This window comes from Lytechinus variegatus, chromosome 4, assembly GCF_018143015.1.
Source record: "Lytechinus variegatus isolate NC3 chromosome 4, Lvar_3.0, whole genome shotgun sequence".
Classification (NCBI taxonomy): domain Eukaryota; kingdom Metazoa; phylum Echinodermata; class Echinoidea; order Temnopleuroida; family Toxopneustidae; genus Lytechinus; species Lytechinus variegatus.
The window spans coordinates 39984447-40128625 of record NC_054743.1 but is presented as its reverse complement, the minus strand read 5'-3'; the positions used below and the strand labels follow the sequence as shown (position 1 = coordinate 40128625).

At 36.6% G+C, this 144179-nt stretch overlaps 5 protein-coding genes across 11 annotated transcripts in view; 1 reads left to right on the top strand and 4 right to left on the bottom strand.

Annotated features, from left to right (window-relative positions):
* Nucleotides 1-17797: 17797 nt before the first annotated feature.
* On the top strand, nucleotides 17798-52665 carry LOC121414041 (myophilin-like). 7 transcript variants are annotated; one of them, XM_041607087.1, is made up of 5 exons: nucleotides 17798-17991; nucleotides 34610-34725; nucleotides 36822-36891; nucleotides 40591-40728; nucleotides 41380-42695. In XM_041607087.1, exons 1-5 carry the CDS (start codon nucleotides 17941-17943, stop codon nucleotides 41572-41574), a joined length of 570 nt encoding a protein of 189 aa, XP_041463021.1. In that variant the 5' UTR covers nucleotides 17798-17940; the 3' UTR covers nucleotides 41575-42695. The 7 variants fall into 7 exon arrangements, with proteins under 7 accessions (XP_041463021.1, XP_041463018.1, XP_041463022.1 ...); XM_041607084.1 differs by lacking the exon at nucleotides 17798-17991 and adding an exon at nucleotides 20362-20557; XM_041607088.1 differs by lacking the exon at nucleotides 17798-17991 and adding an exon at nucleotides 20761-20967.
* A 6129-nt stretch (nucleotides 52666-58794) lies between these two features.
* On the bottom strand, nucleotides 58795-60531 carry LOC121414040 (high-affinity lysophosphatidic acid receptor-like). Its single transcript, XM_041607080.1, has one exon. It carries the CDS (start codon nucleotides 60095-60097, stop codon nucleotides 58823-58825), a length of 1275 nt encoding a protein of 424 aa, XP_041463014.1. The 5' UTR covers nucleotides 60098-60531; the 3' UTR covers nucleotides 58795-58822.
* A 14958-nt stretch (nucleotides 60532-75489) lies between these two features.
* On the bottom strand, nucleotides 75490-94491 carry LOC121414039 (T-complex protein 1 subunit theta-like). The gene is made up of 14 exons (XM_041607079.1): nucleotides 94384-94491; nucleotides 90309-90479; nucleotides 89295-89426; nucleotides 87639-87708; nucleotides 86919-87047; nucleotides 85696-85757; nucleotides 84187-84324; nucleotides 82337-82408; nucleotides 81603-81776; nucleotides 80549-80636; nucleotides 80084-80199; nucleotides 78634-78870; nucleotides 77838-77957; nucleotides 75490-77092 (listed from the first exon to the last, which is right to left on the bottom strand). Exons 1-14 carry the CDS (start codon nucleotides 94441-94443, stop codon nucleotides 77021-77023), a joined length of 1641 nt encoding a protein of 546 aa, XP_041463013.1. The 5' UTR covers nucleotides 94444-94491; the 3' UTR covers nucleotides 75490-77020.
* Nucleotides 94492-102279: 7788 nt separating this feature from the next.
* Nucleotides 102280-120013, bottom strand: LOC121414038 (high affinity choline transporter 1-like). Its single transcript, XM_041607078.1, has 9 exons — nucleotides 119829-120013; nucleotides 114006-114189; nucleotides 113571-113684; nucleotides 112506-112661; nucleotides 108052-108200; nucleotides 105787-105912; nucleotides 104643-104796; nucleotides 103516-103733; nucleotides 102280-102993 (listed from the first exon to the last, which is right to left on the bottom strand). Exons 2-9 carry the CDS (start codon nucleotides 114169-114171, stop codon nucleotides 102469-102471), a joined length of 1608 nt encoding a protein of 535 aa, XP_041463012.1. The 5' UTR covers nucleotides 114172-114189; nucleotides 119829-120013; the 3' UTR covers nucleotides 102280-102468.
* Nucleotides 120014-123154: 3141 nt separating this feature from the next.
* The window catches only part of LOC121414037 (organic cation transporter protein-like), a 21630-nt gene continuing 605 nt past the window's right edge, over nucleotides 123155-144179 (bottom strand). The window contains exons 2-11 of the mRNA XM_041607077.1: nucleotides 134369-134641; nucleotides 133760-133863; nucleotides 133055-133209; nucleotides 130998-131166; nucleotides 129867-130005; nucleotides 128716-128807; nucleotides 127128-127342; nucleotides 126389-126497; nucleotides 125831-126040; nucleotides 123155-123537 (exon numbers count right to left, since the gene is read on the bottom strand). Coding sequence (XP_041463011.1) covers nucleotides 123342-123537; nucleotides 125831-126040; nucleotides 126389-126497; nucleotides 127128-127342; nucleotides 128716-128807; nucleotides 129867-130005; nucleotides 130998-131166; nucleotides 133055-133209; nucleotides 133760-133863; nucleotides 134369-134641 — 1662 coding nt within the window. The 3' untranslated portion in view covers nucleotides 123155-123341. The remainder of the gene's footprint in view (nucleotides 123538-125830; nucleotides 126041-126388; nucleotides 126498-127127; nucleotides 127343-128715; nucleotides 128808-129866; nucleotides 130006-130997; nucleotides 131167-133054; nucleotides 133210-133759; nucleotides 133864-134368; nucleotides 134642-144179) is intronic.

The following is a 144179-nucleotide window of genomic DNA, read 5'->3' as shown; positions in this document are numbered from 1 at the left end:
GAAAAATCATTCATATTCACATGTTTCTATTAATTTTGTTGATGTGCCTCACATAGTTGAAACAAATATCTAATTAAATATCCCCCAATTTTATGCACCATGTTTGTGGCCTACTGTTAGTTCAGTTATTACAAACACATGACTAAAACAGGTGATGAGATTCATGAAGGGGCCATTTGGTTTTTTTTTATCATATCGAGTGAAATTGTTTTTCAAAGTGAAATACTTATGGAAAGTCAGAAAGCGTGAAATTTTTCTTCTCTCTTTAAAGGTGATCCTAATGTGATAAAATATAATATTATTAGTTATCTATAGCATCCAATGCCGTATCCTGCCGAATTGTAAAGATGAAAATGTCAATGCTACATTTTGGTTCATTGTAGTGGCAAGAGTTTTTAAAATCAAATTCCCAAGGCGATCTGAATCTGCAGATCATTATTTTCATAAGAATCCTGTATCTGTTCATGTTCGCATCTTTTATTTCAAATTCGTCTGCCAGTCCTTCGAACCGCATGGCTGCAACCAAAATACTCTCATTTTTATCAGGATTCGGAGATTCATCTCAAACGAAAACATTTTACATCGACGTTGTAAGGACAGCCGAGATAAAAGCTAGGTAATACTGCCATACATGCTTTTCAATCATCACTTCAACATGTCTGTTCACCTCAACAGCAGGGCAAGAATAACTGTAGGGGCACGGTATAGACACCGATGACGACTGGCAAATCGTTCTCAATAAAAGTCAGAGCAAATTAATGTTCCTGACCGACCGAGGCGATTGTCTAAGTCCTAAATGGTTGATGATATACGCCGTGCTGCATCTCAAGCGCAAAAAGTACACGTTGAGTGTTCCGCGTGGTTGAAATAGTTTGATTGTCTTCTATAAGCCAATCACAACGCAGCATTAATCATAATTGTTTGCATATTAATTCCCAGGGGGCTAATTAGCCAATCAGAGAACACATTTCATTGACCTCCAACGAGGGTGTAATTAGAACTCACAGCTTGCTATTGATCGGGGGCCTCCACGGACCCTTGGAAGCGTATGCAGAGGAGACACAAGTGTGCGTGTTATTGCGGTCACTCAAGAAAAATTTCATCTTTGTTGTGAAAACAATTAAAAGCACATTCCATAGGGTGTGTGTGGGAGGGAGTGCGAGAACAAGAGGGGCACTACCAAAAATAGACGACATTCCAGGTGAGCTATGGCGATGTGTATGGCAAACAGGGGCCCCTCCTATGGACTTTCACGTGCTATTGCATACAAGGTAGGTTCATCATCTCATAATTTGTGCCAATTTTAGATTTCTAATTGACCCTTGACCCGTCTTAGAGGTGTACCGTGACAGCGATAGTCTTGTTAAGATCTAGAACTTCTTTTAGACCCTGCAATACGATACTTTCTAAAGTGCATGCTCCGAAATGAAGTTACCATTATAGCATGGGACAGCAGCGAAAAACGTTCTCGCCTTTCACCACCGAGCTGTCATAATTATCGAATGCTCGAGAACTAGAACGATCTGGAAGGTTTTTCTGGAAGATGGTTGAAAAATGATTCTTTGACCCCGATAAGGACACGCTCCAATTCACATCAGTATAGCCTGGGGCACGTTTCATATCACACCACTTATCGTCGACTCGAGCAGGGTCGACAGGCTTAAAGTGATACCAATCATGCGATATCTATTGGCTACCCTGGATATGAGAACACCACCGAGCCTGACCGACCCTTCATTATTGTATACCAATGATAAGATAAACATTCATTATCCTATGAAGCTTTTTAAGGCTTCCTTTAAATGATTATAATTATATTTATACCGTATCAAAGCAATTTGTACCATCCCTCTGTTAGTTAATAACCTCTTTCCTGATCTTATTGACGATTACAAGATTTGTTTCTATCAGACTAGATAATCCCACAGTAACTTTGAAAATGTGGAAAATAATGGATTAGAACGTATGTATGCAATCTAGAATGATAGTGTGATATGATATAGCCAATAAGAAAGAGAATATCACAATCACACACTGATATCTATGATATAGTCCTTAATAAATGACTGATGTATGATAAAAGAGAAATGCAGCTATAAATTAATGCATTGCGTGAACCCTTTGATCAGGCGCATTACAGCTTCTACAACGGTACTCACGCCAGCCAGCACAAATATGGCTTCCAAGACATTTGCTCCGGCGATAATTGGTCCGCTATAACTTCCACACGCAAATGGAATCACCAACTTCAACCGTGGATTTAAACCTATACCCTATTCTAAACCTAACTCTAAACCTAACATAAACCCCTATATATATAGACGAAATGAAGTTCGGAGCAATTGTCGCCGGAGGAAATATCGTTTCAACCCACCAGCACACACACACACACACGCTCATACCTCCACACAAACTACAAAGCAATACCCACCATTATATACACACATGCATTCTCAGCAATTGAAAATCATACATTTCACCCGAATTCCCGAACCTTATTCATTTTGCTTTCTAATGAAGATGTGAAACTACCAAAACTATTTTTAGGGAGAAATCGTTGAAAAAAACTCTTCTAATTTATTTTCATGATCACCTTTCACCTACTTGCTATATCTCAGTAGGGAATCTAATAAAAATAATATGCTACTACACATACAATATATCTATAAGCCTATAATTTTATGTGTGATATATTAATTTCTGAAATGGGTAAAACAAGAAGATTATTATGTAATTAATATTCTTCCCCTCATTTCCCGAACTTAGAATGCTTAACATAGATGACGGAAATTTGTCTCGAAACTTAAACAATATTGATATCCTAATAAAGGGCCTCATAATATTTGGACGCCTTTGCACACTGGGCCTGCATTGTTGGTCTTGCAATGCAAATGTCACAGTGCATGCCAGTCTTTGTTAAATCAATTACCAGTAGGACAAAGAGTCGAGTGTAAAATATATCAAGTAATATTTAAGGGGCAACAGTGTTAATGTTATTTTCTTTGAATATACATTTTATATAAGGATATACATATATATATATATATATATATATATATATATATATATATATATATATATATATATATATAAAATAAACAAAGTTACACAGATAACGTGTGGTTCATCAGTACTTTATTGATTTGCTACTCGGAGTTTCACGCAGATGCGATCTTCAGGCAACAATAAAGGCTAGTGGCAATACCATTTGAACATTAACAATTCACTGAAAAAGCGCGCAGAGCGCGCAACCCCATTTCACGCATATGGAGCGCAAGGTACCATGGTAATTTAGCGCGCTGGGATGGTTCCACTGAGAAGAAAGAGAGAGAGAGAGAAAGAAAGAGCATTAGAGAGAGAAAGAAAGAGAAAGAAAAAGAAAGAGAGAGAGGGGGAGAGAAGAGAGGAAGAGAGAGAGCGCGGGGGGGGGCATGAAGCGACAATGCACCAGTGAAACTGGGTTAGGCAAGAAGATGCAAAGCGATTACGAAAATTCTTTCTTGAAGTTGCACAAGTAAAACTTATTCTGATGACGGCATTTAGAAATGAGTTCCGGTCTCTTATTTAGGAGTGATTGCTTGTCAGCGTTCATTATGAGCAGCTTCTCAGATAAGCACAGGTCACACCTCTTAGACTCGTTGGTGTAAGGATGCGCACGTCGGGCAATCGACCACTTGATGGTGTAGGGTGTATCATCTGGGATCTAAAACGGCATGATACACCCTACACCATCAAGTGGTCGATTGCCCGACGTGCGCATCCTTACACCAACGAGTCTAAGAGGTGTGACCTGTGCTTATCTGAGAAGCTGCTCATAATGAACGCTGACAAGCAATCACTCCTAAATAAGAGACCGGAACTCATTTCTAAATGCCGTCATCAGAATAAGTTTTACTTGTGCAACTTCAAGAAAGAATTTTCGTAATCGCTTTGCATCTTCTTGCCTAACCCAGTTTCACTGGTGCATTGTCGCTTCATGCCCCCCCCCGCGCTCTCTCTCTTCCTCTCTTCTCTCCCCTCTCTCTCTTTCTTTTTCTTTCTCTTTCTTTCTCTCTCTAATGCTCTTTCTTTCTCTCTCTCTTTCTTCTCAGTGGAACCATCCCAGCGCGCTAAATTACCATGGTACCTTGCGCTCCATATGCGTGAAATGGGGTTGCGCGCTCTGCGCGCTTTTTCAGTGAATTGTTAATGTTCAAATGGTATTGCCACTAGCCTTTATTGTTGCCTGAAGATCGCATCTGCGTGAAACTCCGAGTAGCAAATCAATAAAGTACTGATGAACCACACGTTATCTGTGTAACTTTGTTTATTTTATTTCATGCTCTGCCTCATCACAGACATCGAGCACTCTTCTTTACAAGGATAGCATTCACCAAGTGTATATATATATATATATATATATGTATATATATATATGTATATATATATATATATATATATATATATATATATATATATATATATATATATATATATATATATATATACATTCTTTAATACATGTAAGCAGACTAATAAAGTAACATCTAAGGTATACGATCTAGTTTAAAGTGCAAAATCCCTATTAAACATAACCATGACAAAAAAAATGAATAGAGATATATTTTAGGAATATTACTGAATGAAAGAGTATATTTTTGTTTCATGAAAAAGTAACATACATCTGTAAGATATAAATGTTAAGCGCTTAGAAACTATTGTAATAAGCGCTATATAGATGTACATTATTATTATTATTATTATTAAATCAAAACTTGTTAAAACGCACACACCAAACACACCTACATCCACAAAGTCTAATTATATTATATCACAAAAATAAAAATAGGTCTTATATGAAGATTCAATTTTCACAGAAATATAAAGATATTTTCACACAATATTCACGATAGAATTTTCGATATTATTATGTTCGAGTGTGGGATTGCGATTAATAGTCTGACGCAGCAGGTACTACTAGAGTAGACTGGGCACAGGGTGAGGGATATTTTACCCACCCCCTGGACAAAGTTTTACCTTTTACCTTATCTTTGTATCGACAAATTGGTCCTCCCTCCTACGATATAACCTCTTTAAACTGAGACAGGTAATGTATTTCCCCTTTAATTATTATCATTATTATTTTTTCATCATTTTTTTTTTTTCATTTTTTTTTTTGGGGGGGGTATTAGCGGGTGTTGTTGGTTTTTTTTCTTTAAGCTTGTAAACATGTACGACAATTAGATACGGCCCTTAGAAGCAGGGGTGCTGGTTCTGCTGATACACCCCCAAGATCTTATCTCCGGGTGCTGCGAATGGTGTTACATCATTATCAGTACCAGCTGGAAGAAAGGTTGGTATGGTAAATGTAATGCTTTGACCCATATCCCCTTCATCAGGGAGCCTGGGAAGGAGGGGGGTCCTTGTTAACCCACCAAGTTGGTGTTTCATAAAGCAGTTCGTAGGTTACGAGCGATTTTACGAACGACTGGTGACCATTTCTTGTGCGGAATGATATCCATACATATGTACCGGCCATAGCACCCAGACTAGCGTGAAATCGTAAAACTTTCTGGCCCCAGCCCCGGCCATTTCATAAAGCTGTTCGTAAGTTAAGAACGACTTTAAGAACGACTGGTGAAACTTTCTTACGCGCTTTACCATCGCCGATGAATACCATTTACCACAAGAAAGGTTCACCAGTCGTTCTTTGAGTCTCTCGCAACTTACGAACAGCTTTATTCACCAGGTCAGGTAACTCAGTAGACAAGTATTCTCTCATCTCACGGTGTTCTGCTTAGGATTATTGCTTGCTCACGCTCACACTCCCACGCACATCCTTGCGCGCACACTTCAGCATCTACTTTACGACGTCTAATTAGCCTGCAGGCGCAGACCTTGGTTTTAGCAATTCGCATTGTACATAACGCAGAGCCGAAAGTAGTGAGTCTAGATTCAGTATGTCCTGTTGCTGGCTCTACGATATTTATTATTTGAAACAGACAGGGATGTTGGCGTCTCGTCTTCACTTTATACATGGTATAATATTGGTTAAAGTATGAAATATGAGTCTGTGCTTAGAGACAAATGTCTACTTTCGACAGGAGCGTACTCAACAAGTAGTTTGTTAAACGACACAACATATACCGGGATATGATATTACAACCCCTAATTAAGTAAGCAATATAAAGGGCCACACACTGTAAATGTTTAGACACACGTACTATACACATTGTTAACGCATGATGTCATGAGCATTATTAGGTAAGCAGTCATTGTGGGTGACCCAAATATCTCCTCAGCTTACCAGGCTAAAACGTTACACAGTGTATATCCATTAATTTTCCTATTCAGTGGCACGATGGGCCAAAAATTTAAAGGGGCTTTATATGGCGTATCGGGCAATTTCTTTTAAAAGTTACGAGTGAGCGAAGCGAGTGAGCAAATATTTTGACATATGTATTTCAAATTTCAAATTTTGTCATAGCTTTCGACATAATAATCAGAGTTCTCTCTTTCCTTTCTTATTGTTCTCTTATTTTCTTGGTCGTGAAAAACTAGGGGGAGGGGGGCAAGCGCCCCTATTAAAGGCCCCAATCTGTACGCAACTGTTACTACTACAAAATAACGAGGCCTACGAGTTAAGATGTCAATAATGTACAATCCAATCATTTTTTCTTAACTTCTTTATTTCACATCTTAAAAATTCAAACAAAATACAAGATTTATATGATTAATTCGAAGACCAACAAGACTGAAAATATGGTCTCCAAGTCATGCATGTGGTTGATGTCTGGGAAAGACAGGAGGCCTTTGAACCAGCAATTGAGGACTGTTCCCCTAATGACCGTGCAGCAAAAGCCATTGGAAAAACACAGCGAACAAATGAAGACAAGGGACGCAGCAGCAGCAACAACAACAACGGCATGAGTCGATGGGAAGATCACTTAAGTGTGCGGGGTATATATTGATGATGTTGATTACACAATTTGAAATGAGAGAATACTCGGTAATAAGGACATCACCCCTTTATTTTAATTTGTAAAAGATTCCATGATACTTAACTAATGAACACATATCGGAAGCCGGTTTTGGGATGATTTCCGAATAATTAAAAAGTATTCATTTCAAATATAAACATTTCATACCCAAAGAATTTTCAATTTTAGATCAAAAGAGCGTGACATCATTGATAAAGATATTTGACTAAAATAACTTAACCTTTGTGTAAAAACTACTATTGATCCTTCAAGTTTTGAATAAGCACATCATAGCCTATCTTTTCATTATTCAAAGTTCACAATTTACATTATGTGTAACCACAGCAGTTAAAATGCATATCTTTTCGTTTACTTTAATGTGTGCTTACTCAACAATGTCATAAGATTCCTCTTGTGTTTCACGAAACAATTAACAATGCCTCTTTGTATCAAAATCTGAGTATGTTTCCACAATTCAATATTAGAGGGAATGCAATTTCAAATTTAAGAGAGCTTATTAACGACTGTTATTCCCCCCTCCCAAAAAAAGAAGATCATCGAGTGGAAAATATGACAAGTGTCAATACCTGCATAGCGATAAATATTAAACAAAGGCTCCATTTTAACATTCAAACATTCAACAGAACGCAACTATATATATATATATATATATATATATATATATATATATATATATATACAACATTAATTCTGACCTTTGACGGAAGAAATATTGTGCTTGGATGCATATCGGGATTGTTTTCATTTCTACCCCGGTTACGCCGAAATTATGTAATTGGTTTAATTTTGCTTTTAATGTGTTCCAAGAAGTAAAATTATTTTATTTGAAGTTCGGCATAACGTTAGGAATAACAAAATCGTAATTTGTTTTCGCATCAACACCTGTGGGCGGAGTAAAGTCTAAATCGACTTCAAGGCGCAGCCCGATGATGACGTCATGACGATTTGGAATTGAATTTTGTTTTATTTTTACAGGGTGGCTCGAACTCGACTGAAGTTCGACTTTAGTAGTCCTATCACCATCCTGAACTCTGATCGCTAAGATTTCACTGGTTGGAATGTACATATCAAATTTTATTATAATTTCTTTAAAAACTATGTTGCAACGAATCGTATAGTATATAATTATGCACGGGACTTTCGGCAGCACCATTAGCTCAGTCGGTATAGAGCGAGGGGTTCGTATTCCGGTGTCTCGGGTTCGATTCCCAAATGCACTAGTGCCCTCTGGTAAGGCATCTAACTTCGTCACTGGGCCCCTCTAGTAAATCTTCTCTTTCTGTGTACACGCATTCTTGCTTGTAAAGCAATAAACCAATCAGGTATGACAAAACACCACCACAAACCTAGTCCACCATCGTATTACGAAATAATAACAATACAAAAATCTACTATGATGATTATCGTAATATCTAACAATGAGTAGTTTACCATCTTCCTAAGATATAGGTTTCTTATCTCTTTGCGTGTAAGATTCCCAGATTTTGAACATAAGAATTAGGTGAAATCTTATTTCAAAACTGGCTGTCCTCTTCAAAAGATATTAGACTTATTAAATTCCATCTTTGAGTTAAAGTCTATCTGTACTATTTAGCATGTGCCACGTTCAACACGTAATCAACCCGGTGGAATTCTTTTTGGGAAACTTGCCTACGACTAAAATTTCACACCATCAACATGTTGATTTCATTGAGACAATTTTAGACACCCTTTCCCCGGTGCAAGCTTATCATGTTATAATTGTAATGAAGACGTTTACTTAATAATTGAAGAGGTGTAATTAACACTTCTGGTGATATTTGTAGCGGGTCTTGGCTAGGCGGGGACGGGTAGGAGCGGAGATCCTACACATTTAACTTTCCTCGAATCGGTCACAGCTGATATTCATCATCTCTCAACATTTTTCTGTCCTTAATATTCTACGATCCCGTGAGTGGTTTCGTCATTTCGAACGGAATTTTACGTTTCGGTGAGAACGCTTTAAGGAATATTCACTCATCAGTATTTGATATACATCCGAGTATTAAGGAGAGAGTGGTGACTTATCTTGGCTAGTAAGTGCAGCGATTTCTGGGAAGGTTTGACATTGGAGATCGTAATTTGGTTCATTCCTCGTTTCTTAGTCATCTATCTATCAGCATGTCTTATCAAACACAAAGAGCTAACCGCGCTCCGCTACTTGGAATGTGGCGGGCGATTCACGCGAAGGTAAGCCAATGATCATAAATAATAAAAAAAATCAGAGTCATTCCAAACCATCATCGTTCATATCGGATCATCGCACCAATTGATTTTAACCACCCATTTCCGTTTGTACAGTGACAATCGCGAACATGGCCTTTTCACATCTAGATATTTCATCACATTATGGATTAATTAATGTACTATTATTTCTTAAGTAAGTCCATTATCGTATTTCATTTGTTCTGGGGCTATTCAAGGAAAGGACCTATCGGATGTTTCATCATATCCGACAAAGCCGGTTTTATTCGAAAGAATCATAGTAACATTCGAACACCTGTACTTTTCAACCAATGACATGCTAGGGAAGTTGTCATATCTGATAACTTGTCAATTGGACGACAAATGCTGACTCATGGTTGATGAAGCACGCTTCCCTGAAGTAATAATTCTTTGAAATATTTCATATGCTGATGCTTTTTCTTTTAAGACAAGGCCTTATCTCTGAACAGCATTGCATACCGGAGAAATGCTTATTTTAAAAATCTACTAATCGAAATTCTTATGAAAATGGCTCGCTTCATTTCTAATGTTTGTCAGATAGAAAGACCCATAGCTTTCCTGGTCTCTGTTTTCTAGTGCTGTAGCCATAGTACCATCGGCTGATTCATCTAATCTTGATGCTACCGTGGGATGATTACTGATATCATTGTTGTCAGATAGAAAGACCCATAGCTTTCCTGGTCTCTGTTTTCTAGTGCTGTAGCCATAGTACCATCGGCTGATTCATCTAATCTTGATGCTACCGTGGGATGATCACTGTTATCATTGACCAATTTTCCTCGGCCATGACTTTTACCTTTTAGTTACTTTCTGTGCACACACCTTACGATTCTAGACCTAACTCTTAAGGTGAAATTGCAAGACATGTTTTACCAAAAGGCATCCTATTCAGCGTTCTGTTCAGTTGCTAGGACATGCAGGGGCTTAATCACACTGAGGTGATGTATGGTTACAAGTTGCCCATTCCATGGCGACCCTTTCTTGTGTCACTCCATCGCTCCATTCAAATTCTTCTGAAATTCTTCCAGGCCGTAGTTCTAGCCTCTTGTCCATGTGTCCACTCCCTTGCCTGCCATCTTTCCTCCACCCCTCTTGCATTTCTACTTGCGTATCAAAGGCACAAGATTCTCAAATGTCAGTCTGGTCTTGCGAATTGGCGCCATTGAGAAGGTTTGCCCGGATCAGGTTTTTGAAATATAAACCAGAGCCGCTAAGGAACTTATGACATGCCCCCTTTTTTGTACTTACGCTCAGCCCTCCCCGTCTTGACACGGCTGGTCTCATTTTCAACCAACCCCTTCTCAGATTACGTTTAAACTTATAAAAATATTAGATATCAGAAGCTAGATGGTAGATTTATTTTTAACGACAATTTCAATGTCAATGAGACAACTAATTCATAGATATTTCCACTTCTTTAAATATGCTTGACCTTTTTCCTATATTCTGACAAGGATAAGTCTGAATAGTCCGAGCCAGAGCAATCTTTACTTTTAGAACCAGTTGCCATGCTTTCATTCTTTATCAAAATTACCCACGGAGTTTGTTATATCGACTCATAAAGAAGATTTCCAATTTGTGTTATTGGACTATGTTGGCATTATTAAAAGTCATAAATACACTCTATAATGCTGCTTTCTCACCAAAAAAGCTGATTCGAAAACCGTACAAGACAATACTGAAAATCATTAATGATAGTTTAAGTCTATAGTCGATCTTACCTCTGTTATATTGGCATAATGGTCGATTCCGTACATAACTATTGCTTTTGTGCTGTATTTCATTTACGGAAATAGAGATACTTGACATTTCAAATGTGCATCTCTCGATACTGTCTGCCATTTCATTTTTTTTTCACTGATACTTTGAAATTGTCGAGCCCCTTTTCCATCAAAGAGAGTCTGGGAGTAAATTCACAATTCCTATACTGATTCTTCAGCAATACTGCAGTCTCCTGCACTTACTCGACCTTTAGGTAACGAAACACTACAAACATACCAGGTGGTATTTACTAATCCGTAGAGACTGTTGCAAGGCGAAACCAACACCGCAGGTAACAAAAAAACAAGAAGTCATGCGACTAGTGGAATTCTGAATTTAACTGTGTTTGGTTTAACGTTGGTGTTTCAAATCATGACATTCGTGCCAAATCCGGTTTGGCATTGTAACCGATCTAACATAAAGAACATTCGATATTTGAGAATCATACGTTGAGAATTAGAGATTAGAAATATATAAATAACATTTTTTTCATAATCATATGAATCTATAGTAGCTATAAATAGTGTTACACATCTGGTATTGTTGTACTGACCATTTCTTTTTAAAGCGTCGTTTTCTAGTGGTTCTGACTCTTTTCTTAAATCGGAGGGTCATGGGCTCGAATTCCAGCCAAGCGTGTTTTCCTTCAGCAAAAAAATGCCAACAATGTGTAGTACTCAACCCAGGTGAGGTGAATGGGTACCGGGTAGGATTCGAAACTCTTTGAATGCACTGAACGCTGGAAGGCAGCTCGAGCTAAAGCCATGGTATTCACTCTTCAACGCTAAAAAATGATATCACATTATTTTGTATATTATTTTGAGAAGTATATGGCCAGAGTTTAGGACCGAGGTTTCACCAAATGGGATACAAATGTATAAAGGCTTAAGATTAGTGCAATTGGAAAGGAAGTTATCGAAATTTAGTGTATAGCAGCCCTGCACGCACGACCTATACAACATTTTTGGGCATTATTACTTACACCTCCCTATCTTCTAGAAGTTGTAACTTAATACATTATTCAAGGGAGCTAGGAGAAAGCGCGAATTTCAAATCATTTTTGGGATACAGACAATAATATTGTAGTATGACTTAATGACAATGGAACTAAATGGGTCTGCTGGTCGAGTCAATGGCGTAGAAATGGCTCACAGATTAGTCACCCCCTTTACACACAAACAAGAAGATGAATTAGATTTCTTTTTTTAAGAGAGAAAATAAAAACAAAAGGGGAATGGAACTACGGAAAATATTTCTAACTTGGTCTCTAAAACAATTCCTTTCAGACTACAATACCACCCTTTCATTCCAATGCATACCTTATGGTTATCTCATTATTGTCCTACCGATTTTAAGTGGCATGACCGGCGAGACTGTTCTTGCTCAGTTGCCATGGTGTCTTGCGGGTCACAGTAGACGCTGTCTATCCTGGTTTCCTATGTCGTGTCCCTAATATTAACCATATCCCTAACTTTACTTATAAGTGCGGCGAAATAAAAGAAAAGTCCTTTACGAACGATGAACAAAATCGTGGGATTAAGTACTTCTTCCGCTCCCTTCCCTTGGTCGATTACTGAGGGGCCATGTGGTCTCGTTTCTGAAGGCATTGGACTCAATATATATATATAAGGCTATCCATTATGGCTGATTAATCAAACATAAAATAGTTTCCTATCAAATTGAATATATATCACATTGTTATAAGAAATCCTATGGCAGATTTTTCAACAGAAACTTTGTTCCCTGGACTACCCCCCCCCCCCAATTTAACATTCCTAGCTACGCTTGTAGGCAGGGCAGATCCTGTCAACAGCACTTAGTACATTCCTGAGGGAAACCCGAAGAGCTTCTAGAATGTGCTTTCTACATGTGATGTGAACTTATAGGATGCGTGATAGCCACGTGTTCCGCCGCTGTAATCAGGAAGTCGTTATGCATTACGTCCCATCAGAATGATCTACAACTGTTGCTTCTCCGGACACTTGCTCTCGTAGTCACGTGTTATGTATACTCTGATGAATGATGTGTTGAACAATTATTATTCAGGGAGGGGTACTGTGGCCCCCTGGGAGAATAAAATCAAAATATCACCGGACATTTCTGAGGTATAGAGGGATGAGAGAGTGGGTTGAATGTTTGATTTTCGTTTCATGATAATATTAAGGCACATTAGAAATCTAATGAAGATTATTACCCCGGTCAGATTCAATCAGTCATTCCCGAACACACACCTTCCACTTCCTGGGGATATGACTACTCCGGTCAGTCGTCATAGATACCATTTACGGGGTGTACAATACTGGACAGCTACAATGGCGTTCAAATCCTTCCGGGTATCCATTTCCACCTTGGTAGAGAGGGAGAGACATGCAAAAGTGTGGATTGGCGCCTTGCTAAAGGACACTAGACCACAGTGGGATTCGAACACACAATCCTCTGATTGCAACACGAGAATCCAAACCATTAAACCACACTTCCTCTGTATTATTTCACCTTACCTTGCCTTGATTTTGTATTACTCATGTTATGACTTAATTGTGTTTTGTGGGCCTATGACCCCCCATGTAATGTAAGCCAATGCAAATTTGAAATTAGAACTAAACTTGCACCAGTAAATATACGATATAGTGAGAAATTGTGAAATTGGATGGAGTGTAGAAAATGTTTTTATGTATAATGTGTCATTTGGTGTTTACAGATCTCCCATCTCTGAGGATTTTTTTTTTTAAATGGCAATATTTCAATACCGTATTTTGATAATCGAATTTGGAAATTCACAATGCAATGGCGAAATTTCCATATGGAAATAGAACTATCACAACATACAAATAATTTCTATATTGAAAATTGGTTAAATATATTTTTTTTTCATTTTGGGTTTGTAAGGTTTTGAAGCATACAGGTAGAAAGATAAATGTAATTTCCACTCCAAGGACACGATGTATAAAACTTAGAATGTATGGAACTTAAGCTTCAAATTTGCCTATAGGGGAAATATGCTAATATATATAAATTACGAATAATATATGCATAAATCAATAATTAAACGTAAAGAACAATATAGCCGTAAAAAACTGGGTTTAATTTTTTTGCATAGTGTCCGATCAATGCCTTCAAGTTTCCTCCAAAAGATTCTTCTTAAAATCATGCATAAGAATGTTAGTTCATGTAAATGAGCAGTTATTTATGCATACATGTATATCAGCATTTAAATGGTTTGTCAAATATATAATATCCATATCTTTATCTTATTAAATATTTTGATTCCTTCAACAGAAAATAAAATCAAAATCACAACTTAATGCCTAAATAAGATTGTAAATTTACGTAATTCATGCACAAAGCAATATAGGATAACCAAATATCACAATGTCTATAGAAGGGCGCAACTTTTGAAATATCTTTGTAAGATAAAGAACGTCATTTTTGTTACAGACCACACTAATAAAACTAACATTTTTATATAAAAAAGGTATGCTAATTCATTTTAATTTATTCAAATAACCAGAAAAATAGGATATGATTGTATTACCCTGCATTTCAATGGAACGAAACAAGTTAAGCTTTCTAGAACGAGACAATGACTTCTTAGAGCAGGATGAGTTGAAGAACTCCTTGGATCTTGCTAGGATTTAGTATAACTGCTAATCATTTCATCCGTGTTAAAGAGGTATTCACAATTTCTGCTACCAAATATATCTTTCTAATGGGAACAGGTCATGGTCACGTAGAAGCAGATACCAGAGTACTTGCTCACTGCGATGGTGATGTAGAATAGTTACACTAAATACAGGTTCAATGGGGGCTGCTGAAATATGTGACATTATTCTCATTTAGTTTCATGTGAATGCAATTTTGATGAGATTTGCATAAATCTAAACTAAAAGATTGGGTCCCAGTCACTATTTTCATCAAATCCTAACCAAAGTTAATGTTCTAATCAAAAGTGATTGGTAGACGAGGACATTGCCCTTTTTAAATGTTATCCCATTAATATGTTTTTCTTTTACCTTTTTAAAATTTGATTTCCATGTTACTTTGTATAAAACTTTCATTTTCATGGAATCCTATTTGCCATTGATGCTTTAACTAGAATTTACGTACATGCAGAAATTGGTCTTTTATTATGTATTAGCTTTTTTTTAAACAAGGGCCATTTTATCGCTTTTGGCACCCTATGTAGGATTAATGCTTCGTCCGAAAAGAAAGCTACGGCAAAACCCAAAATGACTTTTTGTTCAGCCCTAAACCAATTTTATGTGTTTCTAGCATATACATGAACATGTAAATTTGATATAATTTTTATAAATTTTAACATAATTTTCTTATAATCACCAATTTAATTGATTTTTATCCAAAACTAATGAGCTATTAAAAATTGATAAATTTGCAAAGGAACTATCAATTATTATAAGTGTTACATGAGATTTGGTTCACGGTAATTTTTTTTTTAATTTCAAGCAGGTTGTTTAAGCCCGCCACTCAATCATAAATAGTTGAAAGTTTGAATAAAGTTTAAGTTGTTGAAAACGTTTTCATTATTTAAAAAGAGTTAAAACAGTTGTGTAAAAGTTTAAACAACTTGTTGTTAGAGTGAAGGGTTTAAACAGCGTGATATATTTTTTACCGTGTTGATTTTGCGCTTTTGCAGATTAGCATATATTTAGCATATTATTTAATTTTTTTAATAGAATCTTTGTCAAACATCAATGGAATCCTATTTAAATTTGATGCTTAGTCTTAAAATGACCCATATGTAAAGAATTAGGCGTTTGCCTTATCTCTACAGTGAGATAATATATTTTGATGAGTATGCATGTCTAAGCCACGTGCCTTGTCCATACAGAGAAAAGTATATAGGCCTACCAAGAAAGATGTATAGTTAAAATTACCTTTTGAATAGGATGTTCATAAATCAAACTGATCTCTTTACAGTTCCCAAAGCATGTTAGGTGTCAGCTGAAAAGAACTTTCAACTATACTAGCTTTTGGTACAAACAAACAGCTTTCGGGATCTTTTACACTTTCGCGATTTTTTTGCTATCAATTCTCAAAAAATTCTTTTCTCTATTCATCTATTTATTATTATTATTAATGTTATTATTGTAATTTATGTTATTTATTTTTTATTTTGGGGGAGGGGGAGTGGTCACAAAACTGCAATATGAATGTCATATCTAATATTCTTATCATACAGGCAGTCGATTACTCCATAACTCTGCCTGGATGTGTGGGCTGATGTATATGCATGCCTAAGACACGTGAACAACTGACGAAGAATGCTTGCTGGTATTGACCTTGACGTGCTTGACTTCGAATGGCTTCATCTTCTTTATTTTCAATATCATGAGATAGTTCTATGGTATGACCATTTCAATAGTGTAATTTTTAGTAGAGGAAAAACGTGACATTTTCTTTTTAAAGTCTATAAATATACTTTTTCTTTATTATAATTGTTATCATTTTGACGAACGCACCCTTCTGCTTGGTACCATGGGAATTTTGATTAGGACATATTGAAGCATTCGATACAATACATGAACATTATATATATATGTGTGTGTGTGTGTCCACTATCACTCTCTCTATATATGGCCTTCTCCGGTATGTTGAGGAATAAATTAATCAGTTTGCTGAGAAAAATGCCGTAGAAATAATATCGTAGATTTTGTAAGGAGCGTAGTTCTCAAAAATAAAAGGTAAAATCACACTCTTTGTCAGTGCCCATGATGTGACAAAAAGGAGAATTCAGTCGCGAAAACTCGTCTGTTCACGGGCCTACAGATTGTGAAACCCACTTTTTGTGAAAATTAACCAAATAAATCAGACACTATCTAAATGTAGAACTCAGATATAATAAGTGATACAGATGGCTAGATAATGATCGAGTAGAAATTTAAACTTGATTGAAATCACAGTTATATCTCCGCCTGAAAATGCAGATAACCTATGAATGATTGACCATTCAATTAACTGTAATTCAAAACGTGTAAATGTGTACTGTATAGTTAAAACTATCAATTACATTATCCTTCCATATTATGTAAGAATTAATTAATGTAAAAACTGTGCATGTGTCTATAGATAAAACTATCAACGCCATTAGCCTTGCATATAGGGGAATAAAAAACTGTAATGAACATCTCAAACAACTTCCTACATCTGATTTAACCCTTCATACAAATATTTTATGGAAAATTATATCTTTAAAAAATAGTTTGTGTTCTTTTTGTCTTCCGTTAAAAGCCATACAAAATCCAAATCGATTATTTTGTTGACTTGCTCAAAGCTTCTCTAACTAGTCCGTTCGAAATGGCTGGTCTAGCATGTGAAGTTCAAAAGAAAAGGGAGGATATGATAGTTCATGATTTAGGCTAATTTGTAGAAGTTTCTGGGTTTATTGGTATGAGGCTATGACTCTGCCAGAGAATGGGGTACAAAATGTTCCTATGGACAAACATTGACGTTAATTATTACTGCATCTATTCTTAATGATGTTTCCATCATCCCAACTGTCTCGTTACTCAATTTATGGAGACACCCCTAAAATGGCGGGGTCAATTGAAATACCACTGAGTAAAGGGGTCTAGAGGTCAATTAATGACTCACCGAGAAGACCAGCATCTGATAAGCACATACAATTTCGATCGCGCGTGCGTGCGTAATCGAAAACGAAGGTTCTCTGTATGAACGCCCCTTATGCATATCAGCACGTCCCCTTTGGAGTTTTAGGCCATTTTCATGAGCGCGCGCGTTGTACCTCAAACTAGGGACTCCGATTACCTGGTCAGAGCCTAAAAGGTAAATAAACTTTCCGGCTGGTTATTTGAATTCAGTCGGCATACTGGGTTTCGCTAGAATAGTGTCAGTGTCGTCTGTGTGGATTCGGTACACAATCCGATCAGCCATTTAACATTCTTTACTCCCCTTGGATAAATACACATAAATAACCAACATGGCCGCGCAAGTTGCACCAATGGGCGATCAGCGAGCCATCAGAAGGAAGGTAAGACTAACAAAGGCTCATTTTCTTTAACAACAGTTCAAATTTATAGGATTTTAAAACCGAAGGTCACGTGCCACAAGAAGTCTAGTTATCCCATAATGTCTTTTTAAGGACCGTAACACCCGCTTGGACGTACACATACAAAACCTTTACCCCCTTGCACACGGCACCAAAGTAGGTAGCTATTAAACCCTCGCGTACTTGCACAAACTGGACAAAACGGAGAGTGATCATCAAAGTTATTATCAAACTGAGATAACCAGATTGAGTCTTGATATATTCTTAGTGATGACACACCTGTCCTTGTCTGATTTGCACCTACATATGAGTTCACAAGCAACAAATCTGTGCACACGGGTGCATTCCTTGCGCTCCGAGTATCCTTAGCTGATACTGATATCAAACCATTATATTATTTTCACATCTTCATTAGATTGATGTCATGGGCGAGACATTTTATTTGTTCATCAAACCTATGAACATAACTCGTTTCTCTTTTTGTATTTTTGCTTTCAATATCGCATATCGGGTTCAGCATGTTTATTTATAAACAATATATGAAACATACACCTGTAGACAACAATCGAAAGAAGATGTCATTTTCTGCTGATACTGTCTTGGCCTTTTCATGTTTAGAAAGGGTGATCACTGTGGACCACCATCCACCGAGATTGTTTATTTGTATTATTCTTGTTCTGGAAACATCGCCTCTTCATTTGTTTTTTAAAAACGCATTCCATCCGTGGTGCCGTTACTTGAAAGCCTTTCCTCAAGAGAGGCCGTTATTTATGATATCCAAACTGATTTGAGACTTCTAAATTGAAACCTCTTAGGTTTCGTTGAAACATAAAAACATAGAAATAGAACAAATGTTTATACTGTTATAATTTTTATTATGAAATATACTCTTAAAAATAGTAAGGATAATAATGCTTGTAATGACAATGGATTGTTGGAAATTAGTTTATTGACAGCGATGAAAGCATATACACTAATACGCAATTAGTTAACGAAATACAATGTGCGACAGATTTGCCATTTCTATCAATTATTTTTCAATATATTTTGCAATACTTAACATGTTTTTCCAAGTATATATAAACACAGTTCATTCCCCTCAAAATGAATAAATTAATAAATACAATATTTACGAAAATTATATTTAACTGCATCCTCCCACAGTACTTAATTTAAACAACGTATTCTGTAAGACCCTGTGAGTTTCAGTGCACTATGGAATGAAACTCTATATAGTTTGATATAAACAAAATATCGGCAGATATTAACAAAAACCCCGTCAATTGTAAACATAAATTCAAAATATAGTCCTATACCAGCATTATAGCATTGTATGTTTACAAGAAAATATTCCATGAACGAAGGTGTGTGAATTATTTGGACCTACAAAGGTAAGAAATTAGAAAATTATAAACATTCACTAGATTAATAAGATATTTGAAGAGTAAATTTATTTTATTTATTTTTTTTTTTTGGGGGGGGATAAGCCATAACAGTCTTGTTGGTTTTCGTTCAAGGCCTGTTTGATTTTAAGTTGTTTGAAATGTGATATACATATTTTATTCATGAAATGTTACACGATTGTGTTATATTGCCCAAATAGCCTGTATTGCAAGAATGATGTAGGGCCTTTAAGGGCGAGTGGTTCAGTCAGAACTCATTGAGGATAACAATTGGAATGTTATTGAATTAATGATTTAATACCTTCTGAATACCTTTTGCGTCCATGATGTTCTTGAGGAGGGGCTGTATTTTACTGAACATTCTACATTGTGTGTGCGTGTGGGTGCATTAGAAAAGCAAGACGTGTGTGTGTGTGTGTTGAAGATGTGCAATTTGGATAGACAGGGAATGGGAAAGAAATGCTGGGCTGGAGGGGTCGCACTGTTGAATGGATCCGCATGATTGATTGAAGATTTCATCAAGTGATGCGTCTTAATACTAAACTTCTGGTGAGTGCCAGATAATTGGGGTTTGGGTAATAACTTTACAAGGAGCAACTGTCTGGGAGAATGTCGCATGCCTAAATGTGGAAACCCCTCCCTCTCCCCTAGGAACTTTCTTCCATCTTCTGTTAACCCCATAAAAGGTCGTTGCATTCCTGTCGAGTATGAATTCCTATCCTCCTGATACCAGATGCCCTAGATTTGTTACCCGCCCATCCGCCCGCTTCCACATCCTTCCAGCGTCTAGGAAGCACGCGCGGAACCAGAGGGAGTGGATCTAACTGGCCAATGAGATTTCAGAACTACCTGCGAGTACCTGTTTTTTGCGCGCTTGCTACCTTCTAATTAAAGACATCAAGGAGGACACGTGCGTACTAACCCACCAGAGCGTACGATTTATTTACGAATTGTAATTGCTGAAGTAGTACTACTTCATCTTACTTCCAGTTATCACTGTTGCTGTGACTGTCGTAGTGGATAAAGCCATATCCTCGCCTCTCCTTTACTGACTCATTTAGCCTTGGTATAAGGATACACGCTAATCTATCAAGATGGCGACACAGGCTGCACCTATGGGCGACCAGCGTAAACACGCTGCAAAGGTAAGCCGAAACTTTAGGAAAACAACCGAAAACCTGATAGGAAATGAAAACACTTTGAAATTATTTTGACATCATTGGCGCGCGTCCGTTTGTGCGCAGAAAGATTATACGTTTATCCCTGATGGAACACGCATGTAGATTCATCCTCCAATAATACTTCCATCTTTGTCCACTTGGAGGATATGGGATTCATGAATTCTATTGCATAAAAGAGCCCCTATCTGTGAACGCGCCTCGTCACTCCTATTCCGTCATTGTCCGGGCTTTCTGGTTCAACGTGGTAGTAGCTTTGGTGAAGCTCATTTCAAACATTCTTAATATCCCCTTCTCGGTGGTTACAGACAAGAAGATTAATTGAAATGGCCGTTCAGGCAGCACCTATGGGCGACCAGCGCCAGCATTCTCTTAAGGTAAGCTTGATCATAAAAAGAATTAAGGGCGACTTCGGATATATGCCAGTTCAAGGTTCCTAATCATACAACATTCCCTTGGTAAAAAAAAGTTTTGCATCATACCGCAACACCAGGGTGTAAGTTTCATTTATCTCTGTATGGGCATTGCAAATTAGTGAAGAATTAATTGGATAATTAATTGATGTCTGACATTCCTCGGGTATTAGCTACTTGCCAGAGACGCGCAGCGTAGCGGCTAAATAATTGTTCTTTAGTATGTCCATTTGAGTTCGATTATAAATTAGCATGAATCACAATACAATGCGTTTGCTGTTTTGGCTTTATCAAATTCTCTTTATGAAATATTGAATTTTCCCTCTGCAAGATGACACACCTTGAAAGATTTAAATGTCAAATTTTGGGTCATCAATTACCCACAATCTTAATCACTGTGAATACTTTTCACACTTCATTAATAATTGTCGAATCCTACAATCTATTGCCATTTAATCTGAAAGTTGAGTATCCCCATGCTTCGTTTCGCTGAACTTCTTATTCATTTATCATCATCTCCTAAACACTTTTATATCCATATTAACTGATGTGAATATATTATATTCATGCTTGCTCGAATGGTTTCAAGTGTCATTTTCATCATCTATGACGATAAATGCTATTGTTTGTTGGAGTTCATCTTCTTTGTATATATTTTTCAATATTATAATCATTCCGTTTTGAGGATTATTTTTTTATATTATTGTCAGTTCTTTTTGCCCAATTCTTTTTAGGTCATAGGACATGCTTCCGCGTTATTCCACTATTATGAGTATGCTCTTCAGAATGTAGTGACGGATGACTCTTTGTAATACATCTGTACTTTGTGATATTAGCTTGGCAAAGATTGTATTAAGTTGTCGTGGTATGCATGTTCAATTATTGAAACGCATCGATATTGTTCGTCTTTTTTCAAGAAAATAATCTCGGAGATAATGATTTAATTCTGAAATTCATATGCTTCCTTCGAATAGATACTCGTATACTCCTAGAGGAGATAGGCCTCTGAAGTGAGATCATTTTTCTTTTCGTCTTATTTTCAAGAAGACTTTCAGAAATGATGATTGAATTCCGTAATTCAAATGCTTCGTTCGAATGAATACTCCGACACTCCAAGATGAGTTAGGCGTCTGAAGAGAGATTGCTATAACTTTTTGTTCAAGGATTGCAAATAGCAGTCGATTTTCTTCTTTTTGCGATGATGCATCTAAATTTTACGCGTGTCAGTGCATGCGTCGATAAAAGTGCGTCACTTTAACAATCCTACTAAAAATAACTTCGATCATTGTCGACCGATCATCTGCAATGTTCTGCATTTCTTAACCAGCTCTATTTACCATTTTACAGTACTCTAGAACCCCAATCATTACCATTGGATGTACCCCTCCTGAAACTAATCGAAATTCTTGGCGATGTTGGAATAGCTTTGGTAAATCCCAGGGGCGTTACATCGTAAGCCCGAAAGCGATTCGTTTCCGGCGACGACGTGTCCTAGATCTCATCTCTATCATCTGTGACTGCCAAATGCAGTTTACCATTGTCATGATTGTCGTTTATTTTTGTTTCTCGGAATGCTGGGTGTAATTGGATCTGACTTTTGATAGACGACTCCTCCGCATTTAAGTGATGAATTCATCTTATACTTTACTTCATTCTGTATTCTAGTTAATGATCATAGGTCCCGGTCCTGGTTTATAAACTTCAAAATAACGAATGCAAACACAACCGTACAATGGCAGTTTGTCCTAAGGACCTATAGCAACGGGTACGATTTTATTTATTGGAATGCATGAAGAAGGCGATAACTTCTTACATTCACATTATAAGTATTATACTTTTACCTTCTTCAAGACCAAAAGTGGTTGAAGAATCAAACCATTAGTTTTCCTTGGTAGTATAAACTCTAGTTCTTGAGGAATCAATCCGGACATTGTCCTGGTTTATAAAATTTAAAATAACGAATGCAAACACAGCTGCACAATGCCAATTTATTCTAATGGTCTATAGCAACGAGTACGATTTTCTTCTTTGAATCCAAGTGGAAGGCGATAACTTCTTACATTCACATTTTAAGTATTATACTTTTACCTTTCTCAAGACCAAAAGGGGTTTGAAGAATCAAAACCATTAGTTATTCTTGGCAATATAGTTTCTAGTGATTGAGGATTCAACCCCGACATGGTTTAGGCAATCAGCAATGTGAAATGTTGTTGCAAAACATAGACCACCCGAAATGCACACCATCATCTTCAGGGGGTGCAATGAAATGAGAAATATGTCTAATATTTTTCCATCCTCACTAGATTTACAGTGTCAGCTCTATTTCAAAACTTGAAGATTTCTATATCGCAACTGTTGACTAAAGAGAGAAAAAAAATCAGATGACATTTTTTCAATACATTGTTATTGTTCTCTTTCTTAAAATAACGTGATTCGTAAAAAAGCGATATAATGATAACACCAATTAGGTTTTTTTTTTTTTACAAATTATACTAAACTCATATACTAAGCATAATACAATACGAATGCAGATGACTCCTTATACAGTTATAATAATAATAATAATTGGATTTATATAGCACTTTTCCAGAGGATACCGAGCGCTGTACAAGGACTGTTTATGAGGACCGTCTGCAAAAAAATCATAAAAATCAAATATTGGGCCTAAAGGAATGGTTAATGAATAACTTAAAGCTGTCCGAAGACATCCAGTATTGATATTTCTGAATAAAGATAATTATTTGCGCTAAAAGTATTTTGATACCGTGCAGTGCAAAATTTAGCTGTGAACAGCATTTGAATAGGGTAAATATATAATGTCCTCTTTTAAGTTGTTTATGAAAAAGTAAAATTGGAAAAAAAAGTTACCTTCATCACCAATCAAGAGTATAACATCAAGAAGGAGTAAAAGTGGAAAATGAAATTAACCCTCAAATAATTGGATTACATTATGATATCTAATGATAATCTGGCCAAGGAGGATTGTCTATTGTTACTGGGAGTGCTGTGACAATGCTCAGCACCCCCAGTAACAATAGACTAATCCCCAGTGGATAGGTCCCTGGTGATAATATACAGAAGATGCAAAGAAAGGGTGAAATAAAAACAGAAATCTATCTCCTTCAACATTTAGAAACATGCTGCAAAATAATTAGATAAATGCAACAAAGAAAACGTCTTTTAGAATCATTTTCCAAAAGTAACGATAAATAGCAAAGTAAATTCAATCGTTGATAGACCGAGCTGTGCAAACGACTAAATAAAAATGTAGAAAATGAAATTTAAAAAAAAATCGAAATGTCGAAAACGAAGCTGAAAATCATGTTATTGAAAATGCATTTTTCAGAGAATGTGTATAAACTTCGGAAAAAATGAAAGAATGAACGAAAGAAAGAACGAAAGAAAGAAAGAACGAGTTATATTTAAATATTTCAAATGGAACTCAAAATTGTACAGAAACTCATTAAGGAATGGTACCACCGGAAACACGTCGGGTACTGCCCCGAAGATTTTCAACTAGTATAAAATTAAATAGTAAATAGTAAAGAAAAGGAGAAAAAAAGGAAGAAAGAAGAAAGAAAAGTATGAAAAAGAAATGTCTGGTTATGAAATTCCAGATTAACAACATAAGTAAAAATTACTTTGTATTAAAGCTTAGGTCAGCTCACCCCTAACAAAATTCCCCGGCGCCGCCCGTGCAGATCATATTCGAGTAAATAGGTTTGATTAGAGGATCCGACCCCCCCCCCCCCATAAAAAGGCACAAAAATAATGCCAACTTGAGTATAAGCATATTACATTGAAAAAGGAGGACAAAAAAGTAATCATAATGGTTGAAGAATTCCAAATACTAAATTATTATCATTTCTAATCCATAAATTTACAAATGCAATTTGCAATTTAAAACTTCCTCAAAATTTGGGAAGCAGAGAAAATTCAACTTATCATTTTTCTTAGTATTCACGAGGGCGGACCGTCAAAAGATTAATAAATTACAGTCATGTGACCAATAGGAAAGTGACAGGTTTTGTTAATAAAATTTGAGAGTTTGAGTTAGGAAAAAAACAATGCAACGTGTGCAATGTTACAGTATTTGATTAAAAAAAAACAAGAGACATCACTGGTGCAAACTGAGTGCATCCACGTTGTTGGAGAACGCTTCCGATCGTATCAAAACATATTCACAAAACAATCTGGGTCTATCATCTTTGTCGTGACTCATATATTAAATCACTCAAATTATTTGGTAATTGGCATCAGCCTTGTCGTGAAATCAATATCAGACGATACTTGTCACCTTTCTCCTACATCTGTCTTACATTTGCTCGCTAGTCATAAAATTAGATTCCTCTTTCCCGGTCATCTTCGATAAGATGTCATACAGGCCTTGCGCATCGCTGTGTTTCGTGACTCGGTCTTTCCAACTTGTCCCCACTTTCTAAAAATATTCCGCCAATCAGCAAGCAGCATTAAGAGTGGCGGAGACACATTCCTGGCATTCGCGTTGTCTAAACCAATGCATATGTCACATCCCCGAGGAGAGGAAGAAGGAGAAGAAAAAAAAGAAAGAAGACAACGTCGAAAATCTAATTATATACCTCCACTCCCACAAAAGGGTGAAAACGCATTCTAAGAGTGTGCTGGTCGAGATGCACTTGCCATTGTCAGGGGTGACCGCGTAGCCAGTGACATCAGTCTCAATATTCCAGTTCCTACTCCTCGCCGGCGCCATTTTTACATAGGCTTAATACATTCTTTTTGTTTCCTGGACGTGTGTTTTAGTAACCTTAATTATGGCGACCAAAGCAGCCCCTATGGGAGACCAACGTTATAATCAGATGAAGGTAAGGTATTTAGGTAAAATTCTCTGGTAATAGCTATAGACCTTTGAAGAAATTGCCTGCCATTGCAACAAATACTACAATGTTTTACATTTAGTGGTATACGGTGACAATGGGGGGAAAGATTCTTAATAAATTATTTAAACTTTTAAAGGCATTAAAAAATCAAATCATTTTTGGCCAACTTCTCATTCATTTATTTAATTGCGAAGTACAATTATTATCTGCCGTGTGATATATTTGCTGCAAACAACTGGAGGCAAATCCAGGGGGGGGGGGGGCGTTTCATGAAAGGACTTGTCGGACATTTTATCCGACAAGTACCAGTTTATCCGACAGTTATCATAGGAACAGTGCCTCTCAGCCAATCAGAATCAAGGAAAGATGTCAGATCTGACAACTTGTCGGATGAAAATATTGATGAAACGCTCCCCAGATGTAGCTTTTACTCCTATGGAATGCTACGCAGGTTTCATGAATTATCTTTTTTTTTAGAAATTCGTTTTTACTATTTTTTTTACATTTTCTAATTCTTCTCATTTCAGTGCAAATATCAATAGAATCTGCGTTGAAGTACTTTGGAAACTGGCAGTAATTAAAGGATGGTATAGATTTAATTGATTACCGCTAAAATAAAACAAAATTGTCGATAATTTTTGTCTTCCAGACAAGAGAGTAAACGAATCAATTTCCATATTATTGCGGTCAACGGCAAGCAGAAGATTCTCTTTCTTTTACAGTTTTAAGTGAATTGACTTAAAGGTTGTCAAAGTGGGTTATGTAGAAAAAGTATCTTTCATTGACTTCGAAAGGAATGTAGCAAGGTTGAATCAGTGTCGCACTGATGAGGGTTTGCGGTCTGCATGGAATCCCTTAAAAATCGTGTTGTTTTTGTTACTATTTGGATTGACTTTTTGAACATCAAAATTAACATCAATTTCCTTCAATATGGAATCAATTCGACCTATGCACTCAAAATATAGATTATAGAAATAATAATGTAAGAAATGTTGATCTCGTAATTTTTGCTTGCTTTCTTGGCTTGCTCGCAAATTTGCAATACACTGGAACGGTATGAATACTTTTATAAATTTCCTCAACAAACGATTAAAAAATAAAACTTTCGATAACTACTGATGTTCATCACCATTTTAAGCGCCAGAGCCTTTTTAACATCAGTTTATGAGTTTCATAATCTATTAATGAAAAGAAAAGATGATAATAACGGTACAATTCACTTTCTTTCAAAATATTTAAGATACAATTTTAATAGATGAAGTACTGAGATATTGCCGCCCGTTTTATTTACTTTATTTAACAGACTTAGCATATTTTATTTAATATGAGCAGCATCCCCGGGATTTTTTTATAGTTGAAATCGGGAACATGATTTCTTTTTTAACGAAAACTTGCATCCGAGGATCGGCTTGACCAAAAAAGGGCACCGTAAGCACGCAGAATCGAAAGTGAATTACATTTGATAGACCAAATTCATTGGTCCATTCTCATTGGTAAAACAAACATGTTCTCTGTTCTAAAACATTCACCAAGAAAAAATAATTGAAGAATGGATTCTCTTTGATTTTATGCAAAAGGTAAATACTACTTAAGACAGAACTCAAATTTAATGAGGTGATTTCTAAATGCTCACTATTGGTCGATGTAAAACCCAAGCAAAACACATGCAGCAAGAAAAAAAAGCAGTTAAGATAAGTGATTTTTTTTAAAGAATAGTCTCATGAAATGTACGGGTAATGAAAATGTAAAGTGAGATATTCTCATGGTGAATGTTTTTTTTAGCATGTCTTACAAAAAAAAAACATTTTTTTTTTCATATCAAACATAAATTAATATTGATCTCAAAGTGTAATTCATAGATAAAAGGTGAGATTTATTTCAGTTTGAGTTTAAACTAAAATTTATTACAAATCTTTGTAAAACATGGCACAGGATAAGATTTAATTAGATATCACTTTCTCCAAATAAAATATCTAAAAGTAACAAATATTCGTTATTATTCTCCGGCCAGAATCATAGGCAGAAAGTTCAAAATTATAGATTAATGTAAAAAAAAGTGGGATGTACGAATCACAAAGCGATTATACAGATTCACGCTTCGTAAAAATACTTTCACTACAATCTTTGTGAAATTGATTCTTTGGGAAGGGACTCGGCAAAACACTTTCCTCTTTACGAAAACAATACACCTCTCCTTACCAAAAACAATGACGTATACATCATGGTCAAAGAAAGATAAGTGAAATACCACAACATCACTGTCAAAGTCGTTTGGGTTTTCGATACCCTTCAGACACTGCCCACATTGAAATTATTCTAACCCCCCTCCGACATATTTTTAGAGTGAGCGGTATAAAAATGCGGGAAGGCTATCCAAGTAGGCATTTCAGAATCCTGCAGAGTTAGATTTGTCTATACGAGGGCGAATCCTCCACAAGTTACCAACTGACGTGGTTTTGAAGGGAGGAATGCAGTGAGTGAAAGCTTACATTTTGAATATTATAACCTAATTTCACACGCGCTGCTGTGAAAGACATCTATTTACTTCTGAAAGGGCTCATCTTGGTCACTGCAACTAGAGTTGTACGCGAAACAGGAGGCGTTATTTCGAGAATTTCTCAAAGATTCTCCTTTGTTGTGGCACTGAAGGCGTATTTTGGGGCTCTTTTGAGCAGGATTTGGCTGGGAAAAGAGGACCAAATTGAAGTGAGATCAGTATGTGTGAAGCAAATCGAGGACCCTCCTACGGTGATCTAAGGCAGCGTCAGATGAAGGTAATAAGATAAATAGCTTTTAGACTATTCTTGAAAAAACTTTTGAATAATCATGACTCGCAAGGTACTTTAAATAACTGAAATAATTTCACGGGCGCGAGCGATGAAGTTGTTTGTAGGTTTTCTATAATGTGGAAATGTTCATGTCAGCTGTATCTGATTGGGTCATTCAAGCAGCAGAAACTAACGATAAAAATAAATTATAGTACATAGGTAATAGATAATGGGTTCGTAAGAAGCATCAAAATAGGCCTATTGGTCAACGATGCGTTAACTATTTTGCTATCCAATTTATTGTGATAGTCAACAAAAGATAAAGATTGAATCTGTTGATAGCTTTCCATCTTTATTGGCTGACCTAACCAATGCCTGATCCCATGATAACTGAACGAGGGTAGGTTCGTCCGGTGTTCTGCCAATGGCGAATTAGGTTTGCAAACATTTCGACGCGGAAAAACATTTCATCGAGATAATGAACCTATTAATGAGCCACACCCTTTTAATTGCAAATTAGTCTTCTGGCCTGCTTGACAGAGTAGATTGAGCTATTAAGTACATTGTGCATGTATTTATAGATTAATTTGGCATATTAAGATCTTGAACACAATTGGTATTCAAGTAAGGAATCGTGCTAATGAAGTAGGTTTGTAGGTTATGATGGTTAATCAACAACCGTCATATGGACTTTCTAAATAAGGTTCACTGATAGGTGAAATACTGCAGAGTAATTCAATTTCAAGGCATTGCGTGCATGCTCTATTCATCAGTGCCGTTTTCCTATTGTCATCTGGCCATGTGTTAGTAAGTGATTGCCAGTATGTGTATCAAATATCCTTCATTTTGGTTTCAATTTGGAATACGATATGGAGTGATGCCTTCGAATTGTTACAGTACGTAGTATATTTTTGTCTGCTTAGATCATGGACAAGCTTAGATATATTATTGTCAGAATTTTTTGACATCGTATGGCTATCTAGTATCAGTTTTAGTTTTGGTTCTTTCTGGTATCTTCTGGTATGCAACTGTGCGCTTTACCTTTCAAACTGAAGAAATAAGATATTATGATTAAACATGATTTTTGATGGCATCACATACCATCTTCCTTTTTTTTGTAAACACTGACACGATTAGTATGCGCTCATCATCTAATCATGCCCAAACCGTGCATTTACAGGGTTGGTAAATGTTTTGGGATCTTCTTACTTTCGGAATATGTTTTTTTTTAAACCAAATTACAAAAACTAATAAAAAGAAATATTACATTTAAAAAAAGATATTGAAAAATAATTTATTAGTTTACGTGAAGGCCTATTCTTTAAAAGTCATATATTTTTTTTCGAATTCTGGATTTAAACTCTGGATTGATAAATTGAAAGTGAACTTTAAAAATGAGGTGTTCTCGTTTGCATCCTGATTGGTCCATTGACGTGATGAACTTTAAGAATGTCTAAATATGGATAGAGAGAGAGAGAGCGTTTTGGTTTCCATGTTCGTTCTTTTCTCCCACAAAACAAATTGGGTACAATGGCACATTTTTGGCATTCCATAGATAGACGATGCCCTCTTGATGAAACAACGTCCTGCTGTGTGTCATGCATATATGATACGGCTATAGGACTCATTTGTCGAGTTCATTGTAATGTTTCTCGCGAATGCCGAGAGTCCCTCATTCTTTGGATGGGACGTTCACACGGGTCAATCTCGTTTTGCTTATTCCTTGTACTATTGTTTTCATTAATCATCATTAAAAAAGGTTTTTATTGGGTTTTCATAATTTTGTATAACGAATCACATGTAATTAATACAAGTAATTTAAAATAAATTATAACAGAATGAATAAGAAAAGAAAAAAAAAGCAGCATACACATTATTAGTTTACATTAGAAAAAGTACAGCTTATCAACAGATAATATTTGATAAACATGTAGTAAATTATTTTGATCAGAGGGCTTATCAATACTCATGTTTCTTTGTTAGTATGAATTATGACAAAGTCAATAAAATTGGAAAAAAATATATATATATAATTTAGGATAAAAAGAGTGTCGCTCCTCAGTTTATCGCATTGGATGCTCTCTTAAATCACATCCTCCCAATTTGATGCATCTCAAAATCATATTGGAGTTCAGTTAACTAATGAGCTCATTATGTGAATGAATCCGGTGTGCCACCAGAGAACTGGATCAATTTAAAACAATATCGGATCCCTCACTTCACGCAGGGCTCCATATGTTCTCGTTCAGCCCACATTCCGCTAATGAAGTATACCAAAATGGGAGGGGGTTGGGAAAATATTCATTCGGTAATTCTAGCAATGTGAAAAGATGGGGCATGATACCCCACATGTTTATATATCTGTGCATCCACATCAACCTCTCTTGGAAGCACCTAGAAATCGCGCGAAGGCGGATCGCAATCACATAGATCTATTCATCAGCTAAAACGAAAAACTTGCTCAATAAACAAAAAAAAAGAATGTAATTTTTCAGCTCCATTTTCAATAGCTGTTCATGAAGAAAAAGTATCGAAGTGCAGCACCAATGATTATCAATTATTGATCTATTGATTTTACATACACATCATCCCCACACACCACCCTCACACACACCCTCATAGATATACACACACATATACATATTATAATATGTACACACACACACGTGCGTATCATCAACATTGCAGTTCATTTTCGTGAACACTGTCGGTAATCATGTAAAGCCATCCCATTATAGAAGAACTATTATCTGATGTTTAAAGTTTATATCTTTCATTGCGTTTCAGTTTTACGTCTTTATGTGTGATATATGCAGATTTGGGTATAATAAACCTTAATTTCACTTTGGCCTACGACGACGGTACATAAACGCACCCATCACATATTAACGTTCTTTAAATAAAACCCACATTACTTGCGTCATCGTGGTAATAATAGGTTAATAGAATGGGCTATGAAACTCTCTTCAACTCTGTCTCTCGTTCCTGTCAGATGAGGGTAATATACCACGCACAAAGTACCCCCCCCCCCCATCCCAACTGCCCTTCCAGTCCCACCCTAAGCAAGGCCCAAATCTTGGCGACCTCAAATGGGGTTTGGAATGCTAGGCACGCGGTCAACATAACAGAGAACGCCATTTTTAGAAGTTGATCGACTGAGCAGCCAAGTCAAAACATGGAGGAGATCCATTTGTGTATGTTGTGGATCAATCTGGATGATGTTCCTTTTTTATCGAAACACTGTCTCAAAATATGTAGATAAAACAGCTTATTTAATGTTCTCTGGTGAAGTTATTTGTCAGAATAGCTTCAATCTAAAAAAACCGCAAAGCTGTCTCAATAAGATTTACCAAACATCGATTTTTTAAAACCTTTCTTAGCGCATTAATGTATAGTTCGGGCAATATGATATTATGAGCAGAATATAGTCTTTGGTATGAAATATGTATATTGTTTAATGATTCGTTCTTGTCTTTTTCACTGCTCAATAGAACACCCCTGGAATTTACAAGTACATTTACTGTCCAAACACCATCAGACTTCCAATGCCTTTGCATGATATTCTTGAGAATTTGGCGTAAAAAATCCACGTGATCTGCTATCATTCTGGCATGTGAACAGTTCTACTAGAGATTCCAATCAATGTACATTCGAAAGAAAAAAAAACATTCTGCATCATCGCAATTATCAAGTTAAATTATGCATAAACTCTGCACATATATAGCCAGAATTATAGTTTGGTCATAGCAGAAAATAACATTTTTATCTATACGTTTAGGAATTTATGCTTTGCTCAATTGCCAATGTGTGATTGGAAGGAAACCATCAGTAAATTCAAAGCGATGGAATATCTTTAATGTCAGCAAGGTGGGGGTAAATGGATAATAGGTTGAAGCAATGGAATATCTTATGCGATGTTTATTATATGGTATATCCAACACGCCTGTCTTGATTCGATCCCATGTCTACGTCACAATCAATTTGGCGTCGTGTAGTGTTACAAATGAAGGGAGTTTGATACAGCATACTTCATTCGGACCTCTGAACTTCATACCTTTGCACGATTTTGACAGGTAATTGCGCAGTCTGTACGGCGTTGCTATGTTTTGGCTCGAACCTGAGCTGTGTGCATGGGTGTGACAATCTCATATGCTATGGATACCATAAATTCTCGCCCTAGTCATCTTTTTTTTTGCTTCGTTAATCGAGTATGTAAATTGCCATGATGCGGGCAGATAAAACCTCTTATCCCTACATTCTAAGGGTTATATTCATAAAGAAACAAGTGAATTTGCCTCGTATCTTATTCTTATCACACTCAACCTTATTTAAGTAGGCATAGATCTTAATCAATCAAAGTGCCTTACCCAAGAATTGCACTCTTGCATTTAATCTGAAAAAAAAAATAATAACTTCTGTTGGACCAAATAAAAATTTAATCAAATCCTTAAAAAAATGCAAAAGGGTCGAGCATGCATCTGACACATTAAGCGATACAAGCTACATCTACTTGGCCCTAGTTCTCACCTCTCTCGATGCGGTATTTACGATTTCCACCGTTCCTTTACTGTTTTCACCCTTTTCCTCCGTTTTTTACTTTCCCCTTTTAAGATACAAATCCTTCAAACATCTATATATTTAAAAAAAAAATCATGATTCCATAGTAAGAGTATGATCAGTATGGCACAATCATACCGTGGTAATAATTTATCAGTTTATATTTTAAAAAATGTAAATTGTATTCGGGGACCAATACAGATTACTATGTTAGCGAGTATTAGCCTTATGCAAAATTATTCTTTAAAACGCGAAACAAAGACATGGTTATCAACACTCTGTAATGATATATATCATCAGGCAATTGAAAGGGGGAGCCGGATGTGCCAAATGTGTGAAAGTATTGCTAATTAAACGAAATTCGTCTGGACGAGCATACAGGCACGTAACGATTACTCCGCGTTGGAATGCCTGTCACCATTCTAGCCTCCCGTAGACGGGGTTATCGACTGCGCTACGACGTTCAATGGGTACCTTATATAGTCATCCGTCGGGCTGGGTCGGATGGTAAGATGAGAGGTGTAGACGGGTGGGAGTATTAAGGGTTACGGTCGGCCTGTCGAGGTTTGTCTCGTATTAAAGCAGATCAGCTACATTAGAATACCATGGCAAAGTGAATTAATACACTTTTTGAAGAATGATATTTCGTACAGGAATCCCATCAGTGGCTACGGGAATCCGGTCAGTGGCTCCGGATAATTCTGATTAGATGTTGGTGGAAATGTTGGAAATGTCACAGTCACACACAGGCCTGTGCCCCGTCTTACTAGGAGTTACGATTGAGCCAATTAATCGTAACTCCATGGAAATTCATCAGTGTCATATTCTTTTCTAATCGAAATTTGCAAAATGTCCTTTGTAAAACAAAAGAGAACACACCAAATTGTTAAGAAATAAATGAATTTATGGACATACATTAATATCTAGATTTTAAATAAACAAATTTGCATTTTATATGTTGACTTTGCTGGCTTTCGATAGTTGCGATTGATCGGATCAAAGGATATATCAGTTGCATTTCAGCTTTTAAAAGATCACTCATTACACAATAATATTGCTATATCCGAATCTTTTGAGATTACCATCCATCTGAAACCTTAACAAAATGCAAAGGAAAACCTCAAAGAAGGCATTTCTGATTTCATCATACATCAACCCATCCTATTCCCATGTTCCTGTGTCACTTCGATTTTCCCTATTTTACGTCAAAGAATCGGACAAGCGATTTCGGTCTTACGCGTTTTTCAAGCTGGATGTCGCCCTTCTAATTTAGTGGTCTATGGTTATTAAGATGATACAAAGTAACTGGAATCAAATTTTTAATATTTAATTTTTTTCTGAAATATATTTCAATGACTCGATTGAAATGTAGATTATAATGTAATGCCGTTCTTTTCCTTTTTCTTTTGTTGTTCTGTTCAGATCGAGTCAAAACGTGATCCCGAGCTCGAACGTCAGTGCATCGAATTCATTGTCCACCACACAGGCGAGACAGTCAACACCTTTGATGACCTAAAGAACGGAGTCATCCTCTGCAAGTAAGTCTTTGAATCATGGGTGGAGATTCCAGTGGCTCCGCCCCCCCCCTGCAGAAGCCCATATGTCAAAAGGCACTGGCGTACAAATTGGGAGCTTGGGAATCCTAGTCCCCTAATAGTCCCACATCCAAGAAAAAAATAAAAGGAAAAAGAATGGACGAGAAAAAAGTAGAATACGACATTCGAATAAAATGTCGTAGTCCCCTGTAACAAAAGTATAATTTCATTTTATTGAGGCCACAAATTTTGCTGGCTTGCTTTTCTTTCTCATGATTTTTTAGACACTTCTTTACGCCATGTCGTGCCCGTCAAAATTAATGTTTGGTTAATTAAACCTCTTGATGGGTCGTTCTCCTCCATCAGAAGGACCGACAATCTCACGAAATTTCCACCCATGCCTGAACAGAAAAGTAAAACCGCCAGTAAGTCTAACAAACACACAAAAAACCCGAACATTTTGAAGTCTTATCCTTTTTCAAACCATAGAAATTCTTGAAAATAATTGGCTCCATAATACATCAAGATCTAAATGCTTTGATGCTTTAAATGCATGGGAGACTATTGGGCTTTTATTTTTCGAAATGAGCATGCAATTGTTCTCTTTACTTGCTTGACGAGATAAGCTGAAAATCTAATAGTAATGAACAAAATAATATCAAAATGCCATTGATGTCGACTCGTAATGGTACCTATTGCAAAGGTGTTTCGCTCCTAGGTTTCTTTAGATTCCTGATAATTCGGTCAATGCAAGGTATGAATGTATATTGTCATTCTCAAGAAAAAGTCACGATTCATGATCATCACGTCTCAATCATCTTGCAGTCTACGGCCCCACATCCTCACAAGAGATCACCAGATCTAAAAGACAACTCACATTTTCAAGCCAAAGTCAGTGTGTCACAGGACATAAAACACATTTGTTGTGCAATGGCCAATCATCCATGTTATTGTTCAAGCAAAATCATACATACACAATGCAAGATGTAGCAGAGTATGAATGTAAATTTAATGATTTTGTTACGGATGCTAGTATTACGGATGTTAACCGTTATTACGTTTGTATTATCCCTAGCCTCCCAGTAATATGTCGTGCATCCATCCATCCGTGTTACTCGAAAACACACACACAGAAATCGTGCAATATTGCGGGGCTAGGGGCCAAAAGATGGTTGAGACATTGGATTGTGATGATTTTAAAGAACGACCCAGTAATAAGAATCCACTGAGCTGTATTTACACTTGTTTTTATTATGTGCACTTAACTGCTTAATAAGGTACAACTACATGATGCTATATTATCATCTCTGCTTATTTCTTTTCATTCTAATTTTATTGTTCTAAAAAGAATTCAAAGACTGTTTCAATAACTTTCATAATACAATCGTTTTTTATGTGTCTACATCAACTCTGTATTCATTTATCCATCAGTCGAATGAGTTACCTACATTATCGAAATCTCATACCAATCATTTTACATTTCAGAGATTCATTCACTCTACATTATTGATATGGGCCGTTGCTTTGTTTGAATGAATTAAGATTGCACTGCTTTGTGGAATGTCAAAAATAACAATGATTTTTTTAAATTGTTTTTCTTTCTTTAACAAAACGTCGATGCCTATTCATGCCTTTTATGAGCATGATTCTATTTTTTAGATTTCTGTTTGTTACTGAATAAGTGATTTGACACTTACAAAAAAACGATCAGCCCTAAAACATTTTTGGTTACTGTTGCATCTGTGTGACAGTGGAAAAACATTGTTTTCCTTTTCGCTTCCAACTATCAATTTACCATTGAAACAATTTTTTATTTTCAAATCAGGATTTTTTTTCCTCACTTCATTTTTATCATAGAATTTTACACTTAGACCCGATCATTTTCATTACGTTTGGATGTTGCTCGACACCGATGAACTGCATTGAAGAATGTGTTTTATGGCCTCGAATTCAAGCAACCTTCTTTGTTTCCTCATAACTCAGTGATTAATTCTGTTTTGTTGTGTTTTGACATTTTGCATTATTTGAGCTTGAACTTCTTTATTTTCATATTTTCCGTTTTCCCTGCATGTCGGGAATTCGAACGATCACTTCTATAGGTTGATAAACTCATTAAAACCCGGCGCAGTAAAGAAAGTAGAGAACGCAACAAAAAATACATTCGCAAAGGTAAGTTGAAGAACAATAACTGCATGTGAAAACTACGTCGTTTCCAATGACGTAAAATGTATATAGTCGAGCTAGCGTGTATTATTGTATTTCATTTATAAGTTGCACGTGTTGGTACTTAAACAGTAATTGTCGTCTTGCTTGGCGATGGTGGCTGAAATGTCGCTTTGATGGTAGAAGCCCTGAAACTAACAACTAGCTGCATGCTTTAACGAAACAGATCGAAATGATCTTTTCGAAAGCCTTCCCGATGGACCTTTACCCGTTAATCAGTTTGCGAAACGTAGATTTAGTGTCTAACAATATTACCCCAACTAACATATCCCTAGTATCAGACACACAGATCCATGCAATGGTAGATTTAGAACATGCTCACGCACACTCTAGTGAAATATCAAATATACAGCTCCTCAAGTACAAACATTTCATGTTACGGATATTAACCCATCTCTACGTAAGTTCCCGTAGACATATTAAAGACAGCTTATGTTGCATGATCTAGGAGGTCAACAAGAATCCGGTCAACAAATATTACCCTTATTCCGTCTGTCACTGCTCCGCTCCATATCCACTTATGTATTTCGTCTTAGGTAGTTAATAAAGAGTCCCACCATTTTTACCACCAAATTTCGGATAAAATTACAACGACTGGAGAAAGTGAAACCAGACCGTGCCAACCAAATTAGGTCATATATATTTATTTGACACCGAATGGATGCCGAATGTTTCTGAATTTGGTTTGGTTTATATTCGAGCAGAAATGTAAGTTATTGACACGCCCAAGAACATGCTCGATGGAAATTTCATATCATTTTGTAAATCAAAGTATCAAATCCAACCTTGTCCACCTAATGGATAACAGAAATCATTTTTTTAATTGTAACCTCATCTTGTTAGCCGAATTTACAAAAGGACGATATCAAATCCTGGCCAGATATTTTTTTTTGAACTCCCGTTGTTCTGGATTCTGTTGACCCCCTGTAGCCGTGACCTCCATCAACCCTCCAAGTATCTTTAGTGTTGAATTTGTCATCCCTATATATATTATATGTGCATTTCTATCAGGCTTGTTAACAAATTCTGTGAAGGCGCTGTGAGGAAGGCCGAGACATCTACAGCTGTCTTCAAGCAGGTAGGTTCAATTACAGCCCTGTGTCCGTTTTGCTTGAGCTATATTGGAGTTTTCCTACGGGGACGCAGAACGCTTTCAAGAACATAGAAAATGTATTGTCAATGCTCTTTATGACAAAGAGCAACCAAGAAGTCTTCGTCGAAAATTGGTGTATCAAAACAGCATTTCTTTCCTGGACAAATGACATTGTGCATTTTTTCGCCAGCTCCGCAACTTAGGATAGAACTGTTGTTCGGGTTCACCTTATTTCGACGAAGGCCTTCAATTAACATGATTAAGGTGGAAATAACCGGTTTAAGAACGAAGAAAACAAGAAGATGACTGTATTTCTTCATGGCGTCATGGTGTTATGTCGAAAGGACAAAATGTTTTCAATGCCTAGTCAATTGCATAATTGTATCCACTAAACATCTGTTCTTTTAGTTGAATAACTTATTATGAAGGCCCCTTTCTAGTTTTTTTCAATTAGATTTCGACCGTTGTTGCACCACAATTTGTCACCCCAGCACAAATTGTCACCTAACTTAGGCGACAATTTGTGGAGGGGACACCACAAACCATCGCCCACTTCACTTATAACTTACCTACTTGTCTCCATGAACACACACTGATGGTGATATCTCACGTTGGAGATGGACTTTGGACTGCTTTTGAAAGGTTTAGAGATGATTTTGAAACTTGTCGCAGAGACGTCTTCTGAGGCCCCACGACGTTTCATTAGTCTCGGGAATCTCAAAGCGCCTCAAATTAGTCCCAAATTCGTCTCAGAGACGTCTCCAAGACTTTTTTCCTGTCACGAATTCGTTTCCGTCGCAAAGACGTTTGCAGTATTTTTTCCGTCGCGAAGACATCTTTGAGACGGATTTGCGACTACTTTCAGCAGCTTAAGTTTACCGGCCCCCTGTGGCTAGCCCCCGTAATGTCCTTTTCGTCTCATATCACATTTTCTGATTCCATTTTGTCTATAACCAGTCGGCGTAACTACCTTCTGGTCCATGTAGCACTTCGCCTATTCCGGGGACTATTCACATTTCGTCCATTGCCCACTTCGTTTACCGTCCACTTGTTCTACTTGGTCACTGTCAGTCTTAATATTCATTTGTGCATTACAAGGAAATGTAATTAGACCACTTGGCTAATAGACCAATTGGTCAGTAGACCAAATGATAATTACACCAAGTTGATATTAGATCAAATTATTATTACACCAAATGGGTTAAGCTCATGTTTTATTAGACAAACGGAGAATTAGTCCAACAACTGTTGTTAGACCAAGTGGATAAAAACCAAATTTCCACGAGCTCTGCTGCTGTTCTCTTCCTTAGGTAAATTGCCAGTTGGTCTAAACCCAATTTGACTAATGGCCGTTGAGTTTCATCCTATACATGGTCTAACTCCATTTAGTCTACGACCAGTTTTCCTTTTGGTCTAATTGCCATTTTTCTTATTTACAATTCCGTCTTATTTCCATCTAGTCTAATTTCCATTTGGTCTAATGTCTCATTCGTCTAACACCACTTGGTCAATTCATGTAACAGACTGGAAATATTTATATGAGATTTAGACGAAAACGCGATAAGACCATTTGGCTATTCGACGACTCGGCAATTACCGAGTGGTCATGAGACCAAGCATAAATTCGACCAAGTCCTCTACATTAGACCAAACTGTTATTAGAGCACGTGGGTTTAGCTGATATGGTAGACAATCAGAGAGTTTGACCTGCTACTGCTAGACCAAGTGGATAATAATGATGATGATAATAATAATAATACAGACACACACTCACGTACCCTTTCACACACACCCACACGCACGTTTAACCAACACCACCTTACCACAAACAACGACACGCACCAGGACGCACAAACATTACACACCAGACTAATGGTTGAAGACAATTTGCCTAATGGGTGTCAAACTGTGTGGTTCTAGATTTCTTTTTGCCGACACAAATATAAAAGAAATAATTATAGGGCTTGTATAACGCACGTATCCACCTTACTAGGTACCCCGGCAAAGCTAGTCTACTGATTTGTTTCACGCAGCTTTTTGAGGAATTATTTCTTGCCGGTACCCATTTACCTCACCTGGGTTGAGTGTAGCACAATTGGGATACATTTCTTGCTGAAAGAAAACAGGCCATGGCTTGTCATTGAACCCGCGTCCTTTAGATTGAAAGACCAGAATCTTAACCACTAGACCACGACGCCCCAAAACATACTTAAACATTGAGACCGGCACGTGCAGCACAAATTTTCATGACACGACACTTTGCAGTGATTTGTGCAGAGGTGACAATTTGTGGTGTCAGTTTTTGCACAAATGGTCGCGGGGTGACAATTTGTGGTGCAACAACCGTTAAAAACGATGTTTATAACTCTTAAAAGCATGATTTAAGAGTTGTAGTGATACATGCTAGGGGGTGCATCGGCTTAGGATTTGGATTAGATTTTGACTTAAGAATTTGAAATAAAGAATTAGCTTCAGAGGGCCAAATTAATTGCAAAGGAGTATAGTAACAAAATATTGACAAAGTGGTTTATTTCTTCCTTTTTTCCGTTCAGAGGGCAAACCTCGAATCCTTTATCCAAGGATGCAAGACATTTGGACTAAAGGACCAAGAAGTCTTCCAAGTCAACGACCTTTTCGAGAACAAGAACATCCCACAGTTCACACAGTGCATTGTCGCTCTTGGTCGCTATGTAAGTAGCCTTAAAGATAAGGAAAAGAATTATCATCCCGAAAATATCTTTAAAGTACTGCTAACCTGGGATATCCCACTTTGCATGTTACAAAACCTGGCTAAGTCCTAACTTGTATCATTAAAAGAACGCAGTGATCTTACGCTTCACTTGTAGTTCGTTTGTGCAAGAATCGCCACCTCTTTGAGCGATGATTTCTTTCAAGATATCTTCCACTCATGCCGTTTCTTACATTTCCCCTACGGTGGCCATACAGCCATACAGCCGTTTTTGATATATTTTTACCGGCTACATAATTGTGTGGTTTGAATGAAAATAATTAAAACTGCTTTTTTTTTCAACTTCCCGTACGACCACCGTAGGGGAACTGTGACTGCAGCATGAGTGGCAGATATCTTCAAAGAAATCATCATTTCTTTAATTCTTGAGACGTTTACGTGGATTATTGAGATGGTTTATTTAGCTACTTGAGCACTGAACACGAGACATCAAATTTCAACAATGCAGCAATTGATTTCAACCAATAATTCCGAGAATTACAAAGGCCTCGGAGCAGACAGGTTTTCCTCCGAAGTATGAAAGAGAATTTTGAGCAGGAACTGTTAAGTTTTACGAATGATTTCCCCTCTATCCTCTTATCTCGACTCCCAGGCCCAAGGCATACCTGGCTACGACGGCCCCATCCTAGGACCCAAACAATCCGAGGAGAACCAACGTGAATTCACACAAGAACAGATGGACGCTGGCAAGCACATGATCGGACTTCAAATGGGACAGAACAAGGGTGCCTCACAAGCTGGTGGTGACTTCGGCAGGCCACGACAGATCCATTCAGAGTTCAAATAAACGGCTTACTACGTCACTAGCGCGTGACCTCGTAAAGATATCAACTTGGCGTCGACCAGCATCCGCGGGAACATAGCGAAAGACATCCGGAGTCTTCCAGTTTTCACTTCTTTCAAAATTTGCGAACGTAGTTACCGCTTTTTGTTAATGACGATATTAAGGAATCTATCCCGATTTTTTTTATTTATGGCAATTCTAGAATTGTTCATTATTTTATTCTCTGAATAAAAGTTGGAAAAATATGTCGACGCTATTAGCAACTGGTCAGACTATAATTGAGGCAATAATAGAACTTTAGGGAAAACAGATCGTTGTAAAGCTATTATTTTCCAAGCCATTAAAAACATTTGCATAAGGGAATTTGGAAAATGGATTAAATAAGTATCACTCTGAAAATGAAAATAAGAAAGCTTTTATAATTGATTTGTATTTATTTCATCGCATATTATGACGAAATGGCAACGTCAAAGTTATTTGTATGAAAAGAAGTATTTATGTAATTTTTTCATAATGTCTTTGCTTTTGTTCGGGGCTAATCGCACTCCGGTACTGTATTGCATGAGTTAATTTGAAAATTAATAACTTTTTTTCTGTAATGTTGAAAATATTGATGGATATACTTATTTCAGTCGTAGAATAGTACGTATTTGTTCTTAGCTTTTTTTACAAAAAAAATGACAGTGCTTGTGGTTATACATGCTTTTGATGAAAGATTACTAACAAGGGCTTTGGTGCGATAAAAAAAATAAACGATTTGGTAAATGAAAAGAAGCGGAAAAGAATTCGGAGCATGTATGCTGGAACCTGGAGTGTAACGGTTACAGAAGAAAGCCATTATTTATTATTTGAAATATTACTGTATCAAATACGTGTTCTGTCTCTCCGTCAGTGAATTATTTCACAAAATGTTATAATGCTGGTATGTTAATATCAATCAAGCAATTTAGTCTTGCATAATATGTTTTTCTTTTATACAAGCTCAGATGGAGGTGTCGAGACCTGGTTGACTTCCAGCATTTGCAGGTCACATGATCAGTATGTTTATGTTTATAGATTGTAAATGACGTTATCGGATGAAAACCCAATAAACACATCACTGTGATAAATTATTGTGCCCCTAATATTGATGCAAACTCTGTTGTATTTCTTTGTCCTGACAGAAGAGCTGATTTTGAGAGGATTTTATTTAATTTATCATCATCATGACACTTTCGTTGATTTGAGTTGGGTTGATTTAGAAGCAGAAATGAACTTTTAATATATATACCCTAAGTTTAGTCGAGTTGATAGCAATTTTAGAAATTTGAAGAAATACTTATTACCATAATGACTTTGAAAATATTCTCATCACATTGCTTTCTTTATTTTGATTATGCCGAATACAAAATAATAGTAAGAAGAATAACAATAAATCAAAACAGAAAATGAATACGAGCTGCAAGAAATGAACGTTGCACCCTTTTAGGGCGATATATCAAGACAACACTTTGACTTTCATATTTCTGCTGAGATAAAAAGCTTTCATGACAATCATTATTAGCCTATATGATAATGAACGTGCAGAATACCGAAATTATGTTTATAGACGTTTAGGATTTTTTTTAACGTTGTACGTACGTCATGTTCTCAAAACTAATCATCGATAAACGTTATAAGTACGTATAGTTTTGGTGAATAGATCGGGTTCTTAATATCCATTGATTCCATCAAATTTGTATTTATATATATGTATGTATATATATATATATATATATATATATATATATATATTTATACTTATACTTGATTTGACAAACTAGACACATAAAGCGCATGTGTCTGGAAAGAAAAAGAACAACCAAGCCTTAAGAAAAAAAGGTAAACTTAAATAACATTGAGCACTAGATGTGCAGAGATTTGTTTTATGTAAGGAATTTTTTCATACTAACCCAAACTAATAATTGGTGTGAATAATTCCTTTCGATTGTACTTCAGGGTATATACACCGCGTATTCTCCTAAATGTTTAACCTTGAAAAACTATCGAAATCATATTTCTAAATTTGAAACAGATATTTTACTGTTGATAGATTTCTTTTAATGTCTTCTCTATCAGAGCGTGTATTTCACTTTGTCTAAGTGTCAAAAATGGCTATTCCTCAAATTGAAGGAAATGAACACAATAAAACCAGCAGTCTGAATTCCTAGTCTGAATTGAGTAATCCCAATTTTATAAATAGCCCCGTGCATCTTATTAATCTTTTAGTTTTTTTGTACAGATAACGAATTCAAATTGAAACCAAAAAATATTTTAAAAGTTAACATTAAAAGTACATTTTACTAAATCTTGTGAACCCTCTCAGTTGGAAAATCTTTTCCAACTGCTTTTGCTGCTTTTCTGTTGATTTAGCCTTTCACTGGAGAGTGCATTCAGATAATACTTTTGTGTGACATGTCAGTCAAAACCACATATAAGAGGCAAACCCAGAAATCACAGAAAATATTGTTTAAATTCTATGTTTCCGTCAATATCAGCACGACGTATTTTCAGATATGCATTTCCGTACCAATTATTAAAATGGAAACTAAAAATATGTAATTTGAAAAAAGTGAAGATTATAAATCCCTCCTTTTGAATGATTACATACAAACAATACAATATAATCATAACTCCTTCTACATGAGATGACGTCATAGAATCCCGGCCGATTGAGGCTTTTGGATTGAAGTGTTTCAAAAGCAAATTTAAAAATCAATGAATCTGTGTAGTTTTTTAGCTTTTAGTTGATGTATGATTCGTCAAGCTTTATGTTTGCTTCCGATAAGGTCTTTATTGAGGGATTTTCACGGATTATGATTGAAAACCTGGGAGAAAGCAGAATAAAGGAAACAAAAAAAAATCAACAAAACCATCTTGCTCATGCACTCGAGGAAAATCTAAATCGATTATGGTACTCGATTCATAATGTTGCTTTTATAGACCAGTTCGTAGTTACTTCATGGGCAATTTTGGTCAAATGACCTTTCATTTCTTTCATCATGATAAGCAGATTTCAAAGCAAGATATTACGTAAGCTTGCCTTACATAGCAGGATGAAGAAATTGAATAGACCAGGTGAATAGAATAGCACACCAATGAAGGTATTTGTTGCATTCCTACTTTGAATGCATATCTTAGCATGTTGCACAATGTACTTCACAACCTGTGAAATACCAGTCGTACGTGGAAGCATCGTTGTTTTTGTGGATGTAAATGAAAACGACAATTCAAAAGATCATATGAATAATCAAGACATCAAAGTTGGTGCTTATCTCATTAGATTTTAAAGCACCATGTCACTTTAGTACAAATGACCTTCTTCTGATCATGCGTAGAATCGATCGTTTGATCATGCGCAGAAAGGAACTACGAATTGGCTTTTATTGTGCACACTTCTTTCACTTTTGCGCAAAACCATTTCGACAGAAAATAGGGGCCAGAGTCAGATCAGCAATCAGCATGGGTAGGATTTGCCTTTATCGGCATCATCTGACAAAGTAGCTCTATCAATTGCAAGTCTCCTACATATTTATGAATATGATTTCGATATAGTTTACAAAAAAAAGTAACAGTGTAAAAGGAGGAAGAATGGAGAGGGGGAGACAGAAATGAAGAGAGAAAGCACGCTTTTGTGCTTCGGTATGTAACTATCAATATGATAAACAGATTCCGGGAACGTCGAAGGCACACTCTTAAAAATGTTGGGCAACAGACCGTCCACCCAACTCTGGGTAGTTTTCAACCAATAATGTGTGCTTTGGGTAAAAACTACACAATACTGGTTAAAAACTACCCTGAGCTGGATTTTTTTAACCAATAGTTGTGTGGACAATATGTTGCCCAACATTTTTCGGAGTGTAAGGAAATACACTTCAAATGACATTGAATGATTGTACGAATGAAGTGATGATGATTTTATAATCATGGCCTTTTATTTCTGCATGGTCTTACTCTTCAATTACCGTGAAACTCTGAAAATGAAATAAATGAAATGAAAATGAAATGAAACAGTTCCTGTGTCGAGCATGAATTACATACCATCAAGCATCGTGCTCACGGTAATCACAGAAAGAACCAACGCTTCATTGACCATCTCACATTCATGAATAAAAAGTTATTTAATTTCTTTTTGGAAAAAAAATTGGAAAGAACCCAATCAACACGATCAAAGAGCTGTCACGTTTAAATGTTGCATGATTATTTATTTTCATGATTCTCAAATATATTCCCAAATGCAGGAAATATCATTCTGTCGAATTCTGATATGATTCTCATTTTGTAGTAATCATAACCAATGCTCGAATCGGCAATAGGTTAAAATGCATTTTTATGGGCCTGGCTTATGAAAGGAATTATCTTTAGTGTTGATTCAGATAATCATTAAAGGAGCAGAATCAAACCGCGTTCAGAAAACATGTCCCCACCAGGCCCGCAGCTAGAATAGTCCCCACCATAATTGTTCAGTACAATGTAGCACATCCGCATTTTTCAACGCAACTTTTGCGATGGCGCTGGTCTGGTGGTGATAACAGCAGCAAAATAGCTCGGGCATGGCGCCGGCTATTTTAGTCTGGACCATTCATAAACTAAAAAATTTAAGACTTGGCCCGGCGAGTTTCTGAAAGTGGTATCATTTGTCACATCTACGCCGTATCAGTCAGGGCTTGGCTGGTGGTGTAGAGTCAATCTCGGGCAGTATAAATGACAGGCTCAAATCATCCTCATTCCAAAAATGCTTTCCTTTAGAAAGCAATTTTTGAGGCCAAACATTTCTGAAATGCTGTTGCCAAGGAACGATAAAATAAACGTCTTTACGTAAATAGATATTTCATATTGCATTCAATTCAGTTAACAAAATTATTACTGCAATTGCGGCGAAGAACATCCATTCGATATCATTGAAGTAGTTTTCTTCAGATTCATTCCAAATTTTTCACGACACATCTTGGGGTGGGCTCTTATCTCCTCTGAAATATTGAAAGGAATGTAATTACTGGTCGACGATAGATGAGAGTAGATATGGGTATTCCTTCGAGATAATCATCAATTACATAGTTTGTATCAGTGATTCATTTTAAGGAACGGCTATAAGATGAATACGAACGAAACAATGAATGGGAAATAAACATGATGCAAAAGGAGGATTATAATAAATGAGAAAGCGCCAATTTTCAGCATTTATGTAGAAGTTCAACCAGGTTCGAGGTATTACATGGTTATACAGTTAATGTACATCATTATAATATCACAGATTTCTGATCATTTTAATGGAGAGGCTACAGGAGCTTTAATTCACACGACGTATCGTTTTAATCATGATTGATATTTTATTGTAAATCAGATTCAGTCGACCTATCAAAAGACTTACTTTTAGGAGTTCATTAAAACATAATAAATGATTTATTCTATTTTACAAGGTTTCCAAATTTTATCATCGGAGTTATTGGGTTAGATTGAAAAAAATGTACGCATAAATACGAAGATTCAATTTAAGGGGGTCATTTACCTGCGTACCATTATACCAGCTACCGTTTTTCATATCATTATCATCATCTTTATCATCATTCACGTGGCGGTTGGCATGAACGCGATCTATGGATACTTGTTGACTAGTTTATGTGCAATGCATTCACCCTAGTCACGTGACCACGGCGAAGATGCCACGGCTACCACTGAAGGGTAATTATCACACTTATTACCCAAGACGATAGTGTTTTTAAACCACTACACTGACCATTATTCATTCTCATTTATCAACATCCATCAAGGGCGTTCTCCTCACTCGGTTCGTAAGTCCATCTTTCTTTCATTTCATGTATTCATTTGTTTGAATTTTTCATTTTTAAAGTTCTTTCTCATGCATATAATCATCAGCAATATTATACATATATTTTACAATTACCACGGGAGATTGTTTGATAGGAACATCGTATGACCACTTGACAATTAATCTTTAGATGAATTACGTTTGATGCACACAGTCACGTTCGCCTATTATTTCAATTAATTCATTTTTCATAAATTGTTTTTTCAATAACATATTGATGTACTTGACATTTTATCAAATTGTTCGCGTTTTAGGGGTTCAAATGCAAGAAGGTGACAAGGTCTAAGAACGTTGATAGATTTGCAATGTCTAAAAGTCAGCGAATAATGTTTATTATTTACGAATGAATCATCACTTTCTTTTTCAGATTGGTCAACAAATTCTGTGACGGGGCGGTGAAGAAGATCGATACCTCAAGTGCCGTTTTCAAGCAGGTTCGTCGCTCTTTTTAAAACCTAGCGATTTGAAAATACTTAAGTACATGAAAATTGAGAAAACAAAACGAATAAAAGTGAATTATGATACAGTTTATGTGCTTTGATTACGTCGACTACATAAGATTTTAGGTACGAAAGATTTTAGGAACATAAGGTTTTAGGTACACTCTGCACCCGATGGATTTAGTTAGTAATGCTTTGTGCTTGCTGATATCAACTTAACTGAAACCAGGTAATTTACGCCAAGTATTCTAATGTGAAGAAAAATAACGCTATTAATTGATATGTGGTTGAAAAAAGAATTGCATGCCTCATAAAAATAAAACACATTTGGTGATAAGTTTCCACGAGATGCAATGATCTATCGTTATATGATTTGAAAAAAAGAAAATCCTTTATCTTTCGATTATCTTTCGATATTTTCGTCATGATCGGAACACATTTGTTTTCAATGCTGTACTTTAACAGTTTGACCCTAATTCTCCCGGGGGGCATCATGCCCCCCCTCGACAATTTTCGCGATATATCTGCTGCGCAAACCTTTTTTTTACCTCGCCGCTCACTGACTATTTACTTTCAAGTCTCACGCAAATTTTCAGACCAAATTTGTGACGCCCGGGTACGCGGTTACGACATTTAATACGCAATATTATGTAAGTGCATGTCAGACCCAAAATTTCTCTTAATTGTGAATTCATGTACAAATCCAATGCAAATTGTGTATTTAGCCAAAATTCATAAATGTATCATTATTTCTACTTTTACTGATTAAACTTTATTAATTTTGCCTCGTTTACGATTAGAATTGAGTCTGGAAAGATTTCCATGGAAAAAACAATAAAAAACAAAGAGTAAAAAACAAAGATATACATAAGAAAAAAAAATAAAATACATTTGACAATACATAAAATACAAGACCGATAAAAATCGGTCTTGGTACCAGAATTTTTTTCATTCACAATTGCTAGGATTCTATAAAGAATATTCTCACCAAAAAATAATATTCTAGGAGCTTTATTTAGTGAATCAGAGCAAAAAGTACGATTTCATGAATAAATTAGCATAAATAATTGAAATAAAATAAAAATATATGAATTCAGTGAAAATTACCAATGCAACTGCATAGATTACGTCATTCTCCACCATCATGCAATTTTCGTTGTGATCTCGCAATCCGCGGCCGAGATCTAAAGGGGGGGGGGGGCATCCGGGAATGACAAAAATAAAAATACCCCGGGAGATTCAGGGTTAACACATCTTCGAAGACATGACAGTCATTAGACATGTCTTCAAATCATGCTTATGGAAAGTATTCGAACTAATGCCTTCTTTAAACCGCGCTCGTAATCAAACCAACAGACAACCAATCTGATCCCACTTTTTCATCCATTTTCTATTTTTCCTACCTGTCTACTGCCCACCTTGTGTAACTGATGAACTCCTACAAATCTCGACACGTCCTGGACTCATCTGATGCATGGCCTACACCTATTTAATCTTTGTCTACTTGTGTGGATCTATCCTGGACTAACGCCATATTCCCTTTGGAATATTCTCTGGTAAACCTTCAATTATGCCCTCATCCATTCTTCGCTTCCTTTGGCACGGCGGGACATTGGGACTCCATCCAACCCGGTCTTGGTCATCATAAACAGAGAGCAAACCTCGAAGCCTTTATCCAAGGATGCAAGGTATTCGGACTAAAGGACCAAGAAGTCTTCCAAGTCAACGATCTTTTCGAGTCAAAGAACATCCCACAGTTCACACAGTGCATTGTCGCTCTTGGTCGATATGTAAGTGGATAATGAAAAAAGCTCCAATCACATATTAATTGTATTAAAATATTCAAGAAGATTCTGATCTGACCGATGCAATAGACTGTCATGGGGAGTAATAAAAGAAGGCGTCACCCCCCCCCAAAAAAAAAGAACTCCATTAATACCATGGTCACTTTTGCCATACGGCGAGTCGAAAACAGCCGGTTTATTCATTTTTATTCAAACCACCTATATTTAGCTGGCACAAAAATGTTAAAACGGCTGTTTTGACTCGCCATACGGCCGCCGTAGAACAAATGTGACCATGGTATTAGAAAGCGGACACATACCCCCTTACAATCTATTCATAGAATGCACCATTATACCTCGGTCACATTTGCTCTACGTCGGCCGTACGGCGAGTCGAAATCAGCCGTTTAAACATTATTGTACCGGCTACAGAAAGTTGGTTTGAATAAAAATGAATAAAGCGGCTGTTTTCGACTCGCCGTATAGGGCAGTCGAAGAGTGAATGTGACCGAGGTATTACTGATCAATTGACTGGTCCTGTAGTGCCTTGCAATAAATACATGACCTTATTAGCTGCTGTAAGCGGCCTAAATACATGCTTTTCTATTCAGGCGGTATTTGTTATCAGTGAGGTTCAATGATTGGAATCCTGTCTTCACTAATTCAGTGTCGCTATGTCACGTAATCCCTTCTGAGTATCATGGCAACAGGTTTAAGAGGTTTGAACACAAGATCACCACACGCTCAAATATTGTATCTCAGAACTAGCTAATTCTGTTAAACAAGTTTCCTTCATTCAAATCACTGTGTTAAAAAAGCCCGATCTACCCATTAAAAACAACGTTAAAGTATCATTCAGACGATGACAATTATTTGTTAGAAACATACTGCGTGAATTTTATAGACCTATTCAGTTTGGTTATTGTCTTTTATGGTAATTTCTAATTGGTGACTTCAAGTATACCCAACAACCTCCCTTGTCCATCGCATAACCAATAATATTGGAGGTGCTATTATTCTTCTTTTTAACCCCTCAGTTATATGTCCGCTGTAAGTAACAGTTATTTAAGTAGGATTCATCTTTGCCAGAAGCTCCATTTATAGGAAACCCTCATTTTCATAAAATATTGTTATTTGTAGTGTGATTTATTGGAATGAATAATAATAATAATAATAATAGCCAATTTTTATAAAGCGCTTTTCCCAGAATGGCCCAAAGCGCGTTACAGCATATTATTACCCCGGTCATTGGATTCATTTCAATCCCGCACGAAAAGTGCACAATTTCCACTCCCTGGGGAGCATTCCTTGCATTCATCGCAGCCACATTATGGCGCTGGCAAAATCAAACATACAATATCTTTCGCATCCTACCGGGTACCCATTTACCACCTGGGTCGAGAGTGGCAAAGTGTGGATTAACGCCTTGCCAAAGGACGCTAGACCGCGGTGGGATTCGAACACACGACCCTCTGTTTACAAGGCGAGAGTCAGAACCACTACACCACGGCTCTTCCACACTGGGATTCTTGGTTACTATCCAACGAAAATTTTAAAAATGTGATAGAATTCCGGAAAATTGTGGGGAAACTGTAGGACGTTTAATTTTGCATAAAACATTTTATTTCGCAATACTTGTTTTTCTTTCGTTTATCATTTTTCATTCTTACTTATACTCTTTCCTATCTGCCCCCCCCCCCCTCCAAAGGCCCAATCCCAGCCCGGCTATGACGGCCCCATCCTAGGACCCAAACACTCCGAAGGAAACGTCAGGGAGTTCTCCCAAGATCAGCTGGATGCTGGCAAGCACATGATTGGTCTTCAAATGGGTTCCAACAAGGGTGCCTCTCAGGCTGGTGGAGACTTCGGCAGGCCCCGCCAGATCCACTCAGACTTCAAATAAATCAGTTATCCCCCATCACCATCAACACAACCACTACGTCCCACGCCATTGCACTCACAGACCATTCTGGAAGCAGGATAGAGAATAAAAATATGAAGATCAGCTGATATAGAAAGATCAAGGGATAGGGTAGGAAATGCCGGATGCCGAATAAGTATTGTAAATTCAAATTCAGACTTATTTGTTGTGAATTCATGAATTCATCAGGGACAATGCTGCTTCTTTCAAAAATTGGAAGAGGCGCCATTTCAACTCTGATGAGTTATCGAATACTTTTCCAACTTTTCCAAAAAAGTCAATCCTGTACTATTTTCTAGTGACATCCAAATAAAACCCTTCCTTTCTTATCATGCTTATACTGTCCTTAGCAATATTTTCCCAAACACAATCATTCTACCAAAATTATAATTATGTTGTTGTATGCATGTATTCATATCCCTAATGAAAAAAAAACTTTACTTAGTATCATTCAGATACATAACAAAACTGAATGCTTTTATTATTCATGTCTTATGTCACGAACACGCAGGAACATTTTCTTTATCATCCATTGGAAGTAAAAATGCGAATGCGAACATGGCTCATGTATCTTATTGCATGAAATGTAACCTTATGTATTATCAAGAATATCGTTTTAATTTTGTATATGTTAGCGTTGAATATTTCAAAGCAGATTTGTTAGAAAAGTTATACTTGTGTGAGGCAATGAATAGTAATTAGAATGTGATTTAATTTCTATATATCATAATTATATTTCATTCAAGGATCGTTAGGCTTTTTCATGAAGTCTACAAAGGATAATACTTTTACAATCATGCTTATGTGATCACTACGGAAAAATAATCCAGATTACCTAAAAATGTTTTTGCATCTATAAAATGGTATTAAAAAACATTTGCCATTTGCATTAAACAGTTTTTCTTTACAATTTACGAAATGAGTTGGTTCTTTCTTGAAAATTGATTTTTTTTAAGTTTTCAAATACATATTTAAATCATTGTTAACTTTATATAATAATCGGGAGAAAAGAATTGTAATTAACGAAGAAGATGACACGATGTTCTATTCAATGTATACATAATAAATTGTTCATACGGAAATAAAAGCCGCAGCACACAATCCCAAGTTAATCAATCTGGACTTTTGTATATTTTGTTAATTTTGATTACTGCAATAATTTAATTCTTATTATTTTAAATATGATAATGATCTTAGATGACACATATTCACTTGGTCTACTTCTCATATAGGCTAAATATATTTGGTCTACAACCGATCGGTCCTACTGCTGTCTGATCTACAATACATTTGCAGTAATTACCAATTGGTCTAATTTACCCTTCGTCTGGTACCTATTTTATTTCAGTTTCTCACATGAAAACAAAAATCATAAGCAGTTTTATAGAGTAACGTTGACGAGTGGAAGTAGCCTAAATGGGAATTAGACGAAACTGTAAATAGACTAGGTGGCAAATGTGTATTAGACAAACTGGTGGTGCAGAATGGTGACACCAAAATGACAGTTTACACAAATCGGCTGTAGACCAGTTAATCGGCATTTTACACAGACTGCACCATGGACGCTCTTATTTCCATGGTATCAAATTTGATTTTGAATGGCGTGAACTGCGAGTCTATTCTGTTTCTTTGTCAAAGTGACTCGATTTCCTAATGGCTTTCGCTCAAAATTCAGCGCTTTCTCAGCTGATACCACTTTACGAGTCAGACTCTGAATCCGAGTCAATTAACATGGAATAGCGTTGACTGCGGTTGACTCCCAACTCGCGCCATACCGAGTCAAATTGACACGATGGAAATGTGAGCGTAATATGTCATAAAAAACAGCATATCGATGTCTCCATTTTTCTCTAGAAGATGACGAAAACTCGAGGCATACTTCACACATTAAAGTAATGGTATTCTAACAGTTTTTAGGAGCGTGGAGGAGGGAAATATGTAAAGGTGTACTACGAGTGGGTGGGTCTGCGGATGTGTTTGTGCGTGGACAGAAATAATTTTATTATCAAAGAAGAAAGAAGTAGGGGAGAGAGAAAAAAGAGGTAATGTGTGGATTGGTGTCAAACATAGGAAAGATTAAGAAACACATGAAAGAATAAGACAGACTGCGGAGGGAGGGAAGAGAGCAAGATGGGTAGAGTAAGAGACAGAAAGAGGGATACATATAGAGAGAGAGAGAGAGAGAGAGAGAGGGGGGGGGGATAGAGTCTTTACTTCGTATGGATTGTTTTTAATCTTCAAATTCTCAGTATACACAAAATCTATACAGCTTTGTTGTAATGTCATTTTGGGAGTTAAGAAAACACATCAATACCCATGCAATAGTAGATACATGCCCACTCCCTAAAGTATACAATACCATCCCTAGCTCATTTCGCATTACTTTCCCGCACGCACATGCTCACATTCGCAAACTCCTACATTTTACACATCTTGGGCCTGTTGCATAAAACTTTTTACCCGAGAAAACTCTGGTAAAAACTGAAAACTAAGGTTAGTCTGATTTCTGCCATGAGTTTAACACGGGTAAAAACTCCGGTAAAAACACCCAGAGTTTTCTCAGGTCAAAAGTTTTATGCACGGGGCGGGGCCCCTTTACATGCATCCATTAAATATTGCATAATCATACTTCGCAGCACACCCTCTTAAAAATTGTCAACATGATCCATATTGTAAAATTTAATACAGGAAAGTACCCCCCCTTCTCTCTCTCACACACATAGACACACCCCGCGAACCTTACACAAACACACATTAAAGTATTCAGACACCACAGTCTTTCGAACACACTTTAGCGTACATCCTTACACACTGTAAAAGACAGGCGCGGATCCATGGGCACGTGCCCCCCCCCCTTTGAGAAGCATAATTAAAAATATGTAATGTAAAAATGACATGAAAACAGGTGTGCCCCATTTTGAAAGTGAAGACCCTTTTTTTTTTGCTTGTCATTTTTTTTTCTGGTACGAAATATGCTTTATTTGTAGTTGAAGACCCCCTTTTTTTGCTTGTCAACGTTTTTTCCTTCGAAAAATTTGCGCCCCCCCCCCCCTTTGGAAAATCCTGGATCCGTCCCTGTGTAAAGACACACAAATACATAATAACATACATAAAAAAATATGCACTCTACCAATTTTATGCGCCATACAAACACCGAAACACGTTAATACTTGATAACTATTCAACTATATGCCGTCTAGTACCTCAAAAGTACATTTATTATCTTCTTTTACATTGACACGCAGAATGTAAGTTATCCCAAAGGGAACATTATACTCCATCAATTAAACACATGTGCAATTGCCAGTGGGTCTTAACATGAGATGATCAAACCATGTGTTAATAGCTCCATGGCCAAACCTAACAATTCCTACATAATTATATTCCATTTAAAAGAAAATCGAAATATACAACCCTGAATATAATCAACACAAAAAAGTGATAGGCAGAACACTGATGCTAATACTGTTATAGAGTTGTGACAAATAAGTTTCTAGTTCATATTAATCACTCATAATTTTCTTTGCTGTCTTCAAACAAATGAGTCAGTGAATATTATGCATTCCCATGTCTTGGAGTGAGCTATGTATTTCAAGATTATCTATTAGTATTTTTTCCCTCCAGAATGAAAAGGGAGAGGAATGGGACAACAAAACAACAAAAACAAAACAAACTATTTGCAAAGATCTGGGCCCCGTCTTACGAAGAGTTGCGATTAATCCGAAGAATCGTCACTATAGACGGCCAGCAATGTCAACATCTATAATGCATGTTTGTTCAAAATATTTTCTAACTATGAACTACATTCATGCATTCATTGTTTTCTTGAAAATTCACTGTGATTCTTTTTGTTTACAAAGGACATTGGGCAAATTTCTTGTAGAAAAAATAAGACACTGATGGATTTCCATTGAGTTACGACTGATTGGATCAATCATAACTGTTTGTAAGACGGGGCCCAGGACTCCAAGAGAGGGATACATCAGTATGAATATTCTTCTCACTAAACTGTGACTTTAAGATTCTTACAGATTCGATACTTCAAACAATGAACGTGTCGATGACCGAATCTGTAATTCCTATTAAAGCCACTTTGTACGAGGATCGATGAGTTTCAGTTGGCAGTTGGGTAAAACAATGGGCAATAAACTATCCCCTGACATTTTCTGCTTTTATAGACAGATAACAGAGCCAGGAGTGTCATATAAAATAAGAAAAGGAAGTCTACGGATAATGCCCTGGAAATGTTACAAGAATATTTCAACAAATGGAACTCTTTTATCAAGTTATTTTTTATCAATATTCAGAACCTGTACGCTTATGATATTATCAACGTTCATGCATTAAACATGCAATAACACACTCAAATTTTTTTGTGTGGTACCAAACTCCGATTTTCGATCAAGAAGAATAACAAAAAATAATGAGGAAAATTACACAACATTACAAGCGCACAGCAAGGAAGTTGTATACTTGTGCGAAAAACAGCAACAATAAATGTAATACTTCTCGAAAGATAAAATAATTAAATAGAAGTGAAGCAAAATTAGCACACTTATTTTCAACTAAGTATAATGTATACTGCACTCATATTACACAAATATAAATATTAAAACAAAGATATAAAATTACAGTTTACAAATACAGAAGATCTACAGCAAAGATAATAATGAGTTGTTCCCAGTCTCTTATATAAAAATACATATCAATTATATAATTTTTTGCATTATCAAATATTGGCATTACATGATTCATTCAAGTAGATATAACACAAGAGTGAAGAGCTATATACCAGTATGGAATACCATCGACATAAACGCTTTGGTGTTTGACTATCCATGCATGTCAAAGCTAGAATTACCAGGAAATATTCCAAGGGTGTCAGCAATATAAAAAAATAGGTGAATACATAAGTTCATGCTCGGCGGGTCGCGCAGCCGAGCACATGTATCCCCCGAACCCACCGCATCATCCGTCATTGCGATATATAGAGCTCTCACAGCTCTCACAGAAATTTGACCAAAAATATATCATGGCGACAATGACCCCAGCATGCAGGTCCCCCAAGTCCATCTACCATCCAAGTGTGGTTGAAAATTGACTTATGGTCTTGCATGTTAACTTCAACGTTGACCTGAAAATGACCTTTGACCTTACCATGTGACCTCTGACTGCAGCATAACATGTAGGTGCCCTAAGAACATCTACCATCCAGGTTTGGTTGAAAAGTGACTTACGGTTGCAGAATTAGGTGTCAGAAGAGTCTTGCATGTAAACTTTAATGTTGACCTGAAAATGACCTTTGACCATACCATGTTACCTGCAACTGCAGCGTAACATGCAGGTACCCCAAATCCATCTACCCTCCAAGTTTGGTTGAAAAGTGACTTACGGTTGCAGAGTTAGGTGTCAGAAGAAAGTCTTGCATGTAAACTTTAATGTTGACCTGAAAATGACGTTTGACCTTACCATGTGATCTCTGACTGCAGCATAACATGCAGGTACCCAAAGTCCATCTATCATCTAAGTTTGGTTGGAAAGTGACATACGGTTGCGGAGTTCGGTGCCATAAGAGAGTCTTGCATGTAAACTTTAATGTTGGCCTGAAAATGACCTTTGATCTTACCATGTGACCTCCGCCCAAACCAAAATCGATAGGCTTCTTCGCTATACCATACTCAACCTTCATGCCAAATTTGAAGACGATCGGAGAAACAATGCAGCTGATAGACCGCTCACAAAAAATCTCTGCAGCGGACGCGGCGGCGGGGGATACAATAACAAGCTAAGAAATACTTTTTCTCAAATGTGGATTAGCACATTTGGTCATAAGAAACAAAAGCTCTACTGTGAGTTCTGTCTTTAACAGTTTAATATTACAGTCCTACCTAGAAATCTGCTTCAAAGAACACATTTTGTGGAGCAAATCAAGATGTGATACCACAAAAATCATTCTAGAGGTCCCAAATTTAAACAGCATTTTTTGTCACAAGAAAAAAAGTTCTTGACTATAAAAGTTTAGTAACAATATGCCGGTGTAGGCCTATCTCTGATGAGTAATTAACTGATGATGATAATGATAAAGAAGATGATTAGATGAAAAGATTATGAAAATGATGATGGTGGTGATGATGATGAATGAGTATGGTGGTGATGATGATAGCGATGATGATGGTAACATTGACAATGGTGAAGTGGTGATGATGATGACGATGGTGACCGTGACGATGTTGGCAATGATGACAATGGAAATGATGATGGTGATGAGATAATATTGATTACAATGATAACAACCATACTGATAATAATGATAATAGTGAATATAACACTACACAATGGGTATATATATTCAACGATAACAATAACAACATCTTCATTTGGTAGTCATACAACACAAGATGATTTGACAGGTATCTTATATGCGGCAAAGACATGTGGGAATATCTCATACAGAAAAAAACTAACACTGATCAAGGTGCAAAATAGAGGCAGTGTATTATCAAGGAGAGCATTGAATGCCATACATGTAGCTTCAATAAGCAAAGGAATGTATTTTATATGATCACATTAAGTGTTTGGCATAGCACAACTTTCCAAAATACAGTCCATATTGCAATTGAAATACAATCACATAATTATAAGTATGGCAAAAGGGCACAGCAAAATATAAATGAATCAATAGCAAACAATGGATATGTGCATGTAGGTTAGAAATCTATAAAGGTGAACCGTTTCTCGAAATAATTTTTTTTTATATAATCTGTGTGTATTGTCTGGATAATTATGCTATTATACACTAGTTTTCTGTATTTTTAAGAATTAAGGTAATATTCACTTCTTAGTATTGTCCTTTAATAATTGGCATGTGTTTTCTTTTTCAAAATTAAAATCACAATAATAATAATAATAATACAGAGTATTTCTAATAGCCATGCTGAGTTGAGCACATGTATACATGTGGCAAAGAGTTGACCTGGCAATTACTTAATAAATGTTCTGCAATTTCTCCACGTAAATAACATGTAAGCAATTTTTATCTTGGCAGAAAAAAACTATTTCAACGCAGCATAGATAAGTGAGTTGAGTAGTACATTATAATCACATAAAACGACTCCATAGCACAAGTTAGTAACATATTCACATGTACATCTAATTAATCAATTAAAAATGATCAAAAATTGATTTCCTGAATACAAAGGAGACAAATAGAAATCTCTGGTCTGTACTCTTTTGTAAAGCTATCTAACGAGTTGGCATGTCATACTGATGATTGCTGATTACACTCATACATTGCACTTGGTCGAATCCTGCGCCTTGTCCTTCCGGGCAAGTGGGGCAAGAGCTTAAATGTCTTTGGGGCCAGCTCGCGGCATGCTTCCCGAAACTTTTTTATACGCCAGCAGTAAATAATAGGATTGAACGCGGAGTTGAGGTACGTGAGCCACAACACAATAGTGTGCATCACATTACCTCCTGTCCATGACGAAAAATGGTAGACGAGTCCGCTGATGGCGTAAGGAGCCCAGCAGACGACGAACACGATAAAAAGAAGTAGAATGGTCGTAAATGCTCGAGTCTTGAAGCTCATGTCAACGTTAACGCGGGAAGGTCTGTGTAAGCCGGCCAACCCAAGCTTGGTGGCTTGACTAATGCTGAGAGACTCTGGATGGTTCTGTATCCGCAGCGAGTTGCGTCTCACTGTGTTGAGGATGAAGAAGTACGAGAAAAGCATCGCTGTGAATGGAATGAAGAACACAGCTAACATGAGCATGATGTAGTATACTTTGTCGGATGACAGATCCATTTCTACCCAGCACTGTGGAGGCCCAGGCCCCCTGGGGAATGCATACTTGCCCCAGCCAATGATAGGAGGAAACGCCACCACAAAGCTACAGAACCAAGATAACAGTATCAGAAGCTTGGCCCTGTGTGGATTCAACTTGTCCTTGCGGTGAACAATGATGAAGTAACGATCCACCGATATCGTGGCAAGAATAAATGTAGCCTCTGTGATGAATAGAAAATAGAGAAATGCGGTTATCTTGCACATGATGTCTCCTAGGATCCACTCACCCAGTACGAGAGCAATGAGCGCGAAGGGCATGCAGGTCACCGCAACCATGATGTCCGCAAAGGCAAGGTTTGCTAGGAGCAGATTAATGGCAGATCGCATGGCTGGCTTCTGGTACACAATCAAGCACACAATGCAATTTCCTAGCACAGCAATCATTATCATCAACACCATGAGAAAGCTGAAGATGACGACTGCGCCTAAGCCCATCGGTGGCTCAGCCAGTGTCACGTTAGACCCGTTGTTCAGAGGCATCAAGGAAACATCCGTGTTATTACATGTAAGTTCCCACTGTTCCCAAGATGTTGGCTGTGTGGAAATAACCGCTGAGGATAGTGCAGTGGTGATGGCTGTGGTTGTGGTTTCCATGGTGACAGGATGCAGATGCACTGGAACGCTTCTGACTTGGAAACTTTTCAGAACCAGGCTCTTTGATTTAAATATCCAGCCCTGAAATAACATTCCTATTCAGCTGTCCAACAGTGGCAAGATCGACATATCAAATGTATATATGTGCACATGTACATATATTCACCTGTTTTTACAAGAATATATTCTATCATATATAATATTCTTTTACATCTTTCGTACATGGCAATTTCATTTATTTAGTTTGGGCAATAATTGTTTCGAGATGGTTTAATAGCTACTATTACACAAAGAAGTATCATGCAGTAAATGAAATTAGTGATTTACTTTATACTATTGAAACTACATCTACATTAAACATGTAGATTATGTTGCATATTCATACAAAATGCAGATTTCGGAGTTTCTTTCCAAATTCAAAGGTATGTCTCTTTTCAGTCTTTGTGAAAAAAATACTAAAAACATTTTGAAAATTACTCAAATTAAACAAAAACAAACTAGAAGTATTTCAACTTAATAAACAGCCACTGATGAAATTTGACAATAACTGCATCATAGTATTTGCCCATGTACAGTATGCAAAACTATTTTGTTCTAACTTTTTGATATTCAAATGAGTATCATGAAAATTGTGTTCGTCCAATCATGAGTGGTGCACATGTAAATTCAAATAAACAGAAACCCTGCTAATCCATGTCCAATAGGGCACAAAAATCAAATAATTTTACACAATAATGACAGGACAGAAATATTTGATAAACAGTGCGTACTCTGTGTGACTCCTATTTCTTTAGAGCATACCCTGTTTTTGTATTCTGCCTGTGGCCTTTGAAATACAAGTATTATACTATTACATGTACTACACCTGTGATGTTAACTATATAACAGTGGATGTGCACAACTGAATGAATGAATTTGAAAACTACAATACAGAGAAAATGTTTACAAACAATCTACATGTACTGTACATCTGGCAAACAATAAATGACAAAATGACGGAACAAGCACACCAATTATGAAACAATATCCGTACACTGCCTGACTGCCAAAATAAACTGAATTTCAATCTTTCATAGTTTTCTTTGCTCGAAAATAAACTTTTTGATATTTTCAATGTTCAAAAGCAAAATCCAATTACGATTAAAATGTTATCCCATGCCCTACACATACTTTTCCATACTAAGATCTTGATAGAATTCAAATTCATCAATATTTGACTGAATATTAAATAGTATCCAAGTTCAGTTCCGATGACAGTACGGAAGTCAATGGGTTAACTGCATGATGGAACTCCCTGTGTCCTCCAGATCCTCCTCACTCCTGTCTAACTGGAACACTTTGATGAAGAAAAAGGAATAAAACACTCTCTTCAAATAGCAAATCTACGTGATAACTGCAACGTCAATGAATTGATGTTTGTTCACTAGATCTGGTATCCTTTGCAACCTTGTTTGAGTACTGCATGTTCTGTTGACCGAAAGAAATTTCACTCATGTGTAGTATTACTGCTCTTAAGAATTTACTGATCATGGTGGCCAAGATTCCACATTCTGTTCAGGCAGTGCTCCATTGGACAACAGTGCAATGCAGTTGAAGGAAATGGCAAGAACTGAAAGGTCAGTATACACTGCTAAATAGCTGGATCACATTTTGGTTTCATTCTTTTGACATCAGGCTATTTTGCATGTACAGTAATTTCTGATCTCAAATGACCAATGAATCACTTCATCTTTAATTCAAATAACATTGAGGTAATAAGTCACAAATACTGATTAGAACACTGATCCCAATTACTGTGCAGCATATGCAGCCTCTTGAACTACATGTTGAAAAATCCCCCAGGAAGAGCCTTTTGTGCAATTTTGTGCTACCAGATAGATTGACAGGGTTGGCCGTAGCATCATTCAAGCATGGCATAAATCTGATCATTCAGTGTTCCTCCATGTTGGAATGTTTCTTGAACTTGCACATCTGCAGGCCGACTGATCTACACTCATCAAAGAGGAGAAAGAAGAGACCAACCAGATACCAGGATCCTTGATGCTATATCGAATGCTGTGATGGCTGTGGTTGGTGTTATACCATTAGCATCCTTTCATCCCATCATCACTTGAATATGAGAGATCTCTTTAAACAGGATCACGATGCAGATTTTGTTCTGGTTGTCAACATCACAGATCTGGCAAATCTGGAGAAAAAACAAAAACAAAGGGACAAAATGAAACACAGTGATGAACACTGTACACAGAAATCCATCCCAAATCTTTGTATTATAAAAAGGGCCTTGGTTGTAAAATGGAGTTATTTATAATTGGGAATGTTTAAAATTACGGGTGACTCATGTCCAAGTCAAATCTCTTAGTGCCAAATGAATTTAGATTTATATTCTACTTATGTTCTTGTCTGAAGTAAGGCTTTATTTGAATTCAAAATGGAAGATCAGCCTACATTACATGTACATGTAGCAGGGTCTACATACGTTACAAACGACAATACATGTGTAATGTAATTTTTACTTTAATGTAATGTCAAAAATATTAACAATTCTATTGTTCTTCTTCATTTGGACAGAAAATTCTTTCTATAGTGATCAATTAAAAGGAGAATGCCAGTTACATCATCAGGTAATCATAGGGTGGGGTGATTGGGGGGGGGATGGGGCAGAAAAAGGAAGGTGTCCTCCCCCACCTGGAATTTTCAATTTCGTTCAGCAACCTACAGAAGACTGCCATCTTCTCCGAAATTCCCCATCCCCAAATGTGACAAAAATTGCAAGGAGTCGATATGTACAAATACATCCATGGACAGGTAGAATTTAATCAACATGCAAAGTCTACACAGCATTCTATCTACACTCCCTAATCATGTACATGTAGGCCTCAATGAGTAGACCACTCAGGAGGTCATTACCATATACTGCATAATTCTGAGCAACATTGCTGGCTCAAGCACATGAATCCATTGCACAAGGTAAAATGTAGGATCTAGAAGTGAATACCGGTAGAGGGAAATGATGAAACAATTAAAGTGCATGAGGGCTGACCAGGGGGCCGTTTCATAAAGCTGTTCGTAAGTTAAGAGCGACTTTAAGAACGACTGGTGATCCTTTCTTACACGTTATACCATCGCCAATGATGTATATCGTTTACCAAATGAAAGGATCACCAGTCGTTCTTAAAGTCGTTCTTAACTTACGAGCAGCTTTATGAAACACCCACCGGGTATTTTAAAAGTAAAATGTAATGTTTAAATTCACATGACAATGTACATGTACTGCACATAAAATCCATATTAAAACCGAACATAAGAAAAAAAATGTATATACTGTATATCCCAAATTCATGATACCATGACCCATGTAAAGTCATTACATGTACACAGGGTGACAAGATGTCCAAGATTTACAGTCCCCATATTTCATCAATTTGTTCTGTGTCCCATACGACCTTGCCCAAGAGGCCGCTTTGTCCCGTACATGTATCTCATGGTTTTGAACGCATGTACATGTACATCCCTTTTCAACAATTAATATTAGTAATAGTCTAATCATCATTTGAAAAATGTTTTGAGAACTGTAGAATCAAAGATGCATTTAAAGTCAAAAGTACATGTCACTATCCAGGGGTAAGAAAAGGGTGATGTTTCAAATTCCTTATTTAGAGCACCAACTCATTTGATGCAGTGTCATATCCTGAGCATTTTGATACAGTTTTCATTGAAATCAACCAAAAAATGAGAAGGTGCTGCCAAAAAATCTGATCTGGGCCACAAATACATGTAGGCCAAGTATGCGTAACCAAGTGCATTTCACTTTTATGTTTGGTATCCGTCTATTGGCAATTTTTGTGTACATGTTTTTGTACACAAGTAATCAAATGAAACAAATAAATCTATGCCAGAGTTGGTCTTTCGGGAAAAATTTCACATTCCGGTCAAATCGGAGCCCCTTGTTCTATTGTTCATGATCTAATAAAACACAGAAATTGCTGGGGGAAATGCTTTGGGGTATTATCTATTTTACTTTACCATAAAGTAGCATTAGTAGGATCACACAAATGAGTTCAATTTCAAGTCCACTGTTTTCAAGATACAACATTTTTTCATAAATTTATCATCTTTTCGTGTTCATTAATACAGTGCGTGTATTAAAATTGAATTGATGTGCAGTATTGCAACTTCACTCAACCCCTGAGCAAACAACATTAAAGGAACTTAGATTGTTTGCTTTAAGCCAGTCTCACAGAATGTGATTCGTTGCGATTCGGTTTTCAAAAAAATCATTATAACATTTAATTTGACATGAATATTCCTTCCAATAAAATTTTAGCAATCCGAGGTGACTTGTAGGACTACTGAAGTCAAAATTCAATGTAATTTGAGCCTCAGTGTATGAATAAAAGCAAATTTCGATTCCAAATCGTAATGATGTCATCATCGGCTGCGACTTGAAGCCGATTCAGACTTTACTCCGACAACAGGGCTTGCCACAAAGCAAAATTATGATTTAATATTCCTAACATTATGCAGAACTTCAAATAAAGCAGTTCTTCTTTTTGGAATTTTAATATTTAATGCAAAATGTGATTTATGAAAAAATAATGTCATATCGGATCGCACAGTGAGAGACAGGCTTTAATCTTTATACTAGCACTTATTCACACTTCAGACAGCATTCCAAGTACATGTACATGTGCATGTACTTCAAATGTACTTATGTACATGTAGGCCTTTAAAATGCATAAACTGGAGAGAAAAAAAGGGAAAGAATGACTTCAATCATAGAGGCTTCAATATATTACATTCAGTATTAAGCAGAGTGTTTCAGAATATGTAATGGTACTACTTGTAAACTGGAGTACATGTACAGTACAGTACATATATTGTACAAAATTTTTCAATTTCATTTTATGGAGGGGGGTGGGGGCTTTCTGCTCAAGATCGTCTGGCTGGGATCGACTATGTGGACATGTACATTTTCATCGATGGTAAATGAAAAGGACAATCGGGAGGGGGGAACAAGAAGTAATTAATCTCATAATATATTAATATAGATATCACTGAGGAGGGGGGGGGGGTAGGGGTCCTCCGTTGATGAATGGATATCATGCGCATCCAAGGGGTTTCGAAAAGCACCCTTAACAAGTATTTTCAATGTTCTGAAAATGCACCCCTTTTATTTAAAGTATTCGCTAGTGAAATCCTATCCTTTAAAGGGGAGGTTCATCCTTACAAAACCTAATTGTCAAAAGTAACAGGAGAAATAATAAACAATATTGGCAAAGGTTTTCAAGAGAAAAAATCCATCAAAGAATAACTCTTAGAATTTTAATTATTTGTGACTTCATATGCCAGCAGCTTTCCTACATATGTACATGTACTTGTATCATAAAAAAATCAGTGAAATGTCATTTTCTCTGAAAATTGGAAATGGATATCAATACACATCATTTCACAACTGCTCCTTAACAGAAAAAAAATACATGTACATGTATTTCATCACGAACCATTAGTAAATGAAATTTATGCATTTTATATTACAGTACACAATGGGGCAGCTGCTTGTTGACATCACACATAAAAAACTTCAAATTCTAATTAATCTTCCCACATCTCCCCCACCTCACTGAAAGAGAGCCTTTTTAATACATGTTTTATATTTACACGCATGATATCCACTTGTCAATTGAGATGCCCCCCCCCCCCCCCCCGATCACTAGCATATGTGCTCCCATAAAGATGAATGAAGTTTTTAACTTCTACATGTACATGTACAGTACATGTAGCTGTTCTAAATGTCTCAGAAGTCAACTTGCTGTGAAGCCTCTACACTCATGACACTGTTCAACATACATGGTACATCCCCTCCCACCCCCCCCCCCCCCCCCGAGTCCCACTTGTTAAAGTTTGTACACGTTTCGTAAAAATGCATGATCTACATGTACACAACCCAAGTCTAGTCATGTACATACATGTATCTACATCATGTAGGTTCGATTGATCTACTGAAGATAGTAAACGTTTATGTACATGTACAGTATTATCAGTACATGTACAGCAAACATGTACATGTATGCACATTTGTAGGTGTCCATAATATACAGAAGTTCACAGATTAAATATATGTACATGTATTTTTCTTGAGGAAATCATGATGGGGGGGGGTAAAGGTGAGAAAAAAGTACATACATGTAGTACTAGGAGTGGGCTATACATGTGTCAAAAATACTTTTTTTTGTAATTTCAATATGGGAAGTTTTTTTTTTGTATTCCTTGTTTACAATGTACATGTATCTCAACATGAAATGACAATATTTTTGTCTCGGGTCTGAGAAAAAAGTGTGCTGGGCCAAAATCCAAAAATGGCCGCCAAAACCACCCAAAATCAGTTTTGGCCACAACTTCTGTATTTGGTGGTCTTTTTCTTTGGTTTTGGTGTTTACTCATATGTACTTGGGGGCAGGCAATTTGTTTTTCCTATAATTAGTACTTTTAAACCATTATTTGTAGAGTTAAAAGGGAATTAATTTTCCAATTTTTATAGCCTTTTTCAGCCAAAAAGTAGGTTTTATCGTCCCAGGGTTCTTGGATATTAGATGGTACGAGGTCAACAATAGCAAACAGCTTCATAGAGCTATATTGCTTTTATTCCTCTACTATGGGTTTTATGGATATTTGTGAAAGATATCGTATTAAATAAAAAAAATGTTGATTATCCGTAGGGGCTATATACAATGTACTGTACATACTGACTGCACTGCATAAATGCATTGGCCACCATGACAAGGCCTGTATAAACTATAGTGTTAAACATGTAGAGATGAGCTCTTAGGTTTTAGAATTAGATGCCTCAGGAATTGAAGTTATGTTTTGTCTCAGAAACTGAGGACATGTTTTGTCAAATATGCTGATACAGGGGCGTAGAAAGGTAATTAAACCCACATCATGGCATTTACACTGTAGCTATTCTGGGCCCCGTTGCATAAAAATTCACCATTATGTTAACTTAACTTAATGGTAACTTACATGGAATCCTTGGTTCTGATTGGCTGTTGATCGACGTTACCATGATAGTTACCTGACCCCATACACATAGGCCAGTTAGACACCACAACCAGGTAAAAAAGCCTCCAAATGAAGAAGATATGGCTAGATATGTGATGTACATGTACGTATATGATATGTGTTATTTTTATGTGCAATTCACTTTTCTGGTTTCATCATGTACATGTCAGCTGGCAAGCAATCAAATTCACAATTCACAATCTACATGTAATTTGAAACCTTAGGAGCTTATTTCTATGACACTATAGTTTACATACAGGCCTTGCCCTATGTCATGGTGGTCAATGCATGGATATATATGCAGTGTAGTATGTACAGTAACAGTATATTGTATTCTGTATAGCCCCTATGGATAAACATTTTTTGTTATATTTCACAAATATCCGTAAAACCCATAGTACAGGAATAAAAGCAATATTGCTCTATGAAGCTGCTTGCTATTGTTAAGTCGTACCATTTAATACCCAAGAACTCCAGGACGATAAAACCTACATTTGGCTGAAAAAAGGCTATAAATTTAGGTATAGAACCCTTTAACTCTACAATTAATGGTTTGAAAGTGCCAATTATAGGAAAAACAAATTGCCTGCCCCCCAAAACATGTGAATAGACACCAAAACCAGAGAAAAAGACCACCAAATAAAGAAGTTGTGGCCAAAACTGTGATTTGGGGGGTTTTGGCGGCCATTTTGGATTTTGGCCCGGCACACTTTTTTCTCGGACCCGAGACAAAAATTATTGTCATTTCCTGTTGAGATAAGGTAAAAGGAACACAATAAAATTGTTGCCACAGTAAAACCAAAAATCACCTATTTATAGCCCACTCCTAATAGTACTTTTTTTGTCCCCCCCCCAACGAGCTTGAATACCTATTTTGCCCCTGCCCCCTGACGAGCTGTGCCCTGTGCAAATTCCTAGGTACGCTAGTACTGCAAAAAGGCCATGTAGGGTTATTCTTGAATATTTTCAAAACCAAAGGAGCCATACCAACAAATTTGCTATCATTTTAAAGCTACATTCATTAGCAATTAACATATTTTTAGACAGGGTACTCAAGGACAGGGTTGTAATAAAAAACAGTGTTTATTCTTAAAAAACAAATAAAACGTTTTTTGTTGCTTTAAGAACATTATTTTTCTCCAAGGAATGATGCAATTTTCTGTATTAATACAGTAAAGCTCTTGATGCTTTTAAAACACTTTTAGAGTACTGTATTAAAGTGATGACTACATTTTTTAAAATGAATTTTCAACAAAAGAGGTCATTTTCCCCCAAATTACTCAATCATGGAGATTGAATGCTTGAAAAAACAACAACACAATACTATTAAAGTAAATTGACAGTTTGAAAGTTTATTTCTCATACAAGTATTCTTGGGGGTATATTTTGAGTCTTGTCAATCTAGGGTGACAGACAAGAATTTGCACAATGGTAGAGAATGCCATAATCTACATGTATGAGGTTTCAAAGCTTCATTTTATAAATATATCATCATATCAATATACCAGGGACTTTATTTTATGTGAATCAAATATGCACATTGTAGTGCATGAAATACAATTATCTAGATTATGAATAAAGCCCTTGAACTACTTATTTCCTTTAATTGAGGAATTCTGATCATATAAGAAAAAAAAACAGCACTACATGTATAAAAATGCTTTTAAATGTATTTTTAACTTTATCTTTTTTTTCTGATGTAGCCTATATTTTTTCCCCCTTTTTTATTTTTGGCAATAATTTTCCAATCATTGATGAAAAGTAGGCCTATAATTATGATACAGAGTCTATACAAAGTTTGGTGATGATGTTGCTGCCCTCTACACGCATGTCGTAGCTTAGCTACATGTACTAACAAAGAGGGCAAGATGGAGACGTAAACATCGGTAAGTTACATCCTATCTTCTCATAATAAATTTCTGGGTTTTGTTTATTCATTTTGTTTTAATATGCATGAATGTAATCAATATATATGATAGATCTAAATGTTAGAAATGAAGTTCTAGCCAATTTACATGATTTATGGCCGTTATGTCATGAGAACTTTTACAGCCGAAAGTAGAATCTCGGGGGCGAAAGCTTCAATTTTGAATGTCCTATACCATACGCACATGACATGAGCATATTCCTGGTTAGTCAATTATTTTTACTCTCTATTAAAAAGAGCCTCCTAGCTAGTCAGGGCCACATTTTAGAACAAAGAATAATTTTTCTTTTGTCTTTTTCAAAGCTCCATCTCATTTTCTCATTCCATCTTGTTCTCATTCTTACCTTTCACTCTACATGTGGCTCTATCTGACAATGTGACTTTTTTTATAGAAATCGTTCATCATGGCTCACACAGTTGAAGACACGATGCACAGTTTTTCTTAGACCAAAAGCTTTGGTCCCTGTTATATTGGTTGTTCCGCTGAACTCAATTGGCTCCACTCATCAATAACAGAGACCAAAATTCTAAGTCAAGGACGAAATGCCATCAGAATATGGAAATCACTCCCAGCAAAGATAGTTCACAGCACCTCCCTCGCATCTTTCAAGCAGATGGTGCAGCAAAGGAGGCTTTGTTAAGGCCTCTTCTGTTTTTAGCCGCACATAGTTTTGTAGAGATTTTTACTCGCACTATTCATCTGAGCACTTGACAAGCACAAACTATACGATATTAATAAAAATATGCCAACGTCAGTCTGTACTTTACAGGAAAAAGAAGAAGGGGACTCAATGGCCATATATATGTGTTAAGGTCGGATAAACCAGGGAATGGGAGTTGAAAGACAGCCGAATTAAGTAGCTGAATTAAGACTTAAAGGTTAGTCTATTCCCAGGGGGGGCACTCCGTATATAATGCATAGTGGGTACATGTATGTGCCGCGGAGGGAACCCCCATTTTTACAATCAAATTTCCATTCCAAGGCATAGCATTTTTGTCTTATTGAGAAAAAGCACAAAGAAAGCCGCTCCAAGGTATACCATTTTCTTCTTATCGAAGAAAAAATAAGACAGAAATCCCCTCCAAAGCTTCGCATATTTTTTGTTACGCCGTTCCGGTCGCATTGATCTGCTGCAGTGAGCTGCAATTTTGGTGAAAAGCGGCTGACCATCGCCTCTGTGCCAGCGCACCCTGCGGAGGCCGCCGAGCTACATCATGCACGCATGCGCGTTCCATGGGGAAGCATACAGACTCGGCGATCCGTTCCAAGGACCCCCGTTTTCACAAACATTTGTAGTTCCGAAGCCCGTTCCGAGGACCCTCCTTTTTACAATAAGCCCGCTCCAAGGCGCTCCAGTTTTTCGTCTCACCCGTGGCACACCCCTACCACTTTTTGGGACGAGTGCCCCCCCCCCAGGCCAGGGTCTATTCTTTTCCCGATTTGGTGTATTTCAGGCCAAAAAGAAATAATAGAAATCTTGATTTTGGTCCAGTTCTTTTTTTTAATTTTGCATTGTTAACCCCTAATGGCGGCTGCACGATCACGAGCCGTCCGTGTACGAGAAAAAAATATATTAAAAAATGTTTCAAAAAACTTGAAACAGACGGCTGCCAGCAGTATGATTTTCCTTGAAATTTTCATTTGCACAAGCAATGAAAATGTGCTGCATTTGCCTTTGAGTGGTACTTATTTAGTTGGATCCTTCTCATGCCCTTACATGATACAGCTTACCATAATTTTTTGTGATAGACTGAATAAGTTAGACTGGAGTTGCACATGAGTTAAATCACATTACTTAGATATATATGTGATTCACATATATATCTAAGTAATGTGATTTAACTCATGTGCAAGTCCAGTCTAACTTAGTCAGTCTATCACAAAAAATTATGATACGGTATCCCCCATTTGGAATCGCGTACCGGTAGTCGATCTACCGCCGGTACGGTATACCCGATTCGCATATATTCGGCCTTTCGGTGGCATAAAACAAAACAGACACGGCACTTGCGACTGCGAGTCGCACTCTCTTTCACGGTTTGACATTGACATTTTCTCGACCGATAGATCTAAGTTAGGTCTTTTTCACTCTATCATCACGTATTTATGTATCAACGAAAGTCGACAAACATTCACTTACCTCTTTTCACAATTCCTATGTCATTTTCTTGCCGTCATTTCGTACTTTCTTAGCTTGGATACGGACTTAGCTTGGCAAGACAAACAGGAATCCATATATACGGACAACAGCGCAGCCAGCTGATTATAATATGAAGCAAAGATGAAGCCACACAACGCCCAACACATATGGCACGCCGTAGTCTGCTGTTGTGTGATTTCTTTGACTCAAACGAAGAATTTTTAAATTAAAATATACAATTAAACACATCGAATATCTATACAAATGATTAGAGAGAATAAAATGAATGATGAAAATCATTGGGAAACATAAATGATTTACACAAGACAATTGAAATAAATTCAAATAACAGCCCACCAGTGGCGTGCCATACAAATCACGGCGATTTGGCTTGAAAAATCAGTGTCTGTAGCTGTATGAGTGAAAGCAAATCGCCCTTCAACCCCGGGCTTCAACCACAAAAACGTCATCATTAATGTTTTTCTTGTTTATTTGTGCATAATATATTCTGTCTAGCAAAGGGAAACGTCATTCCAAAAAGTGAGCAAGCATTAAGTTAATAAGAAAATTAAAACAAATATTACTCAACCAATGTCAATCTTCATCATGACATGGACCTAGGAGTAGTAGGTCCATGATTAAAACGTAAGGGGAATTTCACCCTCAAACTTGACAGAGGAAAATATTTAGGGAAAATATTGAATACCCCTTTTTGGGGGGTGGGGGATCCATCAATTAAAGAATTAGAATTTTAAAGGAAAAAAAAAATTTCCACTTTTTTTTCCACCCAGCACATACATCCCCCTCCCCCAAAAAAATGGTGATGATTTTCTGTAGCCACGAGTGCAGTAGGCCAATATGTAGTTGAACCTTGATATCAAAACAACACACAAGACACAACAAAATGAATTCTAGAAATTTGTCGTCTTTTATCACATTTATCATTCATGTGACATTTTAATTACTATTTTTTTTCATTACGGCACATAGCAAACACAATACATCATAGTTACACACCCACTCAAAATAATACAAAAGATTCACATTGCAAAAATGTTTTATGTACTTACACACTCTACATGTAAGCAGGAGGTTTTCCATGTTAATTTTTAGAAAATCCTCTGCCAATGCATATTTGATAACCGGTATTAGAAGTATCCTTGAATTGTCAGAGATATATTTTCAGCAGTCATAACACAATAGTGTTCAACTTTTTCTTTTGAACGCATATTTGACCCATTGTCTATTATGGGTAGTCCCTGTACAAGCAACCCGGAGGGGCCACTTCCATTCACGAGTGGATACCATGCGCGACCATGGGGTCTCGAAAAGCACCCTAAACACGTAATTTCCATATTCTGAAAATGCACCCCTTAACGAGTATTGGCGTGTGAAACCCTACCCTTAACAAGTATTGGAAACAAAACGATACTCTTGGCAAATATTCCCTGAAATGAGCCCCTAAACAAGTACAGGAATGTTTTATTGTTACGGGTCCTTCGGTCATCGGCTTTACCTTATTTGGTTAAGTACGACCCCACCTTCTACACCTCGCGCAAATCGGACTCTAAACACGTAGTGTTGGGGCAAAAAGGACATCCTTTACAAGACATTTAATTTTGTTTTATCATCCCCGCAAATTCGACCCTAAACACGTAATTTTCCTAGCGAAATAGATACCCCTTTTTCATTATTTTTGTGTTTTTGACACCCTTATCACATTACGTACGTAACGTGCCCTATCGTGAAAAAGACATCCTTTTTAAGTGTTTTTTTGGTCGCGCATGGTATCCACTCGTCAATGTAAGTGGCCCCCCCCCCCCCGGGACAAGCAAATGGAAATGACAGAATACAAAACTCAACTGGAAAGCTTGATTTCCAGACTAGATTGCAAGCTTTCGCCGGAATGATTAGACATACATGTGAACCAAGCCCCCCCCCCCCTCCTTTCCGAGTATATTTCTAATGACTCGAATAAAGTGTTTCTGTCATTCTGTGCTTTGTCTGATTGATACCATTGCATTGTCTTCATACAAATATACTGTACACTTCATATTTCAAATTTTAAAGCTTGTGTATAGTTTGGGTAAATCCACCAAAATGCACCTATCACTATTCCAATTCATTGCTAGCTAATATGAATGGATATGCCCTATAACAGTTATGATGTGGAGGATATGAAATGAAAATGTGTTTTACAGGATAAATTTTGTGATTTTACATGGAAATTTAACTTGATCGGGTCACCCGATCAAATTAAAATATCTGTGTTTTTGTCTTTCAATTAAATCCTATTCCAAATCATGGAATGGGCTGAAACTTTCAAGATATGTTCTTTGTCTGTAACTTTTGGATATCTAATCACTAAATTTATAAGATAAGTGCTTGAATGCCCATTTTTTTAATTTAAAACAAGCATCGCCGAGAGAGGGCGCTATATATCCAAGATTTGAATATTTGAAATTTTCTCAGAGAAGTGCAGTTGGAAAAATATCTAACGGTCTCTACGCTTCAGTAAGACTGTCATATTAGATGATATTCGATTATCAATCACATTATTGACCCTTTACCAAAGCTATGCACAGGCTTTAAATGCAAATTGCATTCATCCTTGGGGATGTTGAAGAAATCAATGCTGACTAGCATTTACATACATTTGCTGCAAGAAGATGACATACACATTATGGCATTCTTGTTGCCAGGACATATATGTACTACAGAAAGCTGTTCAATTTTTCTCTTGATAGAAAAAATTACAATGTATCAAGGACTATGTCACAAAATGAGACATCCATATAATGCCATTTGTAGTAACAGTGTATTCTCATCTAGGAAGCTCAGTGTAAAAAAAAATTCATGCATTTGAATATTTACAACAGAAGGTTGAAGGCATGTAAAATTATCATAAATACATATAAATAACAAAAATATTTGCACACAGAAGAAAACAATGATCGATTGTATGGCCTCTCTGTGTGTATGTGACAGAGAGTGATCACTGAAATGTGTAGAATACAGAAAGAAAAAAAAATTGAACAATTGGCATGGAAACTCAGAATAAAGATACCTGTTACACAAAACCTAGTGATTTATCAAAACACTGATACATGAATGATTATGCACTAATCAATTCAGTTTATTGTGAAAATCAACCAATGGCTAAGCTTTGTGAAAACGGTACGGGCTATGATTTATCCTGATGAAAATAGGTACAATTCCATGTAAGATCTCTTATATTCCACATGTTTTATCTTCATACTCATAATACCAAGATTCCTGAGAATTCACGGTCCAACGAACCTTGCGATTCTGAGAATCCTTTGCAATAAACAGTATTTTTCTCCTGCAAAAGAAAGGGGGGGGGGGGTGAAGAGCAACTGGACAAAGAACTCTCCACATTAAACAGGAACTACTTTGATCACTCTACAGATATTATAATATACCCAGTGGTTGTGTGTCTGGACACATGACTTTTACTCTCAATTTTGAAAAGTTTAGAAACAAATGTCTTTGACTTTTTTAACACAAAATGTAAGAAAATTTTATAGAGAACCAATATTGATGGTGATATGCACTACTCAACCTATATTTTGGCTTATTCTTGTGATAAAAAAAAGCAAGGCTTCATTTTTGTTAGGTGTCCGGACACCCAACCCCCCCCCCATCCTACTAACTTTATCACATAATTTGTAATCAATTTGGACTAAGAGTTAATCTAATATGGACTGTGGTTTTCTCTTTCACAATATGTTTTCAAGTGATTCTGCCCATCTGTGTACATGTACTTTTATTGATGCTCACAAGAAAAATAATGTATCATTTGCAATTCTTTTTTTTTTCCATTTTACAATAGACCAGTTTGTAGTTACTTCATGGACAATTTTGGGCAAATGACCTTCATTTCTTTCATTATGATAGGCAGATTTCAAAGCAAGATATTACGTAAGCTTGCCTTACAAAGCGCGATGAAGAAATTGAACAGACCAGTTGACTAAAATAGCACACCAAGGAACACTTTGTGAAGGTATTTGTTGCATTCCTACTTTGAATGCATATCAGAGCATGTTGCACAATGTACTTGGCAAACTGTGAAATACCAGTCGTTCGTGGACGCATTGCTGTTTTTTGTGGATGCAATTGAAAACCACTATTCAAAAGAATATATGAATAATCAAGACACGGAAGTTGGTGCTTATCTCATTAGATTTTAAACCACCATGTCACTTTAGTACAAATGGCCTTCCTCTGATCATGCGTAGAATCTTTTGATCATGTGCAGAAAGGAACTACAAACTGGCTTATTAGGGGCATACCCTTTCAAGAATGGGGGTTTCCTTTATTTTGCAAGCCGTACAAGATTTCAATAACCAAACACTTCAGAAATAAAAGACTAACAACAAATCACAATTCTCTCAGGAGGATAATGTAGTGGAAAGCATTTCCAAGAGAGGAAATATGTAGAATTACTTGATAAATTCATCAAGAAATATTATGCTACCCCAGAGGAACAATACACTGTCACACGATTACCATTTCATTGCAATTACATGTGTAATTAAAGAATTCATGTCTAAGTTATATAAAGAACATCTTGAAAAATTCATTGACATTATGCACTCTTACATCCATCTGCAAGAATTTAATCATAGGTAGAGTAGTTAAGCACAAAGAATCTTCATAAAGTATTGAGACCTATTAAATGTAAGTTTGAGGCCATTAAATATTTGCTCTTGATAGGCCTACACATAGACACTGACAGGGAGACCTACAAGTACGCTCCAGTTTTAATTCAGTAGCAAATGCTCTATCTGACTTTGTGAATTTTCTCTTCACTAAATCAAATGCAAGGATCTCAGTACTTGATCATTGGTGATAAACAATTTATTATTGATAACAGGTTTTATGTAAATGGGCACTGACCTACACACGTGCAGAGAAAATAAATGGCACTGGCAGAAAATGATTACAAAGCATGGGTGGGGGAAGTCTGTTGAAGAATGCATGTCTATCAAAGCAGGATCATGCTTCATGAAACCTTGCCATTTTTGTAAATTTGCCATTATGGAAACTACTGTGGATACTTTGCTTTTTATTGGTTAATGAACATGTGTTACTATGGAAGCCACCATAATGGCAAAGACACAAAAATACATTTAGCAAACTGTCTGCCAAAGGACCAAGAGTTCTGAGATATCAATTGATATCCATATCAGGAGTTACATTTGATTGTAAGACTATTTAATCCATTACTGAGTCCAGAGATATAAAGTTACACGAGGCTTTATTGAGAACTACTGGTAAATACTCGTAATTACATAGTTGACATAATAAAGGGAACCAAGGTCAAATAGGTGAAAAATGCCTGGTGACTTGCAGAAAATCCTGACACTCTAAGGTGCCTTTACAAGAGTCTTAACCACACTGATACAACAGCCACATCAACAAAACCAACTCCAGGCCGATCAAAGCTTTAACATCATTTCCCAATGACATATCATCCGTTGGTTTGGAAGCAGTTGGCTGTGGTATTAGCTGTGAATTATAACTGGGATCCTCACTGGCATATTTTTTCTTCCGACTCCTTCACTTTCTGCATAGGCAATAACAACGTCAGTTAAATGCCACATGGTGACTCTGATCAAAGCGGCTCTTTTTAACCCATTGCCTACTAGAATTGGTGGTCCCCAGACATGACCCTAGGGAATTACAGAATTTTTCACTCAACAGGTTACCCCACTGCCTACTTCAATCAGTGGTACCACTACAAAACCCATAGGAATCACCAAATATAGTTGTAAATGGGTTCCAGTACTTGTTTTCAACACATGTGCAGGGAATTAAATACATTTATAGAGAACTACATATTTGCGTTGATTCCGCATAGCACTAATCATCATCGTTGTCTCCTCCGCCTGGTTGCCTGACCTTGGGACCTCCTGCGGGTTTAGCCATGATGATCTGAAACAGGAAGATCGGAAAAGCATAAGTGATTAATGTTTTGTGTTACAACTAAGCCTGGGTTAAAATTCACGGCCTTTGAATGGAAAATGAAATGAAATCCATATCTTATTGTTTGAAATAGACAACAGAAATGAAATACTCCGAAAATTTGTTTTGCCTATTTGATCGTGGGCACGGCAGCCACTGTGCAGCATCAGATCGATAAGGCTCTATCCCTTTAATTGTTGAACGCAAAACAGCGTAGCAGCAACTCCCATCTTTTAACGTCCTTTGGTCTGACGTGGCCGGGGTTTGAACCCATGACCTCCCGGTTGTGAGACGGATGCTCTACCAACTGAGCCAACACACCGGTGTTCTGCAAAGGACATCATACAATACATTAATATTTTGGAAAGGAAAGTGAGGAGGGTTGACATGCCAATCCTGCTTTGGATGTCTTTTATTATGGTTCTTACATCAATTTTGTTCATGCTTGGATCATAAATATCCTTGTTTTTTTTTAATTCTTTAGTTTGTTTTTCAAACCTTTAATCGATATCCATGTATCAGAATACAAGATTTTTTCCGGCGCAACACCGGTGGAGACCAAAACAAAAATAATTGACATGATACAGGCTGTGTTAAAACTGCAAATAATCTATTCTCTTGGCACAGCTTTGTGCTATGAGACCTTCATATGATTTGGGATAATTAAATGGAATAGAGATAGCGCAGTGAGTGAACAGTTTGCAGTTGCTTTTACCTGATCAACTCTAAGAACGGTGATGGCTGCATTGGTAGCCAGCTTGATAGCAGTGTACTTTGTAAGATAAGCATCCATGATGCCTGCTTCTACAACATCCTTTACATCAGCACCCTCAGCCTACAAGAAAAGTTGGAAAACAAAAGATGAAATAAAATAAACAAAATATTAATTGTACTCATCAATCTGCTAATGCATACTGTGTACATGTACACTGGACAGCCATTCATTATTCTTCCATTAGTCATTAATTCTCAAACCATTTTCAAAATAAAATCGAACATGCAGAGATGTATTCGAAAATGACATAAAGAAATCATATCAAATTTAAAAATATTAATTTCTAAAATATAAACTTTAATGCTGGTTCCCGCATGTTCTCCTTTCATTATGAATTTTGTACCTGCAGACTTGTATACTACCACTTCTTGAATATATTTGTCTTCTACTTTGATTTCTTTAGACAGCGAAGGATCCAGGGGAGAATGTGGCAAATGCCCAAACCAATTACCAAAAATAATAAGAAATGGACCCTGTAAAAGGTCATGATTATTCTAATTCTTTTTTTTTTGGCTTGTCCACAAAACTGGAAAGGGAAAATGACACATTGCAAATTCAAATGGTATTCTTTTTTTTTTCTTGCATGTAAAGTTTTTTTCTGTTCAGAGAATGTCTACTGGCAAATTCTGGCTCCACAACTGCACATTATTGTTATTGTATTTTCATACAATAATGTACAAAATGTACAAAAATAAAATACAAAGCACAAAGCAATAGTAAGTTTAAAAGCTCTCACCTCAATATCAAATCCTACATTCTTCTGTCCATCCTGGTGAGCTGCATACAGCTTTGAGAGAACCTCGGTGGCCTTCACACCCGCATTCTCAGCTAGAGCCCTGGGCATGGCCTCAAAGGCCTGGGAATACTGCTTCACAGCGTACTGGGCTAGTCCTGGGATGGTCTCGCTGTAGGTGGCCAGTTGATGAGCAAGCTCCACCTCGGTTGCACCAGCCCCAGGAACAAACCTGTTGTCCTGCAAGTAATCAGAATAAGTAGAAGAAAATCTGGACTGTTTAAAGAACTAGATTGTTGAAGCTGGTATAAACATCTAATTATGATTGGAAATACTTGGTAGCACTAAAAGTGCTTATCATAATCCTAAATGCTTATTCAAAAAAAAAAGGTGAACTAAAATCATTCAGCCTTGCTTGATATTATATTAATTTCATTGCCATTTCCTTATCCTGGTATAGCTAAAGCATTAAACAACATGTGGGACCACAATATAAACCAACATGCATTTTTCAGTAAATCTTATAATCTTCATTTGCTACTTACGTTGTAATATTAATTTTTCTGAAAAAAAACTTTGGTAGATTTTATTTATTCATTTTTTGTTTCTATAATTCTGTGTGCTTCTTCTTTATTAGATCTGTGAAAATGTTACTTTCTGTTGTTATCAGTACCACAGTTTATCTATAAAGTCAGTGTGAAAAAGGAAAATGTTAAATCAGTCATATAAGACAAGATAATAAAATCAAGAGGAATGAGACACAAACAAAACAAATGTGCCCTTGATAGAAAGGTTCTCATATGCCCTTTTTACACAGGATTTTCTTAACCCCGGACTATCGCTAACCCCGTACTATCCCTAACCCCGTACTATTTTCTTTCCTTTTCACACATGCCAAATTGTTATTGCTAACCCCGGATAAGGAATGCTTGCTTTTTACACACGAAACTCGCTAACCCCGGACTAGTGGTTTTTGTCGATCATTCGTAGTACAAGTGCTTCACTCGTACACTTTTTACACACGCTACAATTTCCTTAACCCCGTACTCTAGGTGGGGCCAAATTGCCATTTAGCCCCACCTATAGTAGGGGGTTAAGCTTAGCCCACTTTCGTTTTACACATGCGATCTTAACCCCGTACTATTGCTCTTAGCACCGCAATTGGTGGGATAACCCTGCTTTTTTGCAGGGCCAAATAATCCCGTACTATAGGTGGGGTTAGCCCACTTTGCAAAAACGCTGTGTAAAACGAAAGTGGGCTAAGCTTAACCCCGTACTATAGGTGGGGCTAAATTGCCATTTAGCCCCACCAATAGTACGGGGTTAAGGAAATTTTAGCCTGTCTATAAAGGGTAATACAGACAACCTGACTCCATGGGAATCAATTTTAGCGATCACTATAGGCAATTAGCTGAATAAGAGAGAGCACCACACACAGAAGTAGGGTTGTTACCTTTGTTAGCGCCTTGTAAGTATTGACACCATCATCTACTGCCCGTTCAATGTCATCCATGATGTTTTCAGTTGATCCTCGGATCACAAGGGTGGAGATAGAATTCTCTGCAGACTCTGTATTGGGAATAGATTCATTCAGATCAACGTGAAAATCAATGTCGCAAGCAACATGACAATAGACCATTCAGGAGAAAAAAATTATTTACAAAAATTGCACTAAAAAGTAACAAAATCTATTATAGGATTGTCGCATGGCCTCTTTGAGGAGGTTAATCACAAACTGAAAATATTAAGTCTCTGTACTATTTAAAAGAAATGAGTTACGTGTTCATCATAATTGCATAAAAAGTTTTAATATATGCTGTTTCAGGAAAAACTGTTTCAGGAAAAAACAATGTATCACTTCAATATTCATCTGGATTTTCCTCCCTCCCCCCCCCCCCCAAAAAAAATATGAACCAACCTTGTTTGAAAATGATGACTGGTGTGTCTCCAACTTCATCCATGAAGACATTGTCACAGTAACCCATCTCCTGAGACGTGGGAGGGGTCTGCAGTGAAACAACAAAATAAATGACAAGGGTCAATACGAACAGTAATGACTATCAATCACATCACTGGAGTCTTCAAAAGGATGGTCTGATCTGAAAATATTTATATCTAAATAAATAGAGTAAAATTCACAAAGCAAAATGCTGATATTTCATCAAAATCAGATAACAATTAAAGTCTGTCAATAATTTGTGAAAACAGTTATATGCACATCATCATGAATACTTATTAGATGGGGTGATGATGTCACATCCCCACTTTTCCTTACTTATGTTATTACATGAAATCATATATGTTTAATTTTTTCACAGATGTGCAAATGGTGTGTCTTCATTATGATAAAATAAGATGTGGCAATAAATAACAAATGCACTGTAATAATCAGTTGTCAATCCAATTGTGTTAGTTCTTGGTAGAAAATTTTTGAATAAACCTAATTTCAAATAATAAAATACAAAAGAACAAGTGGGGATATGACATCATCAGCCAACCTAATGCATATTCATATCTTCGTTATTTGTTATCCAATTTAGATCACATTTTCAGTATTTTGCTTTATGAATTTCACTCTATTCATTGAGATATAAACATCTCCAGGCTGGACCACCTCTTTAATGTGGAACTGGAGTGTATTGACCTAGGGAAATCTTGCACTAGGAAGAATTTACGATTTACTACATTGCACCAATGGCATGTTAACGTAGCATTACCTCCTTTCGATAAAATTGGAAATTAGATAGAATTTCATTTATTCATTTGTTTGTTGCTTATTCTTTTAATTTTTTCATTATTTTACTTGTTTATTCCTTAAATTCATTCATTTATTCAGTTTATTCTTTTGTCTGCTGTTGCCGTCCATTAACCATTCATCTCTACATCCATCTATCCATTCATTAGTTATTAATTTAGGGTTATGAAAATGGAAATCCCAATACCAGCTGTCTGAGATGAAATATGTGACTCACCATGCGGGGTAGTACTGTAGCACGGACTGTCCGAGCCAGACGTCGTAGATCAAACTTTGAGTTCAACCGAACTGCCATGAGATTGTACTTGTTGAGGAAGTGAAGTGCCATGTCACCCACCTTGCCACCAGAAACCACAACACTCACACCAGTATCAGCAATGGCTTTGATTTGCTGCAGATTAAAAGATGAATTAAACGATTAATACAGAAGAGTCCTTAAAACACATCATGGGCAATGTATACGTAGGCATATTCAATAAATCTGTACATATACTATCTCCTTTCGGTTAAAGAGCTATTATGAGTTTTTCAATCACTATCAGCAATGGCTTTGATTTGCTGCAGATTAAAAGATGCATTAAACAATTGATACAGAAGAGTCCTTCCAAATACTCATCGTCTTATCATTTTATTGCAAATTTCTTCTGGCCCAAACAAACAGCAAGGCTTCACTAGCTGAGAACAGTAAATTGATTTGCTGGAGAGGAAAGACTAGTGTACAGAACAGTTTTCAAAAGCAATTCAACAATGGGAAATCCTTTCCTTCTAAAGCAAATTTTCCCTGACCCAATCAAACATGATTTTATTTGCTTGTAACCTGCAATTTCTCCTTAACTGTCCCTCGAGTCACACAGACCCCTGTGGTCCCTAAAGAATTGACTTTGGCAAAGATATGTATGAACAGGTATGTCACATATGAAGCTGTTATATTAACATATATCTTGAACTTACTGTTTCTAATGCATCTTCTTCTCCTTTACTGTAGGTCATAAGTTCAGCAGCCGACTTGATTAAAACAGTACCCTGAAAAATGAAATAACAATACCAGAATTTTATAAATCAATTACCAGTAGTTATTAGTAGTAACAAAGATAAACAAGTGGAATGCCTCTGGCCGTCTCACCTGCATCACGCGGTTCAATATAGCAGCAGTGCTGACTTTGAATACTACTCTAACTCACACAAGATGTTCAGTGATACATGGTTACTCTTATGTCCACTTTTTATGAACGAGACCAATAAACTTACAGAGATATGATGGTTATTCAACAAAAAACCCCAACATAGCCAAAGTTCATTGACCTTACATGACCTTTGACCTTGATCATGTGACCTGAAACTCGCACAGGATGTTCAGTGATACTTGATTACTCTTATGTACAAGTTTCATGAATCAGATCCATAAACTTTCAAAGTTATGATGGTAATTCAACAGATACACCCAATTCGGCCAAAGTTCATTGACCTTTGACCTTGGTCATGTGACCTGAAACGCGCACAGGATGTTCAGTGATATTTGATTACTCATATGTCCAAGTTTAATGAACTAGACTAATAAACTTTCAAAGTTATGATGGTAATTCAACAGATACCCCCGATTCGGCCAAAGTTCATTGACCCTAAATGACCTTTGACCTTAATCATGAGACCTGAAACTTGCACAAAATATTCAGTGATGCTTGATTACTATTATGTCCAAGTTTCATGAATCAGATCCATAAACTTTCAAAGTTATGATGGGAATTCAACAGATATCCCCAATTCGGCCAAAGTTCATTGACCCTAAATGACCTTTGACCTTGGTCATGTGACGTGAAACTCATGCAGGATGTTCAGTGATACTTGATTAACCTTATGTCCAAGTTTCATGAACTAGGTCTATATATTTTCTAAGTTATGATGACATTTCAAAAACTTAACCTCAGGTTAAGATTTCGATGTTGATTCCTCCAACATGGTCTAAGTTCATTGACCCTAAATGACCTTTGACCTTGGTCATGTGACATGAAACTCTTATAGGATGTTCAGTAATACTTGATTAACCTTATGGCCAAGTTTCATGAACTAGGTCCATATACTTTCTAAGTTATGATGTCATTTCAAAAACTTAACCTCAGGTTAAGATTTGATGTTGACGCCGCCGCCGCTGTCGGAAAAGCGGCGCCTATAGTCTCACTCTGCTTCGCAGGTGAGACAAAAAAATTGATATCTGGCTACAAGAAATATAATCTCTCTCCCTCCTTTTGACAGAAGTCAAATTGGAGCTTTTACCAAACAGCATTGCCCAAGTTATTACTATCAAGGTACCTTATATATAACAAGTGTACCCCCTCCATATAAGTCTACCCTGCATGATTGCATTCATTATTAATTTCCAGGCTTGTTCCTTTCTTTACAAAGAAAACGTATTTGCTTTGATGTCGTTCTAGATGAATATGCACCCTGCTTTTCACAAATTTTCTAGCCCTGTAGCTTACCCTGCTAATCTCAAACTTCTAGCCTTATTACATTCGGTTATCATAAGAATACATGCCTGTCCTGTACTTCCACAGCAGTGATCACATAAAAGTTATACTCTGTAAAAATATGTCAGGAAAACTTTTGGGCTCATATCTTGTCAATTCATATTTATTTTTTTATGAGGCTGCTTATTCAGTTACGCCCAGCATCATAAAAAAACTCTGGCAAATGACATCGTATCTGTCTATATCGAACCATCAACCTTTATATTGAGAGTCAAGTATCTGAACCACTACTCAAAGATACAGCAATAGGGGAGTGCCTTCAGGTTTTGGACGTACCTTAGTTTCAGTGTGTGATGAATCCATAGGACAGGAATAGACAGCTATCTTGGCCTTCGATGCATTGTTCAGTGTGCCCTCGACGTTCTTCTTGAAGACCATGCCTTGTAAAACAGATGATCCAAGGATCCCAGAACCCTGTCAAAGAAAAGCATGTTTAAAATGTTAAATTGCTGAAGAAAATGTTCATTTGAATTTACACTTCATTTACAAACGTACCTGTAAAGATTACAAAAATGAACAAAAACGAACGAAAAGGAACAAAACGACAAACAAGAAAACAAGCAATAAATGACAAAGCAAGCAAGCAAATTACAAAGAAATACATCTACGAAACAAGCTTATTACAGACTTGGATTTACATCAATTTTAAAGTACAAATCTTTACAAATGCAATTAACATTGTAATAGTAACAAACAAAATTGTGTCTACAGATCTCTTTCACAAGACAAATTTGAAGGTTGGGCCATAGGCGATAAGCTAAATATTTAAAGTCCTAATATTAAGTTAGGGGACTTAATTTGATTGGCAAGTTGAATTCAAGATTAATTAAATAACCCCATGTGATATGGGAAACATACATCCGGTTGATGTTTCTTTTCATGAATGATAGGACGGTCGGGATAAAATACAGTGTATCACCTACATCAGTGTGTTGGGCCACAAATAGAGACAATCTCTGCAGGCTTGACAATGGTTCGAGGTGATTGGATTTGATCTCGCATGGGAATCTGGCCATGTAAAGCTATAGAACAGCCATACAGGAATCCTGCATTACCATGCAATGCCATTCACAATTCTCAAATACCTTTAAATTTTTAACCTCTTTCCATTTTCTCTGAAGGGATGGTCCAGGCTGGAGATATTTATATCTCAATGAATAGAGTAAAATTCACAGAGCAAAATGCTGAAAATTCTATCAAAATCGGATAATAAATAACAAAGTTAATTAATTTCAAAGATTTGCATTTAGTCTGGTGAAATTTTCTAGGCTTGTCTTCATTAATATATTCAGTAGGCAGGCTTGATGATGTCATATCCCCATTTGTTCTTTAGTATTTTGTTATATGACATTAGGTTTATTCAAAGTTTTTCTACTAAGAACTTAACAATGGATTGATAACTAATTATTGCATTAGTTATTTATTGCTGCAACTTATTTCATCATTATAGAGACAATTCATTAACACAAGAAAGAATGAAACTTTTATGATTTCATGTACATGTAACAACATGAGAAAAAGGAAAGTGGGGATGTGACATCATCAGCCCACCTAATGAATATTCATGATGTGAATATAACTGTTTAAAAATATATTGATAACTTTTAAAATTCAATAACTTTGTTACTTGTTTTCCAATTTTGATGAAATTTCAAGCATTTTGCTCTGTGTACTTTATTAATTTAGGTATAAATATTTTCAGCCATGAGCATCCCTATAAATAAAAAATATGTCACAACTTATCCTCAAGTTCAGAATGTTATCTTGAATTCATAATTTACTTACCAAGATTTTAGCTACCCTGACATTATCCACATTGAACGTTGACGTCTTTGACATTACTGAAACTACGAAAAAAGAATAGAGCATTAAGGATTCTTGCATCAACAATTACAGCACATGAAATTTCGATTCTAAAGTGCAAGAAATTATCACCTTGCCTTGAATAACTTCTGAAAATAGATATGAATAGTCCTTTGAGAAAACATATGTCGTATTTCCGAAGAAAAATCCTTTTTTCTTTAAGAGTCCGGCAGGTGTTTGAACCTGCTATTTTTGAGATGAAGCGATAATGAGTGTACACGTGCGAGGCGGGATCTCAATTAGTCTCCTCTCGAGACGAACGAAATAAAATTAGCAATCAACATCAAGAAAAAATAAACCCAGACAATACAGAGATGAGGATATCTAATAGAGCCATGATGTAAAACATGGCAAGGGTAATTTCTTTTCAAGTCTCGAGCTTGCCAAATGCAACATGCTCTTAATTGCAAAGGCTTGATCATCTATATTGCTAAAGTAACTCGCATATACGAGTATAGAGATGATTTCATGAAATTATATACTTATTGTAAATTTAATATTCTGATTTATATACATGATAGGCACAATATTCCAAGTGTCTACTCTCTAGCAAACTGTATCACCTACATCAGTGTGTTGGGCCACAAATAGAGACAATCTCTGCAGGCTTGACAATGGTTCGAGGTGATTGGATTTGATCTCGCATGGGAATCTGGCCATGTAGAGCTATAGAACAGCCATACAGGAATCCTGCATTACCATGCAATGAAGCTCATAATTCTAGTGTTGGCACAAAATCATATGACCGCCTAGCTTTATGTTCATTCACAAGATCCTTATTTCATATTATCCCACATGTACAAAGACCACCTGTATTTTTTTTTAGAGATTACAATCATGTAGGTAGGATATTGCCAATTACTAACTCACCTTCAGAATAAAATGTATATTTGAGGAAAAAAATATTCAACAGATACATGTATGTAACAATCAGCAAGCTTCATTTCGGACAACTGAAACAGCATTCATTTTAAGTCCTGACTTTTCCTAATTAATGCAATATTCTCTCACGGGTAAAGTGTCTTAGTGTAATAACCTCATGAAATTCTTAACTCTGTGAATGCACTCCAAGAGAGAGAGAAAAAACATGTATAGTATAATGTTGTACAGGTATCCAGTTTTACAGAATTTATGCAACAACTTACTGCATGCTTGTGCGATCATCTTTGCAAGGAAATCTTCATTGCCGTACTGCTTGCTCATGACCGACGTCCTAATCGCTTGTGTAACCTCTTGAACATTCCTCAAATCTTTGATGGTACCACACACAAGATCTGAAATCAGAGATGTAATTTAAATTGGATGAATCAACACTCATTTCTTCGGATTTAAATTCTTAATCATTAAATGACGAAGGACACATCTGATAGTTGGAGGGTCAATGGGGATTATCACGGTAGAGAAATGCATGTTAACAATGGGAATATTAAACATATTATTTTGCCTGCATAAGGAAATTTATTAAGTGACCTCCAATAAAGTATGACCTTGACCCTGGGTAAAGACCGGGGAAAGTGTAGATGATTTACGTCTTGGCAAAGGATCCAACAGCCTTGTTATTAAAACACAGGATTCAAAACCATTACATTTTCCCCAAAATAAATGAGATTTTCTTGTCAATAATGGACACGGTTTGGCAAAATCAGGGAAAGGGTGCTCTATCAAACATCTTCTGGGCCTGTTTCATATAGAGTTACAACTTCGATAACTACCATAGTATCAAGTCTAAGCAGCCAATTACAACAGAGAATCCATGGTCGATCTTTATGAAAGCCACAGTAGTGGGTTGAATTGGATTTCTTATGCAGGCATGAGAAAAACCCTTGCAGATTGAAGGTAACACTTCATACAAGAATATACAATACCTGGTAAGATTTCTAAAGTTTTCTTGAGCGCTACTTCGAACCCTTCAATAACTTCTGTTGGGGAAAGACCCTAAGAAGGAAAAAGGTAGAAAGTGTAAAGGCCATTACTGTAAATTACATTCTGTTCACTTGTCACTTAGAAACAATTCTTTTTTTTAGACAAATTGCACATTTGGGAAAAAAAAAATTCAGAAAAACACAGATGACAAATATTCTGAAATATCACTTTTTTATTGTTGTAAGCTAACAAATGTTCTCAAATATCATAATTTGACTGTGTAAGCTATTGTATGTTTGTTTCATTACTTAAGCAAGTGCATTAAATGAAGTTATCAAAAGAAACAATTATATCAAATTCCAAAATATATCCATCTTAAAGGTTGACACCATTCAAGTTCAAGATGATTTAATAAATGAAAATGTCAATATATTCAAGCAAGCACAAAAAGAAAAAATCCAATAACAGAAAGAGAATAGTATAACTCGCCATTTTGAATTCTTACATTGCGTCTAAATATAATGTGCTCAGAACGCAGAGGGCTATGATTAGCGTTAACTTAGTTATTAAAGGGCTTCTTACAAAAATATCATGAGGTTTATGGTTTGGATGTTTTTAAGATTATAGATTTTATTATCAGCTGCAGGTGCAGTTTTTTTTTTCAATTAGAGCAAATGTAAACAAAGAAATACTGGGATCCCCAGAATTTACCAGAGAAGAAAATTACATGGGACTCTTAGGGACAGTGATTTTCCGCGATCGCGGAAAACGGACGGAATTCACGGAAATGGCCTTTTGAAACGGAAAGTGGCATTTCAAATGGAAAATCACGGAAAACAGATTTTTCCTCATATAACACAGAACAGCAACATAAATTACTCCAAAATCTCAACAAAATACAAATATTAAATGGCCACAAAACCTCACAAAACACGATCTCACTTCACCACAATCACAACGAAATCAACACATCTTGACTGCTCTTCACTCCTTCACACCCGATCGTACCCACTGATCTCTCCCTTTCCGGCCGCTCTGGCAGGTGTGTACAAAGTCTATGGGAAACGGAATTTCCGTTTTCTGACATGCCGAAACGGAATTCAAGATTTTCTGAAACGGAAAAGGCAATTTTTTTAAACGGAAAATCACTGTCCCTAGACTCTGCGCTTTTGCCCCAGGAATACTCAACAGAGCCCTGGAAAATTCCCATCCACTGCAATAATGCACCTCGTAATAGATTATAGATGACGCCATATACAAGGCTCCACACTAACTTTTTTCTTGGTGGCCCGATCGGTTCACCAAAATCGTCAATTACATATTTTTGGTGGCTCGCAAAGCAAATCTAGTGGCCCTTACACAATAGAAAACATTACAATTTATCAAAACTTTGGTTGCCCATAAGGGCCACCAAGGGTTGGCATTTACAGAATTTTGGTGGCCCATCTCTCATTTTTGGTTGCCCTGGGCCACCGGGCCACTGCCAATGTCGAGCCCTGCCATATAAATGCCTATTATTATTAATCATTATTATCATTCATATTCTTATTCTTATTATAAAGATTATCCCACGTTGCAGATTTAGGCAGTACATAAAGGTTGTGAAAACTAGTCCCAGAATTTTTCTTTCTTTTAACAATATTTTACTTGATGCTTACCATTCTAAGTATCTCTTCAGCATACTGGAGAAGAGCTCCTGCAAACACCATGACAAAGTTGGTACCATCTCCTACCTCCTGCTCCATCTGCTGTGAGGCTAGGACCAGCATCTTTGCTGCAGGGTGCTGGACCTGCAATGGAAGTCAAGTGAAGACATTAGAAAGCTATGTGGAGGAAAATAAAATCCAGGGGTTGTTTCGTAAAGCTGTTTTTAAATCAAGAACAAATAGTGATCCATTCTTGTGTAAGAAATGTTTTGACATGCTGGGGGTAATTCATATCAATTCTTGGCATTTTTTTCCCATTCAGATGCATGTTAATATACAACAATTACTATATATACAAAGATTGGAATAGAAATAACTGAGAATCTAATCTATCACAAGATGCGGCCACCGCTCCTTCATAAAGTCATGAATAACTTAGATTTGCGAAACCCCATCCTGGATGGCGTTTCATGAACCTGTTTGTAACTTAACAGTGACTTTACAAACAGGGGATCATTCTTTATGAGCAAAATCAACACCATTGAAAAAGTTTTACTTGGAAGTACATAACCTACCCCAAGGATGGATTGCAACTGCTTTGTTAAGTTGCTTGCAACTTAAAAACAGCTTTATGAACTAACCATCATGTCTTTTCTTTGACTGAACATTTATTCATTAAACTTGGTCTTCTTTTAGCAGTGTCACTCCAATATCAACTGCAACACTCTTGTAGCTAAAGGTCATATAAAATACATGTAATTGCATGACCATGGTTGGCAAAGAAAAAACATAATTCTTGCATTGAGCACCATCGTGGCAAAAAACTTGCAATAAGCTGCAAATTTGGAGCAACAATTCTGATTATTGAACAGTCAATGCATGCTCTTGACCGACAGTCCAACTTGCGTGACTGACCTCTACTTTAGATACAGAACGCTGTGTTACAGACTGCCTTTATTGTGCCATGTGTCTTTTCTTATCCTAACCATGTTAAAAGAAAAAATCTTTGTCCAACAAATGCATTACCTCCAACTCTCTCAGTATGGTAGCAGCATCGTTTGTCACAAATAGCTTTTCTATATGATTGATAACCATCTTGTTCATTCCGCTGGGTCCGTATGCAGACCGCGTCGTCTCTGCAAGCTCCTTACATGCTCCAATGTTACGGTAGATAGCTTCTTCAAGACCTTGGAAATTCTGAACGAAACAAAAAGAAAAAGATGCAATAAGAATTGATTACAATATCACAATATGATATTGCCATCTACACTGATGACGTACCACATAGTGATGTACAGAGACCGGATACCCATGAAAATAATGAATGACAACTACATTTAATTTTTGAACTAATGAAAAGGAATGACTGCTGAAAAGCTCCCAGAAGGCCAGTTGTGATGATTCAAAGATAGAGTGCTCAGGGGAGGTGGTTCCAGAGACGCAGCACACTAGCAGCGAACGATCTGTCCCCTGTGGAAGTTGGTCTTACCACCAGAGTGGCATTGTTGCCTGAGCGCAGCCCACGTCTTCCAGTGTGGTACCGAGTAAGGTTATTTGAATATTCAGTATTGAACAAGGCTGGGCTCAATTACAAAGTAGTTGATCAATTACGTATTAAATTACATTTTATCGAGCAACTGTAATTGTAATTTTAATTAAAATTTCTAAATGGAAACTAATTGTAATTGACTTCAATTACAGTCAATTACTTTTAATTACATTACTTAAACTTAATTTTTATTCAATTTACCCGGTACTCTGGATTGCTTATTGCTCTTTTCCCTAGCTACCGCAAGTAACTGACTATAAACCGCATCCGTAGACTAACCGCATCCCCAACTTTGGACTTAAAAAAAAATCCTCACATTTACATGCATATTTGAGGTACGAAGAAACAAAAACTAAGTTAAAGATTTCTTAATGACATTGCCCTGGGCGGCTACGCCCGGCCACTCGATGTGTTGTGAACTGGCAGACGTCTTACATGTTCGGGAGACCTGTCACCGTGGATAAACCACACCCCCCGACTTTTGCTTCTATCCCGCCAAGAAAAATGTGCGGTTAATAGACCGTTACTTACGGTATGCATATATTGCATTCAACTGTATCATTTCCCATGATGTAGAGGAAAGAGATGCTATTGCTACAAAGAAGGGCACATATTGACCATTTGAAATATTTGAGATATTTTGCAAAAGGTCATAGGTTCCAACAAGAATTCAATCTATGCAATTTGTAGCAAAGTTACATTTCTTATAAACTCATGCAGTGGCCTCATTTTGTTTTTAAGAATAAATGTAAGATGTTTTAATCTTAGTGTAAAATTGGAACCCCCCCCCCCTGAAAAAAAAATCAGCTTAAAGTGGGAGATCGGTGAAAATGTGGACGAAAATACTTTTTTTCCTGACCCCCTCTCCTAAAGCTAGATCGGCCCTTGATGAGCAAGGTCAACACTCACAATCACGTTTACATGTTGTACATGATTTCTATGCTCAGGGTTGGCTGATTTAAATCATGTCGAATTATATCATGATTTAATGATTCAAATCGCGATTTAGATCACTATGATTTTTAAAATCATTGACTCACTTCCATTGAAAAATGATTGACATTTTTATTTTTCGTACTCAAAATAGAAAGATTTGATCAATTTTATATAATCAAAACATAAATAAATGCTTCATATCTACTGAAAACAATTAAAATCATGTCCAGAAAATCAGGTTGATCATGCAATGAATGTAGCCTATAAATGGTTTTACACTATTCACTATTATCATTGATTTGAATCACTTCTATTGAAACATGTACAAATGATTGACAATATTTTTATTTGTGGCAGTTTATTTTTTTACTCAAAATAGAAAAATTTCATCAACTTCATCATCATAACATGAATAAATCCTTCATAAGCGGCTTACACTAAGCCCCCAACTCCACTTTCACTATTACCCTTTTTAGACAGGCTAAAATTTCCTTAACCCCGTACTATAGGTGGGGCTAAATGGCAATTTAGCCCCACCTATAGTACGGGGTTAAGCTTAGCCCACTTTCGTTTTACACAGCGTTTTTGCAAAGTGGGCTAACCCCACCTATAGTACGGGATTATTTGGCCCTGCAAAAAAGCAGGGTTATCCCACCAATTGCGGTGCTAAGAGCAATAGTACGGGGTTAAGATCGCATGTGTAAAACAAAAGTGGGCTAAGCTTAACCCCGTACTATAGGTGGGGCTAAATGGCAATTTTGCCCCACCTATAGTACGGGTTAAGGAAATTGTAGCGTGTGTAAAAAATATACGAGTGAAGCACTTGTACTACGAATGATCGACAAAAACCACTAGTCCGGGGTTAGCGAGTTTCGTGTGTAAAAAGCAAGCATTCCTTATCCGGGGTTAGCAATAACAATTTGGCATGTGTGAAAAGGAAAAAAAAATAGTATGGGGTTAAGGATAGTACGGGGTTAGCGATAGTCCGGGGTTAAGAAAATCCTGTGTAAAAAGGGTAACTATGATTATTTTAAAAAATTGTTGATTTAAATCACTTCCACTGAAACATGTACAAATGTTTGACAATATTTTCATTTGTGGCAGTTTTATTATTTTTTAAAAATAAAATTAGAAAGATTTTATCAACTTTATATCATCAAAACATGATTAAATCCTTCATAAGCGGTTAACACTTAGCCCCCTACTCCACTTTCACTATGATTTTTTTCAATGATTGATTATTCAAATCACTTCCACTAAAACATGTACATGTACAACTCCAGAGTACAGGTTTATTAAAAGAAATAAGGAATTCAAATAAACTTGCAACTTTTTCCCAATAAGTCACTCACAGCTTAGACCAAAAGCTTCAGTCTCTGTATTTTGGTTGTTCCGCTGAACTACGTTGGCCCCACTCACCATTACACATAGACTGAAGAGCTTGGAGGCCCGTACATACAGCCAACGTATATAGGTGAACTAACGTTTTATAGGTCGCGATTTAAAACTGTTTTTTTAAGCGAAATTTAGTTTCATGGTTTCCATTATCAGGTACCAGAGTTATTGATAAAAATCCTCTGGACGATCGAGAAATCTTTCATCTAAGACATTTTCACCTGAGCTGACGGTTTTTCTTGCAAGTTGCCATCTTGGATGATGTCATTATTGTTATTAACCTTTTAATGTCTCGATATATTGAATGTCCTCTGCTACCTGTGATCGTAGCGGTTTAGCTCGCATGTGGAACAGATCGCATAATATTTAATATCGATATCACATTCGTGAATAGTCGATGCACTCTCCGTTCGTTTGTAATTTTGGCTATTTTGGGAGTGATTCTGGTGTCCAAGTCGCAAGTAAACATTGGTAAAGTACCATTTTCATACGTTTTGATATATTTCTTTGACATTAATTCATTGATTTATGATTATAAATTATAAATTGATATCTTGTAGTTGATAGCCTAAATCCTTAGAGTTTAGACAATTCTGTGTAAAAAAGCACATCAAAGTCTGGACAGTTAATCGACAAAAGGGAGGATCTGATAACACATGCGAGCTCACACACACTAACACACTACAGTCGGTGAATGGGGATGAGAGTAAAATGTCAGAAATCGTTGAATAAATTCCCAGAAACGACAGTTATTCCTGTCCTACTAACTCAGGCAGCCTTTGCAAATCAATGCTTTACTTTATTTAGTTTAAACAACCAGAAAGCTCCAACCATGTTTCAATTCAAATACCACAGGAGCTCATGGAGCTAGGAGGTTTAAACTTTAAACCAACAAAAATAAGTGTAGTTTTCTTTCTTTTTCAGTCTTTGGCTTGAAAATCAAGACCGTTTCTCTGCATTCGCCTGACCAACTTGACTAGCACTGCGGCTAGGCGCTATTCCTTGCGAGCCGCTAGCGAGCTCCTGAATACCGCCGGCCGGCCCGATACAGGGTCAGTTGGCAAACGTGAACAAGGAATTCCTTGACAACGGAAAGACGATCGATAATTACTACCACCTACACACCAATAAATCAAATCATCAAATTGAACTCACAGGTACATGCAATCATTATCTATTCTTTCACAACCTCGGATAATTCTGGAGAGGAATAATACTCACTTTAGCTCCATCTTTCAGCATTTGGGCAAAGCCCGGTGCACGAGGTATGTTCATCGCCATGTTGAACTTCGGATGTAGTTAGATGAGATAGATGTCTAAACAGCCGTTTTCTTGTACAATTTTATTATTACAAATCATTGGTTTCATTTTTTACAAGTGCATGTTTTAGAGATAAATCCTTTTCATTTATAGTAGCAATACTGCCTGAAGTTTCAATTCTGTAAAAAAAAAATCTATAATTAAAAAGCAAATAAAACGTGACTAACTTTTACGTCAAATGACAACACTCGATGAACATGAAGGAGGAAACAACTGGAGAAAGACTATTTGCAAAAGCATGTTCTAGAAAAAAGTGAGTCACGGGAGTCAGTCACTGATCTCTAGAGATCAGTGGAGTCAGTCAGCTCCTGCAGCTAATATGGGGGTGTCGATCCATTTTTCAGATTGGGGTGGGGCAAAATCATGAATCAACGATCAAATCCATGACCAGTGGCGTAACTACGGGGGGGGCACGTGCCCCTCCCCCCCCCCTCAAGCAGCCGTTGGGCCAGGCTGAGTCCCCAAAAGTTCTATAATCAAGAAAAGAAAAAAAACAGGAGGAAAGAAAAGCAAAGGCAAAGTGTAGGATACGATTTTATTTACTGAATATTTAATGTAAAAAAAATATCTCAAAGTTAGAATCTCATGAAAAGGTGATTTTTTTTTCTCGCTCGGTCGGGATCGACTTAAAGGTCAAGTCCACCTCAGAAAAATGTTGATTTAAATCAATAGAGAAAAATCAGACAAGCACAATGCCAGGGGCGGATCCAGCCTTCGCCAATAGGGGGGGCCCGGAATTTTTTCAGCCATATTTTCCCCGATCGGCCGCTCGAAATTGATTTTTGCCGGGATTTTTCGTTTCTTTGAAGGGGTAGTCCTTATGGTCACTTTTTAGCTTTATTCTTATGAAACATAAATGTGTAATACCATAACCCTTATTTATATAATGCGAGCGCGAAGCGCGAGCCAAATTTTTTGGAAATCTTATGTACTTTTTCATAAAATTTTGAACATTCTCGGAAATGTTTGTTTTCCTGAAAAAAAGATGTGTATGCAAGTTTATACGAACGTAAAGAGTGAGCAGAAATGAAGTGATGGAAAAGGTACTGTTAAATACTTGCTTGCAATTAGCCATGAAGACGTTACATATTTTAAAAAATCAAATAATGCGAGCGCGAAGTGCGAGCCGAAAGTTTTTGACATTTTTACCTAAGGAATGGAAATTCTTAGCACTTTTTGTAACTTAACAGAATAGGTATATAATTAAACATGCGAGCACGAAGCGTGAGCAAAAAATGTCGATATTTAGACCTACTGAACTCATGAAAAGGATGAGTAAGTGGCGATCTTCCTTACATTAATAATGCGAGCGCAGAGCGCGAGCAGAAAATTTTTGTATACGTTTTGAACTGCTCGAAATTGTACGTGTTATGGACTGCTTGCTTTTATCCATGAAGACGTTACATATTTTAACATTCAAATATTGCGAGCGCGAAGCGCGAGCTGAAAATTTTTGACCTTTTTTACCTGAATAATGGAAATTCTAAGCACTTTTTGTAATCTTGGAAGGACTCTATGTATATAAACTAAACTTTATTGATGCGAGCGCGAAGCGCAAGCGAAAAATTTCTGGACACTCTAATCATGTTTTGTAAATAATGAAAAGGATAAGTTATTATCAATTTTTATACATTAATAATGCGAGCGCAAAGCGCGAGCAGACACTTTTTGATATTGCGATCTGAAACTGGATAATGATTTAAATAGAGAACAATCTGCGTATCTGAATAAACGTGTGTTTTAGATTTCCTCCTAGAATTTGGGTATTCTAAGTACCTTTCTTATCATGAAAATCAATAAAGCGAGCGCATAGCGCGAGCTAAATATATATAATATTCCGATCTAACAAAGGGTCAATTTAAGCTCTGTATTGCAAACACTTTGTGGGAAAATTGTGAATTGTGATGGATCACAGTTAAAAAAGAGCTGATGTATTTTATTATTATTACTTTGAGTTTTTACATAGGACCGGGACATATTCTATAAGGGCATTATGTCATCATATGAAAATGATGACTATCTTCCTATTTCTCTTCCTAAGCATAAGAGCGCTAAATCTGTTATTATGGCCTGAAAACTGGACATTTAAAGCACTTTTGTAATTATGCATAAGATGCATGACAATATCTATCAATGCGAGCGGAAATCGCGAGCCGAAATTTTTCATAAACTGTCATCAATGTAGTTTGATTTAGAATTAATATTGGGATGTACATAACTCAATAATTAAAATGCTAGCGTGCAGCGCTAGCTGATACGTTTTGACAATCTGACCTGAATAGGGATATTTTGAGAACTTTATGGAATACAGGAAAATAATAGGTACCTGACAAATAAAATTTTGCGACCGCGCAAGCAGAAAATGATAATATTCAGACCATAACACAGACATTTTTACAGAGCACTTTTAAAAAAATCTATTTGTAAATCAAACAAAATAATGAAAGTTCAATTTCCCAGCTGAAATATGTTTTGTATATTGACTTCAAAGTTTGATATTTTTAGCTTCATATTGAGCAAGATATGCAAATCCCGAAAAGACAATGCGAGCGCGAAGCGCGAGCGAAAATTTTAAATCCTAACAAATAGATTTTTCAAAAAAATATTTTCAAAGTCTTCCCCTCATGTTATTTTATTCAATCATGTTCCTCCTCTTATGTTTGCCTTTCTTCTTTTCTCCTCTCTTTTCCCTTCCTTTTCTTTTTTTTTGCTTTCTTTCCCCCTTTTTTTCTGTTTTTTGCTCCGCCAATAGGGGGGGCCCGGGCCCCTCGGGCCCCCCCCCTGGATCCGCCTATGCACTGCTGAAAATTTCATCAAAATCGGATGTAAAATAATTAGAAAGTTATGACATTTCAAACTAAGTTTCGCTTATTTTTAACAAAATAGTTACATGAACGAGCCAGTTACATCCAAATGAGAGAGTCGATGATGTCACTCACTCACTATTCCTTTTGTTTTTTATTTTTTGAATTATACAATATTTCAATTTATACGAATTTGATTATTAGGACCTCCTTGCCTGAAGCACAAAATGTTAAAATAATGAAATTCCACGTGTTCATGGAGGAATGAAACTTTGTTTCACATGACAATGACGAGAAAATCAAAATATTTCATATTTCATATAATAAAATAGAAAAGAAATGAGTGAGTGATGTCATCAGTTCCCTCATTTGCATACCGACCGAGATGTGCATAACTGTTTTGTGAAATGAAGCGAAACTTTAAAATGTCATAGTTTTCTTATTTTACATCCGATTTTGATGAAATTTTCAGTGTTATGCTTGTTGAATTTTTCTCTTTTTATTCAAATCAAGTTTTTGTTGGGGTGGACTTGTCCTTTAAGCAGCTTTTTACCATATATACTGCGCCTCTTGTTTTTTGCTCTTCACGCTACTGCCGCAATGTTCACAGTGGCCTACAAACCACAAAAAACGAATAGAAAGAGAGAAGAGTAAAATTTATTATTATCTGGATATCATGTTAAAATCTATCAAAAATTTGATTGCTCGTTCGCTTCGCTCGCACCTATTTTTTCATTAAAGATAAATTCTGCCTGATAAGCATTGTCTGGCCCTCTCAAAATCGTCGCCTATTACACCATTATGCCTGTTCATAATGACCGGGACGATTTTGGCTCCCCCCCCCCCCCCCCGGAAACCGACCCCTGTTACGGCGCTGTATACATTTATGGTTTTTTTAAATTCTCACTTGCTCATTACATAATCACAAAGAACTTACATTTTCACCAACATAATGACCTTGTTGTTTCACTAAAAATCATTAAGAATAAAATGTCATTTTCTTATTATTTTTCCTTGTCCAAATTTGCTGAAATGTAGGCATCTGCTTTATTTACGCCGACAATTTTGATCACATCGCTCGATCTTTGCTTCCCTAGACATTTGGTATCGAATTAGTAATTGAGAGCGTAGCAAGCGAGGAATATATATATATACTATTTGGTGGCGCACTTATAAGTATATCATGTATAATAGAGAAGAAAATAAACACGCCGCTGTCCCGCAATGAGATAAATACCCCAAAAAAATACTGTGTCCCTTTTGTTTTGTTACTTGGCATGCTGGGCCCCGTCTTACAAAGAGTAACGATTGATCCGATCAACCGCAAGTATATGGAAATCCATCAATGTCATAATATTTCTTCAGGAAGTATGCATAATTTCATTTTTAAACAAAAAGTAGCACACTGAATATTCAATAAAACTATGAACAGATGAATGAATGAATATACATTATATCTAGAAAATGTTTTGAACTTGTGTTTTAGATGTTGATGACTTTCCATATTTGTGATAGATTGGATCGATCGTATAATCGTTGTAAGACGAGGTCCTATAACATGCCGGGCTTCTCTAAATCAAACAGCGTCTAAATGCATAATAGCGAGCGAAGGGAGCCAAAAAAAATAAGCACCGTCATTGGAAAAGCTTAAATTCGTCAGAAAAATGAAAATAAAACCGTCCAAATATTGATCAAACGACTGCTGACAACTTATTATATACCTTATTCTGTTCGACTATATGTTGAAATATCAACATGTACGTAGAATAATGAAACAGAAAGAAATGAAAGCAAGTAGAAAATAAGAAAAAGTGGACAGGGTGTGTCTTTTTTTCTCATTCGTCTCTCGTCCTGTCATTTTCCTTCATTTCCTCTTAACTAATCCTCCCTCTTCTTTTTTTTTTGAGTATGCATTTTCGAATATACGAAAAAGTTTTATTGTGGGGTGTCAGTCCCTTCTGCACACTCACATACCCCAGGGGCCGCGGAACGATTTTCAAAGTGGGGGTGGGGGGGACTGACCATGCAAAAAATCATAACCATATTGTCATTTTTACGTTTTTGTACACGGTTTTGGAAAAAAAAGTGGGGGGTGGCTGAACCCCCCCCCCCTCCGCGGCCCCTGCACTCACCCTCACCCACACACGCGCATACGCACCCATGCCCAGGCGACACCCCTGACATAACAAACAGCAATGTTTTTTTTTTTAGAGTATGGATTCCGACAATAACCAACGAAATAGCTACAATAAGACTGCTCGTAGTTTCTGCAGTGTGTATACGGGTGTATGCCAAATCATGTCCTGCTGGGTTTCAATTATGTGCATCATATAATTTGAATATTTTTTTACTTCATTTTTCTTGCATTTTTCTGCAGTATACTAAGCTCCGGCCGCCTCCTTAAAATCCACTAGATCATTTTTGTCTCTCGCGACGTCACAGGAGGCTGAAATAAGCATAGCAATACACCAAACAATGCAATTTGCCATAACTATGAACCATTGCTAACAATTACAAGTCACAATACCACCTCACAAGCCATAACTAAATGACAATTTGAATGGTTGCGATGTAGGTCCTTGTTTAGTGTTTAGTGTAGTTTAGTTTACTCCAACAATGTTGTAGAACTAAGCCTGTTCATCGATCAAAGTAGAATGTATATATTGCTACTCTCCTGTGGTTTTGTTTGAAGACTTGTGATTGTTAGAAATGGCGCATAGATGTGTCAAGTTGCATATTTCTGCCTCATGTGACATTACAAGAGGCAAAAAAAAATGATATATTGGATTTAATGGGGAGGGGTTTAGTATACTGCAGGTATCAATGCTAGAAAAATGAAATGAAAAATATTGAAATCATATGATGCACATCTAAACTCAAGAGGTAATGATTAGTGAAGTAGTGACTCGTACACATTAACTGAAGATAACTTGCATTGTATGTCAGGGGACCTTTATTATACAGTGTAGGCCTGCCCAACTTTCGGTGTGCATAATTTTCATCAAGATAATCTATCAAACATTAAAAATCAAAGACAATACTTTTGTTTCTTAAATCGGGTATGAAGATATTTCAATAAGATATAATATACATTATAATGGTACTGGGGAGCCATTCTTTACGCTAGACTTCATAGCTGGGCACCACTTCGTACAAAGGTAAGCAAGGTCCTGAGTTACAATTAGGCCTAATAATGGCTCTCATATAAGCACTATCATCATAGAACAAGTGGAGCGCCTCTGGCAGTCTCGCCCGAATTATACGCCGTTTAATATAGCAGAAATGCTATATTAAACTATTGAATAAAGATTAAAAAAAAACCCACACAATTCATATGATAGTAAAATAATACGTTCATCGACCCTACATGACATTTGACCTTGGTCATGTGACCTGATACTCACACAGGATGTTTGCTGATACTTTATTGCTCTTATATCCAAGTTTCATGAACTAGATCCATAAACTTTTACAGTTATGATGGCAATTCAACTAATACCTTAACATTGCCAAAGTTCGTTGACCCAAGATGACCTTTGACTTTTGTCATGTGACTTGACACTCAGACGGGATATTTTGTGTTATACCATTATGTCAAAGTTTCATTGAACTAGATCAATAAATTTTCAAAGTTATGATGACATTTCAAAAAACCTAACCTTGGTTAAGATTTCGATGTTGATTTCCCCAACATGGTCTAAGTTCATTGACCCTATAAATGACCCTTGTTCTTAGTTATGTGACCTGAAATTCCAGCAAAATGCTCAGTAATACGTGATTAACCTTATGCCCAAGTTTCATCAACTGGGTCTATACATTATATCATTTTAGATTACATTTCCAAAACTTAAACTTTAATGTTGACGACGTCACCGCCGTCGCCGCGGAAAAGCGGCGTCTATGCCGGCGGGACAAAAATGAATATTTATATATAGCTGTATAAAGCACTTTATGCCTGAGGATAAAGAGCACTGCTATTATTACCCCGGCTTTAGCTCGAGCTACCATCACGGGCGCTCCGTGCTTACAAGAAAATAATCTTACCGGGGGACCGTTTCATGAAAGTTGAAAGCACTGTAAGATGGTCTTTCTCTGACAGTTACCATAGTAACAGTCGATGGCCAAAGCTTCTCAGCCAATCAAAAGCAAGGATTTCACTGAAATAGTCAGCACTAACACTTTTGTCAGTGCTGACAACTTTCATGAAACACCCCCCAGGTACACATTCACCTCTCCTTGGTCGAGGGCAACACAGTGCGGATAAATTTCTTGCTGAAGGAAAACACGCCATGGTTAGGATTTAAACCCACGACCCTCTGTTTGAAAGGTAAGAGTCAGAACCACTAGACCACGACGCGCCCGCAAAGTCATAGCAAAATACTATTTAAAGGATCGAGTCACAAGTAAACTCACCATTCATTCACTGTCACTAATCCATTTAATTTTTAAGATAATATAATTTGAGATCTTTGGGTAATAACGAGGTCTCCTGTATACTTATCTGCATATAACTATACAGGAGACTAGAATCAACTATACAGGAGACTAGAATCATGGCAATAGATTGACACATCATACAAAGTGAAAAAGGAATAGCGCGTTTTTTAAGCCTGTCACTCTAACAAAAAACAAAGCTTAACATTTTCTGTAATTGTTTAATTTTTTTAAACAACGTGTTTAATAATTTTAAACACTTGTTTAAAAGGTGTAAACAGCAGTTGTTTTAAACAGAGTGACGGGCTTAAACAACGTGATTGACATTTTAAACAGTATTTTTACAGTGTACATGAATGCAAAGCAATTCACTCATTGGAGAAAAAAATTCAGACTAACTTTTTATCGTGCGAATTTCCGTCATTTGCCGCAACCTTTTTATATAGGCCATATAAAAATCTACATGTTTAGAGACCCCTCCCTCATTAGTGGGCCACCACTTTTTTTTTCTTTTGTAAATCTCGAAAAATATAAATTTCATGATTTTTAAGGGAAAACAATTTCAATATCGACTGGCGGCCATTTTGAAAAAAAAAGAAAGAAAAGGGCTGTCGCATTTTTCAAAATGGCAGGACACTAAACATTATTTTGTCCAATTTATAGTCACAATAACCCAATAATTAGACTAATTATTTACGTGCAAATAAGTCTAATAAGAAGATTAGTTACAAAAAAGAATAGATCAGAGCTATAGAAACTTGTCACTTTCATTTTTGTTTTCCGGGCCCTGCAGTTCGTATTTAACTGCAGGATGGTTTTCATTCTTTTCATTTTCGTCGTCGACGTGAAAGCACTCGAAGATATCCCATTTCTCACTCACGTAGCCCTTCTCGAACAGGAGGGCAACACCGTAAGAAAACACAAGGGTCGTGATCAGCGATACCAGCATGGCCAGCGATCGAAATGGAAAGAGCTGACCGTAATCGTCGTCGTAAAACGGGTAACGGATAAAATGTGGCATGCCTATTGCTTCCTCACCACCACCGAGGCGGAGAATGAGCCCGATGATGAGGCCGGGAATGAGACCATACGTATTCGCCTTGGGCACATGGACGACGCAGATCAGCTGAGGGAAGAGGATGACGTACACGAGGTCGGAACAGAGAACGAAGAGGGTGTAAATAGACTTGAGCGTCAGGGCTAGGATTGTGGCGATCGCGGTGACGACAAGGATAGTGCATCGCAACACCCAAATAATTTCTTTGTCTGAAGCCTGGAAGGAAGGAAGAAAGACGACGGAAAGAAGGAAAGACGGAAGGAATGAAGCAGGCAAGGAAGAAAGGGAAAAGGGGAAGAAAGGGAAAATGGAAAAAAAAAGAAAGTTAAAAAAGGGGGAGATGAAATTTTTCATTTGAAAATCGCTTTCTACAATTTATTTTTTATTCAGGTACTTTAGTGACGGGCGTGATAAAGGCATATAATCGAGTTTGATTCCAAAATGATCAGCGGATCGGAAAGCTTTTTTTATTTGAAAATTGTTCAATTATACACAAGGAAAAAAATGTTTACGATATATTAGGTTTATGATCGAAGTTGTGTTAAATAAGGCATAATGCTGTGTTGCTCCGATGGTCGTCGTATGCCCCTTCCCTTCTCCGAGGGGTGAAAGTCTACTTGGTACGACTAATGTTTATAAGCTGGACTCGCAGCTTCACAAAGAGCATGAAGGGCGAAATACCGGGAGATGCGTCCCTTTTTCAAATTAGATTTCCATATTAGTCATAGGCCGTCTTACCTTTGGTCGGAAGATGGTCGAATAGATGTTCCTTACGAACATAGAACTGGATGAGAGAACAGATGAGTCGGTCGACGACATGGTCGCTGCAGAAATGGCTCCCAGTCCCATGAAAGCGATAAAAGGAGGGGTAAGAAACTGCATGATAAGAGGAAGGACCAAGCTTGCATCCTCATAGGGATCTGTCTTGTTTAAGTTAACATTCGTCATCTCCCAATCTGAAAGAAACGAAACGGTCAAAACGATAACGTCATCTTTCGTTTGATATTCTTGACGTCACATCTTAATTCGAAATTAGACATGACGTAAATAATCATGACACGTACCAATTTGAATTTCGACATAAATTAACTTCAAATTCAAACATAACGTAAATTCAAACCGAAATTATTACTACTACTTCTACTACCACAATCACAACTACAACCAATTCCATTATCGGCATCATTTTCATCTTCATCGTCATCATAATCATTTTCAAACCTCGTCTTTTGACAACTCGTGATCGTCATCAAATCCTTCACCACCACCTTATCCACTGGCGTACAGATCGGAGGACTGGGTTTCATGACCAAGAAAAAAAAATAAGAGGATATGGAAACTAAAGTGGGTGAATATATAGCATTAATTTTCTATATCATGTCAAATTCTATCACGAAATTATAATTTGGATAAGAAAAAAAATTATTTTCCTCGCTTGCTTCGTTTTTCTCGCAGCTTTTTAGGAATAATGTCCTGTGAATGGCCTCCTCATTTTTGTGGTTCAATTCGCGTCTGTTATCATCCTCCTCCTACTCCTCATCCTCCTCCTCCCCCTCCTCCTCATCCTCCCCCCCCCCCTCTTCCTCCTCCCCCTCCTCCTCATCATCATCACAATCATGGTTATTATTACAATCACCATCGCCGTCATTATCATTATCGTCATCCCCACCACCATCACCATCATCATCATCACCACCACCATCATCATCATCATCATGAGCAACATCCCGATCATCACCACCGTCTTCATAATCCATGTCATCGTCAACATCATCATTATCACCATCATCACAATCATCCTAATCACCACCACCATCATCATCACCACCGCCACCATGATGTGATCATCATCATATAGCACCCACCAGTACTAGAACCAACGGCACCAAAGATGACAGCTGGGATAGCCATAACCAAGCACCCTATGGTTGCCGCGTACGACAACTTTACGGCAAGGTCTGGCGTCTTGGCGGCAAGGGCTCGCTGGTAGTAGGCCTGCCACGGTACCCCGCCAAATATCTAGGAAGGTGAGATGGAAGTGTTAATAGGCAGAGGGATATAAAGAGAGAGATATTCATGTAGCAATGTCTAAAAAACGCAGAACATTGTTAAAGGGTCAGGTGATCTATGTTAACTAACATTTAGACCTGTGTAGAGACGTTTGAAATACCTCATTTGTTGATTATTTAAAAAAAAATATTTGTTTACCTTTGATTAGATTTGATTGATGCCCTCTCTCAGATTAAAAAAAAAATCTATTCTAAAAAGGCCTAGTAAACTCTTTTTTTCTCACACAGTTAGTAATTGTATAAGCAGTGTCGTGTTTAATATATATTTTTTCTATTTTTAATCTAAAATAAGGGTGGTATTCTGATAGGTTTACCCCACTCTACACTAGAAATTTAATCCACACTTCTACGGAATGCTAGGCTTTATATCTCCTCCATATTCGTGGCAATTATAATGTATATAAATTCACTAAATATTCATAATTTTGTTTTGTATTTTTCTATTCTATTCATCCTACAACTAGATTATTATTTTGAAAACGTTTTGCAGCAGGACAAGAATAATCTTAAAATGGTAAATCAGTTGACGAATGGCACTCCATAAGAGTGTGGTCTAAGTTAACCCAGGTTTAACTAAGCCACGGCTTTCAGATTACCACTGAACGGCCCGTATTCTGTACTCAGGTTTAAATTAAACTCTGGTTTAACGTTTTGATTTAACTATGGAGAACCAATCGGAGCACGAATCCGTTACAGTTTACATTCAATATATTAACTCATATGACACCCAAATTGTTCATAATAATTGCCTGGGAATGATAACTGAAGTATTTTTCTTCATTATGAAAGCAAAAGGAAACCAAAGTAGTAAACATAAGAAATATACAATATAAACAAAAATTTTGAAATTTTGGCATAGAGTTAGACTGTGGTCTAAGTTAAAGCTGACTTTAGAATAACGGGCCATAATCTCAACCATGTCAACGCAGGGAATACATACCAGAAGCATCCAATTATCTAGCCACACCCCAACTAATTTGTTATCCCATTCTCCAAGCCACTCATCTTTTGTTTCCGATATGGGAACCACGGCTTCATGGGTCATTGCAAAAGGCACTGCTAACCACTAGAATAAAAAGGAGATATATAGGTAAGAGATATAGATAAGAAAAGAAACTTCATCCCCATACGTGCCTATTTATGGATGCAAAGAGGGCGTAAAACGCAAAAAAAAATCAAAAATCCGTTGGAAAACGATAACTTGGTGATAACAGTAAGATTCGCTGTTTGCCCGTGGGCCTTGATCGTCGTTGAGGATCCCATACGGTAACAAATGCCCTGGAGTGACATCAGCCCCGATATCCAACAATGCCCAAACTTTCTCTATTTCAAAGATCTTCTAACTTTCTACTAGTTTCTACTGTTCTAGACGTTCCCCCTTCAAAATGGCAGATTCTAGCATTTTTTTCAGACGCCCCATCCGCTCTGCACACTAAGAAATAAAGGTTCAAAATTGAACCCCGAAAGGTTGATGCAAAATCAGCACCCTATGGGTTCAAAAGTTGAACCCTGCGGTTGGGGTTCAATTTTTCACCCTGCGGGTTCAAAACTGCACCCCTAGGGATTCAATTTAAAATTTAGGGTGCAGTTTTGAACCCGCAGGGTGCAGAAATGAAGCCCAAACAACCGCATGGGTTCAATTTTGAACCCATAGGGTGCTGATTTGCATCAACCTTTCGGGGTTCAATTTTGAATCTGTATTTCTCAGTGTGTGTTGCTCCATGGAACTACTAGTCCATGGGTGCGCTAAAACCTGTCTTCTACCTCCTTTATACCTGACTTTATGTAAAGTTGACTCCCTTGCTGTCGATTACTGCCGTTGCTATGACATCCTCTATAATACAGTGCGTCCCAGAAAAAACGAAACCGAGATTAAGCGATGATTTATCATAACTTAATCACAAATACAATAGACAAATGACCTACCAATTTAAAGCTTCGAATCTCCTCTGTCATCTAATGTTACTTAGATTATTCCTCATTCACGCATAAAAGTGAGAAAAAACAATTTGAAGAAAGGATACCAAAAACTAATTTGGCGGGGGTATCTGAATTTCAAAAAGAAAATCACATGCCTAAAAGGTCAATATCTGCTCTTTTATTTGATACCTTAATCACAAAAAATGGTCTAGAAGTAAAAAAGTTATGTTCCTTCGAAACAATGCTTGTATTTCCATAATTTCATCAAATAAACGCGTTTTCACCGTTTTCCACAGAAGCTATCGCACGGTCAACAAAAGACTTAATGCATGGCTGATCGTCAACAAAACGGAGTGTCGAGTGAGTTTGAACGCTAACCTGTAAAACCTCTTCATTTTATGAAATCATTAAAATTCAAGCCTTATTTCAAATAACTAGAACTTTCTTATTTCTTGACCATTTTCTGTAATTGAGGTATCAAATTAAAGAGCAGATTTTGAACTTTTTAAAAATGTGGTTTTCATTTTGAAACCCATATACAGCCCGCCAAATGGCTTTTTGGTATCCCCTCTTCAAATTGTTTTACTCACTCATGCGTGAATGAAAACTAATCTATGTAATTTCAGATGAAAGAGGAGATTCTAAACGTTACAATGGTAGGTCATTTGTCTATTGTATTTCTGATTAAATTATGATAGATCATCGATAAATCTCGGTATTGTTTTTTTTGTGGGACGCACTGTATAAAAAAATTTCGGAATTTGATTTGAAACAGAATTTGGCAACCGTTGTGAATGGACGGCCGTATAGGAAGAGCGTATCATAAACTTGATGGACACTTTATCCTACAAACCCTGCTTTATCCGGTAATTACTATAGTAACAGTGCTACTCAGCCAATCAAAAACGGGGAAAGTTGTCAGACCTGGAAACTTGTCAGACGAAAATGTTGATGAAAAGCTCCCTAGTTAACCTTTTCTTCGACTTGAAAATTACACTTTGAGTATGAATATTTTAATATTTTCCAAAACCAAACCCGACAGTTATAGCGTGCATTTTCCACACATGTATACATTCCTTCAGGCATTTAAATTAAGCATCATAAAAAAGTTTTTAAAGAATAAAGCTGAGCAAAACAAAAATTGAAGATTCACAATATAAATACATCAAAACCTCCATTGATTATTTTTTACAGATTGAGTGGGAAAAGCTGTTTCATTTTTTGCTACCCTGTAACATGCAGTGCTAATGAGACAAATATAGGATGGATCTATACTTATACTCACAAGTCCGATGAAAATCAGAATAAGTTGCACGATGTCAGTGTAAGCTACGGAATAGAGGCCTCCAAACAAAGTATAAACAGCGGCGATACAGGCAGATATGATCACAGCTAAATTCTGGTCGAGCTCCAAAATAACAGCAATTGATGAGCCTTAGACAATATTGAAGTAAGTTAATAGAAAATTGAATGAAAAACCTCACATTGGTTGGGAAAGAGTGTTTGTTTCGGTTCGTTTTTGCAGTATAATTTGTAATCAAACATCTACATAGCAAGTAGAACTAGAATTAGAAAACGGAAGGATAAAATCTTTAACTAGCTGCTTACAGCTTTACATTTCTACATTTTTTTTTTAGAAATCCCAACAGTAGGCCTATGGATTAAAAATAAATTGGTTAAAATCGTGTAAATCAATGAAAATGCGTATAACCTGCGGGTTGCTTCGTCGGAAATCAAAATCGATAAAAATCATCAAAGAAATTAAATAGGTAATTCGTCAGCGGTAGCAATATTCAATTTGTTTTTAGTATTCAGGACTCATTGAGAGTGTTTGACAAAGATTTACGTACGAGTCGCACTTTTAATGCCGACGCGCACGTACATATCTATGTAACGCGCAATCTGATTGATGGATATGCGGGTAGTGCGCATGATCTGCCCAATGTGGTGATGTCTTCTATTCAGTACGCACCTGTAAATTTAAGTGCGATTCTTAGTCACACATTAATCGTTTGCAAAACACCCCCTCATGTAAAGAGAAAAGTACCACACTGAGCTTTTTTTTTAATAAACGTCCGCAAATATTTACACTATTTCCTCTATACATGTATAAGATAGCTACCAACATGGAATGATGAACTAGTTCGTTGTATGCATATGCATTGATTTCTACTGCCACTCCAAATCAGGAGGGGGGGGGGTGAACAGGGGAAGTTGACATAGAGGGTATTATCTGACACCGAGATAGATCCTTGGTATTTGATTGGTTGCTTGATATCGATCTTTCGGACCTTTTTTTAAACAAGTGCACATCGAGTTACGTGTAGCATTTCCATTTATTTAAATGCAGGATAAAAGAACATTGAGGATTAAATGCCTTGATCACAGGCATAGGTACCGCGGCCGGGGATCGAACCCAGGACTTTCCATGTATAGCCAGGCGCCTTCATTCATTCGTGCAATGGACATAATACTTCATTCGGTGAAGGATGAAATGCATGATCCATTCAACCCGGCTACGCCTCGATCAATAGATCTTCTCACCTCATAGAGTATACTGTCCATTGCATTCATAAACATTCATTATTTGTATTTGTAAGACATATAGTCACGTGTGATTGGTCCATAGCGCGTCACATGATATGATCGAAATCAAATGTATTTTCTCAGTCGGTCCATGAACCTTCGATGAATATAATTACCAACCGGTCCTTGAATATATTTTTCTACGTGTATGGCGCCCTCTTGTGGAATAGATGTTACCAACTAAACGGAAATAAAATATGTGGGACTAAAGCAGCGATCGTTTTGCAATCGATCAACTACACTCGATATCAATTGGTATTAATCAATTTTTCGAAACAGACCGCGAAATTTACGTGAGTCGATCCGACGACGACTATAGGAGCATACTACTAGTAATAGGTTTAACGTTATGCCTTTTTCAGTTACTAAAATGAAGCCTATTATTTAATTGTGTAACGTTAGAAAGGAATAAACCGTCATTTCTGAAATTCTGGGGATTTATTCAACGATTTCTGGATGGATCGTCGTACCGGTATTGCTGAGTGGAGCCAACTTTTTTTTAGCAGATTAGTGTTAAAACTTTTAGTTTTGGATTTGGCCTTCCTCTTGTTCGCCGTGCAGACTCCACTCCACGTCAGTATACCGCCGCTACTGCACTACGCTCCACAAGTGTAGCGGTATAATGAAGTGGAGTATAGCCTGCACGAACATCGTTTGAGGTAGATTTGGCCTAATGTCAACGTCAAAGATTTGTGGTGATGTCTGATGAGGAATAACATCAGCATTTCGACGAGATTAAAATTTGGCATTTAGTCTATAGATTTAGGCCTAGATCTAGGTCTACCGTGAGATCGTTAGGTCCAACTTTTTAACGTGTTAGGGCTTATGAAGGCCTAACGTTAGATCTAACGTTAGATCTAGGCTAGAGTTTAAAACCAGTTAGGCCTAGAGAAATCTATAAAGTTAAATCATGCTAACGACAACATGAGTTAGATCTAGGTATCTAGATCTAGTTAATATTAGTAGATCTAGTTAATATTAGTTAGATTTGGTCCTGGAATACCATAGGCCTACATCTTGGCACACAGCCGCAACCTAGTCTGACTTAACGTTAGAACTCTAAATCTAGATCCCACGTTAGATCTAGATTTCTAGACCTGTTAGATCATGTTTTATCTCATCCCAAATTAGGCCTAGATCGGAATCTGCACCTGATCATGGCCTAACATGCATTCTTGGTCTGCCTTGGGTCCTGGACCTGGACTGGACTCTTAGGTCTAGGGCTAGGCCTAAACAATTTTTATTCATCATTAAAGGCTATCAAACACATATTGACTAATGGGATCAGTAAAATTGGAATTTCTTCGGGAAAATATTACTCCTCGGGAAAATATGAATTCGGCGGTTCAAAGACTGTTTATATTACACAACCCATCAGTCAATATTATACAGATATTGACTAATAGGGTGTGTAATATAAACATTCTTTGGACCGCCGGATTTGTATTTTCCCGAGGGGTTATATTTATATTACACAACCCATCAGTCAATATTATACAGATATTGACTAATAGGGTGTGTAATATAAACATTCTTTGGACCGCCGGATTTGTATTTTCCCGAGGGGTTATATTTTCCCGAAGCGCGGAAAATATGGTCACGAGGGAAACTATTAATCCTTTCGGTGGTCCAAAGAATGTTTTTTTTACACATCCCATCAGTCAATATCTGTTATATTAGATAGCCTCTAATGATGGAGATAAAGTAAGGCCTAACGATGCGTGCAGCATGTTTATGATATTCACAGTGATTGATTGAACTGGTATAGATCTAACGTTAGATCTTGATCTATAGATATCTAAGTAACGTTAGTCTAACGCAGTGAATGACCCTATTCTATTCAAATCAACTTTGTTTAGGCCTAGCACTAGATCTAAATCTAAGCTCGAGCCCAGTCCAGGTCCCAAGGCAGGCCGATAATGCATGGTAACATCTAATCCACAAGAGGGCGCCATACACGTAGAAAAATATATTCATGGACCGGTTGGTCAATATATTCATCGAAGGTGGACAGGCTGGGAAAATACATTGATTTCGATCATATCACGTGACGCGCTATGGACCAATCGCGCTTGGCTATCTGTCTTGGCTATCTAATATGTATAATACAAACAATGAATGTTTATGAGTGCTATGGACAGAATACTTCATGAGATGAAAGATGAAACGATCCATTCAACGAGGCGTAGTCGAGGTAAATGGATCAATCATTTCATCTTTCACGAAATGAAATAGGTCCATTCCACGAACGAAAAGAACATTCAGTATTTGGTTTATATTACACCTAAAAAAGAATATTTTTCTTATGAAATTTATTAATTTCGATGCAAGATATGCTCGGTCAGTTGAATATCGCGTATATATTACATAGGCTATGTAGATTCGAATCAGTGATAGGTCAATACGCCATCACGTGACCATAGCTGCGAGGATCGCATTAGTTATATTCTAGGTTTTGACGTCACCTCAGGGAATATACTGCGTGGTATTTTCAATTGCGGCGTTATATCCACTAAGGTGACGTCACTCGCTGCATACAAGTTGCGCAACAAGATAGTTTATTTGATGTACGCGCTAGTGTTAACGCGTCGATTGCATGAAGAACGCACTTGATGTATTTTCAAAAAAAAATCTATTATGACGTAGACGGATCAGAGCTGTAGCAAGAATTTCGCTCTTAACCCAGATGATGAATGCAATTTCTGATGGCGAATCCACATATACTATATAATATAACAGATATTGCCTGGTCTATCGTTTTAATAAATAACATTTCAACTCCCCTCCGAAGCTATATTTTCCCTCGGGATAATATTTTCCCTCAGCGCTGCGCGCTTCGGGCAAAATATATTCCCTTGGGAAAAATATAACTCCATCGGGGAGAGGAAATGTTATATTCAAACTCTAGGTAGGCAATATCTGTATAATACAACATGCGCGCTGCTTGTAGTGCCTGCAGCAGTGAGCGCGTGCAAAGGACAAAGTCGTATGGATCGTATGGCCCGGTCGTATGGATCCGAAATTGCACGATGAAAGGATCCAAAATTGCACGGTTGATGACGTCATTGAAAATGGACAGAATGATCGATATCAAATCGCCAATCAAATGACAAGGATCGATCTAGGTGTATTATAATCCATATTATTACAAACCGAGTGCAGCCAATATGGTGGCACACCATAAGAGTTCCCCAAGGAGCGCTACTACGAACAATAATCCTCCGAAACGAGATCCATATTTGATCTGAAACGGGTCGATCATTGTCACGTAGTTGGATGCTCTCATCTTCCTCGTAAAGAAAAGCCCATCTATTATCGGAGTGAAAAATGAAATAACAAGGTTTTTTTTATTACATTCTGTAGTCGAATCTCTTAATTTTATGGAGTGTAAGAAGAAAAAAAAGAATGAGATGGAGAAAAAGAAAGGGAAGGAAAACTGGAAGAAGGTAGTGAGGAAAAAGAGGGGGAAAATTATGATGATGGTGGTCATGGTAATAATAATATAACATTAATAATGACAATAATAACAATAACAATGGTAATAATAACAATTAATTCAGCAATCAATCGTGATACTGAAAAAAATGATAAAAAGAATAAGAAGAACAAAAAGCAGAGGAGAAGGAAGAAGTAGGAGTAGAAGAAGAAAAAATAGAGGAAGAAGATAAAGAGGAGGAAGAAGAAGATTTTAGAATTCCATGAAGAATGATAAGGTCTCAAGGAGGAGAATATATCAAGGTAACAGAAATAAGGTCATGTAAACTTATTTGTCTGTTGTTGACTTCTGGTCAACATATTGTTGCTTTATAAGGCCAATAAAACGAAAGAGAAGTCTATAAAGATTAATTTAGATAACTAAAAGCAATTTAAGAGACAGACCCTATACAAATAAAACTAGAATGAAATAAATGGAGGATCAACTACATTTAATATTTTGCAATCAAATTACATATACAATGTATTACTATTACATTCTAAGAAATGCTTATTGCTTTGATTATAACCTGTCTGTTCCCTTACAAGAACTGGAAAATTGTAATGAATATCTCGAATGTGAGTTTTATAATGATTTCTTGATTAAGCAACATTTTTGACAAACAACATTAAAATTACAAGGAAAATGTGTGAGATTAATGCACTTTTAAATAGAAGAAAGGTCTTATTAAACAATGTCCGCAAGTGTATTGAACAATTTATTATTAAAGCATCACAACTTACTGACGGCGAAACTGAGACTGTATCCGATTGGAGCTTGTGTCCATAATAACCCACCGCCTGGTCTGAATACCTTTTCCGCTGTTCCATTGATGTAGCCACCTCCCACCCAAGTTGCTGAAAGAATAAAATACTTATGTATATTAGGCAGGAAAATACTTTTTTATTCTTATTCTTTTCTTCATCATCTTCTTCTTCATCTTCTTCTCCTCCTTCATCGGCTTACTGATATTTTCTCACATTCAAAACCAATTAAGTTTTGTACTATACTTTCTTGAATGACTTTACATTAAAAAACAACGTCAATGGGAAGAAAATAAACGTGCACTGTCATGATAGTACATAACGCAAGACTATAAACGATTGATAGATTTTGATTGATAGGATGGGGTTACTGCCTCTTGATCATATTGCCAATCCGGTTTCAAAACGACTAACCGACTAGTGTGAAGAACCCGACAAACCATCCAATATCCCGACGGGCCACCATCACGCGTTCAGGATTGTCCCCTCCTTTGGTTCTCTTAGAAGCCCACATGCCAACGAGAAGGATGATGAGATAGAAAACGATCATCCCGGCGACACCACCCCAGTGAACCGCCATATTTGCGATGCTGTGTAACTGTAAGAACGAGCAAGGATATAACGACCCATATTTTATTTAAAGACAAAATTTAAAGTCGTATATTCATTTACATCTGTACGGGAGAATGATTTTAGCATCAACTTTAACAACAGTCAATAAACTATTAAAAGGAGTAAGAAAAACTGGGTTTATATTAAAGAAAAATGTGATTTTAAAAAGTAAGCTTTCCGACTCTACGTAAAGCAAATAGCATATCAAAAAATACTATTTCAGATAGCTATTTTCCGATATCGATATCGATTTTATTTTTGTATACTGACAAGCTTCTGTTCATATTTGCATTCTCTAAGTTTTTTTCCGATATGTAATGTATTTCTTTATATCTACAAATTTCTGCCCACATTTGTGATTCTTTTACATATATATATATATACATGTTTTTTTTCAAGCTAGCTAAGGTACTAGTATTTTTTTTTACTTAGCGATGAACATCCATATTTTCTTTTTTTTTGGGGGGGGGGATTTGGGGGCTTTGTGCTGGTTTCATGGGTTGATTTACGTCACATGAGTGGCATACGTCAGCTACCCCTTCGACCACCTTTACTGTAAGATTTATATTTTGAAAAGTTTTATTATTTCTCTCCTATACGTGGGCTCCGTTGGGTATATTTTCATCGACCGAGGGGCGTCTGCTGCTCCTTTCCAGCCGCCCTGTTTTTTTTTTTTTTACATTTTTGTAATGAAGACTCTGGGGCGAGATTGGGATGATTACGACAACATTTTGACGTTTGAAACCTCCTCCCCACTTTACTTTCTCCTTCATGTAAAACTGGGTAAGGGAGGAATGAAGCTAAGATGATGAAAAAAAAGAAACAAAAAGAGGATGGGGTGGATAATTCTAAAGTAAAAAAAAAAACTTTGAGGTCATTATATAACAAAATGTTTTGCTTGCGCTTCGCGCTGCTCTACATAACGGTCTACGGCCGTGTTCAGGGGTCAAATCGTATATGTTTAGAGGGGCGACCTAACGGATTACAGGCTCCTAGATAGATCAAGGACACCCCGCGTAATTGGTACATAATCTTCAGATATCTGTTTCTATCAAAACTGTTTCTAGGACGTTTTGTCTTATCATTAGACAAGTTTGAGTAAAGAAAGTCTGCGCGAACAGGTTCAACGGAATACGCATTGTGGGTAGTCTGCAGGTATATACATTCATTGAAACTTTCATCAACAAGTGTTTCTTCATAGCACATAATTATAATAATGATATCAATAATAATAATAATAATAAAATACTACCACTATAAAATAAAATTATAGAGTAATCTGAATATATTTTGTAAACCTAACCCTAAAGACCCCAACAAAAATGATAGGCCTCTTCGCTTCACCTTCTAATATTGCTTCTAATATTGTTTTGTTGAAAAGTGACTTACGGTTGCGGAGTTAGGTGTCAAAAGAGAGTCTTCGGTGTAAACTTTAACGTTGACCTGAAAATGACCTTTGACCTTACCATGTGACCTCCGACTGCAGCATAACATGCACGTCCTCAAAGTCCATCTACCATCCAAGTTTGCTTGAAAAGTGACTTACGGTTGCGGAGTTAGGTGTGATAAGAGAGTCTTGCATGTAAACTTTAACGTTGACCAGAAAATGACCATTGACCTTACCCTGTGACCTCCGACTGCAGCATAACATGCAGGTCCCCAAGTCCATCTACCATCCAAGTTTGGTTGAAAAGTGACTTACATGTACAGTTGCGGAGTTAGGGGTCATAAGGAAGTCTTGCATGTAAACTTTAACGTTGACCTGAAAATGACCTTTGACCTTTCCTTGTGACTTCTGACTGCAGCATAAGATACAGCTCCTCCAAGTCCATCTATCATCCAAGTTTGGTTGAAAAGCAACTCAGGGTTGTGGAGTTATGTGTCATTAGGTTTTGTGACGGACGGACGACATTTGGATCCTTAAAGTCTCGCCTTCACCTTTGGTGGGAGACAAAAACTCTTGTTACCATTGGCAACGATGTCTCCGCCCACGCCAAAATCAATAGGCGGCTTTGCTATACCATACTCTATCTTCATGCCAAATTTTAAGATGATCAGAGAAGAAAGGCAACTGATAGAGCGCTCACAAGAAAATCTCTGCGGCGGACGCGGCGCGACGAGTCCAAATCCATCCTCCGAACTCTGTTCGCAATGTCCAGAATGGGTTGCGGTTTTATAATATATCACTCTAAAAACATTGTGCTTCAGCGCTTCATTTACATACTGTGATGATCAAATGCGCTGTGTAGAATGAGAAGGGGGGAAATGAATATTAGATTGCTAAAATTCCTAGCTTATCTTTAGATGTATTTCATATGTCATTTTCATTTCGTGTATTTCCAGTTCCAAGAAATGCAAAAAAGTCGTGAACTATGAAACTCTAAACATACAGTGCACTTGGGAGAATTGCTTACTTTGTAATGGCGTAATAATGATAGGTGGATTGTTTTTACAGCGCTTTTTGCCCGAGGATACAAAGCGCTGCTATTATTACTCCGGCTTTGGCTGGAGCTGTATACCAGTTTTTCATAGGCGCTGGGTGCATTCAAGGAATTAATCTTGCCAGATACCCATCCATCTCCCAGTAAAGCGCAGTGTGGATAAATTACTTGCTGTCAAAGGAAATAAGGTATGGCTGGGATTCGCACCCGCGACCCTCTGTAATGACTGAATGGTGATCATGGGTATATTTGCTTTTGTTTGGTGTTTTGTTAGACTCAACGCTATCAACAATTTTATGAACTTTTTATTATCCTTTCCTGGATAGCAAGTTGAGTTTTATCGTAGGCAAATTGGAGGGACTACCGCTTATCAAACATCAAACAAGATCTCAATAAGGGGCCGTGTGCGCCACGATAAAAGGTTAATAAAATACACTAAAGCTGAACATTATCAATCACAGATTCTTCTATCAGAATAATTAATTCAGGAAAGAAGCAACATATTATCTTCAAAGAAAGAAACTCATTGAGAATGTATATTAGAAACGGAACGTAATTGGAAAGAAGACTGGATCATTTATTATTATAGGCCTAATATAAATTATATATACTAATATAAATATTTTATATTTTCCTCATTTATTGGTAGTCTAAACAACAGGGGGTCAGTGTCTTGTTGAAACATATAGGGCCTACAAATTGTCATTATTGAAATTGTTTTTTTTCCGACCAGCAAAAACTGAAATGTGAATCAGTTATATAATGACAATAATCATAAATTAGTCTTATGTAGCGCTTTTAATGAAATCCATATCAAAGGGTTTACAATGTAGGACATACGAAATATACAAACAAAGGTGAAATTTGAAATCACATAGAAAAAAATATATATCAAGGACACTTATAATGGGATAGAGGTGATTTCAGTATTGTCATACACCTAATCCAGGCCAGTAGCCGGGGGGGGGGGGGGTCCGCCAGAACCCCTCCATTAACAAGAAAAAAAAACAAGGAAAGGGAAATGAAGGGGGGCGGGAATAGAAGAAGTAAGGAAGCGCTGCGCGCTCTCATGATAAACAGTAACAACAATGTCCTCTTCATAATGTTCCTTTATTTTAAACAGTGTTTAGCATGTCCCTTTCTGGTCAGAATATCAACAATTTCTAGTCATGTTTCACATTCCCATTAACTTTGTTATCGAGATATTGCTCGTTCTTTATTAAAAATACGTGCTTAAATAGTTCATTTTATCATATTGGAATATCAAAACTTTTAAGCTCCCCATCTTTTCTTTAAGGGAAACCTAACCTTTTCATGATTACAAAATTGAACGGAATGTCCCGTTTTAGGTCTAATCCTCAAAAGAAGTTCGTGATTCGCATTGTTTGGATATATATTCTTTTGTTTATTAAAAACGTGCCGAAACTGTTTTTTCCGGATCAAAATATCATTTTTCTTCATCTCGTGCTACTCGCTCGCATATGTTTAAATAATCAAATACCGATCGTGTTAAACAATACAGAAAGTGCGTACAAATGTGCCGTGTTTAGGTCTAAATAATCGCCAAAAAAATAAGATTCACCCCGTATACATTTTCTTTATACAACAGTATGTTTTAAAACTTATATTATTAGGTTAGATTTTAAAATTGTAAACAATTTTCAATTCTTTTTAGACTCTACACCCCTCTACATTTGTTTTTTTTTTTCAAACGAGTTCCCTCAACTTTCTTTCTTTGAGATTCCATGAGTACTATGGTATCAAAGTAAATAGTAAACGAATTTATGATAATTATGTCGTATGATATTCCATTAGTGTCAGAAAGGGAGATGTGGGTATATATGTTACCCACATTTTGCCCTATCTCCGCTCTTGTATGCTATGGTTTTCTAATTAATAAGCAAGAGGTTAAAATAACAAAAGGGAAAGCATTACGAATTTAGAGATTATATTGTAATTCAAATATTTGCCTTGCATGATGCAGTACAATTGTTTTAACTAAGAAGTAATTAAAAAAAAATGAGGATATCTAACCAAGTTTTAAAGACAAATCCGGAATGGCCCCGGATATATTCATGAGCAACATGTTGATGAAATTAAATGAAGTGACCCCTCCAAAAATTGACTCCGAACCATGGTTTAAATATCTGGTTTAACGAACTATCTAACCCTCTTTTAAAGAAAGGCCCGAAATGGCCCCGGATATATTCATGAGCAACACGATTATGAAATGAAATGACAACAAAAAATTGAATTTGAGCCGTGGTTTAATTCTATGCTTAACTATGGGAGAAAAAAAGTTTCACAGCATGGCATAATTAAAGGTCAAGTCCACCTCAGAATAATGTTGATTTGAATCAATAGAGAAAAATCAGACAAGCACAATGCTGAAAATTTCATCAAAATCGGATGTAAAATAAGAAAGTTATGACATTTCAAAGTTTTGCTTATTTTTAACAAAATAGTTATATGAACGAGCCAGTTACATCCAGATGAGAGAGTCAATGATGTCACTCACTCAATATTTCTCTTGTTTTTTATTGTTTGAATTATACAATATTTCAATTTTTACGAATTTGAAGATTAGGACCTCCTTGCCTGAAGCACAAAATGTTCAAATAATGGAATTCAACGTGTTCAGGGAGGAATGAAACTTCATTTCACATCACAATGACGAGAAAATAAAAATATTTCATATTTCAAACAATAAACAACAAAATATATAGTGAGTGACATCATCGACTCTCTCATTTGGATGTAACTGGCTCGTTCATATAACTGTTTTGTGAAATGAAGCGAAACTTTAAATGTCATAACTTTCTTATTTTACATCGGATTTTGATGAAATTTTTAGTGTTATGCTTGTTGAATTTTTCTCTTTTTATTCAAATACAGTTTTTGTTGGGGTGGACTTGTCCTTTAAAGCATATTTCTTTTGGCTTGTTTAGTTCAGGTGAAGAAATCTCAACCAAGAATCTACTGTTTGAGATTTCTGCTCATTTCGGTTATCAAAAAAAGATAACTTTGGATTCAAACGAGGGTTAATTCTAGCATCGGACGAGGATGAAGTCTGCTTGAAATATAAAAAAAAAAAAAAACTGAAAAGGAAAGTAGCTTAAAAAAGGGAAAGGGAACATCATCACGACAAATGGAACTTAACAATACAATTATATCGGGCACTCACCAAGTTGTAGAAGTTGTCAGATAAAGTAATGGAAATCGGAGCAACAAGATTTGTTGTTACGTCTGGGATTGGTCTAATCTCGGAAGAGAATGAAATCACTCGTGGCCTATATCAGTGATAGAGTTCTTCCCAGCTCCCTCAACAAATAAGCATCGATGAGTGTCTTGCCATTATCTTATCTAAATGCTATCGATGCACGGTGTTACAGTCAAACCAATGAAACCGACTCCAAACTGACCGATACACGTCATTGAATATCACGTGATACTCTTGATCAGCACAAGAATGGATTGACATTCAGGGATGTTAATTAGTAATGAAGTTACATATGATTTGAATTGAATTGCAATGACTTGTTTTGAATATACAGTGCGTCCCAGAAAAGAAACGAAACCGAGATGTAGAGATGATTTATCATAACTTAATCATAGATACAATAGACATGACCTACCATTTTAAAGCTTACAATCTCCTCTTTCATCTGAAATTACTTATATTATTTCTTATTCACGCATGAGTGAGCAAAAACAATTCGAAGAAAGGATGCCAAAAACTCATTTGGCGGGGGGTATCTGAATTTCAAAAAGAAAATCACATGACTTAAAAGTTCAATATCTGCTCTTTAAGTTGATACCTTAATCACAGAAAATGGTCAAGAAGTAAAATAGTTATAATCCCTCGAAGCAATGCTTGCATTTCAATAATTTCATTAAATAAACGTGTTTTCACTGGTTTCCCACAGAAGCTAACGCATGGTAACAAAAAACATAATGCATGGCTGATCGTCAACAAAACGGAGCGTAGAGTTTGAACGCTAACCTGTAAAACCTCTTCATTTTATGAAATTGTTGAAATTCAAGCCTTATTTCAAATAACCAGAACTTTCTTATTTTTTGACCATTTCCTGTAATTGAGGTATCAAATTAAAGAGCAGATATTGAACTTTTTTAAAATGTGGTCTTCTTTTTAAAACCGAGATACCGCCCGCCAAGTGACTTTTTGGTATCCCTTTTTCAAATTGTTTTTGCTCACTCATGCGTGAATGAGAAATAATCTAAGTAGTTTCAGATGAAAGAGGAGATTTTAAGCTTTAAAATGGTAGGTCATTTGTCTAACGTATTTGTGATTAAAATATGATAAATCATCGAAAAATCTCGGTTTCGTTTTTTTGTGGGACGCACTGTACAAGCGTGATTACACCTGGGAAAAAATAACAATTGAATTGAATTGAAATGAATTGAATATACAAGCCTTATTACGCCTGGGCAAATTGAATTGAATGAATTAAATTGAAAATACAGGCATTATTACGCCCGGGTAAACATAAGAATTGATATGAATGGAAATGAATTGAATTGGTAAACAGTCAGTATTAATACGCCCGGGCAAACACTATAATTGAATTGAATTGAATAATTATATAGGCGTTAGTTGCAAACAATGCAGGTGCCCCTCCTAACCACTCCTTCCGAATGATTTTCGGTATTGGTAGGCCTATTTATTTTCTGTCTCACACAATAAAAAAATAGATGATTCAGAGTTAGTGTACGTGTATTATGAAATCATTACAGAAATTACAAGGCATATTAACCATTTCAGATCTGTAATTATAACAATCTGTCTAATATCATTTATAGTTATATTGGTCGGTTTAGACAGTACGTTTTTGCGCCCGTGTATCAGAGGCAACATACCCTTCCTTCCCGGTTCCGTCACCCCAGCGTCGACCAAAGATAAATTTATTCAATTATACTTTAACCCGGGTTAAAGTATAATTGAATAAATTTATCTTTGGTCGACGCTGGGGTGACGGAACCGGGAAGGCCCCCTTTCTTTCACAAATTACTTCAAATATTAATTATTCTATTAATCATTGATTAATTTCTTGAAAACCTCATATCTTTCCTGATTGTTCTCCATTCACGAAAAACAAATAGTTCATTTGTTTATTCATTCTTTCTCATCTTAAATTTCTCAAATTATTATTTTGTTTTCTCCAAGCTCTGACACACCTTCCTCTCATAATCTAATAACATAATATTCGCCTTTCAATGTCATGGTTAATCCTTTCTTCATACGGTCATGACGTTAAACCAACACAAAAAGGGAAACAATTGTTGAAGCCCCACTTAGTGCAATATATTGAATTGACATACGTCGATGTATTATTTCCATGTTTTTCGACATGCTCGAAAAATATATGTACTTCTTTCATTTAAATTCACTAAATGATTTATTTTAAAATAGTGCAAAACTTATCAAAAGGGGGTTACTTCATAACGACAAGTATTCCTCCTGTAATATGATTATAAGAATAATATGATGACGAAAGCTCTAGATAAGATCATTAAAGAATATTCTAGTCATGCTTAAAATCTTGCAGAACTTTACGAGCAGCTTTATAAAACACATGGTGAGTATGACAAGGAAAATTGTTATTTACATGAATTACAATTACAATTTACAATATAATTACAATATAATTTCAATTTATTCTTGACAATCATTAGAACATCATCAAATTGTACAATCGTATATAACAATATCATTACAAGAAAAGGAGGGCAACAAAAAGTTAACACTTGAAGATAAGAACCTCCAAAAAATAAAGTAATTAATTAATACACATCAGATGAAGAGGGGAAAAAGCGAAATATGCACATTCACACACACACACACACACACACCAAGAAACATCGTCATCATCACACACAAAAGCACACCCGAACATCCATCGTCAATACATATATACATACATATATATATATATATATATATATATATATATATATATATATATACGAGGTGAGTTTGAGTTCAAATTAGGCAGAGGTACTAATAATGATCTGTTTGAGTTTGTATTTAAACGAAAAAACGGTTGTAACATGAAAAAAGCATACATTGATATCATTCCAGATTCGTGGTCCGGTAAATTGAAAAGAATTCAGAATTAGGGCTGAAGCTGTTTTAGGGTAATAAAAGTTATTAGCAGAGCGAGTATTGTATCGGTGTAAGGCATGGTCATATTGAAAAGATTTACAATATTAATGGGAGCATATCTATATTGATTATGTAAACGATGAATAGTAAAAGTTAATTCATCATCTAAAGAAATTCAACTCTTTTAGTTATATCAAGAATTGTCAAACCTAGTTTGAATTTAACAGCAGATATATTATACGAAATGTTTGGTTTACAAAAATACACAACATTGGTTTTATTTGAAATTATGATTTCTAAACATTAAAGTTTTACCTCGAAAATTTCGGCAACCTCAAAACTTTTCAATTGAATTTTTCCTGTGTGTTGAATTTTAAAATCATAAATTGAGATTTATGATATGATATTGAAAGGGTTTCTTTTATGACCGAAACAAATGTCTTATCTAAACGCAACATTATAGTGGCCCATTATTATTAGCTCGTCTTCAAGCATTTTCTGAATTCAAATATCGAACAATAATTGCAGTGAAGTGTGATTTTTTTTATATCTCTTGTTTGTTGGATTATATTTTTAGGACAGGTCGACTTGGACGCTACTCTCCCTTTTGCCGTCATATTTCTCGTCCTGGATATCAAATGAAGGATTATCGTACTCATTGGTTGTGACCACACCCTTCTCCTCTTTATCCTTCTTATCTTCTTTACCCTCCTGATTGAGAATGTAGATGCCGTTTTTACCAGAGGAGGATTTGTCCTCGTCAGAATTTCTGTATAAAGTGGGAAAAAGCGTATATGGCCATAATAAATAAAAAAAAAACCTATGGAATAACTTGCCCCAAAAATTCGAACTCCTCCATCAGCATGATCAGTAGAAATTTACCCTGAATATCTATCTTTTTTCCCAAGCATTTCAGACGCTTTCACATCGCAGAAGAACATAATAATACACATAGTTTTGCCATAATTTATCAGTATATTATTATTATAATTATTATCATTATAAATCACCAAAAGTGATTTTCATATTACAACTCTGTTGATATAGGCATACATCCACTTTTGTGTGAAGGAATCGAAATTGCGATATAACAAATGTTCAATAGATTTATCACAAAGCCATCTTATCATTAAGAAATCTATATTGTGCTTAGACATGTTAGATGATTTAAGTTTGTGATGACATCACACATTGCATTTTGTTTTAAGAGGAAATATTATATGAGGTATCTCAATTCACAGTTTATCTGTGAGCAAATTAAACTTATAATTATAGCGAAAGTTTTATGCACATATTATATTGCAGTGAATTCGAGAATTAAGTTGTGCTCAAATCTATAGTGGCCTTGAAGGGACGTCGCAAATAGACCGAATCGCGAATATTCACGACGAAATTGGCTACGAAATTCACAACGTCGCCAATTTCGTCATGAATTATTCACAACGAGGTTCACGACGTTGCCACTTTCGTCGCCAATTTGAATATCGACAACGAAAATGGTGACGAAATTCACGACATCGTAAAATTTTTCGCCAATTATTCACGACGAAATTCACGATGAGGCAAATTTAGTCGTGAATTTGTTATGCTTGCATTGGCGGTATGCAGGTTGAAACCAATTCGTCTGCTGCTAACTCCTCCACTCACAACATGGTCTACCTACCTTCATTTAGTCTAGTGCAATTCTGTCCATCAACTTTTCGCCTAACAACCATTAAGGTCCAATAACCATTTGGTCCAGTCATCACTTCGTCTAATCACCAGTTTGTCTTTGACCGTTTCGTCTCATAACTAGTTGGTCTTACATCAATTTTATTTTCGCCCAATTAACACTTAGTCTAATTAGACCAAATGGCAAATCGATCAACTGGTTATAAGACGAAATGGCAGTTAGACCATGTGGATAGTGGACGAATTGATGGTAGACCAAATGATATCAGACGAGTTGGCATTAGACCAAATGAAAATAAACCATTGAAACGACAGAATTATGGTCGTTTGGTCATCAAAAGCTCTTTATTCTATTTCTTCTTTTGAAAAAAAAAATGAAGTCCACCCCTTAATAAATTAAAATATAAAGATAAAAAAATAAGTCTACTTTTGGGTGCTATTATGATTTAATTTCCAAAACAGAGGAGTTGATGGTGATATTAATGGCGATGATTGCTTTTGATAGAGGTCCTGTGAGTACTGAGCTGACCGGGCTTGCCCCTTAAATTGTCGGTGAACGGTGCAGCAAACACAAGGGCACCTGGCCCCACCAGGATGTAGCTGGGAACTTCAGTGCTGGTGATGCAGGATGGTACTTGTAGTGATTTAAGATTTCATATCTAAGTAGCTGTTTGTAATGTACGTGTATAAATTTTTTGTATCCAAAGGAAATGTTGCTGCGCTAGCGCCATGAGCGTCTCTGGACGGTGTGTGCGCTGAATAAGATATCACTATTATTATTATTACGGTGATGACGATTATAGGAGGAGGAAGGAGATGATGATGGCGGCGTTGGTGGTGGTATCGGTTCCTGTGGTGATTGTAATGGTGGTGGTAATGATGAGAAGAATGACATGGTCGAAATGTTGGTTAATCAATGAAAATGATACTTAATGAATGAACTTGAATTCTTAGCCTCAAGCATTTCGTAGGCGCGGTGGCTGCAGAACATCATGATCGTATTTAAGCGGTAAAATCACATGGACTGAATCCTCAGGAAACGTCTTTTAGCCAAAAACCAGGTGAGTGAATGAAACCACAAAGCCTTCGTCATTCAAAGAATCAAACAATTTTGTCTATCTTTGCGCTTGATCGGAAATCAGTCTCGACAAACAGGTCCTCAAACAAGGGGGTCAAGAGTTCCATTATGCACGTACCGCAACAAATTCACGACGAAATTGGTGACGTCGTGAATTTCGTCGTGAATAATTCCCGACGAAATTGGCGACGCCGTGAATTTCGTCGTGAATATTCACGATTTGTTCTATTTGTGATGTCCTTTCAGGGCCACCATACAAATCCACTTCAGAGAAAGAAGGGAGTTCAGATGGACGAGGATAGTGTTTACTTACATCCCAAAATTTTCGCCTTCTTCGATGGTCTCGGGAAGTTTCTGCCCCAACGTTTCGGGCAGGAAGAGGGTGAGGAGACCGGCAATGACCGAGACAGATCCGTAGATGACCAGTGGAAGTGGAGTCCAAATCCTTGCCAGTGTGAGTATGAGTGGCGCCAATATACCAGAGATGCGTGAAAACATCGAACACGTACCCATAGCCGCACTCCTGTTGTCCACAAAGATTTTTTTTTAGTTTTTAAAAATCTGTACAGAAATGTTGAATCGTTACTGCATACAAATTTTGTTTGCGGACAAAGAACAACATCGTATTCTCGGGAGTTTGGAGGTAACTCCCTGAAAATGTATTTGTTTGTTCAACATACGATTTTGTTTTTATTTGATATTTTATCAATTAGATTTCCAATGATTATATTGCAATTGACTTGCTGATGTCGGAACTTGGTCCTTGATAACTTAATTATTCATTTGCCTGCATTAAGTTTTGATTTGTGTCACACACAAACAAAGATTATCTCGAAATATCATGGTTTAAAATGCTTTTGAAAAGGTATACCTAATGTTGGTTGGGTAGAGTTCCGCAGTATAGAGATACAGGATCGCAAATGACGCTGAAATTCCAAATTTACCAATCATGGCGACGGATGTGAGTGCAGCCCCAGGTGCTATCGATATTATTGATAGAAAGAGGAAAAGATGCAAATTTGAAACTCATTAAGAGAGGCGTGAAGCGATGAGCTTGTTTTTTTTTCCTAGGGCATATTCTATAGGGGCGCTCTGTCATATTATCACTTCTGAAAAAAAATGTTAGAAAGCAAGAAAGTACTAAAAATGTAGAAAAACACACCGGGGGCCGTTTCATGAAATGACTTGTCGGGCGTTTTGTCTGACAAGTCCCATTTTATCCGACAGTTAGCATAGGAACACTACCTCTCAGCCAATCAAAATCATGGAAAGATGTCAGATCTAACAACTAAAGTATTGATGAAATGCCCCCCCCCCCCGACTCAAATAATTCGACAAAAAAGGAAGAGAAGTGGGATGTACATAAAAGCGCCACTTTCGGGGGGAGGGGGTTGAACAGATTAGCGGTACAACGACCCCCCCCCCCAAAAAAAAAAAAGAAAAAAAAAGTAAAGTAAAAGGATATCAGATGTTAGAAGTGGGGCCACGTCAATGCCTAGCACGGTTCGAAACGGGTGCAAATTGCGGACGCGTTTTGTTCCTAAAAGGGGCCAGGGGTAAAGGGGAAATGGCGTATTAATATTGCAATAATAAGCAAACACTTCGCTTACGTATAAAAGTTGTACAGAGGCAGGCGACACCGCCTACCAACAAACATGTGCTGAGGCTTATCTTCCGACCGATGATCTTGATCTCGATAGCGAACACGGAGATTAAGTATGCCGGTACCTCGACGGCTCCTGAGACTGCGAAAGCGACGTAGTCGTTGACACCGAGGTTAGAAGTGTTTAATGATAGACCGTGGTAAACCATAGCATTCACCATCCTATTGAATAGGTAGAGATAAACTTTAATAGACCGAGGCATACCACTTACCATCATAATGAATAAATAGGGAGAAAATAACTGAAAAGCAACATTAAATCCACGGTAAATATATCCTTTTTCCAATTCTTTTTTAAAAATCCCTAATACTTGATATTGCTAATTCTCCTTTTGGTATCCACTACTATTAATGATAACGGTCAGGACGATAAAGGTAATTATAAAATTTCGCTAACAAACCAACAACAATAATTCAACATGCAGCAGTAATAATTAAACATGTATATGGTACCATAAACCAATACGTATTCTATATTTTAGAAAAAAATAGCTAATATAGGTATACCTAAAAAAAAGCACATTAGGGAAACAACAACTAGGCATGAATGCATAGTTACCTTATAGGGATACACTTTTTTCGGCAAGATACTTTGATACCATTTTATGTCGTGTCATTAAAAAAAAGTTTCGCAACTGAGAAATAAAAAGACGTGAAATGAAAATAGTACAATCAGTCATATAATTATAATTTCCCTTTTAAGTAACATTTGCTGTCCCGTAATTCGCTTCGCTCGTTTACGATTATTTAGAAATTTCCTCCGTTAGCCATATTTGACGCCCTCAATATTACGCTATTATTGACCTCGTTCATGAAACGGTTCCCTAAATTGCAATCATACAATACTTTGACACAAAACCAATTTTACATCAAAGAAAACAAATCCAGATGAAAGCTGCCTTAAAGTTACTAACAGTAATTGAACAAATCATACATCATGTGACTGTCTTAGCACAAAGGACCACATACCAATTTTGTTGACAATAGAGCGTAACCTTACCAATAGCTTTATGAAACGCCTAACTGGTAAGCGTGAACACTTTGGTCAGTATTCTGAACTTAGCTTTAGAATAAACCCTGGTTTAAAGTTGTGGTTTAAATATGGATAGCCAATTGGGGCATCCATTTTACTAACTGATTGTTCATTATTGTCTGGAAATGACAACTGAAGTGCGTTGTTCATTATTCTTCGTTATGAATACAAAATTAGCAAGCATATAAGAAATATACAATACACATGTATTTTTTATTATTTTTGGCTCCCCATAATATAAACAAAGAATTAGACCGTGGTCTAAGTTAAACCTGACTTCAGAATACGAGCCTTAGCACGTAAAAATGATATCAAATTGATATATTTTTTTTCACTCACTCAGTGTATTCCGAGGCATACAAGGGGAAAAATACAGAACAATATAAAGATTTTGTCATGAACGGGTTTCATAATGCCAAGAACGGGTATTGTTAGGAAGGATAAGGCCTTAACGTGACCATGGAGCTATACTCTTACTCAAAGTAGTAGGGTTATGACATACCAGTTGAAAATAAGGTTGATGGTTCTTAGTCTCATTCGAGGATAGCGGAATAAATCTAATCCTGTGGCTCTTCTTTCCTTCGGTGCAACTTCCTACATAATTGAAGAAAAACATATTAAGCAAAATGTGGAGTTTATTTTACAACCAGGTATCCGGTGAACTTACGAATATTCTTTGAGAGCACTAGAGAGCCAAATTTAACCATGAAAGGCATTTTGCACCCAATTTCGATGAAATCTTTTGAGTTTAATTTGTCTAATTTTAAATGATATATTGATTGTGAATTGTAGCCTGTGGAGCGTTTCATGAAAAAATATAAAATCAGCCATTTCCACTGAATATCAATAACAATAGGCATACGTATAGCGCCATATTTATAGAAAAAATCTTTTCTGAGGATCAATATTATCATTACATCGGCTTTAGCCCGAGTTGCCTTTCCCAGCGCTGTGTAAAGCAATATTGTCGGGTACCCATTTACAGCACCTGCATGGGTTGGGTACAGCATAATTTGTAGCTTAATTACGGCATGGCTAGGATTCTGTTTCAAAGTCCCGCGATAAATTTACTGGGCCAGCACGCTCATTGCTATTGGGAGGAAAATCCTTGTTCTGATTCATGGCCCTGTGCATGCAAATAACGTCAGTTAGAAACAATGGCCAGAAGTTATGTAATGCTTCACACGTGCCCTTCAAAGAAAAAAATAAAGGAGCTATGAATTCATAAAGATTTGCTTTTGTGACGTAACAGACGAGCAGCTCCCTAGTGTGTTGTATGTTATAGACTTTGAAAAATGTCATTTTCTTAAAAAAAAAATAAAAGTGATCTCATTTGTACAGGGCTTACATCATCAGATTATTTATTTCATACCTCCTCCTGTGAAAAGAGAACAAAATCTATTCATCATGCTGCATCAAACGGTTGTAATTTATGAGAACAATAATAATAATAAATGAGATTCCTGAGGAGTCAAATCAAATATATGGAACTGATATCACATAATAGGGAGCTGCTCGAATGAAAATTTAAAAATCGTAACTCCCTAATTCTTTAATGGGATTTTAGAAAAGCTGCATGATTTTTTTCTACATTTTTGTTCGGATCTTAGTAAAAACAACTTGTTGCAAGTTCCCCTTTGATGGCATGCTTACTTGTTCTTTCTTGAATTCATTGCTGAAGATCGGACCTGACAGAGATTTGTTGTTGGAGTCTGCGATTTTTTCCAAGGTCTTTTCTGCTTTATCGTACCTTCCCACCGATATTTGCCAACGCACAGATTCAGGAAGAAAGCTGACAAGGAAGAATAATAAAAAAAAAATGAATCACCGGTATATAGCAACTACGCGATCTAGGAGTGAGGTCCGATAACTAGTTCAATCTGTAGCTTCTCCAGTCGTATTTTTAGAAAATATCATTTATAACTAAAGTGTTGACAATCAAACACCTCTGCTAGAATTCAAACCTAACTTTAGCATGTGTCCAATTAAGAATAAGATAGATAGGGAGGAAATTTTTTCAGGAAAGTTACACACCTCCAAAGTTGCTCAAGGATCAAATAGATTCTTCAAGTATGAAAAGTACGAAAATGTTAAACATGCGTATTGGATCCTTTTTAGACTGCATCAATTTCAACCATTCCTCTCTGTGTATGAATTGGTAAGGGATATGCTTCATTTTTCTAAGCAAATTAAAAAAAAAATTGCCAACCGGGTTTGGTAGTTCGAACTATGAGAACATGGAGAAATGACACTACGTTCAAATGAACCCCTTTGACATGTTTGTGGTTTTCAACCATTTCTTTTTAGCCACTCTTTCTAGGGGGGCCCCAAAGTAATGAAAAATCGCATTAACTCTAAAATGTATAAATTGAGTTTTGGTTGCTTTTATGTTTGTTTTTGTTTCATGCACTTCCAAACTACTTAAATGTATAATTATGCTAATTTTTCTAATCCGACTATTTCTATTTGACATCTGAATTTATGAAAATGGAAAAAGTAAATCAAACAGTGAACTAGTCTGAAATATGAAGATAATCTATTTGTCCATTGGTTAAATAATGCTAAGTTTCAATAATCAAAAGGTCTGGTATAATATTTATGAATCTTGCCTCTGTATGTAGGCCAAAAAGAAAATGACAGCAATGATTCCAATGGTTTGTTTACATTTTGTTATTTTATGTGTGTATACTGATAAGTTAGCGACCTTATAAAAATCAAAATAATAACACTATAAAAAGTCGTTAAAACGTGATAAAATAGTGATAAGTATTTAAACACACTTACAACATCAAGACTATGTAGATAAGTGCTGGCGAAGCGCAAATTAGTTCTAAGGTTCTCCAGTATCGCACAAAGTACGCTATCCCCGCAAGACACACGTAGCCAATAGCAAAAGGCACTACGAACATTATACCAGTGACATTACGTTTCGATGGCCCGACGAACTCAGTTCCTAGAAAGAACAAATTAGAAGAGGGGATACATAATGAGAAAATTGTAACGACTTAAAGAATAGCACTTTGTGATAACGAAAAAATGTTTATAATCAATTGCTATGGCGGCAGACCGTAGATCAAGATCCGTTCAGGGGTTGAATCACAGTTGAGGTGTACCGCAAGGTGCAATATTTGAACCCATCCCTTTCTTAGATTAGAATATGTGCAATGGTATAATAATCAATATTGGTAAACAGCCATCTACCGATACACACTCACATTAACGAACAAGAATAGATGTCGAAAGATAAATTGTATAATAAATGGGAAAAAGCATGATTTGTGGAGTATTTTGTGGGAAATAAGGTGCGCGGGGCGCGATTGTTTTGACTAATAATTATTGGTTCGCAAGGATACCCCGGGAAAGGTGCGTAAAGTAAGTCGTTGGATTATTTGCCTATATCGGATAAATTGAAATCAAAACCTTTCTCAATTCTATTTCGAACAATAAAATGCGGAGTATGGATGGTTGATTAAGGGTTTTAGCCTTCCCTCTACATCACCCTTTTATCTTTTCACATTAACAAAACTCTGTAATTCTCTTGACAGAGTAATAAAAGAGGCAGCTAATCTGAACCGATTTTAATTACACATCAAAAAAAGTCTTCTCAATTCTTAATGATTCGATCAAATATTTTGTAAACTTCCTACTTATCCATGGTAGAATTGATTATTTTAAAGTCAATATTTAATTTGTATATTGTGTATGAGTTACAGTGTTTATATCTATATAAGTTTATAGACTTACATGATATTACCCTTGTAAAAAATTGATAGGGGTCTGCATCTTACAAGCTTTGCTTTTCAGTAGACCCCTCCACTTTTTTCATTTCATTGGTACATTTCAACCCTGCATAAGTTATGAATTTGACCTCTTTTAAATGTAAAATGATTTATTAAGAAATGTATTTTGAGGATTTGTAGAATATGAATAAATAAATACATAATTAAATAAATAAATGAATAAATAAATAGATAAGTAAATAGATAAATAAGTAAAATTATAAATCTTCCCTCAATCTCCCACCCACCCCCTCGCTTTTTCCTTTTGGCGAACAATGAATCTATTGTCCAGGACATATATAGCCCTACCCTTGATATGCCGGGATTGAAGAGAGGGGAGGAGCGAGCGAGAGGGAGAGAGAGAGTGCGATGAATATACGAGGGAGAGATAGTGTTGCCAATTGGGGATCTCCATCCCCAAATTTTGAAAATTTGGGGATTTTGAGAAGCCTTTGGGGATGGAAAAAATTATTTCGGGATTAAATTAAATCTGGGGATTTTTCATGCAGTTTAGGGGATTTTTGAAGGTTTTGATGAAAAGCAGCAAGATTCGTTATTTTCAGTAATATGATGCTATAAAAATACATAAATCATAGAGATCTATACTAATAATAATTAGTATACATCTCTATGACATAGATATATTACTGTCTATGCTAAAATACGATCTACAGCTCTCATCCACAATTCAACCGATGAATTCATTACATTGAACTTCATTGGTTTTCCGATAAATGGTGGGGTTGCCAATCTACTTTGCATCGAAGCCTAATTAAAAAAAATATGATGTGTATGGTGTGAACAAATGAACCCATATTAACTAATTTTGGGCAATACCCATGATAAATGTCCTCACTTTTTCAGAAATTATTGTGATTTGAAAAATTTGGGGATTTAGGGTCTAATTTGGGGATTTTTCGAGTGCCTTTTGAGGATTTTCTTCAGCTCGGATCTGGCAACGCTGGGGGGAGAGAGAGAAGGAGAACGAAGGGGGGGGGGGGATGAGAGCGGGTTGAGGAGAGGAAAATACCAGACGTCTTGAAGGAATTCTCTATATCTTACCCACGATGAAAGAGATAATGTAGATGGAGATGGCAGCATACCCCTGGAAGAACCGTAGAACAGTGAAGACATACCAATTTGGTGAGAATGCCAAAGCAACACCGACAACAAGCCGAACAACCATCAGTACCATTAACGTCCACCATCGTCCCACACTTTGTACAAAAGTAACAAAACATGTAATTGATAAAAGTAATATTTTTGAAGTAAACAAAGAATCAAACCTTTCTTAAAACTAATAATTATTGAATTATCATCATCACCATCGTCGTAATTATCACTATTATTATCACAATTATCATCATCATAATCATCATAATATTTTTTACCAACCTGGTGGGTGGTTCATAAAGCTGTTCGTAAGTTAAGAGAAACTTTGAGAACAACTGGTGATCCTTTAATTCTTCTAATGGTAAATGATATTCACCATTAAATGTCCATTGGTTATAATACAGCGTGTAAGAAACGATCACCAGTCGTTCTTAAAGTCGCTTGTAACCTACGAACAGCTTTATTAACAGGCCCCTGGCTTATTTCACACATAAAAATGTAATAATGAATAGATCAAACCCGTGCAGTAAATAATATCATTGCAAACATGAGCAGAAAAAAAACCTTGTCAGATGTATTTAAACCATGATGTAGATTTTGTAAATAACACCCCTAATTTATTATGTTTATGGAATGAAAAGGCGGTAAGCTTACACATCGGCCAGTGAACCGTTGATAATCGAACCGGCTAAATATCCGGCGTAGAAAACGGATTGAGATACTTGAAAAAGATCTCCCTTGTCACACACCAGGTCATACTGTGGAATCAATAAATGAGTGGAAGTCAGATAGAAAGAGAGAGAGAGTTTATTTGGGTGTAGAATCAATTGCTACAAAGTGAATTAATTATTTAGGTAACAACAAACTATATAAACATGTTATGATTATCATTACAACTACAAATAACAAATAAAATGACGATAATTGATTTGGATTTTGGTGTGAAAGTATAATCTTCGTAAAAAATAAAATTCAATGATTTTACCTGGAGAGAAATGTATAGAAATAAGATCATGTGTTCGAAATGGTCGCTTACTAAGCAAATCATATTTGGCTCATGTTTCTTCAGAAAAAAAAATCATATACCGAATGTAATGCTAAATATATTATTTTATCTTATTTTACTCTATTGTTTTGTAAGGCTTTTTCAGTTCTCAACGTATTGTTAACCAAACACTGTGTCACAACCCTATATCTTCATAGAAAGAAGAAGAGAAACAACCCTCGCCTAACCCATGTTCGTTATGATATAAATAAACTTACATCAGTGACTATGGACGATTTGTATTGACTTCTGTCGTACACCCATCCGTCGTCGCATTCGATGACTTGCGATGTCGGCCAGCTGTGGTCATTGAATGGATCGACGCTTGGATCAAACGCAACACCAGACACGTTGTATTTCACGCACTGCGCGTACACGAGTTCGTTGTCGGTCGTGTAGTTGACGGGTATGCTGGCGTTCTTCATAGCGAGCATGCACGATTTGTCGCTGAGTCCGGCAGCGCTGCAGTCGAAGTCGTTCCATTGTGGCACCTGGTTAAGAATAATTTTAACGGTTAATTTTCGACGGAGCTACATGCAGGTAAGAAAAGTACCAACAAAATGATGTAAAGAAAATAGTCAAATAAAAATCAGAGGGCGTAATTTAAGAAATATTGCACCATTTTATTTTCTATAGCCTTTAAAAGTGAACATCATGTAGTATTGTGCACATTATCTGACCGCGTTGGTTGAATAGCAATTATTACAAAAGCTAATATTTCAATGATTCTTTATTGATTGGGAGTTCACACAAAACTATTTCAATAGAAAGAGAAAATCGAACGAGGATATTAATTTTAAAAAAATGAGAAACTTTTGTGAGATGAGACCGGTGAGAAAGAAGACGAAGAGGTCGAAGACCAAGTGGTGAATCACCTCGTACTGTAATGCCCCTTGTCACACAATACTGAATCGCAACTGAAACTTATTTCTAAAGCAAGGTTTCCACTTTGGCGAGTTGGAGTTGCGAGTCATACGCGAGCTGCGCGAGCTCTAACTCGCCTTAGCTCGCACAAGCTCGCGTGAAATTTACATTTTTTCCTGGAATTTGCTTCAGTGACAAAAGACTCAACATCGAGTTCACTACGCTCGCTGTACGAGTGAACCGAGCGCGAAACGAGTCAGGCCGAGCTTAGTATGAGTTGCAGTGACCTTTATACGACTTAAAGCGAGCTATGAACGAGTTATCAAGATTTTGTTACGAGTTTCATACGACCAAGGGACGAGATATGCACATTTTTGGCACTCAAAGATGGACGCCGGCGGCGGTGGCGTCAACACCAAATCTTAACCGAAGGTTAAGTGTTTGAAATTAAATGGCATCATAACTTAGAAAGTATATGGACCTAGTTCATAAAACTTGACCATAAGGTTTATCAAGCATTACTGAACATCCTTCTTGAGTTTCAGGTCACAAGACCAAGGTCAGAGGTCATTTGTGGTCAATGAACTTAGACCATGTTTAGGGAATCAACATCAAAATCTTAACCTACGGTTCAGTTTTTGAAATGTCATCATAACTTAGAAAATATATGAACCTAGTTCATGAAACGTGGACATAAGGTTATTAAAGAATATAAACATCCTGCTTGAGTTTCAAGTCACATGACTAAGGTCAAAGGTCAATTAGGGTCAATGGACTTTGGCTAATTGGGGTATTTGTTAAATTAACATTATAACTTTGAAAGTTTATGAATCTGATTCATGAAACTTGAACATAAGAGTAATCAGGTATCACTAAACATCCTGTGCGAATTTCAGGTCACATGTCCAAGGTTAAAGGTCAATGAACTTTAGTGATGTTCGGGTGATCTGTTGAATTACCATCATAACTTAGAAAGTTTATAGATCTGATTCATAAAACTTGGATATAAGAGTAATCAAGTATTACTGAACATCCTGTGAGAGTTTCAGGTCACACGACAAAGGTCATTTAAGGTCAACGAACTTTGGCCATGTTGGGGGTATTTGTGGAATTACCATCATAACTTTGAAAGCTTATGGATATGATTCATCAACTTGGATATTAGAGTAGTCAAGTATCACCGAACATCTCATGCCAGTTTCAGGTCACATGACCAAAGTCAAAGGTCATTTAAGGTTATTGAACTTTGGCCATTTTGGAGATTAATACTATATTGCTGTCATAACTTTCAAAGTTTAGATACAGTTTATAAAATGTGGATATAGGGTAATCAAGTATCACTGACAACTGAAGTCTTAGGTCACATGATCAAGGTCAAATGTCATTTATTGTCAATGAACGTAGTATTGTATCATTGTATGAATGGTGTTTTTGTGAATAATTATTTTATAGTAGTTTTCAAAGTCAGCACTGCTACTATATTGGATAGCGTGATGCAGGTTAGACTGCCAGAGGCGCTCTACTTGGACCTATTGTCTAGTTTGATGTCTTGTTCTTTTACCTTGGCTCTGCTCGTCATTGAACTTTTCTTCCGTTTCAATTGTCTCTTCCTGCACTTCTTCTACCCTTGTTTGAATGTCATCTTCTTTCGCTGTTTCCCTACCTGAATGGCCACAACTCTTGGATCTTTTGGATCGAGGCATATTTCTCTCCTTATTTGTTTAAAGTTGTAATAATGCAGTGGCAACAGCCTTTTTAAAAGTAAGTGTACATTGCGTGGGTCAGTTAAAATATTCACTTTAAAATAAACTCCCTCCTCGGTTTTAATAAATATCAATTGTTATTAATATCAATGATTAGATCATCTAATTTTCTTTAAAATGATACCCTACATGATATGATTATGGTTCACATGAAGGTGCAGTGCCTTGAAATGTGGGGCAAGGTCAAAATTAAGTTGCAAAGTGACACAATAATGAAAGTCACTGTTCCTTTTTCCGTGGTGATGAGTGAGTTTTTTAAGCGGTTTCTTTTGAGTTTGATCGGTAATCCCGCCTCGGTTTTAGTAAATATCAATGTTAAATTAATATCAATGAATAGTTCATTTAATTTTCTTTAAAATGATACTTTCCATGATGTGATTTTGGCTCACATGGAGGTGCAGTGCCTTGAAATGTGGGGCAAGGTCAAAATTCAAAATTTGCAAAATGACATAATATTGAAAGTCACTGTTCTTTTCATCCAGGGGCGTCGATCCATTTTTCAGATTGGGGGGGGGGCAAAATCATGAATCAATTTTCCAAACGCGCTCGATCACACAAACACACACATATGCCTATATATAAGTGTACATATATATATATACACACACACACACACACACACACATATATATATATATATATATATATATATATATATATATATATATATATATATATACACACACATATATATCTCACCAGCATATTAATGTGAGCGCGAAGCGCGAGCTGAAAATTTTGATATTTCGATCTGAAAAAAAATTGAGTTTAATGGACGTTTTTAATAAAGAACAAGATATATATATCCAACAAAAGATTATTGCAAATCGAAGTGGGAGTTCTTTTGAGGTTTAGAACTGAAAACGGCACCATATCACCTATTTAATCATGGAAAGTATGGGGGTTTTTTTACAAAAATGATGCGAGCGCGAAGCGCGAGCTGAAATTTTTTGATATTCCAATCTGAAAAGTGGACATTTTGAGCACGATTTTAGACGAAGAACGAGTTGTGTATCTCAATCTCGCTTGCTGATTTCTGTGTAACATTACAATCTTATTTTATTTTTAGCACATGCGGAATTATTGGGGGGGGCAAAATGATGTTTGCCCCCCCAATATTTTCATTGGTGGGGCGATCGCCCCCCTTGCCCCCCCCCCCCCATAATCGACGCCTCTGTTTTCATCCATGATGATGAGTGAGATTCTCAGCAATTGTTTTCATGCACATTAACATCAACATTCAAATGGAATCAAACATACTTTTGCACAAGCAAACACACAACAAACAAACATAAACCACAAGAAAACATTATGAAATGAAAAAGCAGGGCCAATGGATTTTCATCTGTATTGACACAGACAAAAGAATCATGTTCTGTATTGACCCTCCATGATTATTTCTGCTCGTTTTGCAGCTTTTTACTTCAGACCTCATCCAACACTTCAATTTTGCTCTTTTTTTATGGCATGATCATAACAAGCATGGGATCATTTTAAAGGGAATCAAATGATCTTTTGAAAGATATCAAATATGCAATGTGTAAATTTTGGAGTTGGGAGAAATTAATGGCCAAACTCAGATTTCCAAACTTTTTTTTGAGGGGTTTATATATGGGGAAAATATAGATCACTGGACATTTATCATTCAGCCGGCATGCCTCTGAGCCCTTGCCACGCACTCGGAATAAACTCATACGAAACTCGCTGTAACTCGGGGTGCTCGATCTAAAGTCGCGCTAATCTCGTGGGCACCTCCACTTGACTCGTAAAACGATCGCAATGCTCGTATCTCGCTCTTGAAAACTCGGAACGCACTCGCGTATACTCAGATGTGGCGAGTTATTACGAGTTATTGTGAGTTTATCTCGAGCTTCTTGCGAGTTATTACGAGTACTGCGAGTATACAACGAGTTTAGGTGAGTTCAGCACGAGTTACAGCGAGTTAGCAAAATTTTTGAACATGTTCAAAAATTTTGAAACTGCTCACGACTTCAAGGAGAGTTGTCCCGAGCTTGAACGAGCTCCGCCGAGTCATGCCGAGTTGTCGCGAGTTATCCCGAGTTTCATGGTGAGCTTTATGCGAGTTATCGCGAGTGCCTCATTTTGGCAACTCGCTATATTAAACTCGCCATAACTCGCGATGTTAACTCGCCAAAGTGGAAACCTTGCTTAAAGGCCTTGTCACACCGCACTTACGAATGCAGAGAGGATTTATAACGGAAACGAATCTTGCCATCCGTTGGAAAACGTTATGTATCCGTTGTGTACTCTTTGCATACGTGTGTCATACGCTCAATATCCGTCGAGTATCTGTCCGCAGGGATTTTATTGTTCGCCCATCTTGCTCATTGTCTGGAGCTGATGAAAACGGATGAAGCCACCCCGAAATTTTGTTTGTCCGCTCTATCCTTTATCAATACGTTTTGTATCCGTCGGCCAGTGGGACCAGGCCTTTAAGGCGGACACAATAACGTTTTCCAACGGATGACAAGATTCTTTTCCGTTTTACATCCTCTCTGCATCCGTAATTGTACTGGCCGACGGACACAAAACGTTTTCATAACGGATACAGCGGACTAGCAAAATTTCGGGGTGATTCCATCTGTTTTTATCCGCATCAGAAAAATGGATAAAATAGGTGAACAATGAAATAGTGATCTCAATTTTAGAGCAGTTATAACTTTCTTATTGCTTGTCTGATTTCTTTCAAACTTTCACCATTTTGTTTAAACTATTTTTCTCCTTCCCAATGCAACATTTTATGGCTAAGGCTGGATTCCCCTTTAACTATTTGATCAACAAGAGAAAGGGGCGGACCTACAGAGAGACGGTGGCAGAGGTGTAATCGAGGCCATTGATGATTAATCCATGGTGACAACAAACCTACTTTAATTTGTTTTCAAAACCTGATTCCTTTACAGTTACAACTTCACCAATACATTTCAACCGCATTTAAATATCAGGTATAGTATATGACTGGCAACCCTCATCTAACATTATGACTGGCGAACCCCTTCTACTATTATGACTGTCGACCCTCATTCACTTTTATGACTGGCGACCCTCATCCACTATTATGACTGGCGAACCCCATCTACTATTATGAATAGCGACCCTCATCTACCATTATGACTGGCGAACCCTTTCTACTATTATGACTGGCGACCCTCATCCATTATTATGACTGGCGAACCCCTTCTACTATTATGACTGGCGACCCTCCTCCACTTTTATGACTGGCGAACCCCTTCTTCCATTATGACTGGCGACCTTCATCTTCCATTATGACTGGCGAACCCCTTCTACTATTATGAAAAGCGACCCTCATCTACCATTATGACTGGCGAACCCCATCTACTATTATGAATAGCGACCCTCATCTACCATTATGACTGGCGAACCCCTTCTACTATTATGTCTGGCGACCCACATCCACTATTATGAATGGCGACCCTTATGATCAACGAACCCTTTTCCTCCTTATGACTGGCGACCCTCTTTCTTGATTATGACTAGCGACCCTCTTGTTTGATTATAAATGGCGACCCCCATCGTTGATTATGACTAGCGACCTCTGTGAACAAAGCCCCTTATGAATAGCGACCCTTATGACTATTATGACTAGCGGTCCTTATAACTAGCGGGTATTATGACCAGTGGTCCTTATGACTGGCGGGTGGACCCCTGTGGTACGCATTTAGGATAGTTGGTTGAATGCACAACATTTTTGTAGCTCATCTCGATATAGCATGTTGTTCTGTTATTGTTGCCTGAAAAAAAAAATAATAAAATTCAACAGAAAATAGAGTGTGGACGGCAAATTAAAAGAAAGATTTAAATACTCGATGTCAATGTGGGCGTTGTTTGATTGTTCTCATTTTATTAAATTGACCTGTTTTTGTAGTGGAATTGACCTTTTGACATTGTTTAATGACTGAATTTTTAACGATTTGACAAGCTGGAAAACTTCCTCTTGAATATTATGTCCTTGCCATAGACGCACTCAATCATGCAAATCAAAGAACAATACAATAGAATACAATACAATAAAGTGCTATTGTTGCAAGGGCGTTGGAAATATATCATTTTAGGGATAAAAGGACGTTATGTTAAAAAGATAACTCCTAGATATTTGACGAAGAATCATTGAGGAATATACCCCTTCCATTATAATATCCATTTACCACATTATTTGCGATTAACATAGGTGCATGGCTAAGGAATTTTTTCTTCCAACACAAAATGGAAAGACAGTATCAGTTATCAGGTCCGGGGTTCAAATCCCATCGCAGCCGTTGCGTCCTTTGGCATGGCGTTTATCCATATTTACCACTCTCCACCCAGGTGTAGAGAATGGGTACCCGGTAGGAAGGAATTCATTGAATACCCGAGCACCCGATCAGGGTAGCCATGCTGAAGCCAGGGTAATAGCATATAGCGCTTAAAAGGATTTGTATTCAGCACTACATAAATGTTGCATTTTATTATTGCTATTATCTTAATTTTATTATTATCATTACTACTACTGCCACTACTACTACCACTTCTACTACTACTCATCAATTTCAAGCTCTAAGCTTAAGCTGAAGGTCTCCCACATTTCAAAATGTACTATGTTTTATAAGTATATATATATATATATATATATATATACATATATATGACTTTTTCTGCTATTTTTGTAAGAATTAAAAAAAATCAGGTATAAATATATTTTGATTAGATTATTAGATTGTATATTTGTATATGTTATTAATTATATCATTTACTTATGTTAAACTAAGAAAAAAAAATGATTTCACTTGTATATGATTTTATTGGAATGTGGAAATGAATAAATCAAATAAATCAATACTTCTCCTACTATTATTATTTTTCATTGCTGTCATTTTTACTATTATCATATGCAAAAAAAATAAAAATAAAAAGTTGCAGGTGATCCGTGCTTGGCAAATCATAACATATAATCATGATCTTCGGCGCTATTCGACAGAAAAGTGATCAATAACCTTTGACCATTCTGTTCCTTTCTTGAAAAGGTTAAAGAATTCATGTTATTATTTTTTGTATCCGATAGAAGGAAATAAGGCTACACTGTTGACAGCAATCATCATTGTTTAGTACCGGAGTTCCTCCGATTTAAAAAAAAAAACACGGTTACGATTTATCAAGATGTGGCCATACTTACCCGGCCCCCGTTGAATAAAACATCATAAATTATTACAATGGTTACAAGCTACTATAAGATCTGACATTCGAGTGGCTGCTATCAAATCTGTAGCGGACATTTCTTTTTTTTAATCGACATCACGTTGTTTTGAGCTCTTTGTTCCCTGATGATAATCAAAGTTGTCATTGGATACATTAAATTTGCACAGGGTTAGTTAGCAAAACAAACTCTTTCCGCATGTACTACGATGCACTTTCAAGTGTTGGGGTCATTCTAACATTATGAAAACAATTCGAATTACACTGATTCATACCGGATGGCATCGGTGACACAACATTTTCTCCGGAGACACTTGCTCTTGACTTTATTTCGTCTAATACAAACAATCTTAAAAATGTTGGCAAAATATACTGTCCACACACCAATTGGTTAAAACTTTATCCAATTCTGGGTAGTTTTAAACCAATAATGTGTGTTTTGAATATAAACTACACAGTATTGGTTGAAAACTACCCAGAGTTGGATATCTTTTAAAAACAAAATGTGCGCACAGAAAGGTTTAGTGTGAAGTTTAAGAAAGACTATATGGTCAAATCCGGGGTTGAAGTTTGTAATTCCATTGCAGCGGAGTAATGGAACCCCCGTCACATCCTCGATAAAATAGAATGCCAATAATGTCATTATTGTAGAACATTTATGTATAAACGAAAGGTTGTCAGTACGGAGAATACTTAGAATATTCATCTGGTGATCGAAATTAGAAGGGAAAATATCACGTCATAACTGACCTAGCATTATTCGCTGCATTATTATCTCCATGATTGTCCAGTCAATCTTGCACAAAATTGCAGATAAATGAACTCATAAAAAAGTCTTCTATAAGAAGTTCTTTGGCAAAGGATGCATATGTGCTCAATATCTTTGCCTCTTTTCGGCAATAATGAAAATAACATAATAAATATTGATACCTGTAACTGATCTTTGAATGCCTGCAATCTAATTGTGTCTATATGAAGAAAGAAATATTGCAATAATACGACCCAATAAACAGAAACAGCAAGTGCAAATTGATAGATTTATGACACATCAATTGATGGGGTATGTTTGCGAGGATTTTATTGATGTTTATATTGAACTTGCATTTCAGTGCGGTAAGGCATGATCAAAGGTGACTGAATTCGATATGATAAGTCGGCCTCCTATTAATGCCGGAGACAGAAAACGCAAGCATACCATAATTTGTTTCCTAAAGCCGTCGGTCCTCTGCATATTTGCTTGCTTAAAAGCATTCATGGTTTCTTAGCAATCAATAAAAAAACATCACTACCACCACATTTTAAAACTTTCTTTGCTGTTGCGTTGATTTGTTAATTCGAATGTAGTCAATATCTCGGTATGAAAATATAATATTCCTGACATGTTAATGATATTTACTTCATGAAAAATCTCAAATCATGTACAGTTTAAGTCAGTAAAATCTCACTTCTTTAGACGTGATAGACTGTGTAATTGTGATTCATGGAAAGTGTGAGTACTTATCGGTAGGCACACTAATAGCTTGGGTACATCGGAATCTTCTGATAGGGTAAACCAGGCTATTACGATTGGAGGGGGAGGGGGTGAGAGGAGACGACCGAAAGATATAATCATATCTCTTTAAATAAGGTACATACGACGAAGGGAACGATTTTTTAAGTGGAAGTGCAGATTTGGGGAAAAATGACATGCAAAAAAAGGAATTTTCTTCAAAATGAAGGTGATTTTAGTCAGTAAAGAATTGACAAGCCAAAAAAAAAAGAAAACAGAAAAGGGAGTGTTGCTGAAAAAAAATTTAGTTCAAGTTCCTACATTGTAGCATGTACCAACCTAATTTCCAGTGGGTACTGTCTAAGTTGTAATAGCGGGTGCTTCAGCACCACCGCTTCCCAGTGCCATGTTTTTTTCACTTCGTAATCAACAACAAAAGCAGTAGCATCATCATCATCGTCATCATCGACAACATCATCATCATTAACAACAACAACAATATAGTCATCATCAACAACAGCATCATTGCCGTCGCCATCAGATCATCGTCTTCATCGTCGTCATTGTCATCATCATAATCATATCACCACACAGCAAAAAACTGTGGTGTTAACTAGTGTACATAGAGGACCACACCAGTTGTTTTACACCGGTGTTAAATTTGTGGTGTCAGTTTTACACCAATAGGTGTCATTAAAACACCTT

Coding starts and splice junctions, on each gene's coding strand:
- LOC121414038 (XM_041607078.1), bottom strand. CDS start 114,171: ATGGCGGTTCACTGGGGTGGTGTCGCCGGGATGATCGTTTTCTATCTC. Junction 108,201..112,505: donor CACCATATTGGCTGCACTCG/GTTTGTAATAAT, acceptor ATATTGTCTAAG/GCTCATCAATTGCTGTTATT. Junction 103,734..104,642: donor TGCCGTTGGTTCTAGTACTG/GTGGGTGCTATA, acceptor CGTTTCTTTCAG/ATTGGGAGATGACGAATGTT.
- LOC121414039 (XM_041607079.1), bottom strand. CDS start 94,443: ATGGCGATGAACATACCTCGTGCACCGGGCTTTGCCCAAATGCTGAAA. Junction 85,758..86,918: donor GATGATCGCACAAGCATGCA/GTAAGTTGTTGC, acceptor CTTTTTTCGTAG/TTTCAGTAATGTCAAAGACG. Junction 78,871..80,083: donor CTTACAAGGCGCTAACAAAG/GTAACAACCCTA, acceptor GATTACTTGCAG/GACAACAGGTTTGTTCCTGG.
- LOC121414040 (XM_041607080.1), bottom strand. CDS start 60,097: ATGTTATTTCAGGGCTGGATATTTAAATCAAAGAGCCTGGTTCTGAAA.
- LOC121414041 (XM_041607081.1), top strand. CDS start 28,580: ATGTGTGAAGCAAATCGAGGACCCTCCTACGGTGATCTAAGGCAGCGT. Junction 28,637..34,609: donor TAAGGCAGCGTCAGATGAAG/GTAATAAGATAA, acceptor TGTTCTGTTCAG/ATCGAGTCAAAACGTGATCC. Junction 40,729..41,379: donor TTGTCGCTCTTGGTCGCTAT/GTAAGTAGCCTT, acceptor CTCGACTCCCAG/GCCCAAGGCATACCTGGCTA.